At 34.6% G+C, this 144,179-nt stretch overlaps 1 protein-coding gene across 7 annotated transcripts; it reads left to right on the top strand.

Moving 5' to 3' along the window:
* The first annotated feature begins 47,643 nt into the window (after positions 1-47,643).
* POT1 (protection of telomeres 1) lies at positions 47,644-129,892 on the top strand. Of its 7 annotated transcripts, none has more exons than XM_035021032.1 (21): positions 47,644-47,810; positions 48,733-48,917; positions 59,513-59,585; positions 62,988-63,079; positions 75,208-75,321; positions 76,106-76,153; positions 77,388-77,502; positions 90,992-91,122; positions 94,318-94,608; positions 98,582-98,737; positions 103,860-104,029; positions 105,099-105,187; positions 109,031-109,087; positions 111,142-111,298; positions 113,336-113,538; positions 116,940-117,075; positions 120,067-120,155; positions 121,985-122,076; positions 123,779-123,884; positions 124,310-124,444; positions 125,414-129,892. In XM_035021032.1, exons 2-21 carry the CDS (start codon positions 48,795-48,797, stop codon positions 125,524-125,526), a joined length of 2,490 nt encoding a protein of 829 aa, XP_034876923.1. In that variant the 5' UTR covers positions 47,644-47,810; positions 48,733-48,794; the 3' UTR covers positions 125,527-129,892. The 7 variants fall into 7 exon arrangements, with proteins under 7 accessions (XP_034876923.1, XP_034876929.1, XP_034876924.1 ...); XM_035021033.1 differs by lacking the exon at positions 47,644-47,810 and adding an exon at positions 47,836-47,921; XM_035021035.1 differs by lacking the exon at positions 47,644-47,810 and adding an exon at positions 47,861-47,921 and having other exon boundaries at positions 48,736-48,917.
* Positions 129,893-144,179: the final 14,287 nt, after the last annotated feature.

Raw genomic sequence — 144,179 nt, 5'->3', positions numbered from 1 at the left:
AGAAACTAAAGAATAAATAAAACCTTTCTTTCTGCCTAGTTTGTGATCCTCCCAAATCAAAAGGTGTTTGAATGTTGGGTAGCCAAATTTGAAAAAGATCCAATAAAGTTTATACTTTTGACTTCCCAATATACCCAATATATGTTTACACTCTCCTAGCCAGCATCATATCTGTTCATCTATTTCTAAATTCAGATTTTGGGGGTGATGCTTAGACTTCTTTAGTACTTTTAAGATGGTAAGATTAGGATGCCTTCAGGGTAGTGATCATATCTTCATTCCTATGATCTGGTGGTTTTACTTTGGAGGGTTATAGTAGTCTTTCTTTAGTTTCTACCATTGGGTCAAGTACCATGAGGTTCCCCAGGGAACCAGTTGGGTTTTGTTCATACTCCTCTCTGTTCCTACTGTGTATCAATATCCTATTTTCTATTAAATAGCCTAGGTCAACACTTCATGTTTTTCCTATATGCACATTGGTGCTAGTAAGTCTATTTGTTTTGGGTGTTTTGTTTTATTCCAAAATAAATATCTATTCTCATGAGAATGAGAGAAGTTGTCCAATGTAATTAGCCTCACTAGGTAGCTGGTTGCACCACTAAAATATGGGGTTCTTTAAGAGCCCATACAGTATCCTGAGCTGCCACAATTTTAGCACCATTGGATCTATTGGACCATAAGGGCTAAGAAGTAAAACTGCTTACACAGTACCCTTCTCTTGGTCTTGGTCCCGCTAAAAGTAAGTCATCTTTCAAATCACCTGTTAGATAATTTGGGTAAGTACACACAAAAATATGGTAAACTAAAGCCCTCTTAACCCATCTCCACTTAACTTTTACCTATTTGCAGAATTAACAAATGCTTTTATATACACATACACTTTTATGTCTACTAATTGAGCTGTTATATGCTTGCCAAAATTCCATTGTATTTATTCTGATAAATACAATGTGTATTTGTGTATATTTTGCTTCTAAAATTGCTTGTTAATTAACTATTATGTAAACTAGTGAAATATGAATGTGAAAAAAAGTTGATTCTTTAAAAACTAAGTTAAATGTATGGAAATATTTAATAAAATTAAATTCTTAAAAATTATGATCAGTTAAGTGTGAGATAATAATAAAAACTATGTCTGTAAAGATCTCTGCACTTACATTGTTTTGCAAGTGTTTCTAAGTTCTCACCCAGTTTAGAAAAGCTTAAATGTGGTTATAAAAAAAAGAAAATACTCTTAGTAATCTGAGCAAGGAAAAACAAAGCCTATTTTTTTTGCACAAAGAAAGCCTTTGTTCTACCTCAAAATATTGATAAATGCACATTTTTATATTTATTTATTGAATTTTTGCCTTTTTGAATTACACAAAGCATCAAAATAGCAAATAGTCTAACAAGCATTGTGTGTCTTTCTTAAAGTAAGTGATATATGATGAAGCAACTTGTCCCTTGGAGCAGACAGCCACCCTACTCACTGATCCCCCAAAAGCTCTAATGAGGTTGCAGGAAATTGTATTTCCATGGATTTCCTACCCTTCGTTCGGTACATACTTGTCCTACGTGGGCATTGAAGGCACAAACAAATTCTGGCTTTCTAGGTCTTGTCAGCTTAGTGCCACCAGTGGGCCAGTGATAACCTATGGCATGATAAGATAATCAAGGCTCTATTTGGCATAAATCCTTGAGACAAGGCTATGAATTTGTATTACTATCCCTGCTCAGTGTAATCAAACGTCTGGAGTTTTCGGCTATGTTGGGCAAGACAAAACATCATTTTTAAGGTTATTATCTGCTTACCATTCACCGGAGGTAGAAATAAAATCTTCAGTGAGAAAACCATAATTTGAACAACAGTTGACTACATTTATGGTAATCTATTAATATTCTCCAAAATGCATCCATCTTCTGCCCCTGACAAGCCAGATGGTTAAATAAGGATGTGCTAAGAATCACCAAAACTACAACTTAAAAGTATGAATATTACTTTTGATCTATTGTTTTCGTAAAGAAAAAAAAAGCTCTAGAATCTTCCCTTGCTCCACACTGTCCCTTTCTTCTTGAGTCAGGGGACCAATGTGAGGAGTTTGTCAGTTTTTGAATGTGCCTGATATTGCCCTTCCAGATTCACTTTCCATCCTTTTCTATCCTGATCTCTACCCAGGAGGCTGACCTGTATGGATTACATCATGAAATTCTGAGTCCTCTGATGTCTGGGTAGCTTTAGCTAATGATTCTTTGCAAAGGAGTGAAGTCAGAGTATTTCTTTCCCTGGTACCCAGTCTGTGAGTTCAAGGCATGCTAGCTACATCCCTTGACAGAAAGTTGCTGTTCTTAAGCATTCTTGTCTAAACTCCCATCTTACCTTCAGTTTCTGGGAATCCCTCCTTCCCCTTATCTCTTTGGGCCTAGGGATGGTAAAAACTGCACTGTTGTTAGCCCGTGTTTCCCTCACTTTGTGTTCCTCTATAACATTCATATGCCTTTGAGATTAGCCCCTTTGTTTAAAAGCAAATAAATAAAAACTAGAATTATCCTAATTTGAGTGTGCTGCTTGCCCTTGGGACTCAAATTGAACTATTCAGTATATTTATTTCCCATCTATCCACTCAAAAAGAAAAAAAGCACAGAAATGAATACTAGGTTTAACATATGTTTGAACTAAAGTCAGCACTCGCTTTATTTCCTTATCTCTATAATCTCCTGTTCTAACGAGCGACTTTGTGGCATTTCTCCTCATTCAAGATGAAATTCAGTGTCCAAAGTCACCAAGGATATTCAGTATTTTTCTTTCCCATCATAGAGTTTCTGTGGAAATGGCCACCGGTCCCTATACAGAAGACTAGAAGGGAAATTCATAGGACATACTTATTATTGTTGCGGCATTTCCTTTATTCAAGGAGCTGCCCATTTATTTCAGTCATAATCCCATCATTACCTACCACCAAAAGTTTGTAAATTAGGTTATCCTAGGTGCCACACCAACACTGCTTTCTATTGAGCCACCCACACTTACATTTGTTTCTGTTAGTTAAGTATTTCTCCTTGCTCTCTACAACCTTGGGGTGCGGAGATTCTCATAGAAATCAGGGAGTTGTTGGGGTGCCTGGGGGCTCAGTCGGTTAAGCATCTGCCTTCTATAGTAGCTTTGATATTTTTTGGTTGATATTTTCATTTCCATCAACAAGTAAGACCATGAGTACCCCTACTTTAGAGAAAACAATTCTCCACAATTCATTTCTGAAAGATGTTGGCACTCCACTCACCATTTATTTCCCATGGCCTAGAGAAAGAGTGTCATGTGGCTTTTCTTTGGAGATATATTTAGGGGGTAATTTACACATAATAAATCTGCTACAATTTTGGATTAGTTTTGCTAGTAATGTTAACATGTTTTGCTGGTGCATCTTCACATGGGATTTAAGGGAAAATAAAGAACTTCAAAGTTGCCACTGTGTATGTGGCTTGAGTAAGTTCACAGTGCAAGGGAAAGGATTGTGGAAACCAACTAGTATTTTTGTACATGTAAAATTTCAGATGTCTATTAGATGTCTAATAGACGGAAGTGGACATATCACATGATCTGGAGTTCCTGGATATTCAAGGCTAAAGATACAAATTTGAGAGTCAACAGAATGTAGATGGTATTTAGAGCCACAGGACTAGATGAAATTATCTATGGAGAAAAGAGAAAGGGGCTTAAGTCTGATCCCTGGGGCACAAGGGATGCTTAGAAATCAGATATAAAAGAAGGAACCAGAAAAGTAAGATGAGAAGCAGCACCCACTGAATAGTGTCATAGCAGAGAAGTCAAGAGAATAGAGTGGCCCAAGAAGGCTATCATGGTTAATTATGTCTAATGCTGCTGAAAAATGAAGTAGGATAAAGATGAGAAGTTAACAATAGGTTGGCAACATGCAAGAGCTATTTCACTGGCAAGATCAACAAAACAGGAGAATTTAGAAGCATGGTTTAATGGTAATTGGGAAGAATTACATTGGAATATAGCACAAATGGATGGAACCAAATGATTTTTAAAAATCTCTTTCAGCTTAGTTATCTCTGATTCCCCATGACTACACCAACTGTTGGGAATATGAAAATATAGGGCCCACAGCTGATGCTTCATGAGAGAGATCTTGGATAGCTGATGCTTCAAACCCAGTAGGTTTCAGTAGAATGCATGCTGATCTCAACTCTGATAAGCCATTTTGCATGGTCCAAAATCTTCTGATGAATTAGTTACAATTAAAAAGTCAGTAATGTGAAAAATAAAGTGGTACCCTTGGGTTTTCAGTACTAAACTAAAAATGTATGAATGGCACATATAATAAAAGGTGAAAATGAAATTTGTTTTGATTGTTACAAAGCTAATGAAAAACTGGTTTAGGGAAAGAAATGAGGCCACCGTGTTTGTTGGTATGTGCCAATTCCTAGCAGGAAAATTTCAAAGAAAGAGGGAGAGATTAAGTCACTCCACAATAAAAAAAGGTAGCCTGATCAAACTGGAAATTTTGCTAAATCCTTGGGAAAACCAAAATTAAACTTCAGAATTAAAAGATGGGATTTCTACACCCATGACACTAACAAACTGGTTGTTTTCAATGTATAGGAGTCCCCCCTTCTCCACATTTTCACCTTCTGTGGGTTCAGTTACCTACAGTCAAGATGATCCTTCTCCTGACAAATGGGCAGAAGGTGAGTAGTAGCCTAACATTATGTCATGATGTCTATGTCACTGACCTCACTTCTTATCATCATGTAGGCGCTTTATCGTCTCACATCAAAAGGAGAAAGATGAGTACAGTACAATAAGATATTTTGAGAGGAGTGACTGGGTGGCTCAGTCGGGTAAGCTTCTGACTCTTGATTTCAACTCAGGTCATGATCTCAGAGTCGTGGGATGGAGCCCCATGTCAGGCTCTGTGCTCAGCCCGGAGTCTGCTTGTCCCTCTCCCTCTGCTCCTCCCCCTGCTTGTGTTCTCTTTCTCTCTATCTTGAAAGCGAATAAAATATTTTAAAAAAAAAAAAGATATTTTGAGAGACTACATTCATATAACTCTTATTACAGTATATTGTTATAATTGTTCTATTTTATTATTATTGTTGTTAATATCTTACTATGTTTAATTTATAAATGAAACTTTATCATGGATATGTATGTATAGGAAAAAAACTATGTTTTTTTGTACATAGGGTTTGGTATTATCTGGAATTTCAGGCATCCATTGGGGGCGTAGAATGGATGCCCTGCAGATAAGGGGGAAATATTGTAGCTCTCAAAAGTGCTTTAATGGGAGCCAAAGTGTTTTTTGGCTTGTGAAACTAAGTGATAAATTGCTTGGCCAGCATGTTCTTCCTCTCCAAGCTCACAGAAGCTTTTTGTTACACTTGCAGGGACAGTTAGTTAACAAATCTAGATTATCAAACTAAAAACTACTCTTATTAAAAGTTTAGAGTATTGAAAGTGTTGAAAATAACTTGAAAAGTGTTCTTTGTAGTGAAATAACATTGTAAACCACAAAATATAACTATAGGTCTAAGAGCTACAAAGCTTTTTAATTTTTAATTAGAGAAGCATGATGATTAAAAATGAATCCTCAAGAGAATTGACTAAAATTATATTTAGCTGTCTTTCAAATTACTATAAAAAAGTGATAATTTTTTGAAATTATAAGCAAATAATACTCTTGAGAAAGTTAAATTGACTTAACTATTTTTCATAATTTAGGTATATATTTAAGAATCTTATTTATTACATCTATTCTACAATTTTATTGATCCATATATAGAAAGGACAGCATATTAAGTTATTCTTGTTAAAACATTATTAGTGGCAAAGAACTCACTAATAAATGTGCATTATTATCCATTGACAAGCATAGATATGTAACCTGACATACCAACACAGGAGAATTAAACACCTAACTAGAAGCATAAAAAGTAAAAATAGAATGAAATTATTTGCATAAAATGATTTAATATTGAAATACCGTATTTCCAGAAGTCCCTTTCTGCCTAATTCTGTATCATGAGTCAAAAAAGAATTACCAGTTAAGGTGTAGTAATTCATTACCAAAAAGTTTGTTGTTACATAAAATATGGGATATATAACATTACATCACCCACATGTAATGTAATATGTAGTGGGACGCTTTTCACTATAGGCACTTTTAACCATTCCCCAAATTCTCCTCCATAGTATCTCTATTTGGTAGTAAAATTAATTCTCATTAATTATTTTTAGAAGTCAGTTCTGTTTGTTGGTGTCTAATTCGGAGAGAGAATGACTCCATGCAATGGTTCTTAATGAGACATGCCTATGAATTACCCACCTGACTTGGAAATAATGGCCTGAGAGGAAGGAAATGATGAAAAGAATGGTAGGAAGTAGTTGTATCCACAATTTGATTGAAGGAAGGTCTTTGTCACAAGTGCATGAGAGTTAGCAGGGTAGTTTTCTAGTTTGTCCCTCTCTACCTTATAAAAATAAAAGATCTTTGACGCACGAGGGAATATTAACAGTAGTAAGTAAAGGTATATAAAGCCAGCTTACATAAAACATAAGGATACTGACATGATCAAGCATGTTAAAAAATATAATAAAATTTGAGCTATATTCTACCCAATCAGTAAATTGTGCAAAATAATAGTAAAGAGCAAGGATTTTGTTGTATAAAATAAACAAGAAAATCCATGTAATGTGAACTATGCTCAGCACATAGTAAATGTTCAAGAATGGAAATTAATGGTGAGAAGAAGGATAATGAGGGATGCCTGGATGGCTCAGTCAGTTAAGCATCTGCCTTCAGTTCAGGTCATGATTACAAGGTCCTGGGATTGAGCCCCATGTTAGATTTTCACTATAGGCACTTCTTAACCATTCCCCAAATTCTGCTTCTCCCTCTCCCTCTGCTGCTCTGCTTCTGCTCTCTCTCTCACTCATGCTTGCTCTCTCTCAAATAAATAAATAAAATCTTAAAAAAAAAAAGAAGGATAATGAAGTCACCTCAAAAGTCTCACCATACAGAAGTCTTTAAGAATATCTGTTAGGAGTAAGTTTCACACTCTTTGACACAGCAATATCCACCTTGAGAAGCTTTTCCTAAAGAAATAATAAGATATATATGCAATGATTTTCATAGAAATTATTTTGAACAAAGATTTTGTTAGCAACCTAAGTCTTAAGAGGGGAATGTTTAAATCAATCATGATTCACTATGAATCATGAAACACTATGAATCCATTTTAAATGATGTTGAAGAATAATACTGGATGAAAGGATACATTTTTAATGGGATATTGCTAAATGGTAAAATGTGTACACATGAGATGATTTAACTATGTTTTGAATATACATAAATAACATTGATCTGATATTACTTATATTTTAAAATTTACATGCAAATTATACACACACTCATAATGAAAAATATATACCTAAACTGAACAGTTGTGCCTGTGTGATTACTTGTGTCTTTTATTCTTTTTTCTGTCTTTTCCAATTTTCCATTTGACTATGCTTTATTTTTTTAATGTTAATATCAATTGAATGATCTTCAAAAGGACTTTTTTATAGATGCTGATAAGACTAGGAAAAGTATTTAGTGAGTACATTGATTTGAATTGAAAATTTAGATCATAAATCAACAATTATGGTCAATGCTGGAATGAATACTGGAATGAATGACTGAGAATCTATAAGGCTAGCTTTAAGTATTCTTGTAAGCTGCATTCTAAGAATGACCCACAGAGTCTTCAAGCAGTTTAGGACCCTAGTACACTAAATCAAGCAGGTACTTTTAGTAAGTTCATTATGAGGTAATCTCAATGATTGCTAATGCCTTAAAATCTGTACAGAACGTGGCCCTTCCTTCACATCCTGAAAAATGGAGAGAAAAAGCTAGCATAAAGAGGTCGGCAAATGGGTATGAGAATCCAAGCAGCAGATGGCTCTGGTGGTCTTCAGCAGGTGCTCATTTACATATTTTGGCCATAACCACCCTTGCCTTTCCCCCAGCATGGTAATATGCTCTGGCTTGAATGCACATTTAGACCAAAAACTGTGTGATATAGTGAAAAAGAGTCTTAGGTTTGATTTATGATACTGGCTCTTATACTAAGGACATGCACAGTCTTAAACATGTCCCTTGAACTTTGTGAATGCCCCTTATCTCAACCAGGTTTGCTGGTCATATTATTTATGCACAGATTAAAAGGAACTAATGGAAAATTGGGCTTAAAAGACTTGGATTCACCATAAGTCATTGCTATTTAAAAGCCCAAAATTTGGGAAGAAATAGAATGGTGTAGTGGGCAAAAACACACAAATTGCAGGTCAGATATCTTGGTTGTCTCCCTGTCAATAATTATAGCATGACCTTAAATACATATAATTTCATCCATCCTCAATATCCATGTGTGAAATGTGGATGGAAGAAAGGGAAACGAGACAATAGGAGTTAAGCTATATTGTCTTTAAGATCTTATTAAAGTGTAAAATAATTATGCTTTATTAAAGTGTAAAATAATTAAGTTCTATGAAGTGAGATATCTGGTCACCTTTTTCTTGAGAAAAGTATGTTTATTCTGAAATTTTAAATGTCATACATTAATAGGAATACGTAATATAACATTATTGAAATAAAGGGTATGTATAACAATATCACTGAAACAAAATGATATATAAGTAGACATAATATTGAATAATATTTTGCCAACACATTTTATCTATGATTAGAAAATAACTGATATATCCCCCTAGATGTATGTTACCTTTCTCTTCTAATATAGGCTAACTAGAAGGGTTCCTTCTTACATATAATATTCTTCTATATTTTTAGTATCAAACTTTTGTCATTGTGATCCTTACAGATAGCAGAAATATTGCCTAATTTATTCTTTAGGTACCAATGAAAATTTTGAAATAGTAAATTAAATAAATATTAAAATTTTAAGGAAACAATCTGGACTAGTTTAAAACATGTTCTGTGGAAAGTGATGAGTTGGTTTTTTTTTTTTAATATTCATTGCTATTTATCTAATATCTCCCAAGTATGGTTACTTCAAAATCTATGTATTATAAAATCAAATTAATTATTAAAAAATTCTCCTTGACAAAGTAATAAAATCATCTGGACATAGCAAAATGATATAGTAAAATATGTTAATATCACATTAAATAAACTAACTAAAAAAATTAAATCCAAGTTTTATTCGGAGCTCATTCATTTATTGAACAAGGTTTAATCGAGTGTCTGATGTGTATGCAGCATTGCTAAACAAAAGTCTTCAAATAACATTACGTGAATATTTGAGAGGAAAATCAGTAATCTCAGTTTCTTTGTATTGTTATTTGGTCTTTGTGATATGCTAATCTTTCTACTTGTAATGGCATCTTCCTATTCCCTGAGAACTTTTGGTTATTTGGAACTTTAGAAAAATGTAAGCATAGAGAAATTTTATAACTAAAGACCAGCTTAAATGAATACTTTAGAGATCACAAAGAATCCCACCAACCAAATTATTTTTATTCTAGGATGCTGAAAAATAAGCAGGTTTCAAATATAATACAGGTGAATCATTGTGAGTACGAATTATGTCATCGCCTAAAAGAATAATATCTTTCATGTTGAATTATCATAGATTTTGGAGAAAGGATGACAGTGAATCATACTCAAAGGTGACAAACCTTTTTGCCATCAACTTTTTCACTTACTGAGAGAAATGCATTTCCATCCCTGAAAGAGAATAGTGATAAGGTTCTGAAATCTGAAAAAGTTATCCAGTTTTCAGGGAAGCATAATACAATGGAATGAAATACTTACAGAAAAAGAAATGCTCAAAAATCTTGTGAACAATCCATTTATTTTACAATAGTTGCTTCAAATCCAAAGAAAATCAAGAGCTTCCCTGTTACTGAGACTTAAATATTTTCTGAAGAACTCACTGTCTAGACTTTTCAGAAACCTACTCTCCAGATACCAATCGAATTGTTTTTTAAGTTTTAAAACTGACATTGAGAAACATAGGCCAAATCTATCAGAAGTGATAGTATTTTTCAATAGTGATATAAAAGGGCACTGTATTCTAGGATAGTTACAAGTTATCACAAAGCTAGAACAAACAATCCTAAAATTTGTATGGAACCCAAAATACCTAAAGCAAATCCTGAAAAAGAAAAGCAAAGCTAGAAGCATCACAATGCCAACTTCATGCTATATTACAAAGCTGTAGTCACTGAGACAGTATGGTACTGACACAAAAAGAGGCACATAGATCAATGGAACAGAATAGAAAATACAGAAATGGACCCACTGCTATATGGTCAACTAATCTTCGGCAAAGCAAGAAAAAATATCCAATGGAATAAAGATAGTCTCTTTTACAAATAGTGTTGGGAAAACTGGACAGACACATGCAGAAAAAACTGGACCACTTTTTTATACCATACACAGAAATAAAATCAAAATGGATGAAAGACCTAAATGTGAGACAGGAAACCACCAGAATCCTCCAGGAGAAACAGGCAGCAACCTCTTTGACATCAACCTTAGCAACTTTTTACTAAACAACTCTTCTGAGGCAAGGGAAATAAAAGCAATGAACTATTAGGACCTCATCAAAATAAAAAGCTTTTGTACAGCAAAGGAAACAATCAACAAAACTAAAAGGTAACATATGGAATGGGAGAAGATATCTGCAAATGACATATCTGATAAGGGCTAGCATCCAAAATCTGTAACCTTACCAAACTCAACACCCCAAAAACAAATAATCCAGTTAAGAAATGGGTAGAAGACATGAATAGACATTTTTCCAAAGAAGACATACAAATGGCCAATAGGCACATGAAAAAATGCTCAACATCACTTATCATCAGGGAAGTACAAATCAAAACCATGATGAGATATCACATCACACCAGTCAGAATGGCTAAATTAACAACACAGGAAAGAATAGATTTTGGCAAGGATGTGGAAAAAAGGAAACCCTCTTACACTGTTGGTGGGAATGCAAACCGGTGCAGCCACTGTGGAAAACAGTAAGGAGGCTCCTCAAAAAGTTAAGAATGGAACCGCCTTATGACCCAGCAATTGTACCACTAGGTTTTACCCAAAGGATACAAAAATACTGATTCAAAGGGGCACATGCACCCCGATGTTTATAGCAGCATTATTAACAATAACTAAATTTGGAAAGATCCCAAATGTCCACTGACTGATGAATGGATAAAGAAGATATGATGTATATATATATTGTATATATGTATATACATATATATACATACACATATTATATATGTATATACAAATGTGTGTGTGTGTGTGTGTGTATATATATATATATATATATATATAATGGAATATTATTCAGCCATCAAAAAGAATAAAATCTTGCCATTTGCAACAATGTAGATAGAGCTAGAATATATTATGCTAAGCAAAATTAGTCAGTCAGAGAAAGACAAATACCATATGATTTCACTCATGTGTGGAATTTAAGAAACAAAACAGATGAACATAGGGAAAGGAAGAAAAAAAAGAAAAAACAGAGATGGAGGCAAACCGTAAGAGACTTTCAACTACAGAGAACAAACTGAGGGTTGCTGAAGGGGAGATGGGTGGGGGATGGTTAAATGGGTAGTGGGTATTAAGGAATGCACTTGTGATGAGCATTGGATATTATATGTAAGTGATGAATCACTAAATTCTATTCCTGAAACCAGTGTTACACTCTATGTTAACTAACTAGAATTTAAATAAAAACTTGAAACAAAACAAAAAAAGTCAATTGTATTACTTTAGATATAAATGGACTCAATATGCTTAAGCATAGTATAGTGAAAGAAAGAATTTGATTATCACAGAAATATAAAGTGTTTGCCATTAGTTCTCTTAAAAGGCTAGGATGGAACTGATGCATAATTCCATCAAAGGTTGCAAAGCATTTCCATTGGTCACCTGCCATTCAGTTAAGAGGACTAAGAAGCCTCTTTGACCATATTTACTGTTGTTGACATTTCATGTTTTCTTATTTATTTTTTTCTTCCTGGTTTTAAAATTACGCCTGATAAAAAAATTAAATTAAAAAATAATAAAAAATTAATCCTGGCAGCCAGTTTAAAACTTCTTTCTCTCATGGGAAAACTTAAAACAGAATTATTTAAAATAATAGTTAATAATGAAAACGTGTGGCATCATGCAATTGAAAAATAATTTTACACTGGATATTTTATTTTCAGATACCCTTTTAAAGTCTTTATTGATATATCATACACTATTTTGTTTCTTAAAGATAAGTTGAGATGCATGTAGAACTTAAATGAAGTTGCTTTCATGATAGTAAGGATTAAGTTGTGTGCAGATTAAGGGTGCGTCTTCCACTTTTCATGCATATTCAAAAAGTAAATTTGAACTGTTAAATAGGTTTATCAACATAATAATTGATATCAAAAAATATATAAGCCCCAAGATTGGGTAGGGGTAGTTCATGAAAGCACATATTTTTGTAATCATTCTCAAGAATGAAAAAGACAGAATCAGAGAAAGAGAGAGAGACAGAAAGCACACAAGCATCCATGCAACCAAGTTTTTTTTTCCTTTAGAAATAGCTTAGATTTCATTTTTATCCCAAAGAAATAGAAATGTAATATGGAACATTTTACTTTGACAGAACTAACATCTTAAAAACAGAGGCAAAATGTGACAAGAATTTTAACAAGAGTGAATGAGAACTCTTTTTATTTTTATTATTTTTTAAAGATTTTATTTATTTACTTGAAAGAGAGCACAAGCAAGGGGAGAGGCAGGAAAGAGAGCAAGAAGCAGACTCCCCACTGAGCAGGGAGCCTGAAGTGGGGCTGGATCCCAGGACTCTGGGATCATGACCTGAGCTGAAGGCAGACGCTTAACCGAATGAGCCACCCAGGCGCCCCGAGAACTCTTTTTAATTTGGAGCTGCACAATGAATCAGGGTGCAAGAACTTATAACTGGAGAAGAAAAGAGAGAGGGTGTTTTCTCAATAAATATCTTCCCAAGAGCTTTTAGAAATAATACTCTCCTCTATAGATCGTATCTTGTACATCAGCATCATCTTCTTAATGACAGATGGCAAATGCCACAAAAGAAGTTTAGGAGCTGGACAAGAGAATATAGACAGAATGAAGTAAAATCCTCTCAAGTATATGACAAATCTGTAATAAATAAATAAATAGATAAATAAATAAATAAATAAAAATAAAAACCCGCCAGAAATAGATGCCTAAACTTTAAACTTTCTATTTGTTGCTCAATCCATTAGACCATGTTATCTCTCAGGATGTGTTGAATTGAGCAATTCTTATTCACAACGCTAGAAACAAATGGATATACACTGATTCTGTTTTAAGCCTGAATGGGTGTGAACAGACAGGTAGTTTGATGAAGGTAGTCATATGATGACTCTTTGTAAGAAAATGTTTGACAAGCTGTCAAAACTCTTCTGGAGAAAGAAACAGTGGATAGAGTTGCTCTAAGGAATACATGTCAATTCAGTTATCTTATTTCTACATCATATTTTGATGCTAGATGGGTAATCTTTGTGAATCTCATGCTAAAAATCAGGTTAATGTAAAGTGAGTCAGATTGATTTTGAAGCACTGAGCTAATAATGTTAACATTCATGCCAAAATTTTGTCACAGGGTAAGCTCGGTTTTACCAAGATTCAAAACAAATATTGATAATCTACAAATACAAGCTTATGGCTTGATCAAATAATTCAACACAAACACTGTAGTTCAGAGACCTATGTATCAAATGTCAAAAGTTAGAATCTGAAGAGAAAAGCTGTCAGGGAAAAGGGAAAGAAGGGTAAATCTCTGAAAACAGACTAAAACTTGCAATCTGTCATCTGAGTAATGAGATCAAGAAAGAGTTGTATAGTTGATGTGTTGAGTGGAAGGTGATTTAAAAAAAAAAAAGACTCTGACTCACTAAAATATTTTTATGACTTGCCATTTCTCAAGGAATATCATACAACTACTTTAACTTTGGCATTCTAGGCACTCTGTGATCTCAATGTCAAATGACTGTCCTCGTTCCTTATAGTCCAGACACACTAGAACTCTTACCTGACCTCTACATTTACCATCTATAAGCCTTCACTGCTAGTCTCTGGTCTGAATTCCTCTCTCTCTCTCTGCCTCTGACTGGTGAAACCTTACCTAACTTTTAAAGCTCTGTTCAAATACTCAAATCCCATATCTTCCAAGAAAACGCCTCTGATTTTCTGGTGGGAATTATGCTCTCTTGTATACATACAGATTTTGATTTGACTCTATAATTGATTCATCACATTCTGCCATAAATTATGGTTAATTTTATGCATCTGTCTTTTCCCTATATATAGTCCTAAAGCACAGGAACTATATTTATCACTTTGTATCCCATTTATATTTGAAAGGTTTTGTGGAATTTTACTACAGGTGACTCTTGAAGAAGATGGGTTTGTACTGCATGGTTCCATTTATAGGTAGTTTTTTAAAATATAAATACAGTACAGTACTGTAAATGTATTTTCTCAATAAGATTTCTTTTCTCTAGCTTATTTTATTGTAAGAATACAGTATGTAATACATATAACATTAAAAATATGTGTTAATCGGGCGCCTGGGTGGCTCAGTTGGTTAAGCGACTGCCTTCGGCTCAGGTCATGATCCTGGAGTCCCGGGATCGAGTCCCGCATTGGGCTCCCTGCTCAGCGGGGAGTCTGCTTCTCCCTCTGGCCTTCCTCCCTCTCATGCTCTCTGTCTCTCATTCTCTCTCTCTCAAATAAATAAGTAAAATCTTTAAAAAAAATAAAAATAAAAAAAAATAAAAATATGTGTTAATCGACTGTGTTATTAATAAGGCTTCCAGTTGGCAGTAGGCTATTAGTTTTGAGGGTATCAAGTTATACGGGGATTTTTGATTGCATGGGGGGGCATCAGTACCACTAATACCCACATTGCTCAAGGGTCAACTGTAAGTGAATTAACTGGCAGATTAGGACATCACAGATCATGTTTCATTTAAATATCCTGTATAGGGGCGCCTGGGTGGCTCAGTTGGTTAAGCGACTGCCTTCGGCTCAGGTCATGATCCTGGAGTCCCTGGATCGAGTCCCGCATCGGGCTCCCTGCTCGGCAGGGAGTCTGCTTCTCCCTCTGGCCCTACCCCCTCTCATGTGCTCACTCTCTCTCATTCTCTCTCTCTCAAATAAATAAAATCTTAAAAAAAAAAATAAGATAAAATAAATAAATAAATAAATATCCTGTATAAAACAAAAACAAAACCCCAAACCTCAAAAGGTCTTTGCAGACCTTGATTTCCCATTTTATATAAATGGAGGGAAACATCCTCTGCGGTCTTCTGCCACGAGTCTCCTTTGCCATTTGAGCACCCAAGTATTACTCTAGAGCAATGACATATCTTTGAAAAATTCTCATACTTACCCTATTTATCTCCTGGTGCTTGACTATAGCTTGACGTATTCATTTCTAATAGCACCACACATTCCTTCTTATTTGGGATAACAACAGTCTCTGGGCAAAACATCACACTGACTGTACTCTGAAGGCTGAAAATGAAAGTTGGAGGCATGAGATGTTGACAATAATTTTTGTATACTTTTATATCTATGTGAAGTTTCAGATGCTAGACTAAAATGAGGAATATTTCTCTACTGTGCAATACCTGCAGGGTGTTCCACAATAATATTCTGAAGTTTCCTCTGTGGCGAAAAAGAAATGTGTCTTTGTGTTTACTGATTTAAAAGAAAAATATTATGTTGGAGTTACAGTCCAACATAAACTCAGACCTCACTAGAGCTCTCAGCAGTTAACATCTTCTAACAAGCCTTGTAATGTTAATATTTTATGAAGAGACTGGCTTAAATGATCAATATAAGAACTACCTCCGCCAGAAAATTGTGTCTTTGCCCTGCTCTGGCAATCCCGCGGTACTCATCTATTTGTTTTTAGATTGTAAGACCTCTATAGGCATCCAGGCAAGACAGAGTTCCTTAAGACTGAAACTTGTCTTTGTGAGGCAAGAACAAAGGAAGTTGAAGTTTGGGGAAACAAACAGCCTTAACTTCAGAATTACTCCTTTTCTTTCTCTTTCCTCTGGCTCTGTGTTTCTGTTCTCGAGTTACATTGCCCTTGTTCCTTCAATTGATGAAGACTTCTGATCCACCAGTGTTGGAACCAACCCAAGCAGCCGACCTGCTGCTTCAATTTCTTCAGATCTCCCTGATGTTGATTAATACGGGAACCTTAGACCTCTGCTTTGTCCCTTTTATCTACTTACCTGGCCATTGGATACTTCCCTGGCTGTGACATAGCATTCTGTCTGTGTTTGGCTTTCCTCATTACAGTTCCTCAAGGGGCTTCTCTACCCACTGCCTGAAGAGGTAATCACAAATAATAGTTTTCACCTTCTCAACTTTTCTCAAATACCAGTTGGCCATCAGCTTATTAAAAACATTGAATTTAAATTTTTATTGTGAACAAAGGATAAGGGAGAAGAATGGCATATTAGTTTTCCAGGGCTGCATAACAAATTATCACAAACTGAAGGATCTCAAAAAACAAATTCACCCTCCCACAGTTCTGGAGGCTAGAAGTCCAAAACCAGGGTATCGACAAGTTCGGTTCCTACTGGGGATTGTGAGGGAGACACTCTGCTCCACGCTTCTCTCTTAGCTTTTGGTGGTTGCTGACAATCTTCAGTGACCCTGGTTTGTAGAGGCACCCACTCCAAGATATCTGCTTTATCTTTACATGGTGTTCCCTCTGTGTGTCTTTGTCTCTATGTCTCCTCTCTTCTTATAAGGACACTATCTGTATTGGATTAAGAGCCCACCCTACTCTAGTATGACCGCATCTTAACTAATTACATCTGCAACAATCCTCTATTCAAATAAAGTCACATTCTGAGATAGTGGAAATTAGAATTTCAACCTATCTTTTTGGAGAATGCAATTAAATCTATAACAAATGGTTATAGGCTGACTGGTCACATTCATTACAGGAATTTAGGACTGTTCAAAATTATTCGAATTTCTGACTTCGGATAAATATACTCCTGATTCTACAGGTTTGGTTTCTCTGCCTCAGATACGGTTTCCTTTGAGAAGAAAATTTTTCAAAGTGCATATTAGTGGGATTTAGGGATTTTGTTGTTGTTTACTTTGTTTGCCATACCTGCTAATAGTTTCACATTTGTACTATAAACAGGCATACATTTCATTCAATAAATATTTACATCTCTTATTCATTATAAGATACTGTTTGGGGAGGAAGAGGGGTTTATAAAGATATGTAAGGGCAACTCATTCCTTCAGAGATGTTTTAATTTAGAAGACTACCTAAATTTTAATTTTGAAGAAGACTATCTAAATTCTAAGGTACTTACTGTACTAATCTTCTTTAAAAAAAAAAAAAAAGTACAAGCAAAGCATTATAGATTCCAATAAGGTGAAAATAACACCAGCTGAAGAAATGAGGGAAAGCTTCCCACTAGCACAGTTTTAAGTTTAGGTATTAAAGGACAAGTCAGGAGAAAAGCAATGTATACTGGGTTCGGTGGAAATATGCATATCTTGTCCCCCCCCCACCAAATTTTGAACTTCTTTGATTCCATCATCTTATAATATGAAAATAGATTGATAATAGGCAACATTCCAGGCAGAAGAAAATCAAACTGTGAACAATGAAAGGATGGCAAGGAGAATACATCTCAGTGTGGTTGGATTAGAGCTAAGGTAACTAACTGGAGATGAGACTGGAAAGGTGGGTCATACACTCAACCTCCTGCTCTCAGGACCAATCTCAATCAGAAATAGGATATATATAAACATTTCCCAGCCAAAAACCTTGAGTTAAGTTTCAAATCACCTTTACTGCAAGTTCTGCCTGCTTCCTAAGCCCAGTCATATCATTTGTGTCTTGAGTTTGTAAAAATCTAAAAGAGCACTCTGGGGAATGGGTAGTACCTATGTATTGCTAGTGAAAATTTAAATTGTAGCATGTTTGCAGAGTGATCTTACAACATCTATTAGAAATGAAAATACATAAATTCTCTACCCAGGAATTCATTTCTTGGGAATCTATCCTAAAAGCATTAAAGAGGCAATAGATAAAAATCTAGGTAGAAGGATATATGGTAGCACTGTTAATGGTGAAGAAAAAATTAAAAACAAAAAATCAACATGAATAACCACCATTAACAGAGGAATGAGGGGCGCCTGGGTGGTTCACTTGGTTAAGTGTCCAATGCTTGATTTCAGCTCAGGTCATGATCCCAGGGTTGTGAGATCAATCCCTGTGTTGGGCCCCGTGCTGGGTGTGGAGTCTGCTTGCCCTTCTCCCTCTGCCCCCTGCCTCTCAAAACAAACAAAAAAACAGAGGAATGATTGAATGAAACTAAATTATTATTATTATTAATGACTTAATTTTGCATGTATTAAGCTGTTATTTAATCCATTTGAATTGATCTGAGTTCTCAATTCTGTTTGTGAAGGATTATTCTATTACTATAATCAATAGGGTTCTTTCTCACTTTTCCTTTAGAAAAGTTGTTTAATCTCCAAAAGCTAGTGAAACAAAAGCAAAAATGAGCTTTTGGGACTTCACCAAGATAAAAAGCTTCTGCACAGCAAAGGAAACAGTCAACAAAACAAAGAAGCCACCCACAGAATGCGAGAAGATATTTGCAAATGACTCTACAAATAAAGGGCTGGTATCCAAGATCTATAAAGAACTTCTCAAACTCAGCACCCAAAAAACAAATAATCAAGTCAAAAAATGGGCAGAAGATATGAAAAGACACTTCTCTGAAGAAGACATACAAATGGCTAACAGACACATGAAAAAATGTTCATCATTCGCCATCAGGGAAATTCAAATCAAAACCACGTTGAGATACCACCTTACACCAGTTAGAATGGCAAAAATGGACAGGGAAAGAAACAACAAATGTTGGAGAGGTTGTGGAGAAAGGGGAACCCTCTTACACTGTTGGTGGGAATGCAAGTTGGTACAGCCACTTTGGAAAACAGTGTGGAGGTGCCTCAAAAAATTAAAAATAGAGCTACCCTATGACCCAGCAATTGCACTCCTGGGTATTTACCCCAAAGACACAGATGTAGTGAAAAGAAGGGCCATATGCACCCCAATGTTCATAGCAGCAATGTCTGCAATAGCCACACTGTGGAAAGAGCCGAGATGCCCTTCAACAGATGAGGGATAAAGAAGACGTGGTCCATATATACAATGGAATATTACTCAGCCATCAGAAAGGATGAATACCCAACTTTTACATCAACATGGATGGGACTGGAGGAAATTATGTTAAGTGAAATAAGTCAGGCAGAGAAAGTCAATCATCATATGGTTTCACTTATTTGTGGAACATAAGGAATAGCATGGAGGACATTAGGGGAAGGAAGGGAAAAATGAAGGGGGGGGGGATGGAGGGAGAGATGAACCATGAGAGACTATGAACTCTGAGAAACAAACAGGGTTTTAGAGGGGAGGGGGGAATGGGGATCGGTTAGCCCGGTGATGGGTATTAAGGAGGGCACGTACTGCATGGAGCACTGGGTATTATACGAAAACAATGGATCGTGGATCACCACAACAAAAACCAATGATGTATTGTATCGTGACTAACATAACATAATAAAATTTAAAAAAAAAAGAAAGAAAGAAAAGAAAAGTTGTTGAGTCCATGTATTCCATTATTACTTTTGAGTATCTTGATTAAAGTCATGAAGACAATTCTTTTTCTGCTTTAAAAACTCATGTCTTACAGAAGAAACATGTATTTATTATAGAAAATCTTGAAAACAAATAAGCAAAATAGGAAAATCTTACTCATTGATAAATATTATATACCTTTCAGTATATATTGTCCCAGGATTTTTCCCTCTGAAAAATATTTTTCACTAAAATGATATTGTACAAAATGAGATGTTGGGTGGTAAATTAGTTTCTTATTGCTGTTTTAACAAATTATCACAAACTTAGAGGCTTAAAACAAATTTACAATTTCATGGTTCTGAAAGTCAGAAACCTCAAATGGGTTTTGCTAAGCTGAAACCAAGTTGTCTGCTCCTTCTAGAGGCTCTGGGGAAGAATCCATTTCCTCACCTTTTCGAGACTGCCTTAGGTTTCCTAGGCTCATGTCTCCTTTCTCTTTCTTTTTTTTTTTTTTTTTAAAGATTTTATTTATTTATTTGACAGAGAGAGGCAGTGAGAGAGGGAACACAAGCAGGGGGAGTGGGAGAGGGAGAAGCAGGCTTCCCGCAGAGCAGGGAGCCCGATGTGGGGCTCGATCCCAGGACCCTGAGATCATGACCCGAGCCGAAGGCAGACGCTTAACGACTGAGCCACCCAGGCGCCCCTCCTTTCTCTATTTTCAAAGCCAGCAAACTAGCATCTTGGAATCTCTCTCTGACTCTGACCTCTGTTCTTTTGTTTTGTTTTGTTTTGTTTTAATCATATCTCCTCCTTTCAATCTGATATTCCTAATTCCCACTGTGTTTACACTGGGTCCACCAAATAATCTCTACTCATTGCAAAGTCCCCTCTGCCATGTAGAGTAACATATTCACAGGATTCTGGGATTATAATATGGATATCTCTGGGGGGAATTCTACCACAGATGGGTTCTCCAGAAGCAGATGCTGATACAGAGTTTTAGATGGAAGATGTTTTTCAGGATTTAATGTGAAAGGGAAGGGAAAAACAGGTTTGGGTGGAGGAAGAAATCAAACTTTGTCAGGTCTGAAAAATCTCAGCCAACCTAAGGAGGAGCTCTAGCGCAAGTCTTACCTTTCAGAGTGGTTTATGTCAGGTCCAGATTGTTGAATCCTACCCCAACCTGCATCAAGTGCTGGGAGTGGGCTGCCCAGGAAGAGAGTGAGGTCAGGCAACGCAGCTCCCTGAAGGTGAGGCTGATCCAGAAGGAACTGACAGCCAGAAGCTGTCTGCCAACCACAGCCCTGTGGCTGAACAAGAAATCTATCCTTGAAGGGGGAGGGGGGTTCTGCGGGGCATGTCCCCATGTCCCCTACATAATGTATTTAAGACATTATCTATGGATTACTCTTTTATAACTTAGTTTTTCATTTAATGTATTTTGAACATTTCCCAATGACCTGCATATTTCTTAATGTCTAACACTCATGATATCTACAACAGATATTTCATAGTTGAACATTTGGGTTATGCTCACTGTTTTCATTCTTATGAATAATTATGCCATGAACCATGAACATTAGAAATATTTAGTAATATTCACCTTAGACTTGCTCTTTCCTACCTGCCCAAACTACTAATCACACTTTTTTTTCCATTTCCCCTAACAATGAGAGCATATTGGAATGGGACATGGTAAATCATTCAAAGCCAAAACTCTGCAATTATCTTTCAAAAGTTATATTTTAGGACAGGATGCTGTACTTTTTGTGATATTAAGATCTAAAGTGTTCCTTATGAATGTACTTTCACCCTAATGAATACTAAGATATAGGAAATCTTGTCAAAATTTATAAAAGTTAAACATTAATTCTAAAAATACAAATCTATAGCAAATCTGAAATTCCTCCTTTATGGTCAACCTGCCTCTTTATCTTAGATGCCCTAGTCCTCCTCATCTCCCATTGACGCTGTCCTGCCAATCCCATTGTCCTGGAGTTTACCTTTATTCCCAGGGAGACACAAAGGACTGCTCTCCCAGTCCTTGAAATTTAAGCCTAGACCAGAGATAACTTGAAATCATGCAGACTAGGGAGATTTACACATTCCCCTTACATTAAGCCAATCCTGAGTGCATGTTTATGTCTACCAAGGAGAGCCAAGAATCGTCCACACAGAGAAAAAGTGGTTGGGAGATGAACAAACCTCATTCCTCTCTGGAGCAAAAAGTTAGTCATCTTAGGAGTCATGTCTGCTTATCTTCTTGGCAAATGTCTTTGTCCAGATGCACTGAGAGAATTAGGACACATTTGGGAACAAATTTGTACCAAATAGGGAAAAATTTGATAATGTTTTCAAATATGAATCTCTTTTCACATAGACAAATACATAAATAATTCTGCCAGCACTCGGAAGTGAAAAATAACTTCTTGCATCCTTAAAAACATCCTACTCATAATTGCTCAGTATAGAATGTTTATTTTGTGCCTGTTTCTTTCACTTCTAAAAGAAGACCAACTTTCAAAACTTAATTGGCTACTAAACTGTCATGTCACAGATAATACAGCCACATGTAATTTTTAAGTATCTTACAAAGAAATAGGGCAAATATTTATAACATTAAATGCTTAGTGAACATGTATTAAAAATAATTTTAGGTTTGTATTTAAAAAATGTCATGTGCTGGGCGCCTGGGTGGCTCAGTTGGTTAAGCGACTGCCTTCGGCTCAGGTCATGATCCTGGAGTCCCGGGATCGAGTCCCAGGATCGAGTCCCGCATCGGGCTCCCTGCTCAGCGGGGAGTTCTGCTTCTCCCTCTGACTCTCCCCCCCTCTCATGCTCTATCACTATCTCTCTCAATAAATAAATAAAAATCTTTAAAAAAAAATCAGCATCTTTAAAAAAAAAAAAGTCATGTGCCTATACTGTCCTCCCTTCACTTAGAAAATTAAAATGAAATATCCCTGAAGACACATACAAAGTTATATAACAAAAACTCCTTGTTTATAAAATAGCTCATTAGCAAAGTGTGTGCATTTTTTTCTTGCTAGAATTTATCAGCAAACTCGTATTTATATGTCCATGTATGTGCACAGAATTTTTTATCTTCCAAGATAAGGGATATTACACCTGAATATAGAGCAGTCACTGTGACAAATTATTGATGAAAACAAACAATACGCTATTGTTCACTTTTATGGAAAAGCTTTGGGTGGAAATGAAATTAACTGAAGTAAATATGATCTGACAGTTGGATGATAGTGCTGAACTAATTAGTGTAACACTAAATGAAAAGAAGGAATATTTGGGTGCCAAACCAAGATATCTCATTTTAAACAGACTCTTCTGCTTTCTTTTAAGTATGTGAAGGAAATGACAATCTCCGAATGAATTTCTCACCTACCTTATAAGTTAAGGCATTAGCAATGAAAATAGTAAAAAAGGATCACAAGCATCAGTGAGACTGTGGATCATTTAGCGTTTCTATTTAAGTTGCTATGTTTTTTTCTGATTGTAAGGCCATTTTAAAAAACTGTTAAGACAGTAATACCTTGAAACATAATAATTGTGTAGTTATTGTTATAACCTGCTACAGTCTTCCATCAAAGCAACTGTTATCACTGGAATTTGCTCAACATAGGGCCAAAGTAGACACAAGCAGAGTAGAGGTAAAAGATGATCATTTTCTTCAGATCTCGGTTCTAAAGTAGACATTAATGGCAGGAGGAATATAAGTCCCCATATACTGTGTACTCTAACTCCCCATTTTTTAGTTGTTGGAACAGATCATAAATGTCTTCAGGGACAGAGGGCTGATTAGCAAGGAAGCACAGACCTACAGTGAGAGAACATTTCTAGTGGTAAACGTTGCTTTGGCTCATCAGTCCTACAGTTCATTAGATAGCCAGGAATTGGTCCCCAAGTTCGTAACAGTATCAGTTGGTGCCAAAAGGTTGGCAGGTTTCTAAAAACTCTGGACTTTCATCTGAGTCTGACTCACTCCCATGTTTGTATCTAATAAGGTAGAATTTTAGTTCTTTCAACCCTGTTGATGGCAAAATATCCGGACCTTCTCTTCTTGCTCTTTTCTTCTTTCTACATTACTCCACTCCTCTGAGGTCTATTCTTAATTTTATTTGGCTCTTCCTGCTCCTACATGTATTGCCCTGGAAGTTACAGAAGATAATGGCTTTCTGGCTTGGTATTCATCTCCTGTTCTCCAACTCCCTTTACTTCTGGCCATGCCAGGGAAAGAATAGGAATCAGAATCATGGAAAGTTTGCAAGCAAGAAAAGGGTGTTAAATGACAGTCTGGCAAGACAATAAAGAGAGAAAAAAGATGTGAAGTCAAGAGTGAAAGATTAAAGACAAATTAGAATGTGGTAGATGTAACGTTAGGATTTATTTTTTAAGACAGTTACCAAGAAAAAGCAAGGATGTTGGTGACCACTTATGTGAAATGCCAACTTCATGTTGTAGAAAGGAGCCAGACAGCTTAAAAGGACCTGTCCCTTGAAATGCCCTTGTTTACCCCCATCCCATCTGCCCATCCCTCAGCTTCCTCCAGTGGCCTCTCCCATATCACCTGCTTATTCCTTTGATAACATTTGCTGCCATCCAAAATTAATGTATTTTATTTATTTGTGAAGATGTTTATTGTCTCTCCTTCCTAATAGAGTGTATGCTATGTGATGTTAGGAGCCTCTCTATCTTGTTTACAAATATAGCCAGAACTCATTAAGGAGGGCACGTGTTGTGATGAGCACTGGGTGTTATATGTAAGTGACAAAACCCTAAATTTGGGGTGCCGGAGTGGCTTAGTCTGTTAAGCACCTGCCTTCGGTTCAGGTCATGATCTCAGGGTCCTGGGATCGAGTCCTACATTGGGCTCCCTGCTCAGCAGGGAGTCTGCTTCTCCCTCTCACTCTCCCTCTATGCTCTCCCTCTCTCAAATAAATAAATAAAATCTTAAAAAAAAAAATCACTAAATTCTACTCCTGAAACCAATACTACACTATATGTTAACTAACTTGAATTTAAATAAAATCTTGGAAGAAAAACAAACCAACAAACAATGATAGCCAGCACTAAGCACAGTGCCTGGCACAGAACTGATGCTTAATAATTTTGATAAATGCATGCACAAATGGATGAATGAATGAATTCAAGATCCAGTTCAAGCATCATATCCTTTGTGAATTTTTTGCTACACACCTTAGTAATTTCTTTCTTGTTATAATGATGGCACCTCCTATATACAGTTTTATTCTACTTTAATAAACTCATTTGTTTACTTTTGATATCTAATAAAATATGAGTCCCCTAAAGATTAGGGGGAACTTCCAGTTCCTATTCCTATTAGAACTCCTGACCTATTGGAACTCGCTACCAGTTAGTATATAGTTTTGTAAACGGATGAACATTTTTGAGAAAATATTATTAGGTTTCCAGAGCCATAATGACCACATGAGAAAATTTAAATTCGTAAGTTATCAGATGTGGAAAATATGGTTTTTTTAATAATTCAGATAGTAGAGAGGTTTATATTATTTGCTTATGGAAATGTATCATAATCTAACTATACTTTTTCTCCTTGCCTGTAAATTCTGGTCAATTTTATCCACTTCCTTGGCAAAAAAAAAAAAAAAACAAACTATTCAATATAGGTGAATGCAAGGCTAAGAAACATTTCTGATGCATTCTTTTTAAGAATAGGTTACTAGCCTTATACTTCCTTCACCGTCTTCAACTTATTAGATGCTATGGCGCTTGAAAATAATTGTGAGTTTCTCGAGCATACTTAATAAAAATTCCAGGAATACCAGAGACTTCTTGACGACAGATGTTAGTTTAAAGGAAAAGCCATTTCCACTGCTTTGCAAACTTTGCACTTAATAAGATGCCCTACATTTAATCAAATTAAAGAGACAGGCTACAAAAATGTGGACTTTTTTTTAACAACAGAAATAGAGGACTCAGATTAAGGAAAACTGTTAATATTTTTCTCCATTATGGATATTAACTTTTGGTCTTTTTGCCTGAACATTTAGATGAATTTTCAATAAAAGATATAAGATGTATGTGCTTTGGCTTTCTTAAAAGACAAGTGATATTACTGAGCAAACAAGTATCCCAGGTGCCCAAAGAATTTCCTGGGATACAGGACTTTCAGGGCTAAAATCAGGCAAACCAGGATGGTTGTTCACTCTAGACTGATACAACACTTTTTTTCTTTTTTTAACTTAAATAATATACTTGAGTTTCTAGAATTTTACAAGAATGCATCTCTAAGGTATAGTTAAAGAGAGAAAGGTAACTCTTTTGTTTGAAAGGTTGACACTTTTATGTTTCATTTTTATCCCAAGATGATGATGATTATTTATTTATAATAGTTGTAAGGGTACATGGCACTTACAAACACATAAAAGACAAAGCTCCTATGAGGTTTCCCACCTAACTCGATATACAAAATGCCATGTAAGAGCAAAAGGGGAGACAGAAAAAGGTTGGAAAAAAATCAGTACTAGAAGGCTTAGTGAAAAAAATGTGTTCTAAGCTTTCAAGGAGAGATGTCAAGGAATAAAAGGAAGTTTGTTCAAGTAGGACTAATCTAGTTTTAAACCTTTTGAGAATTATACATGCATAAGTAATAGGAAAATGGATTTTTCTTTTTTTCTTATTACATCGTCTTAGTGAAGTTTTTTTAAAGTTATCATTTTACAGTGACCCTCTTTAACTTTACTACTGTTTTCTGCCTTAAACTGTTTTCCCTGGGAGTTGTACAGCTACACCTGCTTCTTATGGTTAATATTTGTCGGGTATATAATTTTTATTCCTCTTACTTTTAAATTTACCATGTTACTATGTTTGAGATGTACCTTTTAAAATAGCATATAGCTGGGGTGCCTGGGTGGCTCAGTTGGTTAAGTGTCCGAATCTTGGTTTCAGTTCAGGGTTGTGAGATCAAGCCCCATGTCAGGTTCAATGCTAGGTGTGGAGCCTGCTTGAGTCTCTCTTCCTCTGCCTTTGCCCACCCCCCCAAAAATAGCATATAGCTGGAAATTTGGAATCCAGTCATCAAATTTTCACCTTTTAATTGTCAAGTTTATTACATTTTCCTTTATTGTGTTTCTTAGTATTTTATTTCTGCCAACTTACTTTGTATTTTGATGTTCTTTTTTCTTTATTATCTCCAGTTGCACTGACCAACTGTCTTTATTCCATCTTTTCCCCTCTAAACTATTGGAAGTTATACATTATTTTTCTGTTATTTTAGTGGTTCCCCTTAAGTTTCTAATATGTGTAACCTAACCTGACAAAGTCTAACATTAATCAATATCCTTATACTCCCCACCCATGATATAAGTAACTTCTAATTCCTTCCCTGTAATTTATGTCTAATATTTTCATTGTCTTCTTTTTTTTTAAGATTTTATTTATTTATTCAACAGAGAGAGCGAAAGAGTACAAGCAGGGGGAACAGTAGAGGGAGAGGGAGAAGCAGGCTTCCTGCTGAGCAGAGAGCCTGACGTGGGGCTTGATCCCAGGACCCTGAGATCATGACCTGAGCCGAAGCAGATGCTTAACCATCTGAGCCACCCAGGCACCCCTTGTCTGATTTTTAAACCACACATGATTAGTCATTATTTTTACAGTAATTTTCATTTAGGTTTACCTCATATTTATCAATATCCATTCTTATCATCCATTTATGAATCCTGCTCCTACCTTCTGGGTTCAATTTTCTTCCCACAGTAAATTATTAAGTGGTACTTTAAGTGATGGAAGGTCTCTAGTGACTAAAAACAAAAATCCAGCAAATGAAAAGTCCTCTATCTGAAAATATCTCCACCCTCCACCAACTCTTGAAGAACTATTTAGTGGGGTATAGAACTCTAAACTGGTAGTTATTTCCTCTAAGCATTGTGAGACTATTATCTATTCTTTATTTTCTAAGCTTTCTTATTGTTTTTGAGGTATCTGCTGCGGTCCAAATGTTATTTCTGTGTAGTTAATCTCTTCCTCTTCCTCACATTTTCTTTCCTGGTAATCTTCTTTCTCCTGATTGTTTTTATTTTTTTGTTGCCTCTGGTGTCCAGCAGTTTCAACTGGATATTACTGGTATAACTTTATTTGTATTTATCCTGGTTAGAAATCATTTTGCTTCTGGATTGTAAGGAATCTTATTTTTCCTCAACTTGGAAAAACTTTTAACCATTATCATTTCAAATATTGCCCCTCTTTTATTCTACTTCTTTAACTTATATTGACATATATGTTGGATTTTCTATTCTGTCTTCTACGTGTCTTAGTCTCTCTTTCATTTGCTTAATCTTTTATCTCTCTGGGCTACATCCTGAGAAATTTTACCAGCCAATCATTCAACATTTTCTCTTCACCTTTATTTCATCTACTGTTTGACCTGCTCATTGTTCATCTTTATTTCAAGAATACTTAAAATTGTTTAATTTTTAGAAGGTTTAAGCGATGATTTTTCAAATCAGTCTGCCTTTTTTTCCTAGTGTCTAATTCTTTTCGTATGGTTTCCACTCATATATGGCTTTATATTAAATAAAATTTTATTTTCTATCTCAAACTGTTTTATTATTCTTTTATATATTTCAAATCTATTTCTTATATTTGCTGGTTCTCAGGTAAATCATTTCCTTGTGATTTTTAAAATATTTGATTGTGATCTTATCTTGCAAATCAACTATTTACTCCATAGGCATTTTGTGCAGCATAGATTATAAAAAATATCTCTTCAAAGTAGTTTTACATTTACTTTTTCCAAGTGTGTCAGGAGAAATGCTTACCCAGGAATCATTTTTTAAGCATCTTTATTGAGATATAGTTCACATACCATAAAATTCATGAGTTTAAAGCACACAATTCAATGGCTTCAGTATATTCACAGAATTCTGCAACCATCATCACAATCTAAGTTTAGAAAAAGTTATCACCCCCAAAAGAAAGAATGTACCCATTAGAAGTTGCTCATCTCTTCCCCTTCCCCAAGCAACTGCTAATATACTGTCTGTCCTAAGGATTTGCCTATTCTGGAATTTTTTTATATAAATAGAATCATGTAACATGTGGTGTTTTGACCTCCTTCATTGAGCATAATATTTTCAAAGTACATCTATGTTGTATCATGTACCAATACTTTTTTCCTTTTTACTGACAAATAGTATCCCATAGTATAGCTATACTGCATGTTGCTTATTCTTTCATTAGTTGATGGACATCTGGGTGGTTTTCACTTTTTGATTATTATAAATAATGCTTTTATGAATATTCATGTATAAGTTTTAGCACGGATGTATATTTTCATTTTTCTTTGAGTATAAACCCAGGAGTGGAATTACTACACCATATGGTAACTCTATGTTTAGCATGTTAAGGAATTGCCAAACTGTTTTCTGTCATGTTTATAGCATTATACGTGCCCACCAGCAGTGTTTGAGGGTTCTGATTTCTCCACATCCTCATAATCATTTGTTATGATCTATTGTTTTTATTATAAGCCATCTAGTAAGTATGAAGTGGTATCTCATTATAATTTTGAGTTGCATTTCCCTAATGGGCTAATGATGTTGAACATCTTTTTATGTGCCTATTGGAATTTTGTATATATTTTCTGGAGATGTGTCTATTCAGATTATTTTTCCCATTTTTTTGAATGTGTTCTCTTTTTATTATTGAGTTATAAGTGTTTGTATATTCTGGATACTAGTCCCTTATCAGATAAATGATTTGCAAATGTTTTCTCCCATTCAGTAGGTTGTCCTTTCACTTTCTTGATGGTTTTACTTTCAGCAAAATCAATTGAATTGTGATGTAGTCCAATGTAGTCTAATTTTTTTCCGTTTTGTCCATATTGCTTTTGGTGTCAAATCTAATAAACTATTGCTTAATCCAAGTTCATGAAGATTTACGTCTTTACTCTGATGTTTTCATCTAGGAATTTTAGAGTTTTAACTCTTACTTTTAAGTCTATGGTCCACTTTGAGTTTATTTTTGTGTATGGCTTAAGGAAGGGGTCCAATTTCATTCTTTTGCCTGTGGATATTTGGGGTTTTTTACACTATTTGGTGAAAAGACAATCTTTGCTCTAGACTTGTCTTGGCACCTATAACGGCAAATTTTACATGTCCACTTGGCTAGACCACAGTAGAAAGATATTTGGTCAAACATTTTGAATTTTTCTGTGAAGGAGTTTTTTTAAAATGAGATTAACATTTAAACTGGTAGACTTTGAGTAAAGCAGATTACTCTCCACAATGTAGTTTAACCTCACCCAATCAGTTGAAGGCCTTAATAGAACCAAGATGTCCCCCTAGCAAGAAGGGGACTCTAGCAGGCTGCCTTTGGACTCAAACTGCAACTTTTCCCTGGGTCTACAGTCTGCAAGCCTACCTTAAAGATTTTGGACTTGCCAAGCCTCCACAACTGTGAAGGTGAATTCCTTAAAATCTATCCTATCCATCTGTGTATCTATCTATACACACACACACACACACACACACACACACACACAGAGACCTATCTTATTTGGCCTGTTTCTCTGGAGAACCCCGACAACCCTGATTAATACAGCACCATTGTCAAAAATCAACTGGCTTCAATCGTAAGGGTTTATTTCTGGACTTTCAATTTTCTTCCTTCTATTCCATTTATCTATAGATCTATCCTTATAACCTGAACTACCAATTTTAATACTTATGTTTCTATTTCAGGATTTACACATATAGGATTCAGGCATATAAACAGTAGTTTAGGATCAGAGTTCAAACCCATGCATAGCAAACACTTGGTTTTGAATTCTTGTGAGATATTTCTGTTTACTACCCAGAGAACTGAACATACACATGATAACTTGATTCATATTAGGTCACTGGAAACATTTTGTTATCCCTTTATTACCACAGATTAAAAAAAAAATCAGAGAACCTCAGATTTGTACAAGTCCCTTCATTCCAACTTCATGTCTTAATTGCCCCCCAAAGTCTCACCTTTTGTTTCTGCATGGCCATTAAAGTCAAGACTTTGGGCATTGTAACTCATCTCTGAATTTGATAATCACCTCCTAGATGTACAGCAACTTCTGTTCTTAATTGAGCTTTATTTTTAACACTTCAAGATTTGCATTCATTCATTGCAAACATACATATAGATATATGTTTATATATTTATATCTGTATCTATCACTTTGAGTTACAATTTATTATGTCTTCTAAGTATTCATGGGAGCAGAGATATTTTGGTCAAAATCTTTGCTGGAAGCAGAATTCAAATATATTGATTATTTTTGTTTGACAACTTCAAAGGTCCACATTGAAAATTCAAATACCATTGAAAAAGCTCAAATATGGATTATATTCTCCTATGGAAACAAAAAATAAGTATTCTAAAGTCTATTAACATGAATACTCTAAAACCATTTGTATATTGAATACACAAAGCTATTATCAGGATTAAATGAGATAATTTGAGCCAAGCCAACGTACTAATAATTAGAGTAAGTCAGTTGCCACTCAATAAATGGAATTATTACATTAATTTTGTTATTATTCTTTAGTTATACATTGAGTTACATGTATGCCTGATTTACCTTGGGAGTTAATTAATATTATAATATTTTTTCTTCTAGGAAAACATGCATTCTGAGTTTCAAATAACTAATTTACAAATGGATTTTTTTTAAAAAAGATTTTATTTATTTATTTGACAGAGAGAGAGACAGTGAGAGAGGGAACACAAGTAGGGGGAGTGGGAGAAGGAGAAGCAGGCTTCCCACTGAGCCCGGAGCCTGATGTGGGGCTCGATCCCAGGACCTGAGCCGAAGGCAGACGCTTAACGACTGAGCCACCCAGGTGCCCCTACATATGGATTTTGAAATAAAAAGAAATTGGTGTCTGTCATTCTATATATAATACAGAATGTACTTACTTGAAGTGGAAACCATTTAGTCAAATATAAAGGCAGGTGGTATTGTAATGAAGCACAGAATTTCTAAATGTTGTTTTTCCCTCACTGCAATGAAACATTCATGAAGATACATGATTTGAATAATTGATTTTTAAGGTCTCAGAACAAAGGTTCCAGAGAAAATTTTAACTATTTTAATGAAAAAAAAAAATTAGCTATGGGACACTTTCTAACTTCAATTATTAATGCACAGAAATGATTCAACAAACCACAATAATCTTGAGAACATTTACTTGTAATTCTTGAGATGGACTATCCATCTTTCATTTCTACTAAAGGGGTAATAAAATAAATATTTATTTCTAATATTTTTTCTTTAAAGCTCGGATTTTATTCGTATTGATGATGTTATTCTAAAAGTTCATCTATGAAATATATTTTAAACTAAAATTTTAAACATTTAAGTTTTTTTCTTGTCAAAATGCCTTTGTTTCTGGAAAGCTATTCCTGTGTTGTATGCCGTCAAACACATTTTGAGAAGCAATAAATCAGCATTTTACCAACACTTGTTTTTTCCTAATAAATATTTTAACAAAACATTAATTACAAATCAGAGGTTTTCTTACAAAACACAAGTGATTTCACATAGCCCCCAAAATATTTTCTAGTCATACAACTTTGACTACTTCTATCTTAGAGAGCTAGCAAGTTCAATATCTGTATTAAATTTCTATTAGCTTATTCAGGAAAGACAAGCAAAAACAAAAATATAAAATGTGCTTGTTATGTATAAATTTACTGATATGGCTTACTCCATCAATTAAAACAATTGCTAAGCTATACACCTCATAACTATATGTACTACATTGTATAACCGTAATTTTTCTTAGCTTCAACACAAAGATTTTACAGGAGCAGATGGATAGGTCTACAGAATGTAAAACTGTTTGATTTTATATAACATGCTGAAATTATTTCATATATTTTTGAACTTGTGATTTGGATGAAAATCTAATTTAAGCACACTTCCAATTTATTAAAATGGGTATTTGGCTTTGCATAATTCTATACATTTGATGTAGAATGAAGCTTTAAACATGCTTTCTCAACATGATTAACAGCTGATATAGTCTGCCTTAGCTATCTGAACCTACTTCATAAAAAATTGTTTTGCTCAGTTAATTTCCCAATTGATGTCAATCTCATTTTCTCATAATTTAATCTTTTAAAATCTTTAGAAGTGCTGTTTTTATTATTATATTAATTAATTTCTAAAGAATATTTTTTCCCCTGCAGAAATAATCTACTCATTTTCACTTTCAGGTGAAAGTATAAAACTTTATTTTCAGCATATCTGTTTTTGTAGCTTATTTGCTTTTATATCATTCATTATTTAAAAGTTTCCCCTGAGGGGCACCTGTGTGGCTCAGTTGGTTAAGCAACCGCCTTTTGATCTTGGTTCAGGTCATGATCTCAGGGTTGAGATCGAGCCCCACATTGGGCTCTGCGTTCGGCACAGAGTCTGCTTGAGATTCTCTCTCTCCCTCTCCATCTGCCCCTCCCCCTGCTCATGTTCTCTCTCTCTAAAAGAAATAAGTAAAATCTTTAAAAATAAATAAACACAAGTTTCCCTTGAGTTCTATGATGTCAAATAGCAATAGTGCCATAAAATAAATATAAAGGGCTTTTTCTAAAATATATAGAAGATCTAATTGTCTCTCAATTAGTTATTGATAAATAAAAACTGCATTCTCCCCAAAATGCAAGGAAGAAAAGTCTCACTATATTTATCTCAGAACTTTTCCTGTTAAGATGAAGGGAAAAGGTATGACTGCCTGCATTACTCATATTTAATAGATAAAAATTCACAATAAAAAGTGAAATTTCTGGCCCATTCCAATACAGATTTTGAAAATGATGACTTCATTTCCTAGACATTAAAAATTAAAAATTAGTCCTAAAATAATTCTTAAATATTTCAAACAAATTAAAACTGCAAGAATAATGTCAGGTACAAATATAATGTATAAGTTTTTGTCATTTGTTATATATACATTTTCTATATTCTCTTTGGTGTTATAGTTCATTTAGCAGTTTTCCTGATATATGTGTTCAGAGAAAGATTTTGAAGATCAGTATAAGATAATGGCTAACCATAAGAATTAAGAGTAAATATGACTCTGTTTTCATTTTAAAATATCTTTATTTTTCAGATTATTTACTTTAAGTTTGACATGAGCTCTGTATATGAAAAACAGATTGTGAGGGCTTACTCTTCTCACTATAGATTTTGCTGTGTTTTCACAATCTAAGATTCCAGTTACCAAATAATAAAACAGCTAGCCTCTCTGACTGCAGAGATAGGCTTCACGCTATAAATCAATGCACTAGCTTCTTGTAAACTGCTATGAAGCCAGACAGCCTGGAACAATTTAACACCAAGAGGTGTGAATTTCCTCTATTTATCTTAAAAAGTGTTAACTTCAGAGTATTTCAGTGCTTTAAGTTATATTTCAAGATAAAAATGCTCAGATCCAGTTATGGAAACCTAATTAAATAACTTCATTTCATAGTGTCTTTCTTAGCTTCTGCTACTTAACTACTACTATTTCAAAAAGGGTTCTTAGAACTAATGAAAATAATTGGTAAAATAAATTTCTGAGCATAAACACAAAAAGCATTTTACAATACTGCCAAAGATTTTATCAATAATAAAAATAACACTGAATTCATCTATCATGTGATAAAACTGTAATGTTACTACAAAGTAATACATTGGCATAGAACAGGAATTGAGCGTGGTTTTAAAACAATGAGTCTGGGGTGAGATTTTCTGGTTTAAGATATTGGCTCTACTATTTACTATATAAGGCTTTTTTGGGTAAGTTATATAACCACTCTGTACCTCAGTTTAGTCATCTGTAAATGGAATGATAATGGTACTACCTCATGGAGCTGTGATAAAGGTTAACTGGGTTCATATTTCTATTTGGAACAGTACCTGGCATATATAAACATTATAGATGAGTTCAAGACATACTCAATCTAATAATGTATTATTATATCATGTGTTGAATGACATACATTTTCAATTCTGTGCTTTCTATTATCTCTCTGGATATTAGATTGCTCCAGAGAATAACTAATGCTAGTCAATTTCTCACCTAGAGGAAAAATAAAAGATACACTTACCAAATCTGTTACTAACCCAGAACTGAAATCATAGCTAACACTTTGGAGAACACGTTGACATTCAAAAAGCCCTGCTAGAAAAAAATATATATGAGCTGATTATAGCCAGATAAAACTGAATAAAAAAGGGGCACCTGCGTGGCTCAGTTGGTTAAGCGTCTGCCTTCGGCTCAGGTCTTAATCCCAGGGTGCTGGGATTGAGCCCCACACCAGGCTCCCTGCTCCGGGGGAAGCCTGCTTCTCCCTCTCCCATTCCCCCTGCTTGTGTTCCCTCTCTCACACTCTCTCTCTCTGTCAAATAAATAAATAAAATCTTAAAAAAAAAACTGAATAAAAAAAATATATAGTTCTATGTTTAGATTTTTTTAATTAAATGCCAAATCTAGAACAGAGGAATTTAGTTTACCAAGAAAGAGAACTTGACAGAGCTATTTGCCACCACACATAGTTCATTCTAAATTTACCTGGTAATTGACGTGACCATCTGTGTTAGTTAATTGGCTTTATCCAAAGGAAAGACAAACTTCTCACATCTTTATGATAGGAGGCAGTTTTGTAACTTGGAGAAAGGCAGCCACTTAAATGAAGCTACAGAAATGGGGAGAGATCAGGATTCTATCTCTCTTGATAATTATATTTCAAAGAGATGCTTATAGGTCCTTGAAAGAGATATGCTTGGATCATAAGCTAGTAAGAGGTCTATTTTTCTTCTAAAAAGATTTATATACATTTCAAGGAGACAGAGGAAGAACTTACAAATTTTCTAAAGTTCTCTAAGAAAATGGGTGAGGCGGAGTCTCTTATTTTCAACATGGAGAATTAAGTCTCTTATTTTTAATTTATATTTGCCCTTGCAGAAGAGGGAAATTGGAAATGAAGAGAAAAAGCAAAGAGAGAATTTCTGCCATATATCAACAATTTAAGATGCAGAAAATACAAGTGGCTAAAGAGAGAAATCAAGGATATCTGTTTTTTAACTACTTATAAAAAAAAATGAGTGATATCCCAGGCAGATGGTTTTCATTAAGAAAGGAAATATATATCATAGTGTAATTTAAAATTATTCAAAACATTTACCATTTATATCTAATATAAGTTCAGCCCAATAAAATTATGCTTATAAATGTGGGGGGGGGGGGAAGAAAACTTTCCTCATTTGTGTCCATGCACCATTATTTATTTTCCCAGAAAGATAACTGACAAGCTAAAAAGAATTGCGTTGGAAAGACTTGTACAACATTACCACAAACCCACTTATGGGAATGTGCTCTGAGAAAAGAATGCATAGAGTAAGAACAAAGTAGGAGAAACATTTCTTTTACCTTCCTGTGTTAGAAGTTCACAAGACATATTTCCTTATTAAAGTTTCTATGAAGCTTTTAAGAAGTCCTTTTTAAATCTGGTAGAAATTACATAGGTTACCCAAATGAAAGCAAATGGCCTATATTTTCAGAGCTGGCTATACCAAGGGAGTCAGCCGCTATCACTTGTCTGTTGCCGTTATAGATAAACCAAAATTTTTACAAAATATTTGAGTCACACTTCCTCTACTTGAGGATTTCCTAGAATTGCTTTACCTTGTTCTCACATTGAAAAATGCTGTAGAGAAGGTTCAAACCAATCTTAAGTGAGTTTTTTTTTAATTTTACTTAGTTTTGGTGGTTTATGTGCCATAGAAATCTTTCTTTAATTTTAAGTCCAGGAAATTTATGTGAAAATGTCACAGTGTTAATAAGTCTGAGTCCATTTTAATTAGAATACGATGTCCACCTTCAATTTGTTGAGTCAAGTTTTCTTAATTACAGGATTTTTTTTCTTGATTTATATTTTTAAGTCTACTTTCTGTTTTAATTGTTCTTTTCTTTTTTATGTGTACCCTGGGTACGTGTATAATAGATTTATTTTTGGCAAGTTTTCACATATCTTTCTTCTTAATTATTTAAATGCTTTTTTTTCTATTACATAATTCAATATATTGAAATTTGTCCTTCATTTAATTAGATTTGTTTTCAATGGTGTGGACGCTTCAACTGTTGCATCACACATATGGTTTTATCTTTGTTCCCACTTATTTTGTTGTGTTATTATTTCTTCTCTGAGTTCCTGTATTTCTGTCTTAACATCTTCATGCACGGAGAATTTTTTCTTTAATCAAGCTACTTGATTCCATAGAAAAATACTTCACCAAAGTTTTTATCTTCTCCATGTTAAAATATTTTTTGGCTTTGTTTTTAGCTTTTAATTTTTTTATGACTTTTTGCCTTTTATGTTCCTTCTATAATGCTGCATTGTGAATGTGAGAAGTCCTTTCTGGCCTCAGTTATTTACAGAATTTGATGTGGGAAGAGACCGGATGAGTACTTTGGGCTAACATGAAGAGTGTGGTAAACTGCTTTGCTGCAAAAATGGAATATATGTAGGTTTTTTTTCCTTCAACTCTCCCTTGCCACTCCATGAGGACAAAGGATTAGGAAGGCTTTTTCAGCCCACGCACTTGAGCCTGATGTCTAACACAAGAGTTAATTTTCCACTGGATGGCACCAACCACTTTGGAAATGTGCTGCTCTGACAGATTTGCTCATCATCTAAAATGGTCAGTGATCTCTTAGCCTTCTCTCTCAGAATGGTCCCCTATTCAATACACATGGTATACTTTATTAAAATATTTTAAAGTTTGGGATTATCTGTGCTAATATCATTTAATATAAAATTTCTACTTCCATTTGTCATTTTCTTTGTTAGAAGTGGACAGAGATTTTGTTTCTTCTCCAGCTTAAAAGTGAAATGTCTTAATCATGTATTTTTTAAGAGTGGATCTTTTAACATTTTATCTATAATTGCTCATTAATTCAGTTTCTATCACTCTAGAGCGAATCTGGGTAATTTATATTCCCCAAATTTTATCCATTTCATTTAGCCTTTAAATTTTATTGGTGTAGATTTTTACAATTAATGTTATTTATTTGAACTTTTTTTTCTCTGTACAAGCATTTATAGCATAAATTTCACTCTAATATCTGTTTTTGCTGCATCCCATAAGTTTTGGAATATTGTGTTTTCTTTTTCTTTTGTTTTGAGACATACTTTTTTTTGAGACATATTTTGATTTGCCATTTGATTTCTTATTTGTCCCATTGCTTGTGCAGTAATGTGTTGTTCAATATTTACATATTACATATTTCATACTTACAAAAAAACTGTTACACCAATTATTTTAATTCATTTAATATCCTACATCTATAATAGGTCCCTTTATTATTTCTGATATTTTTTTAATATCTTGACTCACTTTGAATAAGTTAATTACATTCCTTTTAAAGTCTACTGTCTGCTTTCTACAATCTTTAGATTAATTTCTTGTCAAATTGGGTTTGGTAACTTATGTTAGTAAAGCACATTTTCCTCAAAATTTTGGTGATATTTTTGTTTGATAATTTGTTTTTGCCTAGCTGTGGATGTACATTCTGACATAAGAGCTGGCCTTAGGAGACTGTGGGAGCAAAATGCTGGTAGACTATGCCAGAAATTTCTGTCTGATTATGTCTGGCTTCAATGATGCCTGCACTCACCCTTGCCACTTTGCTCCAAGGGCAAATGTAGCTGATGCCCAGGGGAGGAGAGGACTCTGTCCAGCTATTCCACATGCATTCACCCAAATAATCCCTTCTCTGGGGGCCTCCCCAACTGTTTGAATGTGTTACTCTGAGCTTGAAGCATCCTTTGGTACCATTTCACATCTGTGCTCAATCCTCTTCTGTAAGCCTCTTTTCTCTTTTTTCTGTATTTAATGGGTTCCTCAAATGACATGACTAATTGATAAAAGATATTCTAGTTTTCCATAACCACTTTAGATTTATTATTTTGTAATATATATGGCTATTTAAAGGTGATTTGGGTTGGAGAGAGTTTTTATATTTTGTCAGCTGTCTCATCCAATGTCTTTGTTCAACACTTCTTTGATTACTGATTTGAAACCTGTTTTTTTCTGTGGCCTGGGTTAAACATTTCTAAGAAGATAATGTAGTATCTTGTAGACTTATCTTTTCTAGAAATTTGGAGGTTTGTTTTAGTGGTATTTTTTGTGAGGGAATTTGTCACTTGCAGAATGTTTTTTCCATGTGTTATGTAGAAGATGAGATGGCTTATAAAAGCCATAATGGTAGAAGAGTGGCCTGATTATACCTTATGCATAAGTCAGATTTGAAGAATATATAGTAGATATTATCTAATATCTAATCGTCCTAATTGAAAGGGGCCTTTTTAAACTTTTGATTTAGGTTATTGGGGGCTTTTACATATTTGGTAATGCCCATGTTTTTCCTCTCTGTGGTAGTCATCACCACAGAATGAAAATATCAAGGTGCAGACATAGTACAGATGGTTCTATGAAAAATGTGGATATTTGCACTCTAACTTAAATGGCTATTATTGTTATGTTTGTGTTGAGGAGGAAAAATTTTCCTCTACCATTCAAGATTCTTTTGGCTGGACTAAGAATTAAATTGACAAGAGACAGATTAATGGGAGAAAATTAAATTTAATTATGTATGTATGGGGAATGCACATAAACATGAGAGATTCCAAAGACAGTAAGGCAAAGTGAGGTATATAGGTCTTTCTAAACTAAGAACAAGGGCATAGAGGTTTGGGACTTCAAAGGGAAGGAAAACAATTCACAGGAAGATGAAAAAGAGTCACTGTTTAGTAATCAAATGTTTGCTGGGCCATTCTGAAAACAATGGAACACACAGAGGAATTTTAACAGATTTTGCTAAATTCCTCTCTATCACACCTAGTTCATATTATACTGTGGTTATTTATGGTAATAGTTCACTTCTTGGAACAGGTCCTCTATCTGAATTCTTTTAGGCAGTTAGGGAGAAGGTGAAAGGTTTTTCCTGAGCCTTCTGTTTCTTAAAAATAATCAGCCTATAATAATCCACATGCCAAACAGATACATTTGGAAGGGGGGCAAATATTGCTCCCCTATATTTTCTTGCCTTAAAAAATGGGGGATATGCCAAAGATAACTTGGAAAATCATATTAAAACTTGGAGCTATCTGAATATAATCAAACTATGCAGTTATAAGTAGAAAATGCTTAAACCATCAATCTACAAATGTGACTCTAGCTGTAATATGTATTTTACTATTTGATTCTGGGGAAAGCTAGAAAATTATGAAGTTTATATAGGTTTATAGAAATTATCCCATGTAAAATTTCAGGGAAGAGTCTGATAATTTTAATATTTCATCCTTACGTTAATATTTTATGACTTATTTTAGCAGGCCTTCCAGGATTTACAATAGTACTAAACTACAGTAATAGATAACTGTATTTACCAAAGGGTCCTATGAAACTGGAATTAAATTAACAATTTATCACAAATCCCAGTCATGTCCTGAAAAGTATCTTTGTTCCTGTCTCCTTCCAGATTGCTTATTTATCCTCAAAAACAAATAGTTTGAGTTAGGTTTGCTTTGCCTTGAGGCACTCACTGTCTGGACTTGTTCTTTTTTATTCAATAATTCCTAAGGGGTAAGTGATTTACTTCCTAATCCATATCCTGAAAATAGATAGTTGTAAATTAGTCTTCAAAAAGTGGAATAAAAATTCTTAGAAGGACATGCCATATAGCCTCTCTTTGCCTGCCAGACCTTCTTGTCATTCTTCTTTGACCTGCTCTCTGCTTGAGAAGGCTGACATGTACAGACATCGTTACTATCTCATACCCTCTGGCTTCAGCCAATGGTAGCCCTGATAGTAGACCTTAGGGAGTATGGATCTGTGGAGTGGCCCAAAGCCAGCTACCCTACAAGGCAGTCTCTGGTTAGCAGAGAGATTAGGGAGGATATTTGAATACAGAGGTGAACGTGGTGGAAGGCAGATTATTTTTTTCTGGGTGTGATTTAAAAAAAAATTAAAAAGGGGGCATCTGGGTGGCTCAGTCAGTGAAGCACCTAACTTTGGCTCAAGTCTGATCTCAGAGTCCTGGGATGGAGCTCCATGGGTTCCATGCTCAGCGGGGAGTCTGCTTGTCCCTTTCCCTTTCCCTCTGTCCTTCCCTCCTCTTGTGTGCTCTCTCTCTTAAATAAATAAAATCTTAAAAATTTTTTTTAATTAAAAAATATTAAAAAATATTGCATAGAGGAGTGTCATTTTCCAATTATATTTTAAAAGAATTACTCTGGGTCCTATGAAGAGAATCAGATATAAGAAAATAAGAATGGGAGTTTGGAAACCATTTTAGGAGTCTGTGCTTTGAAATAGTGAGAGATAATTAGCTTGATGGAGTTGGTAAGAAGTACTGGATCCAGGATGGGATATGTTCTGAAGATAGAGACAACAGGACTTGCTTCCAGATTGGTTATGGGCTTTTATAAGAAGAATTAAGGGTATCTTCAAGGTGGTTTAGCTTGAGTGATTAATTACATGAAGGTGGTGGTGTTCACTGAGTTAGGGGAAATACTAAAGTATTAAAGAGGAGCAATTTGAGGGTTTATAAAATCAAGAGTTCTCTTTTAGGCTTGATATGGTTTGAAAGTTGGAGATATCGTCTAGACATCTGAGTGGAGATATCTAGTATGCAGCTGAAAATATAAGTCTGGAATTCATAGGAAATATAAATTTTGGAAATATGTCTAGAGCTAAAGACATAAATGGGAAATCATGAACATATAACTGCTTTGAGAGTGGGAAAGGAGTGATTCACCAATAGAATGTCAAGGTGTTGTAGGATAATGGATGGACAAGAAGTTAAAATCTGAATTCTTGGGGCACCTGGGTGGCTCAGTCGGTTAAGCGGCTGCCTTCTCCCGCTTCTCCCTCTCCCTCTGCTGCTCTCCCTGCTTCTGCTCTCTCACTCATGTTCTCTCTCTCAAATTAATAAATAAAGCCTTTAAAAAATAAATTAATTAATTAAATAAAATCTGAATTCTTAGATTTGTCACCATAGACTGGCTTCATCTTAAATTTGGTTCCTTTTTGGTCATGGAATGGATGCCCAGAGTCATCCATGGACTGGATGCCAGGTCTACAGATTTCCTCACTTGGTACCAGTAAAAGGGGAGGTTATGTGTCATGTTATCTCTACAGAGAGACAGAAAAAAAATCTCCCCCGGTAGTCTCCAGCAAATATCTCTTCATCTCTCCTTGGACTGCATTGGGTTACATGCTCCTTCCTGAATTTGTAACTGTGGCAAAGAGGATAGGAGTTTTTTGACGCGGGAATAGACGACTTGATATAAAGAAAATCAGGCATAAATGGAAAAAAAAGAGGTATTTCTGAGATAAGGAAAAATTAGGGATGAGATTGATCGATATTATTAGCATTTGGAAGTCTAATATGGATAGAATTAGCAGATTACTTGGCGTATACAAAAAATCTTAATGGTCAGGTAAAAACACAAAACAAAATAGAATGTATTTCTTTTTTATCTTTTTAAAAAAATTCTAATACACTTACAAGACTGTTAAACATGCCTCTAGACCTTGGACCCATTTACACCATCTTAATATGAAAATAAGTAGGAATGGCAGAGTATTTGTTTTTCTCCATCTGTTCTATTCCTTTGGATGTGCCAGACTCTGACACTGCACTCTGGGTTGAATATGCCCTAATTAAACTGAAGTTTTTCAAATGTGATTATATGGTAATCATTCTATTCTGCTCTAATCATAGGAAAGAGGTCTTGGACTAATTTTTTACTATTGAGAACTAGATAAAAGTAGGGCCAACACAAATGATATTTTATCCTCTAATTAATATAGTAGGCTACAACCCTATCATTCTAACAATGCATAATCTTTGATGGGCAAGTTGTGGGAAGAAAAGATACACTGTCATTTAGCCACAGAAAGTCTCACTGTTATTGTATACAGGTGAAAAACGAATAAAATACCTTCAGTGTTCATCAAGGGAACTCTGTGATGTTGACTTTTCCATTCCTGAAAAAAATGTATGAATGTAATGAATAAATGCAGATTCTATTTAATAGAAGATCTTACAAAGTTAGGAAATGTCTTTTTGTGTCAAAAATGCATTTTGAACCTAAAGCAAATGGTTCTCAATTATTCCAAATAACCATCATGAATTTAAAAAACATGCAACCTCCTAATCAATTTTCCATTACTTAAAATCGTTCATTATAAAGGTTTTAAAAGTGTACCTATTTTGGGTCACTCAAAAAAGAAGGGAAAAAAAGAGAAAAATATCAGGCTAATAAATAGCTACCTGCTATTTACAAAACAAGCCATCAGTGCATTTTTTTATTCTAAGGTTACACAGAAATAAGGTTTTATATGTGAGTGTTACTGCAGGATTTTCCAGGACATATCCTCATGGTATAAAATATATGGCACGTATAAAAGAGGCACTCTAAACTCTAGACCTAAACCCCTATTTTTATAGTGTTAAGAAGTTGAAAGATCTTCTAATTTATCCTTCATGTCTGTTAATTTCCGGCAGGTCTTTTCCTCTTATTTTTCGGCATCTCTCTTCTGTGTGCAGCCTCAATTATACTGGTATCAATCTGAACATATACCAAGGTCCTTGCTTCCTTACTGTGAGCTCAGTAACTTTACTTTAGCAAAGTTTTTTGTTTGTTTGTTTGTTTGTTTGTTTTTTTAATATGTGAATGGAAGATAGCACAAGCATCAGAGAGTACACATCTTCTAGCTTTTTGGTGGTTCCTCTTTAATTTCTCTCTTCCCCACCTCTACAGAGAAACCTGAAGAACCAACCATATTCTTAGGAAACATGGTTCTTCCCATACATAGGCACCTCCAAGTCTCGGTTTTATTCTGTAAGCCAACTTGTCAGAGAATCTTTTTCTCTCACTAGGTGCCAGACGGCATGGTTCAAACAGGAGAATGACCCTTTCCTCTTCATATGAAAATCTTGGCCCTTCTTGCTTAGCCCATGCCTTGCTTTGCACATTTGGATTCCCTGTTATGCTATCTTCCTAATATGCACTACTGATTACAGATCTCATCATTTAAATTTATAATTCAACATAAACTTGCTATAAATTTGTGTTTGAGTTATCTTGTTTCAAATATATAACAATATAAAAAATTGATGCTTCGTTGAAATAGGAGTTTATAAATTGATCTAGATGTCCAACAGGATTGGACAAAAATGCCCTTAGATTACAGGGAAATGAACTCTAACCAATGTAGCCTAGCTAAGAAATCTGCTAGGAAATCTCAGAAAACAGTAGAAGATGATATTGTCAAACTATAGGGATGCAATATGCCAACAACAACTTGCAGGAAAATTGTATATCACAATAGAAATGGGTTAATGATGCAGCAATTATTGCCAAGAAAATAAATTTGAAGTGCTGGGTGACTAGGAAATTCAATTCAAAGTTTCAGATTAAAAAGTAGATAGTAAAGAGCAATGTGAAAATGCTAACAAGAAGTGTATCAGGGAAAAACTTAGCATGTCTGACTCCATATTGCTTCTGTTTATTTTGCTGCTGTGACCTATAGCTTAGAAATTTCTGCTTAGTCCTGCACATAGGCATGTTACAGTTAAGATTTGTAAAAATTGATTTTTACCCCAAATCTACCTCTCCAAGGAGATAAGGAAATACATATAGAACTGACTACGCTATGTTTAAGAAATGGCATGACCAGATTTCTGTATGTAAAGATCAACTGACCATGGACAAAGAAGTTATGCAAGCCTCCTGGGATGTCTGCAGAGGTCAGTCACCTTTTGACTCCAACCTCCCCTTCTACTTCCCCCTTTTGCTAACATAAAAGAAGCCTGAATTTTATACCAGGGGAGATGGTTGTTTGGGACAAGAGTCCACCATCTCCTCAGTTTGTTGGCTTTCCAAATAAAGTTACTTTCCTTACCCCAACATCTTGCCTCTCAACTTACTGGCCTACTGTGCGGTGAACAGGAGCTTGGTCTCCATTACAGAATTACCAGAAATATGCAGATTAATTCCTTTTATCTTTGCTCAAGTACTTATAAACAGCACCATATCTTTATATTTATGCTTTTATTAATAAAAATACTCATCCACTTTTAGTACTCATTATTTATTAGTGAGAATCTCATTTTAACTTTTTTTAAATTTTTTTTTTAAAGATTTTATTTATTTATTTGAGAGAGAGAGAGAATGAAAGACAGAGGGCATGAGAGGGAGGAGGGTCAGAGGGAGAAGCAGACTCCCTGCCGAGCAGGGAGCCCGATGCGGGACTCGATCCCGGGACTCCAGGATCATGACCTGAGCCGAAGGCAGTCGCTTAACCAACTGAGCCACCCAGGCGCCCCTCATTTTAACTTTTTAAAAATTGAGCATTTCACGTTGTAGTACGAAAAACTGTCATGACTACAGTTATTTTGAAATAGAGCCAGAGGGGCCACTGCAGAGAAAGCGCTTTACCTGTCTTTCTTTGAACTGGGCCATAAACTTTGGACTAGGAAAAATGGCAACTGTTCTTAACAATTGCAAAATGGCAACTATTCTTAACAATTGTTCTTAACAATTGCAACTGTTCTTAACAATCCCAATGGTCTGAAATTTCTGAAGATAGAATTAGTAGCCAATCAATGTATAACCTAAAATAACTTAACTCGTTAACACCCACAGGAAACTTTTTTCCCCCCTCTTCAACTCATGTAATTGGCTCTCTTTCTTTTCCTCATAAAAACCCTTGCTTTTACCCTACAAGCTGGACACTATTTAAGTTTCTATGATTCTGTGCTCCCTGAATTGAAATTCTTTAATCCCAAATGAAATACCTGCTTGCCTCTCATTGTGGTTCTTATTTTCAAGTTAACGGTAGTTTTTTATCAAAAATTTCTTCATTGCACTTCAAAAATTGTACTTGTAATAGATAATACATTAATTGTTAGTCTTGGATTTTTTTTTTTTTTTAGTCTTGGAATTTTTTTATGCTGCTTCAATAGACGTAGAAAAACAGTAATGGATTGTTTTAACATATGTCTTCACAGCCTTATCTAGTCGATCCATTCTTTTTTCTCTCATTGTACTTCACTTGTACTGGATATTCATATTCAATTTTCTTCGTTTATAGAATGAATTTACACAAACTAATTGCTAATGTGAGGGAAAGCAGTATAGGCTCTGGAGTCATATGTATCCCCAGCTCTGCCACTAATTGGGAGATAGTGAACAAGAAACAAGATTGGAAGTTACTTGCATGTACATGAAGTATTTAGGTCCTAGAGAAACTGAGAACAATCACAACCAAAAAAGCAGTTATAGATATCTTCATCAGAATAGAATATGGACATTCATAGGCTAACTAGAGAAAGAGAAAAACTTTAAAAAATTCAGTTGCGGGGCGCCTGGGCGGCTCAGTCGTTAAGCGTCTGCCTTCAGCTCAGGTCATGATCCCAGGGTCCTGGGATCGAGCCCCGCATCGGGCTCCCTGCTCCGCGGGAAGCCTGCTTCTCCCTCTCCCCCTCCCTCTGCTGGTGTTCCCTCTCTCGCTGTGTCTCTCTCTTCAAATAAATAAATAAAATCTTAAAAAAAAAAAAATTCAGTTGCTATAGAAAAAGAGCTAAACTAAACATGTGGTAACAAAATGAAAATGCTCTTTAGAAAGATGAGTAGGAAAGACTAAAGAGTATAAAGAGTGCTCTTTTGCTTAGCAACAAAGTAGTCTTCAGTGATCTTGGCAAAGGCAATTTCAGTGTAATGAGGGTGGGGGTGGAGCCAAGATGGAGTGGTGGAAGCCAAAGGTGAGGAAAGAGAAACATTTTTTCCTGAGCATTTGTTCACTCAACAAATATTTAGCCCCTACAATGTGCCAGACACTGTGCAGGCTCTAAGCATATAATAGTAAACAGTTCTCCCTGTCCTTAATAAGCTTAGGCTGTGGAAGAATATGTTTAAATGCCAAGGGGTAAAACTAATGATGTAATGTATGGGGATTAACAAAAGAATAAAAAAAAAAAGAAAAAATAAATAAAAATAAAAAAAATAAAAAACATTAGCAAAAAAAAAAAAATGCCAATGGGGAAGAATAAGGAGAAGTTGAAAATATGTTGAGAGAAGATATAACTAATGATAGGAGGTGAAATGAAAGTGGCCAGAATCCGGAGCCAAGGTGGAGGACTTCACTTAGGGACAAAGTACAGTATTTCTGAGTTGGGTGAGGCTAGGGTAAGAACAAGACGGGGATCTAAGCCTTACTAAGCATTGTTTCTTTAAATGGACAGTTCAGCTCCTGAGCTCAGCTTCTTGTCACCGCTGGTTTACGCATGGTATGTGAATACAGCGGTGTGAGGGAAAAGAGAAGGTAGGCTATCAGAATGCTTCCTGCTAAAAAAAAAAAATAGTTATTTCCACCTGCAAATATGTATCTACAGCGGATATTTTAGTCCAAATTAGCCTTGGAAATATTTAGGTAATTATTTATTATACCCTGTCTTTGCATTGAGGTGGGTTTCACTTTCATCAAATGATCGGAAATATAAATCAGAAATTAGCAAAAGATTCACATTTAATAATACGTCTTAATTATATCCCCAAGCTATAGCCCCACAGACCAATGAAGAAGTTAATCCAACCTATCTAAAAACAGCATTACTCATTGATGAAATTATTTCTTTGTAAAATATGCATTTGGGTGATTGCTTCTGAGGTAGAAAACTGGGGGTTATAGGAAGTGCCGGGCCCACAGGAGCTTCTAATCTCAAATCCCGCCCGGGGTTTGGAAAAGACTTTTTATTGGTTACAGGATTTATGAATCGCCCAGCGAACCGCCCCTGCATCCGCCTCCCGCGCCTTCAGGCTGGACCGCGGGAGACTGAGCGGAGGCAGGGCTGAGGGGAGCCGCAAAAATTCCTGGTGGATACTGTACCACGGCCTCATCCTCCCCCTGGCCCGCACCATCTACCTATAATGCGAAACTTCCAGGATACCTTACGCCTACGAACCATCATGCATGCAGTTCGTCCTCCGCGGGCCTGGGAGCAGTAAGTTTAGCCCTAGAGACCGTGTACGCATGCGTGAGAACGGGGCCGCCGCGTGCGTGTGACGTCACGTGCGCGCCCTTCTAAACTTCCTTGTTTTTCTCTAGAGTGTGGGTGAGTGAATTTATAAGTCGGTGTGGGAGTTCGTTGCGTGGGTGTGAAGTGGTTTGGCTTGTGAACGGGTATGATAAAGAGACTGATTTAGTTTAGATCAAAATTCGGTGTAGTTATTGCAGAAAGACTCTTCATATTTGTCTTTAGCGTGAGCCTGCTGTGTTCAGTAGCTTGCTTGGCGTTTTGTGAGCCTCTGCCTGGAGTTAGTTCAAGTCCCCGCCCTCACGGAGCTCAGCTGGCTTGGGGAAGGTTGATGCTCACACATTAAAATTTAAGTTTTGACACTAGTGCATGTCCCACTCAAGACGTTTGAGAAATGAGATTGAGACTACAAAGCACAAGTTAGTATCAGTTCAGTAGTCCTCGAGATTGTATAGGGGCTGGAGGAAGGAGACAGCAGATATATTTTGGAGTAATAACCTTTTGGTGCCCAATTTGAGTACACACTGTTAACAACTGCTAAGGGATTAAAAAAGAAAACCAAATTCTTCATCACCCTCCCCTTGCCCAGTAGCTTGTACATTTTAAAGCACAGTTTTGATAAACGACATTGTCAGTGTAGTTTTCACAGATCCTAAAACTGGCTTTTAGAGGTACTCCTTTAAGTAGAAAACTAAATAGAAAAGGCTTGAGTTTCAATGTCTTAGGGGAATGCATGTATTGATCCTTGTTATAAAATTACAGAATAATCCACTCTACCCCTAAGAGTGATTACTAACCAACTTAAAGGAAAGAAAAAGCAAAAGTCAGTCAAAGAAGCTTAAAATTACGGACTACACTTTGGGTAAAACACTGGTCTTTGTGTTTTCAGCAGCAAGCTGTCAACTGCTCTAGTGGAATTTGCTTTGGACAACATTTTGAAGCAGATCTGATATGCCACTTGAATTAGTAAAAGAAGTCAATGGAGTGCCTGAAGTTGAGCTGCTAAGTGAATTAAACAAAGTAGATTTCAGTTCTCTACAGCCAGGTTGTGATTATAGCAAGAAGTACATCCAGGTAAGAATCTTCATAACTCAGAATGTTTTTTTCTTCTAAAAGGAATGCTCATTTTTATGTTGAGCTTATTTGTAAGGGTTGTTTTAGGAATAGTTTTACATGTGTCATAATGTTTTTGACTATTTGAGGCTATTATTCTTAATTATTTAGCGTTCATTTAGCAAACATTTATTGAATTCTTTTGTGATACACTGGAGTAAGTTTTGAGGGTACAAAGATGAGTGAATATGATCCTTGAACTAAAGGGGACTGAATTCTTTTGGGTTTGGACAGTTTACCTAATCTCTAATTATAATTAATAAGTTGGTATTAGAATTGTGGTATGTGAACATTTAGGAGAGAACCTTTGGTTCTGACAAGTTAGGTCAGGAAAATGGAGCTGGAACTTAAAGAATGACTGAGATTATACCTTTCATTTTGGATATAAGCAGTCCTCATGTGCATGTTGAAGAATTTACCCTAAGAACTGTGGGAGACCCATAATAGATTTTAAGCAGGACAAAGACATTATTCACTTTGAGTTCAAATTACTCTGCCTCTTGGGTGAAGAATATATCAGAAAGGGCAAGATTAGAAGAAGGATAATTAATTAGTTAAGACATAGTTACAGTAATCTAGTTTAGAGTTGATGTTGGTCTGAACCAGGGGCAGAAGAGATGATGGGAAGGAGACAGACAAAATAGTAATAAAATAATAATGATAACAAAAGTTAACATTGAGCTCTTTCTAGGAACTAGGTAGTATTTTAAGTGCTTTACATATATCAACTCATTTAATCATCACAAAACTCTATGGATTGGGTCCTATTATTCTTTGGCTGTAAATGAGGAGACTGCATTTCCAAAAGGTTAAGTGATTGGCGTGAGATGCAGTTGATAAGTGTAGAGCTGGTGTTAGAATCTAGACATTCTGCTTTGGAACTGACAAAATAAAGAAGCACAATCAACAGGTCTTGGAGAACGGTTAGATGAGAGAGGTAAAGAGGAGTTCAGGAAATTTCCCTGGTGTTAAGTCCTGTCAACCCTGGGAGGATAATAGGCATGCATTTAAGAAGAAAGATAATGAGTTCAGTTTTGGATATCTTTCAGAGGTTATTAGAGGTATCCAGGTAGTAATGCCCTATAGGCAGGTAGATTTGGGGTTCTGGAGCTCAAAGGATTCCTACTCAGGGAGATTTGGGCCAAAGAATAGAATGAGATGTGTTGAAGGATGTCAGTTGTTAGGAAGATAGCATGAATAAGAGATAATCCACAGGCGTGGGAGAAAAACCAGGAGAGAGTGATGTCTTGTATGTTTAGTAAGGTAAGTTTCAAGGAGTAGTATCAGTAACTCTTAACATAAATTGCTCTCTGGTACGCACTCTCCTAAGTGGTTTACGTATGTTCTCTCTTTTAATTCTTGAAAGAACCCTGTGAATAGATGTTATTATTCCCATTTTATAGTTGGGAAAACAGATACAGGTTAAGTAATTCATCCAAGGTTAGATCCAGGATTAGCTAATAAGTGGCTGAACAGTGATTTGAATTTTCATTGTCTTTGCTGTGTTGCTGCTAAATGCTCAGGCTAAGGTCTGAAAAGATTCTGTTTGATTTAATGATCAAGAAAATATTGGTCACTTGGGAAGACCAATGTTGCTGGGTCGGCTTTTTAGTGGTTTGAGGATTGAATGTTGGGTGAGAAAGTGAAAGCAGGAAATGTCTTTCAAGGAGTATGTTGTGTGGGGTGCCTGGGTGGCTCAGTCAACTGGTTAAGCGGCTGCCTTTGGCTCAGATCATGATCCCAGAGTCCTGGGATCCAGCCCAACATCGGGCTTCCCCTCCCACCGCTCGGCAGGGAGTCTGCTTCTCCCTCTCCCTCTGCCTGCTGCTCTGCCTACTTGTGCTCTTTCTCTGTCAAATAAGTACATAAAATCTTTTTTAAAAAAGAAAAGGAGTATGTTGTGGTATTTTGATATTTTGATTATGGAAGTCAAAGTCCTGAAATAGGAGTGGAAAGTTTTTTAATTTTAGCTGAGTCAGTTTTGCATTTGGTTAACAGTGATTGGCTTTTATACTACCTACAATCAACTTCACAACCGCTGCACTAACGTGAAATAAAACAAATTCAATTTTTAAAAATTTATCTGCATTTCCTTTCCTCTTCTATTCTGCCCTCACCCTGTCCCCTTTCCTCCGAAGTACACTCATACTCAAACTCATAGGCCATATTCACAAACTAATTCCTAGAGCAGTTTAACATCCTGAAAAGGAGTGGAAGCCCTGGAGACAGGCTGGCTGGATTCAAGCACAGATCCACCATTTACTAGCTATGTAATTGGGAAAGTAATTTTATCTGCCTGTGCCTTATCTTTTCCATTTGTAAGCTAGGAATTATAATAGAACCTACTTCATAGAAATGCAATGAGGATTAAATGTAAAGTGCTTACTTAATGAATTCTAAGCATTCGGTAAGTGCTGGTTACTGTGGTCAAGATAATGATATCATTAACATGCCTTTGGACAAGGAATTTACCTAATCTCATAGTTCTTCAGTGAACATAATATACCATAATCTCATTGAGCAGAGACAGAATTATTTTGCAGTTAGTGAAGCTCAGGCTTCAAAGACTTTACTTGAACAAGCCCAAGACCATGTTAGGGGTCTTAGAAATGAATTTACATTTTCATATTTGTAAAATTTACACAAGGGGGATGTTCTAACCTAAAATGGTTAAGATTGCTGTCTCTTGCCATTTTGACTTCTCCTTCCATCACATTTCCTGTCTTATCCAGTGGCATTAGAATGGCTGAGAACATTTTTGGAATATGTAGCTAAGGGGAAGTTGACTTGTGGAATAGGTTTAATGAGATGTATTTGTGTGCTTTGCAGTTACTTGCATTTATAGCCAGGATATGCCAGCTCTCCTGGTGTAGAAATGTTTTCCAGGAACATTCCCACACACTGGTTAGTATAGAAGAAAAGTATGGAGTCAGAAGTTGTACCAGGACAATGGAATATTATGCAGCCATCAAAAGGAATGAAATCTTGCCATTTGCAATGACGTGGATGGAACTGGAGGGTGTTATGCTGAGCGAAATAAGTCAATCAGAGAAAGACATGTATCATATGACCTCACTGATAAGAGGAATTCTTAGTCTCAGGAAACAAACTGAGGGTTGCTGGAGTGATGGGGGGTGGGAGGGCTGGGGTGGCTGGGTGATAGACATTGGGGAGGGTATGTGCTATGGTGAGTGCTGTGAATTGTGTAAGACTGTTGAATCACAGACCTGTACCTCTGAAACAAATAATACATTATATGTTAAAAAAAAAAGAAGATAGCAGAAGGGAAAAATAATGAAGGGGGGGAAATCGGAGGGGGAGATGAACCATGAGAGACTGTGGACTCTGAGAAACAAACTGAGGGTTCTAGAGGGGAGGGGGGTGGGAAGATGGGTTAGCCTGGTGATGGGTATTAAAGAGGGCACATACTGAATGGAGCACTGGGTGTTATATGCAAACAATGAATCATGGAACATTACATCAAAAACTAATGATGTAATATATGGTGATTAACATAACATAAAAAAAAAAAAGTTGTACCAGGGTATGAATATATACTGTCACACCTAGCATGTGGTGTATATAGTTAGTGAATGAAAATAGGTACTGAAACTATGGAATCTGAAGCTACTTCAAGGACAATTGTTAGAAATCTCACAACTTATATAGGAGAGAAACTTAATAGAAATTTTTTCAAACTTGTCAACAGTCCTAAAAATTTACACAACATTACTAATAACGAGTGATGAAGTAAATACAATTGTTGTAAACTATCAATAACAAAAATAATTGTGATTTCTAATTTTAAATATTCCATTTCATATTAAAGAATACGTTTTGTTGTGAAGGAATGAAGAGGAAGGGATGCATTTAAAAAGGATGTTTAAGATTAAAGAGTTAATAACATGGGGGACATTTAATAACACAGATCCACCATTTACTAGCTATGTAATTGGGAAAGTAATTTTATCTACCTATGCCTTATCTTTTCCATTTGTAAGCTAGGAATTGTAATAGCTAAATATGTTATTGTTACTGATCTGTAATTTCTGCAGGATTTCTGTTTTTTTGAAGTTTATTAAGACTTAATTAGGTCACCATGTGGTTTGCCTTCCTGAACATTCCATGCGTAGTTGACAAGAATGTGTTTTCAGCACATTCTGGCCTGGTGATCTATGAATGTTAATGGTATAAACTTGTGTGAGTGTGTTTTCAGGTCTGTATTTGTACTGATTTATTTCTCCTTGTTCTATCAGTTACTAAGAGAGAGGTGTTAATACCAGGTATGATTGTAGGTTTGCCTATTTCTTCCTTTAGTTATGTCAGTATTCATCTATTTTGAAGCTTTTTTATTAAGTGCATATATATTTAGGATTGTTATTTCTTTTTTTTTTTTAAAGATTTTATTTATTTATTAGAGAGAGAATGAGAGACAGAGAGCATGAGAGGGAGGAGGGTCAGAGGGAGAAGCAGACCCCCTGCTGAGCAGGGAGCCCGATGTGGGACTCGATCCCGGGACTCCAGGATCATGACCTGAGCCGAAGGCAGTCGCCCAACCAACTGAGCCACCCAGGCGCCCCGATTGTTATTTCTTTTTGATGAATGGATCTTTTTGTCATTATCAGATGTCTCTCTATCTCTGGTAACTCTTTGAGCATCTGTTTTATGTGGTAATATAGTTCTGCCAACATTCTTAGATGAACTGTTTGGATGGTGTATCTTTTATTTTTAATTTATTTATGTTTTTATATTTTAAGTATCCCTTAGATGGCATGTCATTGGGTCATGCTTTTTAATCCAGTCTGTCAATCTCACCATTTAATTGGAGTGCTTAATTTATATGTAATTTTATAATGGTGTTTAAGTAATACCATCTTGCTTTTTCATTTCCATTTGTCCTTTCTCTGATCCTCTTTCCTTCTTTCCTGAATTCTGTGGGCTCATTAAATATTTTTTCCCCATTCTGTTCTATTTTCTCTGTTGGTTTGAACAACACCTGCCTTATTATTGTCTTTAATGGTTACTTTAGTACTAACAATATACGTTCTTATTAAAATCTGCTTAGAGTTAATATTGTACCACTTTTCATGTGACACTTCTTATTTCTCATGTCCTGCTTCATTCTTCTCACTTGACAAATAGAAGAATTTTACAGCAGTAAAATTCCATTTCCTACTCCCCTGTTCCTTGAGCTGTTATATCTGTTTGTATGTGTATTATAAACTTCACCTTACAATGTTAGCTCTTGCTTTTAAATGGGGAGTTGTCTTTTAAGGAAATTAAGAGAAGGCAAAAACATAGTCTTTTATACCAACTGACATATTTACTATTTCTGATGTGCTTTATTTTTACCAGTAGACCCAAGTTTCCCTTCATCTTGAAAAACATCCATTAGCATTTCTTGTAGTACAGCTGGAGATGAATTTGCTTAGTATTCATTCATGTGAGAATGCCTTTATTTCATCTTTGGTTTTTTTTTCTTTTTTTCAGGTTTTTATTTAAATTCTAGTTAGTTACCATACAGTATAATATTAGTTTCAGGAGTAGAATTTAGTGATTCATCATTTACATACAATACCAAGTGCTCATCACAAGTGCCCTCCTTAATACCCATCACCCATTTGTTTTTGAAGATAATTTTTACTGGATATAGAATCGGAGGTTGACATTTTTTTTTCCTTTTCAGTACTTTTTAACATATTATGTTGCTTTCTGGCTTCCATTGTTTCTTACATAATGTGCCCTGTTTTACTTTTGGCTCTTTTCTTATTTATCTTTTGTTTTTAGCAGTTGGACTCTCATGTGCCTGGGTGTGGCTTTTCTTGGAATTTCTCCTGCTTACGTATAACTGAGCTTCTTGGATCCATAAGTCAATGTTTTTCATCAAATTAAGAAAATGATTGGCTATGTTTCTTGGAATTTTTATTTTCTACCACCTGATTACTTTTTTCTCCTTTCAGGATATCAGTTACATGTATGTTAAGCTGTTTGATATTGTCCCATAGGTCTCTGAGGTATTGTTCCATTTTCTTCAGTATTGTTTTGGTTTTTGCCTGAGTGAAATTTTCAAATTAATTTCTATTGATCCATCTTCAAGTTCATTGAATGTTTTTTTCTGCCATATCCAATATTCTGTTATGCATAGTTAGTGAATTTTTCATTTTAGTTCTTGTGCCTGAGTTAGGGACTAGGGAAAGAATGTAACAGGAATGAGGTAGGGGCTTTATTAGTAAAATGGGTCTGATAGTGAAAGAAAGAGAATAATGCTACATTTCAGTTTTGCTTTTCTAATCAATATTCTCTGTATAGACATTTGTTTCTTATGTATTTTATTCTTATGTTTATTTTCCATTTCCCTGGTATTTTCTTTTGTATGAAATACAGTTTTATGGATTACAGTTGGTTTTCTACTTCATTGCATTTAAAGTCTTATCAAATACTTAGTATTGTCAAACTTTTTTGCGTTTGGCTGACTAATGTGGTGTTTCTTATGTATTTTATTAATAAAGTGCTGTGATTCAATTTTCTTTCTAACAAATTATCAATACAAGTTACTACTGAGTTGTATCTAGTTGTAGCATTTTTATTTTGTGTGCTTGATATAGAGGCATTTAAATGATACGGTTGTTTGCTAAGTTCTTTTCTTCTGATTATGCAGTCTACTAACTACCTATATTTTTAAATATTTGTTCCTACTTGTTGTATTAGTGAAATATTTTTCAGTTTTAGCTCTTTTATTATAATAATTCCTTTTAGCTGTAAGTGAACATGTTAGTATTCAGTGGGGTTAAAACTAGGAAATACCTTTTAATTATTTCTCATGATTATCACATTTTCATGAACAATGCTCATTTATTTTAAAAAGTTAGGTCAAAGTATATTTCTGTTCTTTCATATATCTGAATGAGTCTCTTATTTTTCAACTGTCAGTTTGAATATTTACCCTTTTTTTTTTAACTTGCAGATACCTCTTATATATGTTTCTTGAATTTTGTTAAATGCATTTTACTGCTTAAATTCATTGTTTTTAGTGTACAGTTCTGCAAATTTTGACAGATATATAAGAACATATAATCACAAACATAATTAAGCTGTATAAGGATCTATCACTCCCCCAAATTTCACAGTCAGCTGCTACTCCAATTCTAACCCCTGGCAACCAATTTTTACCAATTTTCTGACAGTATACGTTTTGCCTTTTAAGAATGCCATGTAAGTGGAGTCCTGTACTATGTAGCCTTTTTAGTTTGGCTTCTTTAACGTAGCATGGTGCATTTGAGATTCTTCCAGGTTGTTATGTTGGTCAGTACTGTTCCTTTTTTATTGGTGACTAGAATTCCATCACAGTCCATTTCTTCATTCCTCAGTGTAGCAGTATTTGGATTCTTTCCAGTTTTTTATAATGATGAGTAAAGCAGCTATAAACATTCATGTACAAATTTTTATGTAAGCATAGATATTTATTTTATTTGGGTAAATGTCAAGTGGTCAAGTAGCTCTCAAGCAACAGTGTATAATCCACATTCTATGTTGGTGTGCTACATACAGTTCAGTAGATTTGGTTGATCGGGAGGAGCCAAATAGATTAGGTTCATACTGTGCACAAAAGCATTTGTATCCCATCTGAGAGGCACTGACCTTAGGAACTCCACTCTTATATTGGGGGTGATACATTTTTAATATCTAATATTAATTCACTTTTATCCTGAAAGCTAACATGAGATTTCTGGAGTATAGGCCAACTATAATTTTTACTCTCAGCAATGACTGCGTCAGTTTTCTATCCCCCATCTTCCTCATGCAAGGCAATATGGTGAGGATCACAAGTCTTTCTGTGTGTGTAAAGGGGATTTCTTGCACTGTAGAAAAGGAACCTTGAAATTATGAATCTGGGAGTTTATATAGGACAGCTCTCCAGCTTTACCCTTCCCTCCTGACAGAAAAACCTCATCTCCTGAATGTAAATACATCCTTTAGAATGTAAAGAACTGTCTCTAGGGTTCATCCCTTATTGAAATGTAAACACAGAACTCTGGGGACATAAATCCCCTTGGAAGTCTCTCACTATTCAGTCATCCTTGAACTTCCAAAGCTTATTGTTTAGTTCAACTTCCATTTTTTCTTTGCTCACTTCAGCTAAAGACAGGAACAAATTATAGACTATCTTTCTAATGGGATAACTCTTATTGTGAGTAAAACTGCCTACTTAATTTATAACTGAGGGCCACATAATAACTGAAAGTGTTTCCTTAAAAACTCGAATATTTCTTACAACCATCCCTAGGAGCAAATCACACTGGTTTTTTTGTGTTTTTTTTTTGGTTGATTTCTGCTTTTCACACAGGAAGCACAAATACTGAGGGCATACATGCTACCCTTGGAAACAAAGAGTTTACAGTTGTTGGGGACCCTCCAGAAAGGATGGAGGTCACTCAGGCGGCACAGGTTGCCTGGCTCCCCTGTGTGCTCTGCCAGCTGGGAAGCCTCACGGCCCCTAGTTCACGGTACTTCAGTTTAGTCCTTGTTTGCAGAGAGACCACTTGAGAGCAGTCAGTTAAATCTGGCCTACCTGTCCAGTTCATTTGCCGTGTAAGAGTTGTAGAAAAGTTTGAAAGTATCTTACATGGAAGGTACAGGAGCTGGGCCATGCCCTACTGGCTCATGGTTGGGGCCATCAGGTGAGGGATGCAGTTAATTAACTTTCAGAGTTCCCTGTAGTTTGTGAGAGCAGCTCCAGGGTGCCTTTTCCTTTGGGGTAAGGGAAAGGCTTCTGGAATAGTTACGAAAGACAAAGATTAAAAAGATTAACCTGGGTCTTGTGGGTGAGGTCTTCTAGTGATTCTGCCCTGTCCCTAGCTGTAGGTCTGGCCCTCACACCTGTATACCTCTTTCTCCTTATCCCTAGAAGGGTAGAGAGTGTTTTTTTCTGCAATGCATTTTCATCAAAGCTCTAATGAGATTCATAGGTTTGTTGTCTTTCTCCCAGCAGTTTAAGGACTTTGTTTTGAAAGCAAGATGGGGAAGACTCAGGCAGGCTCTCCTACAGTAACTGCTAGCACCCTTGCCCTGACTCCTGGCCTGACTTTGTCATCAGGTTTTTGGAGATGAGCTTGTAAGTGGGTGTGAATTCCCCTTGTGTTTGCAGCTCCCACAAGCTCCATGTCTTCTCACTAGCCCACACTTGGCCTTCAGCAACTCATTAAAAATGTTAGATGAATTTTCTGACAAATGTCAGGCAGCATTTGCCATTTACTTCAGGTAAGCAAGTGCTTACCACCCATCTCTCCTTGGGGATCTTCTCTTTCTTAAGATTTCTGATTAGTTGGTTGCTTTGTGACCTCAACTCACCGTTGCCCCTCTCTTATTGGAAGTACTTCTCTTTTCTTAGATTTCTGGTTAGTCAGTTGTCTTCTGACTTCTGTTCTCTGGTGGGTCAAAAAAGCGCTGAAATTTCTACATTGTCCAACTTTTTGTTGTTCTTTACAGCTTTCTACCTTCTAAATGGAACTATTTTACTTTTGACCGAATCATGCATAGCTGATAGCCTTACTTTAATTTTTTTTTGATTCCTGTCTTATAAGTAAAATTGGTGTATGAACATAGGTTTTGTTGTTGGCTATATCAAAGTCTGGAATATTAGTGTGGGAGATAATGTATTAGAGATCCATTTTTAAATTTTATTAAATACATTTTATTTCTGTGTGGAAATTTTCAAAGAGACCTATAATGTATTTATTCATAGGATCATTAAATTTTAGAGCCAGAAGAAAGCATAGAAACTACCTAGATTAAATACTTCATTTTATCTGAGAGATGCTGATTAAATAGCTTTTTTAAGGTGACAGAGCTGGTTAGTTACAGAAGAATGAGGACTAAACTTTGTGTGTGCTTTAGTTCATTGCTTTGTCCACACTGCCCTTATTTATGAGATTACCAGTTTGCATTTTTTAATTTATTGTTTATTTCTTTCTAGGAGCAAACTCTTCATTTTTCTTCAGTAGAAACAACCTTATAGGGGTTAACATGAAACTGAAGTTGAGCCAGCTCATCTTTATCTGTAAAATGAGGAATTGGATAATATTTAATAATAAGATTGTTTAAAAAATTAAGTTATGACCCTAAATAATTAGGCCTTCTGAAATTTCTTTAGTAAAATCACTTTCATTTCTTTTTTATTTTTTTTATTTATTTTTTTTATTTTTAAAGATTTTATTTATTTATTTGAGACAGAGAGAATGAGAGAGAGCGAGTACATGAGAGGGGGGAGGGTCAGAGGGAGAAGCAGACTCCCTGCCGAGCAGGGAGCCCGATGCGGGACTCGATCCCGGGACTCCAGGATCACGACCTGAGCCGAAGGCAGTCGCTTAACCGACTGAGCCACCCAGGCGCCCCACTTTCATTTCTTAAATGTGGTGACTTGAACATAGTACTTTGAATTTTTTTGAAAAAATAAAAGCTTATTGCTTTTAAAATAGATTTTCTAATTTTGACTTATCTCTTGGTGTTATAATAAGCTCTTTTGGGTTTTCTGTATAACTATTTTTCTCTCATTTTAGGGAAAACTGTCACTTATTTCTTCTTTAACTTATGGTGGAAACAGAACAGCTGTTTTGAAGATTGCCCTACAAGGTATACAATTTAATAAGACCGTTTCTGCTTAACCTTTTCTTATAATCTACAAATGGATAACTTAATATATATATGTACACACATAAGCACAAAAATGATTTCTAATGGGTAATACATACACAGTAGTGTAAAGAACTATAGAATGAAATTTTTTTTCACTAAATTTTTCTGTACCATCTATCCTCTCTCCTCTCACCCATTTCTTCTATTTTACTTCAGATTCCTTTAATCTCATATCTAAACTGTTACAATAGCTAACTGGTCCCCCTACTTCTGGTTTCACTAGTGTGACCTAAACAGCTTAGCAAACTTAACTTATAAAACACTCCTTTCAGCATGTTATTTTTTACCTAGGTGTAGTTATATGAGATTATGCCTTCTTCCTAGTAACCCTGAAATAATCCTGGTAGGCTAGGAAGAGCTATGGAGTATTTGAGGACCAAAATAGATCTCATCTGAAGCCTAAAATTGGATTGAAGAATGGCCTGCAGCAGTGAATGGGAAACAGACTTTGAACTACAACATTCTGTAACTACTGAAAACCAGTTACATATTAGACACTGTTCTAGGTATGGGAGATATAGCAGTGACCAAAATAAAGCCCTTGCCTCCATGAAGTTTACATTTTAGGGGGGTAAATAAATTCAATAAATAATTACATAAGTAATATTAGGTAGAAATGTGGTCTGAAGAAAAAAATAGCATGATAAGGTAGTGGGCCTGATGAATCATCCTTTTGATACGTTGTTAGGTTTAATTTACAGATATTTGATTAAGGATTTTTACATCTAAGTTTATGAAGGATATTGTTCCATGTCTTTCTTTTCTTGTAATGATTTTGAGTGATTTTGGTATCAGTGTAATGCTGTTCTCCTGAAAAGAGCTGTTAAGTGCTTCCTTCTCTTCTATATTCTGGAAGAGTTTATCTATAATTGCTTTTATTTCTTCCTTAAATGTTTGTAGAATTCATCAGTGAAGCCAACTGTACGTGAAAATTTCTTTATGGGGAAGTTCCAAACCCTAAGTTCAGTGTAATTTATTTGTTAATAGGGCTTTTCTTTTTTATCTTTTTTTCCTTGAGTAAGCTTCAGTAGTTTGTGTTTCTAAAGGAATTTATCTGTTTCATCTTAGTTGTCAAGTATATTGGCATAAAGTTATTCATAATATATATTTGATATACTTTTAATGTTGGCAGGGTTTATAGTGATGTCCTGTTTCATTCATTGATAATTTGTGACTACTCTTTCATTTTTTTTCCCCCGATCATTCTGGCTAGATATTTATTTTATTGATCTTTAAAATCAGCTTTTCTTTTCATTGATTCTTCTCTGTTTTTAGGTTTTCTGTAACATTTTACTTTCAGTTAATCTGTTAATTCCATTCAGTGTACTGTTAACTTCTAATACTATATTTTTCAATTCTGAAAGTTCATTTTGAGACTTTTTTTTTATATCTTCCATTTCTCCTCATCATGTTCATGGCTGGTAATTTTTTTACTGGATACCAAACATTTAGAATTTTATATTAGCAAATGTTGGATTTATTTGTTATCCATCTTTTAACTATTATGTGTCTTTATTTTGAGATACATCTAATTTTCTTGGAATCAGTTTGATTAGCTTTGTTGGGGTGGGTATAGAACAGCCTTTATTTTCAGCCTAATTTGGCCATATCACTAAGGAAATACCCTTCTGACAATTCTACTCTATGCCTTGTGTGTGTGGATTCCATTCTGTCTGGTTGAAACAAGAAAATTCCTAGCCCCGTGTGAGTCTCAGAATTGTTCTGCCTATTCCTTTCAAGTGGTTCTTCCTCTTCATGAGGTACTTGCCTTCCATATACTTGGAGATAAATATTCATCCAAAGACCCGAAGGCACCCATCTTCAGATCGCCAGAGCACTCTGTTTGTGCTGCTGTCCTGCCTTCAGCACTCTGCCCTGCACATTCTAGCCACCTTGGTATCCTCATATCTGAACTCTTCCGAATTCAGGGAAGGCTGCTGAGCTTTGTTTGGATTTTAGCTCCATTTTCTGCTGCCTGGAAACTCTCCAGGAAATAAGATAGGGATATTGCCTTATTTTCCTTCTCAGATCACTTTCCTGCACTCCCTGTTGTCTGATACCTGAAAACTGTTGTTTCATATATTTTTTCTTAGTTTTCTAGTCATTTTAAGACTGGAGAATAAACCCAGTCTCTATTAGTCCATCATGGCCAGACACAGACATCTGATAGGTTATATAAGATATTAACAGTGTGTTATGTTATGGTTAGAAACCACTGTGCTTTTGTATTTGAGAAACATTAGTGTTTCAGTTTATGTATACACTTGGTTTGAGGAGTTGAAGAGGTCAGTGTCAGCTATGTGGTAGTTGTTTTACTATGAGCGCCACCAGACCTGACAGAGTAGCAGATTCAAGAGTTCTAGGTTACACAAAAAAGACTATCATTTTGGGAAAGATCTTTCATATACTCTATAGATGCATAAAAATCTGATATGATGGCAGTTTCTAGGAGTAGTTGAATATTTGAAAGCTGATATGAATGAGTCTTTCCTCAGATGGTATAATTCAGTCTTAGCATTTGGCCCTGCTGCATTGCTCATAGAAGGTGATCTCTGGAGAATGAACATTGTGGAAATTCTTTTTTTTCCCCCAATTAAATTTCATTTTTAAAATTATAGTTTGGTCTTTACCCACACTCTGCTCTTTTACTCTTTCATTTGTGCATGCTGGAGGAGAAAATACACTTACCTATATTAAAACTTAATGTGCTGAGGGGCGCCTGGGTGCCTCAGTCCATTAAGCGTATGCCTTCAGTTCCAGTCATGATCCCTGGAGTCTTGGGATCAAGCCCCAGGTCGGGTTCCTTGCTCACCGGAGAGCCTGTTTCTCCCTCTCTCTCTGCCTGCCACTCCCCCTGCTTGCGCTCTCTCTCTCTCTGTCAAATAAATAAATTAAAACAAAACAAAATAAAAACCTTAATGTGCTGACACTGTAGATTACTAGAAGCTCAGAAAAAGTAAACTACTTTGGGAGTGATACGTTATATAGTATAAAAATTGAATAATTACCATATTCAGTTTCTTTTTATTATAAACATGGAAGATAAATAGAATGCAGTTATTTTATGTTGTTAATGTGATATTTATAGAAATTTATAAAATGTATTCTAGTTGAAGCTTGTTACAATTTTGGTTTTAGTACCTAATAGTATTCTGTGCATGATCTTTGCAATACTTCAGGTATTAAACTAAAAGTGAATTATAAAAATTTTAATTATCCTTCATAATTATATTTTGAAATAACTATAGTTTTTAGAATGTAGTTGTCATCAATTTTCTTGTGTGTGTAAAACTGTTGTATCTAATTAGTATTTTTCTGTATGTGTGTTTTTCTCTATAGAAGAAGAAAATTCAAATTCAGAGATCAACACCATCAATGTATTATTTTTTGGAAAATTAGCAAAGGACTGTGCAAAAGTTTTCTATGAAGGGGTAAATTATTTTCTTGTTACTTTTTGTTTTAGGAGTAGATTTTAAATTATTGATGTTACATTCATCCTGTAGATCTTTTTTTTTTTTTACATTATATATTTGCAGGTATGTAAAAAGGATACTTAAGCAACAGCTTTAAAATTGCAACATTCCAAAGAGGTTGTAAAACTTATCACTGACATAAAAAGGGATAATATTTCCTTTCACTTCATTTTAATATTTAGTATTTAACAGAATATCTTAAAGATATGTACATTTTCCCCTCAAAAAATAATTCTTAACAACTAAAAAATAATATAAGCTATAACTGTATTTTTGTATTTTCTGATCATTGTTTCAAAATACATGCCTGTTAAATCCAAAATGCTACCAAACTGAACCAACAGCATATTAAAAGGAGTGGACACTATGACCAAGTGGGATTTATCCCAGGAGTACAGTTTGGTTCAGCTTAAAAAAATTAGTCCTTGTAACATATCACATTAATAGAAAAAGGGAAAAAACAGATGGTCATCTTAACTGATACACAAAAGGCATTTGATAAAATCCTATACTCTTTTGTAATCAAAACACTCGGGAAACTAGGAATAGAAGGGAACTTCCTCAGCATACTGTAGGGCAATTATGAGAAACTCACAGGTAACATCAAACTGAGTGGTGAAAGACTCAAAGTTCCTCACTAAGATTAGGAACAAGACAAGGATGCTCCCTTTACCACTGCTCTTCAACATTCCACTGAAAGTTCTAGCCAGAGCTAGTTAAATAAGAAAATGAAATAAGACACCTAACTGTAAAGGAAGAAGTAAGACTGTCTGTCTGCTCAGATGACAGGATTCTGTATTTGAAAATCCCAAAGAATCCAAAAGAAGGCTGCTGGGCTTGATAAATGAATTCAGCAACATTGCAGGGTACAAAATGGACACATAAAAATCTGTTGTTACTAGACACCCACAATAAGTGATCTGGAAAGGAAACTATGAAAACAATTCTATATGTGTTAGCATCTGAAGGACTAATATACCGATTAATAGATATAACCAATGAGGTGAAAGATTTCTACACTGAAAGTTAAAAAACATTGCTAAAAGAAATTAAATAAGAGCTAAATAAATGGAAAGACATCCATGTTCTTGGGTAGGACAATATTGTTAAGCTATCAATACCAACAAAAGTGATGTGTAGATTTAGTGCAATCCCTAGCAAAATTCTAACTATCTTTAGAAATGGAAAGGTTGACTCTCAAATTCATAGACCGTTTCAAGGGGCCCTGAACAATCTAGGAGAAGAGTAACAGAGTCAGAGGACTCACACTTTATGATTTCAAAATTTACCACAAAGATACTGTAATCAACAGTGTGGAACTGTTATAAGGATAGACATGTATACCAACAAAACAGAATTAAGGGTCAAGAAATAAACCCATTTATCTATGGGCAGTTGATTTTTGACAAAGGTCCTACATCCACTCAGTGTAAAATGATAACAGCCACTGTGGAAAACAGTTGGGCATTTCTTCATAGAATCATGGTATGACCCAGCAACCCCACTACTAGGTATACAGACAAAATAATTGAAAAGAACTCGAACAGATATTTGTATAGCAATGTTCAGTGCAGCATTACAGTAGTTCCCCCCCTTTATCTGTGGGGACAGGTTCCAGGACCCCCACTGGAAGCCTGAAACCATGGATAGTACTGAACCCTATATGCACTGTTTTTCCTATATATACACACCTATACGAAGTTTAATTTATAAGTTAGGCACAGTAGGAGATTAAGAACAATCCCTAATAAAACAGAATATTTATAGCAATATGCTGTAATAAAATTAATGTGAATGTGCTTTCTCTCTCAAAATATCTTATTGTACAGTGCTCACTCTCCTTGTGATGATGTGAGATGATAAAATGTGTACATGATGAGATGCAGTGAGGTGAATGGCGTAGGCATTATGATGTAGCGTTAGGCTACTACTGACCTTCTGACAGTATGTCAGAAGGAGGGTCATCTGCTTCTAGACCACGGTTGACAGTAGGCATCTGAAACCATGGAAAGCAAACTCGTGAATGAGGGGGACTACCTCATTAATAATAGCCAAAAGGTGGCAGTAACCCAAGTGTCCATTAGATGAATGGATAAAGAATGTGATATAGTCATATAATGGAATATTATTCAGCCATAAGAAGGAATGAAGTTCTGATACATGCTGTATCATGGATGAACCTTGGAAAGGTTATGCTAAGTGAAAGAAGCCAAACACAAAAGGACAACTATTGTATGATTCCACCTATATGAATATGCGGAATAGGCAAACTCACAGAGACAGAAAGTAGATGAGAGGTTACCAAGAGCCGGGGTTGGTGGGGGGAATGGGGAGTTTTTGCTTAATGGTTAAAGAATTTCCACTTGGGATGAAGAAAATGTTTTGACAATAGGTAGTGGTGATGGTTGCACACATTGCGATTGTAATTAATGTCACTGAGTTATACGATTAAAAATGGTTAAAATGGCAAGTTTTATATTTTGCCTCAGTTAAAAAAAATACATGTCTGCAGTGCAATATTTAGGCAATACGGATCTATAATAGAAAATTAGAGTCCTTCAAGGTTCTTATACAGCATACTTTCTGTTAGAGAAAGGTAGACAGTGAACAGATAAACATGATTTTTCAAGTGGCAGACAGTGCTGTGGAGAAAATAAAGCAGTGGGAGAGAGAGATGTGAGGATATATTTTAATTTGATGAAGACTCTGATAAGGTGACATTTGAGCAGAAACTTGAAAGAAGTGAAGTGGTCCTTAGATATTTGGAGTAAGAGTATTCTTGACCAGGAATTTACAAGTACAAAGGCTCAGAAGTATGAGTGCATGTTCCAGACACAGCAGGGGGTCAGTGTCTAAATCCCAGCAGATGTGACTGGGGCAAAATGCTTAACTCTATTCAGCCTTTTTTTATTTTAATCTTGAAAGATTAAAAAATTCTTTAGGGGCGCCTGGGTGGCTCAGTCATTAAGCGTCTGCCTTCGGCTCAGGTGATGAACCCAGGGTTCTGGGATCGAGCCCCACATCGGGCTCCCTGCTTGGCGGGAAGCCTGCTTCTCCCTCTCCCACTCCCCCTGCTGTGTTCCCTCTCTCGCTGTCTCTCTCTCTCTGTCAAATAAATAAATAAAATATAAAAAAAAAATTCTTTAAAAATTTTTTTGTTTAAAAAATTAATCTTTAGATTAAAATCAATAAAAATTTTAAAATCTTTTAAGAATCAAGATAGGAGTAATAATACCTCTCTTTCTGGATTGTTGTTAGGATTAGAGATAAATGTACCTACTGCTGGAACTACATGGGAACTCAGTGTGTGGCCACTGTTGTTATTATTGTTATGACTTTTTATCTTAGTGTAATTGGATGCAGCCCCAATGAGGAAAAGCAGGCTAGAGAAAGGGCAGCTGGGTCTGAGCCCAAGAGTGTGGCTTCCAGTTAATTACTGGGTTTTGAGTAACCATTGATAATCTCCAGATGTAAATTTAATCAAATATAAAGTAAGAATGTTGGATTAGCTGAGAATTCTGAATAATTCTGGCATACTATGGTTTCATAAACTGATCTTTTATAAATAATTCAGTGGACTTCAGAAATGATGCTATTTTTGTAAAACCTGTCTTTGGAGTCTAGAATAAAGATTTATTTCACAGAAACTGTCAGAACATCTACCTTTTTTTTTTTCTTCTAACAAGTATTTTGGGAATAGATTGCCAAACTCAAGTTTTGTGTTTTTTGCCAAAGCTTCTGTAAAGAGGTGGTAAATCAGTTAATGTTTTCCTAATTTATAATTTGAATAAAGGAAAGGAGAATCAGTGGAATGATTTTTCCCTTCTGTGAAAAGTTTGTTATTAAATTCCTGGTGTATCTTAAAATCTTACTTTAGAATTTAAGGAAATAAGGTATTTTCTATGTGATTCACGTCCTAAAACTCCTATGACATTTCATCAGACTTTCTCTTAGAATGATAAGTAGAGTAATTTTAGGTACAATTTTAAAAATTGGAGATACATAGTTCTAATCTAGTTGGTATGGCACAGCAAAGTTCCAGAAGCAAATATACTGAAAAAGAGGTGTGACCTGACAGTCTGCTTCAGGCCACTCAGGTAGGGTAGGAATCAGTAGCTCTATATAGCTATTTTGATGGGGCACTTTTGTGGGTGCCTCCAGTAAAGGGATGTTGTCATTACTATTATTCCCATTATTCTTATTCTTGCCCTTGAAGGCATGACTTTATTTCGGCTTAGGTAAAATAATTAATATTCATGATGACAGTTCTGAATTACTAAGAATTCAGTGCTCAAGAAGATCTGAAGTCATGCCATTTTTTAAGGGCCATATTCTTCAGAAATGAGGTGGAGAGGGAGGAAAAGGGAGAGAATATGGATGAAAGCGAGAACATTAGGTGTTTAATGGGAAGATTCACTCATTTAGAAAAACAACGTATCATTTTTCCTTTGAACTAGAAAGTGGTATGTTACAATACTTTGTTGAGATAGGGGAAAATGAAAAATACATCAGTTCAGTGACTAATTTGCGTGTGATACTAAGCTATAACAGATATTTTCTCTGACTCCCCATCCTTCCAAAAAAAAAAAGTAAATAAAACCAAACAAAATGCTGTTAACAGCTTCCTTATTCTTCAGGCTGTTAGGTATGCACAGGGAAGTTTTGCCCTAATACATTGAATTAATAATACTTAGTTTTCATGAATTACAGAATATATGAAATAAATATGAAATGTAGTTTTATGTTCTTATCTCAGATGAACTCTTTCCATTCTGTAAAGAGGTCCACTTTTTTTTTTTTTTTTAAGATTTTATTTATTTATTTGACAGAGACACAGCAAGAGAGGGAACACAAGCAGGGAGAGTGGGAGAAGGAGAAGCAGGCTTCCCGCCGAGCAGGGAGCCCGATCCGGGACTCGATTCCAGGACCCAGGGATCATGACCTGAGCCCAAGGCAGACGCTTAACCTCCTGAGCCACCCAGGTGCCCCAAGAGGTCCACTTTTAACAGTTTTAAAGATTTTGCAGACCAGGGCCAGGAAATTATAGTTCGCTATATTATATTATATTATAGCTCTAGCATCTTTTTTTTAAGAGTCAACTAGCTGTAAAAATTAAACCCACTTAATTTTTGTGAAAGGACCATCAGTTTGTAGATGAAGATGAGTATTCTAGGGTGCAGGGATCTTCAGTGAACCCCCAGTAGTGTACAGATCATCAGAAGAGATCATCAGAAGAGATTTTTTTTAAGATTTTTTTTATTTATTTATTTATTTATTTATTTATTTATTTATTTATTTATTTATTTTTTAAAGATTTTATTTATTTGAGAGAGAGAAACAGCATAAGAGGGGAGAGGGAGAAGCAGGCTCCCTGCTGAGCCAGAAGCCCGATGTGGGACTCGATCCCAGGATTCTGGTTTCATGACCTGAGCTGAAGGCAGTCGCTTAACCATCTGAGTCACCCAGGCACCCCAAATTTTATTTATTTGAGAGAGAGAGAGAGAGGGAGAGTACAGAGGGGAGTGAAAGAGAAAAGCAGACTCCTTTGCTGAGCTTAGCCGAGTGAACCACCCAGGTGCCCCAGAAGAGGTTCTTGAACCAATTCAATGTGTATGTAAACGTATGTATGTTTTTTTTTTCCTCTCTGAGAAGGCCATTTTTAACTCTTCTCTCATTCTCAGAAAGATCCATGAACCCACAATCATTAAGAACTGCTTTTTAAGGACAGAATTTCATATGATTCTATTATGGTGTATAGTTGAGTTAGTATTGAAGTTCCAAGAGTAATTAGTTATGTGCCCACATTATACAGAAATAATAATGATTTGATATTAGAAATTAGTGTCTTATAAAAATCCTGTATTATTTTTAGTGAGAAGTCCTATAACAAACCTTAGCTTTACAGTGTCTATCTTCATAAAACTACAAATGACCATCACTGCGGAGGTTTACTAAAGGCTCAAATGATAAACATGTATAGAAGCACTTTGTAATCTATAAGATTCCATACAAATGTAATATCCTAAGTATTGTTATAGAACTTGTAGTAAGTGGAGATACTACTCTAACTCCACAACTGTTTTCTTTTCCTGCTTCAGGAAGATAGTGTGGACTTGGATTAGATCTTGTAAATAATTTGGTTTAGAAGATTTTGTTCTTTTTGCTTGGTCTTTTTGGCTGGTCTTGAATGTTTTAAAAAACATTCAAGCTGTGTGGAAGGGTATAACCAGAAAAGCAGAAGCTGCCCCTTTTCCTCTGAAGCCACTCACATTGCCAACTGTGATAAAATTAGATAAAATCACTGCTTCTTTATCTTGCACCTTTCCAGCTTTTATGTGTGTGTGTGTATATCTGTATATTTATGCATGTATGTATATATCTATATATGCATGTAGATAAGCTTATATATGCACATTTTTCATCAAATGACAGTACTTATTCATGTTTTGTAAATTGCTTTATTTTACAGCATATCTTGGACATCTTTAGAGAAGGGTTTTAAAAATAAATACATGGTATTGAACATTAGGGATCTGTTTATATTTTAAATACATTTTTATCTTTTTCCTTTAAGATTCTTATATTAAATTATTATTTGGAAACAAAATAAAAGGGTTATAATACAGTGAATTAGAAAAACACATGCAATGCATGTACAAAACATGTACAATGTATGAGATAGTTGTATTTTACCTAACTGACATATGAAAGGTGTTTCTGCAATTGAAATATATTTTATTTTATTTTATTTATTTATTTATTTATTTTTAAAGATTTTATTTATTTATTTGACAGCTAGAGAGGGAACACAAGCAGGGGGAGTGAGAGAGGGAGAAGCAGGCCTCCCGCCAAGCAGGGAGCCCGATGCGGGGCTCGATCCCAGGACCCTGAGATCATGACCTAAGCCAAAGGCTCACCCAACCAACTGAGCCACCCAGGCGCCCCTGAAATATATTTTAAATAAGTATTCATTAAAACAGAATAGAACTACACTAGCTAATTAGTACTTGTCAGATAACAGAGAATGTTAATAATGGTAAGTCAAAGTTTTTCCTTTTTAAAATATGATGTTAGAAGACTGAGGTCACAATTAAAAATCTTTCTGGGTTTAAAATCCATGAATGCTGATCATTGGGGAGGTCTAAATAGGCTATTTATTTTAGAGTTTATAGTAGTAAGGTTAAAAATTACTGAAAGTCAGAGGTAAAACTTTTTATATAGAAGAATGGATTTTCTAATTCAATTCTTAAACCTTTCTCTGTCACTGGCTTATTCCGTTAAGGTTAGCTCCACATTTGATTACCAAAAAAAAAAAAAAAAATCCTAAACATTAAAATGAATTTTAACAAAATTTTAATCCTTGCTTTGCTAGACTAATGATACATTTTACAGGAATATATATCCTGTAATTGAACCTTTTTCCGTATGAGACACTTTTTTCAGTTTTAGCTTTCCTTTAAAGTAAGATTTAACATTTAATAAATGGACATAAAATATGGGGAAAGACTCTTTCAAAGTATTTTGAAAGTTTAAAAAATATTTGATCACAAAACCATCAGAATTACAGACATTTGTCAATACATTGTTTTCCTTCCTTGTGAGATTAGTTCTGAAAGATGTTGTAGAGTAGTGCCTGTCTTAGAAATTAGGAGATCTTGATTCTTGTCTTGATCTACAACTAATTAGCTGAATGTGACCTTAGACTGTTCATTTACCCTCTCTCGCCCTTATTTTCTTATCTGAAAAATGAAGGTGTTTGATTATGTGATCTCTAAAGTCCTGTTTTCAGTTCTGAAATGCTAAGATTCTTTGAAATAAGTTTTGTAGTACTTGTATAGTTTAGTTAAGATTTAATGAAGGTATTTTATATATTATATATATGTATATATAATATTCACATATTCATTTAATTGTCCAGATACTTGTTGAATGTTTTGGTTTTCTGTGCTGGATGTCCTGAATAAGAGGGTAATGGACCTTGCCATCATGGGACAGTGCTCAGTGGAGCAGAGGGAATTAAACAACTATTACATAATTAATTACTCTAGCCAGATGTGATATGACTGAGATTGAGTAGTAGAATCAGAAAAGTAGCAGAAAGAATGAAGATGGGTACTGGGAGAGTGGATTGATTAGTAAAAGAGAACAACATATACAAAGGCCCTGATTGAGGAGCCTGGAATGCTAAAAATTACAAAAGGCACTATTCCAGGGTGTGTCACATAGCAGGTAGCTGGTGAGGTGGTGGGCATCAGATCATATAGTGACTTGTATACCATTTAAAGATTTTGGATTTTATGCTAATATTATTTATATTACTTCCAATTAAATTCCATGACCAAATTGATGTTAACACTCATAAAATACATTCTTTATATTAGAGAAACATTTTCTCTCAGTCACTTTGTTACCAGTGACATCAGATTCCTGGCTTCTCCTTGCAGTCTTTCACTCTTAATTGGTGTTTTAAAATATGATAACAGGATTTGCAAGGTCAGTATAGTAAAAATTACTTAATGCCTGTTAAAGTCAGATAAGTGTTTTTCTTTTTGGATTATCAGTTTTTTCATATTTTCTGTGTCCTTTTCCTGCTTACTAAAAGTGCAACAACTTGAGAATTTTGGTTACAATATCAATTAAAAATTAGCAAGTTAATATGCTAGTCTTGTAGTTTACATTTTTTTAGTCACATATTGATTTGTTTCCTGTTCCACCACTGATTATGTTCTACATTATAAGATATTAGTATGTAAAAATGACATTTGTTAATATGCAAATAAGTTGTCTGCTTTTTTTTTTCCTTTTTGTTATTGATTTTTAAGAACACTTCTTTATGTTAAAAAGACCTGTGCTGTTTTCGTTGATTTTTCTCTGAAACTGGTTTGTGGTAGAAATATTCCTGTTGGCTAAACCAAAAAGGAAATTGTTTAATGACAATGTCTCACTCCTTTTAAGACACTGTGACAGAAAAATGACACAAAAGGAGAATGACCCACTTGCTGATATCTGGTATCCTGAGTTAGTTCAAAGATTTCAGGTATACCAAATGTGTTTTTATTTTTAGAACATTCCTGCACAGATATTGATAAAGCCTTATCACTTTTAGTAATATGGTATTCTCTCAGGCCGGTTTCCTAATACTTCTTTTCAGCAGATTGAAATAAATACCTACTCTGTATATCAGAATGCATTCTTAGCACTCAACTGTGTAATTCCTATTCTTGTTTGAATGGCTTCAGTATGCTCTTTTCAGAAGCTTAGAACTTAGAACAATGCATATTAAATTTCATTTTCAACTCAGTCTAATGAGTGTTTATATAAACTAATACTGCCTATTATATGTTTATCTTTCTTATCCTCTGTGCATTTGAATTAATTTAAAAGCTATTACAATTTGTAAATTCATGGTAATTGGATTCTAAGAGCCATTTTTTTCTCTCTTCTGTTTAGGTTTGTACTTTAATTTTACCAGTATTAATTTATTCAACGTATACTTGTAACTATGAACAGAAGCCCCTTACTGTCTCTTTTATGGGATATAAAGGTAGATAAGACATTCTTAGTCCCAGGAATCTTATAGACTTCTAAGAGCATTAAAAACATTAAGAAGCACTTGTAAATAACACACAAATGAAAAATATTAAAATACTGCATAGGAGAGTTCAGAGGAAGGAAGAATTATTTTTCTCAGAGAGAGACAATCTAAGATAGACCTCATAAGAAAAGCAGTTACAGTCCAGGTTTTAAAAGATAGATAGGATCAGATAATATGCAAAAGAGAAAAATGCTCTTACTAGTGGGGGCTCAGAATAAGCAAAGAATATATGTGGAAAAGCACTACGAATATAAGAGGATCTGATTTTTATAGTATTGAATAGACGTATATGGAAATAAAACAGGCCAGGTTGATTGGGATGGGATCACTGAGGGCCTTTCATGCAATTTATATAGGTATATTCAAATGTAAGTTCATATTTAGAAATATAATAAATTAAACATTCGTTTTTGTAAATATTTTTGGTTGTTATTTCTATGTTGTCAAATTTGTGCTAGAGGAAAAGTTTTATTATAACGTTTTACTGAATTGTATTGCTAATATTAAAATAGAATTAGACTTTTGAAAAAATTTTTCTTATGAATGCTGATGTCCTTCTTTTAGTGATTTTTTTCTATTTAAAATGTTTTCTCCATCATAAAATAAATACTTAAGTTTAGATTATAAAGAAAAATAGAAAAATGTTCATCTGCACAACACTTGCATTTTGTGTATTCTTTCCATATAATATTTAAGACATTTTTAAGTAAAATAGAAAATGAGATAGGTTATTTTTTTTGTGCTTTTAAGAGAATATAGAACTGATAAACTTCCCTACTTCTGTTTATCTTCCCCTGTTAGTTTGATTAAACAACTTTAAATCTTTGACTAAAATCTCGTTTTCATTTAAATCAGAATTTTTGGTCAGTTGAAAGCATTATTTTTCAGTTTTAAGAGTAATTTATTCCAGAAGCAGTCTTACTATTTATTTTATTCCCCTTTAAAACTGCCTAGGGATGCCTGGGTGGCTCAGTTGGTTAAGTGTCTCCCTTCAGCTCAGGTCATGATTCCAAGGTCCTGGGGTCGAGTCCCATGTTGGGCTCCTTGCTCAGTGGGGAGTCTGCTTCTCCCTCTGTCTGCCGCTCCCCAGCTTGTGTGCGCACACGCTCTTTCTCTGTCAAATAAATAAATAAAATCTTAAAAAAAAAAAAAAAAAAAGACATGAGACGTGACCCCTGCCTACAAGGTATTCACAGCCTTGTTTAATGGATCTAAATGTGGATTGACACCAGACCCTTTCTCGCATGTGCAAAGCAAAAGTCAGTAACGCGGGAGGCTTCTGTTTCGTAGAAATTAGGATTATTGAAGGAAGCTGCCTAAAGCCCAGGAATTTTTATGTATCTTAAGATTTTGGTATTAAAATTAGAAGAGTAGGGGGATGCCTGGGTGGCTCAGTCAGTAAAGTGTCTACCTTTGGCTCAGGTCATGATCCCAGGGTCCTGGGATCGAGTCCAACATTGGGCTCCTTGCTCAGCAAGGAGCCTGCTTCTCTGCCTGCCTCTGTCTCTCTCTCTCTGATAAATAAAATCTTAAAAAATAAAAATAAAAAAAATTAGAAGAGTAGGATAATTTTATATATATAGTATATATTATTACATATTATATATGTATAGTGCAGCAAGACAAAATTTGCTGAATGTGTATGTTCCGGTACTTGGAAATTAAGAAAAGGAGATTCAACTAAAGAATGAGAGAAGCAAGAATAAATGGGGACTGGCTTCTTATCACTATTATAAACCTAAGTAGATAGAAAATATTTTTTTCTTATTAGTATGTCAATGGAAATTTCTTATTTATGTCTCATACCCTGGATTTATATGGACAAGTATTAGCTTTGTGACAATATGGAATTTTATACTAATGGCATGTCTTTCTCAATGTAGTTTCTCAACTCTGACATTTAGTTTCATTTAAATATCTTTTTTTTTTTTAAAGATTTTATTTATTTATTTGAGAGAGAGAGAATGAGAGACAGAGAGCATGAGAGGGAGGAGGGTCAGAGGGAGAAGCAGACTCCCTGCCGAGCAGGGAGCCTGATGCAGGACTTGATCCAGGGACTCCAGGATCATGACCTGAGCCGAAGGCAGTCGCTTAACCAACTGAGCCACCCAGGCGCCCTTAAATTTCATTCTTAATACTCTTGGGTTATCTGGTATCTCATTGTTTATTTCTGCAAACTTATTCATATAAATTGAGATAAACATTGATTTTTGAGCTCCCACTAAATAAATAAAAATTTTTGAGTGATTTAGTTAGTGATTTCCTGGTCAGTGAAGTGAGACATTATACTTGTCTAGGGCTACATTGTTGATGTCCTTTTCGTGGAAGTAGTAGTCTCAATCTTATATTCAGGAAGCATTAAATAAATTTAGGCTAACCAGTTTTCCATTTTATGGAAATTACTCCTGTTTTTAAATAATAATATAAGAATTTATATGACATTCAGAATTACAGATATTTTGATGATTTAATACCATTTTTTCCTATGTAGGATACCATTGCAGTAGCTGGATTTACTGTCTTGTCAGCATCTTCATCTACAAGCAGAGATGGTAAACATTGCTTATTTTTGAAAGCATTTGAGGACTTCAGATCAACTGTTTATGTAAGTGTGTAACTTTTAGTCCAATCATTTGTGGTTTTAATGAGCTCTAAGGTAGGGATGGAAAAGGGGCAGTATATCTATAAATCTGCAGATAAACTATTTAGTCTGACTGGATTATTTTAATTAAATATTTTAAGTTTAAAGCAAAAATTCTTTTCTTGGCTTTATGTTTAGAATGACTCCAGGTAGAAAAGAAAGATCCCTTAAAAATAATTATTAATAGAATTTTTAAAACTTTATAAGTACTCTAGACCTGATCTCATTCTTTGCTCTTACACCATCAGCCCCTTTTGATGGTCTGCTTGATTTCACTTTAAATTGATCAAGTGCCCTTTTTTAGGTAAAACTGATTTCATTCTCTTTTATTTTTTACAGAGATGATCATTCTCTGCCTCCCACTTTACCCCTCCTCCCACAGCCCTGTGTGTGTGTGCGTGTGCACACATGTGCACACATGGAGACCACCAGTTTGGTCAAGGCTGTCAGAGAAGTAGAGTTGGGCCAAGTGCTGTGGTTGCAGGCCACTGTCTGCCTGTTTTTCTGTAGTATCCACAAGGGCCTTATATGGGCTAGGGGTAGTCCTGTGATATTGTGAAACTAATGGATTATGCTGAAACTTAAACAGTTTTGCACCTGTTAGTCTTAATATGTAAGCCATAATTTTGTGCCATTCTAGTGAATTTGAATATTACACAGTTAAGTGTGTAGCTTTGGTGCAGTTAAAGGTCTGTAATCACATTGGAGGTTGTTTGTATACAAGTAAATCCTCTTTTTTTGTTTTCAGGTTTATGTTAAATCTGTAAGGGATTTTTCTGCAGAATCAATGTCTTTGGTAAGATGATATTCAATTTAACTTAAAATACTCACCCCCCACACACACATAAAGATACACACATATATGTACATACATATATATGTATGCATCCCATATATATATATATGAGATCCACTTATAGTCTAATTTTAAAATAGTAATACAATGGGAAAACAAAATCTCTACCTTTAATAATGTTAAATTTATTATAAATGTATTAAATGTAAATATATATTTACCAAGTAATTAATACCTGGTTGTTCTTTTATTTGGAATATCCGCACATATATACTGGTCTATTTACATGGAAAGTCAAATTATAATCAAGAAGTTAGTTGTTTGTTGTTCATGAATTAACAAGTACATTACATGGATGACCGTAATGGTTAGTGTCATTGAGTTGTGCTGGCCTGCCGCATTCATCTGTACATTAGGGAGATAACTTTAGTCTTGGATCTAGTTATTTGTCAGCTGAGCATATATCTTTCTTTTCTGTCCCATATGCTGACCATTATTTTTCTTTCATCATTTATGAGCTACAACTTTTTTTATATCGAGGTTTGATAAGATTTCTAAGCACTGCCTTTCTTATATTTGAACTAAAGTATCAGCTTCCTTGAAAAAGCCAATTAACTCATTTTGATTTGATTTTTAAAGTTTTAACTCGTAGTGTGGTAGGTAGTAACCTTATTTCCAGTTGTGGGTGGGATGGATGGATGGGCCAGATGTGTGAACCCTTTTAAGGATTGTTTGACTAATATGCAGACATGTCTGTGTAAATCACTTTCCCCTTTATTTCCAAACTTATGTACAATTATTTCAGATAATTTTTCTTTTCTATTTTTACCATTTTTAATGTATATACCATTTACAATCAAAACCTGGCTTTTTAGGCCTAGGTAAAATCTTTATAGTAATATAGGGAGAAAAAAAAGAAATATATACCACAAATTTTGAAGGGATATTACTTAAAGTTAAAATCCAGAACCAAAATCTCTTAAATTGCATTTCTTAGAATTGTGTACAAATTACATAATTTATCATCAGAATTTTCTAAGAAAACCTGGTTGGTTTGTATAGTATTCTTTATAAGCTCTGCATTTCCTTTTTTTTTCAGGCTATATCCTCTTTTTAGAAACTTAAAAGGAAAAAAATGCAATTAGATTGGTTATTAATTTAAAAATTTAATCATGAAATTATTCTAAAATGTAAATACTTAGTATTGATGTATTCACTGTCTTCTTTTTCTTAGGTTCCAGCAACACATTATATATATACACCCCTGAATCAACTTAAGGGTGGTACAATTGTCAATGTGTATGGTGTTGTGAAGTTCTTTAAGCCTCCATATCTAAGCAAAGGAACTGGTAGGTATTAAAATTGGTGAAGATTTTAATGGGATGAAACTGCTTTATTGGTTTCAGAAACATAGCTCCTTCAATACTATTAAGTCTTAGAAGCTCAGTTCTGATTTATTTATTTTTAAAAAGATTTATTTATTAGAGAGAGAGAGAGCGTGCGCATGCACGTGCATGGTTGCATGTGAGTCGGGGGAGGGGTTGTAGAGAGAGAGGGAGAGAGAGAAAATCCTCAAGCAGATTCCCCGCTGAGCACAGAGCCCAATGTGGGGCTCTTTCCCAGGACCCTGGGATCATGATCTGAGCCGAAATTTGGAGTCAGCCGTGCAAGTGACGAGCCACACAGGTGCCCCTCAGTTCTGATTTATAATTGCCAAACAACATGGATGCATATTTTTTGGCCATTTTCATCTATAAAATAAGTGTCATCTTTAGATTCCAAAGCCTAAATTAAGAAAAGGATGCTAAACTGCAACATGACAGCATATGAAAATATGAAATAGGCTAGAAAAGGTAAATATATAGACAAATATAGAATATTTTAATACTATAATGGTGGTATATAAATCACTTTTAATTCTGGTATAGAACTTAAAAAAGATGAAAGTATAAAAAATAACTACCTGTGAACATGTTAATGAATACACAGTATAAAAAGATACAAATTATAACATTAATAGCAAAGTGTATGTGAGGAGGAGTAGAAGTATAGTTTTTATATATAATATTTATCAGCTTAAAATAGGTTATTATAACTTTAAGATGTTTTATGTAAACTCCATGGTAACCACAAAGAAAATACCTACAGAAGATACACAAAAGGAAATGAGAAAGAAATCAGAGTATGTCACTACATAAAAAAAAATCAGGGAAGGACGAAGGAGGACAAAAATGCTAAAAGAAAGAAAACAATTAGCACAATGGCAGTAGTAAGTCCTTTCCTATCAATAATTACTTCAAATGTGAAAAAATTAAGCACCCCAGTCAAAAGGCATAGTACTTTGGTTGTTTTTAAAGATAAATTAAGATATAACCTACTAATTCTGTATAATAATAAAAGCTTTTAGATACTGACATAGAAAAGAATCAAAAAAATGAATTTCAGTTTTCAGAGAGTTAATATAGTAAACAGACCATATACCTTTACCTTGGTTTAATTCAGTTCAACTAAATTTAAGTTGTTAATCTATTTAATCTAACCTGAAACAGCATTTGTAAAAGCACCATTATGTATGTATCATCAAGAAAAGCTCTGCCAATTAAGTTATGATTCACTGTCAATTTTAAGATGTAGCCATATTTTTTTTTTTTAAGAGTTTTTTTTGACAGAGACAGCGAGAGAGGGAACACAAGCAGGGGGAGTGGGAGAGGGAGAAGCAGGTTTCCCGCAGAGCAGGGAGCCCGATGCGGGGCTCGATCCCAGGACTCTGGGATCATGACCTGAGCTGAAGGCAGACGCTTAACGACTGAGCCACCCAGGCGCTCTAGATGTAGCCATATTTTAGAGATGTTAAAAACGCCAAACAGTGTTGTTGATGAAATTCTGTCTTTATCTACTGCATGCCTACTGCATGTAGTTTACCTACTACAACAAAGATGTCCTCATTGAGTTTATATTTTAAAAAATACTTTTATTAAATTATACATATATAAATTTTATTATTGTGGAGTGAACTCGAAGTATACTCTTTAGTGGGAGGTGAGGGGAACATCTTATTTTCATGTAGTCAGAGGATTTTGTTAATGCAGAATGTGAAGACTTACTCTATGAAAGTGACTGTGGGAAGACTGAAATCCAGAGAAATTTGAAATAGGTGGTAACTAAATCTGAAGGCTGCAGAGGGATGTTTTATTGAAAACTCTGGTGATTTCTGTTTTAGCAGAAAGGGAATGTTAAACAGTAAGGTTGAAGCAGAGAAGTTATTAAGTGTTTATTTCTCAAATATTTTCATTTGACTTTGTCCTACAGTCTACATTCTCCACGCTATCATACTGTTCAACATACATTTGCATACTTTCATCTTGGTGGTTTGTTTGCATCATCAGGTTTATTGTCTCCTGAATCTTAATATTCTGTAAATTTGCTATAAAGGTGTGATCACTATGATCCTCTTCCAGTTGTGAGTGTTATCTGGTGGCTCTCATTGGCCTGCTGAATTTAGGAATAAGCTACATTACTGCCAATTATGTCTATCTGACTTGGTAGAAGATAGAATTTAAAAACTTTCTGCACTTGATATGTCACTAATTCTTGTCACCGAAAGTTTTTACTAATCAGCAAGTGTATTCAAAAATAACAAATGATAGTAGTATAGAATAAAATGATAGCTGTTTTTAAAACATTGATGACTCAATTTTAATTTTAAGTTGTCTTAGCATAATCATGTTTTCTTCTGACAATGTTATTAAATCATGTGTCTATAATGAAAGCCTTGGAGAACTATAATTTTTATTACATATTCAGATGTATTTTATATCTCTATCAGATATGTGTAGTTGGATCCAGTCCCTTAATAAAACAAATCATGAGTAGTAATAAACCATCTGTTATTACAACGATAATATGTTTCTCTATTTCTTCTGAGATACTAAATTAAAATGAAGGTCATCAATTTTATCACAAATTCATTGAAACTCTAAAGTATATTTTAAAATATAGTGAGATGTCTTTACTGCTAGCAAGACGGTAAAGTTTTAAAATTATCTATTACATAACTTGAGTTACACTTTTTATTTCTACTTACAGAACTCATCCTTCAACATGCTGTAGGAGAATCAGACAAATAGCTCTTTTCGTGTTGAGGAAGGGATCAACTTCATTAGTATTACTACTGAGATGTACCAGAATAAATGTACAGGAACAATCCACAGCTATGCCTTTTTTGTATTACATAAAGCAGTATTATTTTGCAAATATGGGACCAAATCTTAATTACATCCAGCTGTACATAAGTAGTTATATGGAGGAAAATTACCTTTATGCAGCTCAAATTTAGGTAAATGGAAAGAAGTCTATTCTGCTCTATATCATTAGCTAGAATTTTTTCACTGAAATATATTTTATAAATTTTTAATTCAGTACCACTGAGGCTATTTGGTACACTCTAGCATTTGTACTTCTTGACTAAAATTTTTCTTGAAGACTTTCCTCTTCATACTAGTAGTGATTACATATGACCTGTAGCATGCTGCTGTCTTATTTCTGGTAGCAAATGCTTGTTTCCCAGGTTTTATATTCAGTCTTGGGAGAGTTGTAGCTTTTTATTGTAGAAGTCTATCAGTCCTGTTGTTAAAAGGACAATATAGATAGTTACATTCTTATTCAATTGTGATAAGATTCATCATGAAAACCGAGAATTTCTCAAAGATTATGGAAACAATATTTAGTAAAAGATCATTGTATCGGGGCGCCTGGGTGGCTCAGTTGGTTAAGCGACTGCCTTCGGCTCAGGTCATGATCCTGGAGTCCCGGGATCGAGTCCCGCATCGGGCTCCCTGCTTGGCAGGGAGTCTGCTTCTCCCTCTCCCGCTCTCCCCTCTTGTGCTCTCTCTCTCTCAAATAAATAAATAAAATCTTAAAAAAAATTTAAAAAAAAATTAAAAAAAAAAGATCATTGTATCATCAAAATTGATTTTGATAATGATTCATCAGGGGTACATAATATGTCCTCTTTTATGTAGGAAGACAAGGTCATTGCTGCCTTAGGATTTTGAGATTTTATAGCAATTATCTTTGAAAGCCTCACATTTACTTTTGCTTCAGAGAGCTGGCTAGACAGAGTTAGGTACATAAGTTTTTTGCCTTACACAGGTAACATTGATATTTTTTTAGTTAATGCCTATTAAGTTAAATTTTAGCTTTGTCTCAGATTTTAAGAAATAAGCCTACCATTTCTTTAAGCTTGAGACACATTTACTCTGTTCTTATTGTCTGTTCTTGCTAAGTAAGATAAATGTAAGCAGGCCATAAAACACTTCCAGACTTAATAGTATGTGGCTCGTGCTTGCTTGTTATTAGTATCATAATGCCTGCTTGCTCTATGAGCAAATGGGAGGAGTAGAGGGAACCCTGTTTGTGCTTACTTTTCTAATATTTGAGTCCAGAGGAAGGGGGAGGATAGCCAAAATATTTTTGTCATTTTTTGATTGTCCATCTCTATCTCTCCCCCTCCACTTTCTTTTTCTTTCCTCAAACTCTGGGACCCTACAGGTCTCAGTCTTTTTGTGCCACATAATGTGGCATATCGCCTGTGGCTTCCTAGCTAACCTCAGGAATTGTTATGTTCCAAAATTACTTGGTTTTCATACCTGCCTTCCATTAAAATTCTCCATTTTTGGAAAGCAGTTTGATTAAATTTGAACAATTTTGGATGTTACAATGTTTCGAGAAGCAGATCTATCTCTTGCTGTTCATTATCTTATAAAAGGATACCTGTTTTAGCCACAAACTGAGCATTATAATCAAATTTCTTAGAGCAGTATCCAAAACATTGGACTTTTGAGAGACCCTATGTATTTTGTTTTCTTTTAGTTCTTGGGATAGGGCCCTAGGAGTTTTTCTTTTCCTTGTCTGTAGAACATTCCAGCTAACTCTAGAATGCTATTTTTGGTTGTGTAAAAATATTTTCACTTAGGAGAATGATTTGATATATATACATTAATGTCATGTAGCATTATTGTTTGATTATTTTGTTTTGTATGAGTAATATTGGTTGCATATTAAATGATTATATAGTGTCTTTTAATTTTTTAAAGTGTAACAAACTCCATATTCCACATTAAAAAGAATTTATTAATTACTGAATAATTCATAACTCATTGGTGTTCTGTAAGATCCAGGACACTTCTGAATCATCGAAGAGATATTAAAGCATCTAGTATGATATAAAACTACATGTATATTGAATTGTATTTTTTATATTTTAAAATTGATAATGCATCTTTGGAAGTCTTTTGGTTTGGGGTTTTTTTAGATTTTATTTAAATTCAAGTTAGTTAACATATAGTATGTATTATTAGTTTCAGGGGTAGAATTTAGTGATTCATCAGTTGCATAGAACATCCAGTACTTATTACATCAAGTATCTTCCTTAATGCCCATCATCCAATTACCCCATCTTCTCACACTCCTCCTTCCAGCAACCCTCAGTTTGTTCTCTATAGTTAAGAGTCTTTTGTGGTTTGCCTGCTTCTCTATTTTTTTTTTTCCCCTTCCTTCCTCTATGTTCACCTGTTTTGTTTCTTAAATTCCACATATGATTGAACTCTTATGGTATTTGTCTTTCTCTGATTGACTTACTTTGCTTAGCATAATGTACTCTAGCTCCATCCACATTGTTGCAAATGGCAAGATTCATTCTTTTTGATGGCTGAGCAGTATTCTAGTGTGTGTGTGTGTGTGTGTGTGTGTGTGTGTACATATACATACTGCTGCTTTCTTCATCAGTTGATGGACATTTGGGCTCTTTCCATAATTTAGTTATTGCTGATGCTGCTATAAACATCAGAGTGCATGTATCCCTTCAAATCACTATTTTTGTATCCTTTGGTTAAATATCTAGTAGTGCAGTTGCTAGGTTGTAGGGTAGCTCTATTTTCAGCTTTTTGAGGAACTTCCATACTGTTTTCCAGAGTGGCTGCACCAGTTTGCATTCCCACCAACAGTGTAAACGTGTTCCCCTTTCTCCGCATCCCCGCCAACATCTGTCGTTTCCTGACTTGTTAATTTTAGTCACCCTGACTGGTGGGAGGTGGTATCTCATTGAGGTTTTGATTTGGATTTCCCTGATGATGAGTGATATTAGGCATTTTTTCATGTGTCTGTTAGCCATCTGTATGTCTTCTTTGGAGAAATGTCTGTTCAGGTCTTCTGTCCATTTCTTGACTGGATTTTTTGTTTTTTTGGTTTGGAGTTTGATAAGTTCTTTATAGATTTTGGATACTAGCCCTTTATCAGATAGGTCATTTGCAAATATCTTCTCCCATTCCATAGGTTGCCTTTTAGTTTTATTGATTGTTTCCTTTGCTGTACAGAAGGTTTTATCTTGATGAAGTGTCCCAGTAGTTCAGTTTTGTTTTTGTTTTTGTTTGCTTTAAAATAAATAAATAAATATAGTTTTGTTTTTTCATTCACTTATTTGCTCATTTATTCAACAAACATTTATTAAGTACTTTTTATATGCCAGATATTATACTAGAGTGGGAAATGCAAAGATATCTAAGTCACTGTTTCTACCCTCAAGGAATGTTTAAGACAGATAATAATTACAATACAATGATTATAATAGTTCATGATTTAATTTAGTCTTTCCTCAATTTTTTAGTCTTTCCTCAATTTATAAGACTCCACTTTTATTTCTCCACTTATTGTTGGCTATGTAAGATAGACTCTTCATTGTAAAACATACCATCCTTTTGAGTTTATTAAAGTTGAACAATGGATTTACCTATTCTAAAAGATGGAGGTTGTGGATTGGGCAGGCATGGAGTTTTCCATTTCCCAAGAGCTAAAAAATTAAGTCTTGTTGAGTGAGGTAAGACTCTTCGCAAGTGCTTGGCTATCTTTCAGGAATGGGAAGGCATCTAGGGGGCATGGTTAGTTATTACTTATCTCTTTAAGGCCTTGGAGAGGTGAGCTAAGCCTCTCTTCATTACTATTTCCTGCCGTTTTGTCCATGCCAGTAAGAAGTTGGTTTCCACTTGGAAAATGAAGGTGGAGAAAGATCTTTCTTCCCCTATCACTGAACTTTTGTATTACTTGCTTGCTTATATTCAGGAATGACTGTGATGAAGCTTGAGGTCTCCAGCTGGCTTTCAGTTCATATCCTAGGACTGACTCTGTCCTTTATGACCTTTTCCTCTAAGAAATTATTAGCCTGCTAATTTAGAAAATCACCCTTATGTTTCATTAGTTTATAATTTGAATTGCTTTAATGGATCATAAAAATCAGTACCGTTTCCTCATTCTTTCTTAAAACTTAGGTTACATGCTTTTATTCATTCAATTAAATGATTTGTTTGCCAGCCTTGTATAGCATTGTACTGGACTTAGTTGTTGTCCATAGTGTTAAAGTGATAGACTCTCAGAGAGTTTATCATGAGGGAGATGAGGGAGACCTAAATTTAATCAACTGGCTAAGGCACTGTTGTATGCTATAGCTTAAGAAATAAGCAGAGTGTTTGGGAGTGAGAATGGAGAGATTAATGCCAACAGGGGAAAGTCTTCTAAGAGAAACTGCATTTAAGCTGAACTTTTGAGGATAAATTGGGTGTTGATAGATGAGGAAGAAGAGGCCAACATTCCAGACTTTGGAATTGCAGCAACAGTTGTCAGACTTTTATAATGAAAATGTGAACTTTTCAATTTGAAAAGCTAACTGCTGAAGAAGTTGACTTAAATATAATTTTAAGTAATGGAATGTCTGCAGGATATTGATGCATAACTTTATGCTCTTGTAGCAGTCTTTTTCAAGGATCAGTATTAAAGACTTATGATACTTTGTGGTGTACACTTTGTTTATATTCTAGACCATAATTTAAAATGGATTTTTTGTATTTATGGTTTCTATATATGGTAAAACTGATTTTTTTAACATATATGTAATCAGTAACCTTATTTATATGATAGAACTATAATATAGTTGGCAGTTGGTCTTTGAAAGATGTACTCAGAATTATTACAGGTAAAATGTTTTAAGCAGCTATCAATGGAATGCTTTGCTACATTACTTCTCAGGTCAAAGGGATTCTAGTAATATTTAGGTTCACAAAAATTACTTTCAAATTACAAATTGTGTTGATTTCCATCTGCATTTTTAAGTTCTTCTATTTCAGTTCACTACTTTTCCTCCACTTTACACATCATGATTGAGGAAATCAAAATATATTCTCTTTTTCAGTTTGGTTGTCTTTTTCAGCAATTTCTGGAAGCTTCTCATGTATTAATGATATTAATCTCTTTTTTGTCATAACTGTTAAGATGCTTTTCCCAGCACTTTAGTTTTAGTGCCGATGGTCTTTGAAATACAAATGTTTAACCTACAATTTGGAGTCATAATTTTGTTTAGAAAGGCTTTTACCATTCAATACAAGATCTGAAAAGTAGTGGTCTATATTTTCTTAAAATTCTTTTATATTTTTAAAAACAGATATTGCATATATTCCCTGGAATTTTGTTTTGTATGTAGTGCAAAATGATCTTTTTGTTGGTAGCTCACTTGTTTCAAAATAATTTATTAAATAATGTGATGTATAAGTCACATATAATATATATACCTGTATATAAAGATCTATGGAGCAACACTTAACAGAGAGCCTGAGATGAATTTTCTTCTCCCAATATGTGACCCTGTGATAGTTCTCCTTAATTAAGAGGAGAACTGTTCAGATGTCCAATTTTTAATCATTAGAGTACTTGCTACAATCTCCACATGAACTTTTTAGAGATATAATAATGCAGTCCTATTGTTAAGCTCAGTTTTTTAGTTCTTCATTTATCATTTCAGTATTTTTTAAGACTTACAGGAATATGTTGCATGCATCTGCAATATTCATACTAATTTGCTTTCTGTCTCTATCCCCTTCTGGATACTTCATATAGAGACTCATACAGCATGTGGCCTTTACTTCTGGCTTCTTTCACTTAACATAATGATTTTGAGGTTCATTCATGTTGTAGCATGTATTCATTTTTATTGCTGAATATCAATATACTTTTATAGTTATTTAACAAATTATTCTAATTGTTTGTCTTTCTTATTTTTAATACAAACTCTTTGAAGATAGAGATCATTGCTAAGTATTACTATAAATCCTTATACCTAGGAATACCATTTACTGTGGTTGCTCAGTACGTGGAGTAAAATGTAAAACTCCAGAATAACATTTATGAACTCAGAGAATATCAGCCTACATGCCTATCTATTCTGTGGGTTTTTTTTTTTTTTTTTAAAGATCTATTTATTTATTTGAGAGAGAGAGAGAATGTGAGCGCAAGTGCGGGGAGGGGCAGAGGGAGAGATCTTTAAGCAGACTCCCCTCTGAGCGTGGAGCTGGATGTGGGGCTCGATCTCAGAACCCATGAGATCATGACCAGAGCCAAAATCACGAGTCAGACATTTAAGACTCAGCCATGCAGGCACCCCTCTATCTGTGCTTAATCTGTATGTGTATATGTATATATATATATGTATGTGTGTGTGTTAATATGTATATCTCTAGCATAATTATGCTTTCTTCTCTTTTCCTTCCTTTCATTACCTTTTTAAATATAATTAAAACATGAGGGGAAATCTATATAATTTCACACCAGCATAATAAAGCGAGTGCTACTATATGTAGCAAAGTTTCCTTGTAAAATTAGTAAGATTATAGTATATAATATTGCCTTGATTCAGTGATTTGCTTTCATAACTTTTACTTGGGTGTTTCAGTAATAAACTTTTATACAAATGGAAACTTACTGAAATACTGATTGGTTTATAAATAGTGCTATAGTAGATAACAAGGAGGTGAAACAACTTTCATGGAGGAATTTTTTTATGGATTGTATAATTTATACATGCATGCTTCTTTGATTAGATGAATTACCAGCTTTCCCTTATAAAACTCCAAGGCAATTTACACTTAATCATGCTGATGAAATTAGGTGAATTACTCAAGATTGCAGAATATAGGACTTAATTTATCATTTGTTATTTTTTCCAGATTTATATCAGGTTACATGAAGTTAAGAGTTAAAGTAAATACTATGTCAGCAGTTTACATATGAAGTCTTACTCTAAAGTATAAAGTCAAGACTTTACAAGCTTAAATATCTATTTTAATATCTTAAAATATATTTTAAGTAATTTGTATTTATTTTTATATTACATTAGCACCTAAATGTACTATTTTGGTAGATAAGGTGAGAATACTGATTTATGAAAGCTCTTTCTACTCTTCATGCCTTTCCTGCTGGTGTTAGCTATCAAGAAAATGGACTATTATCTTTTAGTTTTGTAACTTCATTATTAAAATATGAAGTTATAAGTTGTAATTTCACAAGTTGTTTTTCCTCCATTTGGGAATGAGTTAAAATGAGGCATTGGGAAAGAAAGTATCTTTATTATTTTATGTAGCCATTTTTGATGGATTATTTATTTGCTAAGACACTTCACTTCCTTGAAGCAGTAAAATAAAACATTTAGCAGTTTGCCTCGTTAGTACTTGTTAAAATAGGTAGCTTGGTTTCTGGTCATGAATCATGCTAATTGAAAGAACCTGAAAGCTATTTAATATTTCATTTAGATTGTTATTTGTTTTTGTTATTGAGAGCAAATTATTGGACAGATTTTTTTTTTTAATATTTTATTTATTTATTTGAGAGAGAGGGAGCCTGCATCTGTGAGCGGGAGGGGAGGCGGTGCAGAGGGAGAGTATCCCACGCATACTTCCTGCTGAGCACAGATCCTGACCTAGGGCTTAATCTCAAGACCCCAAGATCACGATCTGAGCCAAAATCAAGAGTTGGACGCAACCAGGTGCCCCTGGACAAGTTTTTTTTTTTTTTTTTTCTCTTAAATGCCCTTGTTTTCTTGAATCTGAATTTTTGTTTTCTTCTTTCTTTGTTAATAAAATCTTATTATATTAAAGGATTTGAACTCATGGTGAGTCTCTTTGGCTTAAACTTGCTAAAAGTCGTGGATGATACTTTCAAAAGAGAAAATATAAGCCAAGAGAAAAAGAGTAAGGAACAGGGACTTAGCATATGATAGCTCAGATAAATGGTGTACAAATATGCTCCATGTAAGGAGATGGCATTTGCATCCACATAGAGTCACTTACATGAAAACATGCAAGTGTGGCGATTTCAGGCTTGTCAGTCAAGTCCTGATGCAGCTGGGGAATGCTCTCTTCTACACAAATCTGGACAGCACATGGAGCCGTCATATTTACCCACTCAGAATTCCAAGCAGGCACTTACTTGGCACACACATACCTCTTATGATGCTCTTTGGGCATCCCCTGAGGTTGCTTTTGTCTCTCGGCAGTCCATTCCCACTCCATCTCTGAACCTGACACAGACTTTAACCACCCTAACTCTGAATGTGACATAGATACTCCTGGAATGGGGAAGGGGAAGGGCCTGGAGAAGGGAAGGAATGTGTGCCTTGCAAGTGGCGTATGTGTCCCTCTTTCTGCTGGTTTTTAAGAAAAGGCCAGAACGAAGAAGATACATGTGTTTGTGCAGCCAAGACTGCTACTCTCTTGGGCTCAGTAAACTTCCCCTGGAAAGCTCTTCAGGTTGTGCAGTATTTCTTTTTGAAAAAGGAGAGGCTTTTTCTAATTTGCAGGAAAGCACGGCAAAAGCTAGCAGTGGCCCTATAAAGACCCTGTAGATAGTGAACCTATTCTCAGTGTCCCCTGGTGTCCTTTGCAGTCCACCAAGTCATTTTTTGGAAACAAAAACAAGATACAGGAATATAGATGATTAAGATCCCATAATGCATCGTAGACTTATATAGAACGGTACAATAGAGCCATATGATAATTGCAAAAAAAAAAAATGTGTCATTCTGTTAAAAATAAGTAAAATTGATCTTTGATAGTTTGTAAGACTGCGAAGAGAAAAAAAAAAATGTCGTACTCCTCCCAAATAGAGTACTCCTCCCAAATAGAGCTACTGAAAAAGGAAACTCAAAATAAATTTGGTTCCAGTGGATCCTGCTGATGTATTAAGAAATGAGAATGTAATATTATTTACTCTTTGAAGATGCTTACCAAGGTTTTGATTTTAAGTTTTTTTAATGTTCTCTAAATTATTTCCCCTTCCTCACAGAATCAGATTTCTTTTCCTCCCTCCTTCCTTCACCCCCCCTTCCTCCCTTTCCCCTCCCATTCCTTTTTCCCTATCCTTCCACTCCTGCTCTCTTCTGCTCCACCTCTTTCTCTCCCATCCACTTTCCATTTTCCTCCTTCCTTCCTTCCAGTTTTGCTCTATATCTGGTGATTGTTTACTGTCTTTATATTTAAAAATGTAGGTGTGGTTTATTTTAGGTTATAGACTCTCATCTTGTTTGCTTGTATATAAGTACTTTGTTTTTCCATACTTTTCGGATTACTACAGCTTTGTAGTACATCTTGAAGTCTGAGATTGTGATACCTCCAGCTTTGTGCTTTTTCAAGATTGTTTTTCCTATTTGATCTCCTTGAATGGGAAATCTGAGAGACAAATAGAATTTTCATAGGGCACGTTGATTGACAGTGTCACTGTATGGTGGGTGAAAAGAGACCAGCCCATCTGGCTGTAGGCCCCCTATTGTGATAATGCAGAGGGATTTATTCTGGGTGGTAACCCCACACTGGAAGCCTTAGCACTTCCTGGTTAATCAGTGAAATGTCCTTGGAAATAGCATGTGGTCCTGGAAGTGGTTGGTTTAAATACTCTGCCTCCCAACCTGAAATCATTTTCCTGGGCAGTAGAGGTCAGGATGGATGGTTATTGAAACAGTTGTTTTATGTGTAAACTTTTAATTAAGCTTGATTTTGACTCTACTTTTCACTGCCACCCTTAATCCCAGTGACTCCCATCTTCATTGTAGCTACTTTATACTACCTTCTGGATTGTCTCCCCTGTTCATTTTATCCCTAACCCTTTGTTTTCCCATCTTTCCGAAACATATTGCTGTCTTCTCCCCTGCTCCTTCACTCCCCTCTCCTCTCTTCCTTCACTGTTCGGGTTTATGCTTTTCTATCTTGATGTTGTAATTACTAGGGTACTGGGTAGGACTGGAAGTCAACACATTTTCTCAGTGTGCAACTTTCTGAAACATGCATATCAAAAGGCAGTATCTGTTACAGTTTTTACTACCACCAGTATTTGAAATTTTCATTTTTATAGCATCCCAACTATTACATTTTTTTTGCCAGCTAAAGTGTATATGTTTCTGGTTCTAATGTGTAATCGTCTGTAAGAAACTAGCAAATCCTCATTTTTTCTTTTGAGTTTGTTGTTAATATAATTTTCTAGGAATTGTTTGTTCCTTTGAATTTCATTGGCACTGTGAAGTCCTGGGTTTTATAAGCAGTTTTCATAGAATCTTTATGTGGTATATTGACTCTTCATCACATTTGCTTCAACCATCTTCTAGTCTTTTTCACCCTAATTTTAATTATGTTCATTTTATAAATTATATTTTATTTGAATATGTTTATCTGTTTTGTGATTTCTAAACTTTGAAGTAATAAAAAAGTTACCACCCCTCCAGACAATTTATATTAATTAGGAATTTTATTTTTGTTTTACTAAACTTTATAAAATTAATTTTTGTGGAACACTCTTGCAGAATAATTTGACAGTGCATTTTGAGAGCCAAGAAACTGTCTCTGTGTTTTGATCCTGTTCTCAGAAGGCTTAATTAAAAGAAGGATAAGAGTTTGGTGTTTTGAATTCAACCATATTCTTATTTTGTCAAATGCTTTGAAACACTAAAAGGTAAAATATGTTTGTGTTTTCCAGATTATTGCTCAGTTGTAACAATTGTGGACCAGACAAATGTAAAGTTAACCTGCCTGCTCTTCAGTGGAAATTATGAAGCCCTTCCAATAATTTATAAAAATGGAGATATTGTTCGCTTTCATAGGCTGAAGGTATAATTCCGATTGTCCAGAACTCATATTTGTTCGAAGAGAACTCTGTATTTTCACTAATACTCATTAGCCCTAATTATGTGGTTGCTGTGGCAGAACATGGCATCGAGCATTTCAAGAAACAAGAAGAAATGTAAACAATACCAGACTTCAAATAATTAATATTAGGAAACCTCTTTATTTGGACAAACTGCCTGTGCTCCTTCCACAAGAAGTGTATTAGATACCATGATTAAGACGAGTTGCTGGTTGCATTCTGTCTTCTCATTTCTGAATGTAGATTGATGCTTTAAAGGTTTCCATGTAGAGCTGGGTTTAAAAAAAAAAAAAAAAGCCCTAGGCCAACAGGGCTTTTTCTTTTTTTTTTTTTTTACTTTTTGATAAAGTAATTCTATAATGATTGGGAGGTTATATTATTTTCCCCTGTTTGTTGTGTTAATTCAAGTACAGTGAAAGCATTGAGATATTAAATATAAAATCAAAGTAAGTTAATTTCATTTATGAAAAATGTATTAAAACATGAACAGATATTTTGGTACTTTTCAAATTATGCTATCAAACAGTTAAATGTTAGGAAACCTTTAATATGAAGGTAAAGCTATTAAATAGTATGTAATTTAAAAAAATAAGTACTCTAATATTTTCAATCCCTTAGGTTTTAAGCATTTCAATTGACCCTTCATCTTTTCCTCTTGTTAGATGGGTTTCCATGAAGCTCTTTCATTATCTTCTTCTTCTAATGCTTCAGTTTATCTGTGTCCCTCATGGTCAGTGCGATGCTCATAAGTGAGCACAATATTCTGGGTATGTTCTGTTCTTAGTTTTGGTGGAAATTACCTTTCTTGATCTCTAATGCCTTTCCCTGAGAATAGAAGAGTAGTAGAGAATATTTGTGTGAAGTTAAAAAGGAAATAGAAATATTATCATCGTAGCAAGTTTATCCCAACTTCAAAAAATAACTTATTTCTCACACACTATTGTTTCAGACAGTGCACTCTTCCCTCCTAATGTTTTTAGTTGTTATTCTTGCTGTTTAACTGAAGTAGGATATATATCTCTCAGTTCTATTTGTTTTAAAGAGAATAGACTGTAGGTTTTGTTTTTTAATGTATGGCTTATGCTTGTGTGATTCAACCATATTACTGTGTATAGTTTCACTTTGTTCATTTTCATTGGTAAGTGTGTGAATGCATCAGAATTTATATATTCTGTGGGACATCCTGTTTGAGAATATTATTCTGCTATAAACAGTCTAATACATATCTTTTAGTGAATATATATATTAATATTTTTATTATTAATGAAAAATTTACTGGATAGGCTAAATAGATTAGCTATATCATTTTTACTTGAACGTAGATCAATAGAAATTATCTAATGTGAAGAACAAGGATAAGCAAAAGATTGACAGAGCCTTGGGGACCTGTGAAATAATAGCAAATTGTGAAACGTGTCATTTGAAATGCACAAGAAAACTGTGTGAATGGGAACAAAAATACTTATAGAAATACATAGAAATGACCAGAATTTTTCCAAATTTGATGGAAAACATTGACTTACAGATTTTAGAAACTCAGTGCACTCCATTCATGGCACCACAAAGAATAGCATGCCTAAACAAATCACTGTGAAACCATTGAAAAAGATTTGAAAAAAGAACTTGAAATGAGCTGGCAGAGAAATAACACATTCCATATAGGAAACGTAATACCAGCCATCTTTGATTTCTTATCAGAAATAATGGCATTTTAGGAACAAAGCAATGATAAATTTAAAGTGGTGATAGAAAATGGATTCACCTGGAATTTTGTATCCAGAGAAAATACTTTTCAAAAATGAGAGAATCCACAGCCAGCATATCTTTGCTATAAGTAAATGCTAAAGGATGGTGTTAAGGACAAAAAAGAATGCTACCAACCAGAAACTTGATGGTTAGGAAATGACCAAAAACAACAACAAAAAAGGAAATGGTGATAAATGGTGAAAGATACTGTTTTGTATTTCTTCTCATAATTTCACTAAAAGATAAATGGCTCTTTAAAAGAAAAACAGTAACATTTAGGAAGGTGGAGTTTATAAAATATGTAGAAAAATATGAACGATAGCACAGGGATGGTTAGGATGGTTAAGTGGAATTAACCACCAAAAGGTTAGTACGTACCTTCAGAGGTTATTACACTTTCAGTAGAAAGTGTAAAATGGGATATGGGCAAGTGGGGAATATGATATAGAAAGTAGGGATTATGTAGTAGAACTATATTGATTCCTAATAGACTTTGAGATAAGGATTCTTTCATAGCTCAGAGGAGGTAAACAGAATACTAATAAGTTCAAAATATGAGAGGAAAGGAATGGTAGAAAAACAATTTTTAAAAAACAAAAAAGGGGGGATACAGAAGGAAAACAAATAAGATAGTAGACTTAAATATAACCATATCAATAATTTTACGTAAATGTACTAAACACTCCTTTTGTAAGGAAAAATAGACTGAATAAAAAAGCAAGAACAAATATCACTCCCTACAAGAAATGAAGACACAAATAAGTTGTAAGTAAAACTGTAGAAAAGATATACCAAGCAAACAAGAAGCATAAGGAAAATGAAAACACTATATTAATATCAGATGGTGTATTACAAGGGATTGAAAGGGGGGCATTTCATAAGTACAAAAAGATTGCTTAATGAAGAAGATGTAACCATGGTAATGCACATGCATATACTAGCCGAACCTCAGGAATTTGAAAGCCAGAGTCTTTGTGGCTTATCTTTCAGACTGATGAAATCTTAGCCAGCCTCACTGCATTTTATTCACTTTGAAGTCTTGTACTTTAAGTGTTCTAGTTTTCCTTGTAATGGTCATAAGTAATTGTCACTATGTTTTTCCTTTTGTAAATTATACATAGTAAGAAAAGTAATAAATGTAAAAGTGCAAGCCTTATAGGATCAGGGAGTCGACCACCTAGACCTTTAAAAAATAGAAATAAATACTACATAGTGTTTTACAGTTTACATGGTGCTTGTGGATCTTGGTACAGCCCAGTTGATTTTATAATTTTGTATGCTAATTAAGTAAAATATATTAAATAATTATATCCTCTGAACTATGCTGGTAAGACTTTCTTATCTTTCAAGTTTCTTGAGTTTTGGGGTTCTGTGTCAGCTGTTTTGTTTTCTGCTTTGCCCAACTTTCTTAGATCCAAGTATATAAAAAGGAGACTCAGGGTATCACCAGCTCTGGCTTTTCATCTTTGACATTTGAGGGAACTTTGGGAGCTCCTATCATACCTCGTACCTCAAGCAAGTATTTTAACTTCACTGCCGAGGACCACAAAATGGTAGAAGCTCTTCGTGTTTGGGCATCTACTCATATTTCACCTTCTTCGACATTAGTAAAATTGTGTGATGTTCAACCACTGCAGTATTTTGACCTGACTTGTCAGCTCTTGGGCAAAGCAGAAGTGGATGGAGCATCATTTCTTCTAAAGGTAGGTATTTTAAATACTTGAAATTGTAAATTAGCACCACCTACGTATCTAAAAAGAACTTATATTTCATTCTGGTGGAATAAATATACATACTGTGTATTATAATAAGAACTTTAAATCTAACTTACCATGTTTGATGAACTTAGATATTCATGCAACTCTACTCTTGAACTTCTTTATACTTCCAGAGAAAAATAGTATTATCAATAGTTTAGATATAGTTTATGCTTTATTTCTTATTTTAGTATTAATAAAATAAAAAGTTGTTTTCTATGTTATATTTTAGTTACATTTCTACATATGCATATTTCTGCTTCCTTGTCAGGGTAGCCTTCCTTCTCATTTACTTTCTTGGCTCATTCATGTTGGGTTTTCTTCCCATGTCATTTCACTGCCTGTTTCATTGGGTAGATCACAGATGGTTTTGAAATGTTCATTTTTGTTCTGTTTTCTTTCTAAATCAGCATGATTTTTTAAAAGTAAGACCCATCTAATCTTTGTTTATACTTACCCAATTTACTCATGAATAGCTAGAGAAAAAGACAGTTGTCTGATACTAATCCTCATCTGCCCATCCTACGCACAATACATTTAAACAAACACTGCTTCAGCTCTGCTCCTATGGTTATTTCTTTATCTTCTGACTCTTTGAAACAATAGGATAAGAAACAGAGTACGAGGCACAAGTATTGGGTGTAGCTTTATTATCATTTATACCTTGCCCTTATTAAGGAATGAGGAAGATAGAAATCCCTGAATAAAAGATGAAGTGTTTAAAGTTGAAAGTAGCACATTTACATACACATGACATACTCCAAAAAAGTAATTGCATGCTGTAAAAAAATTTAAATCAAGTATGACAGCTAAAGTTAAAGCAAAGTAAAATCATCCAAAATTAGAAGGAATCCTAGGTCAACTGGTCATACTTTTTGCCCAAAGTGACATCCTTAACAGATGAGCATTTGTTAATCACCAAATACTTCCAATGACAAGTAATCGTTGCAGAGTATGAGTGTAGATCTTTTGACTGCTGTGTTAGAAAATTCTTAAATTCTGAGATAAAATCTGCCACCTTTTAGCTGACGTGGCTGAATCTACATTCACTCTAAAGCAACAAAACATACGCATGCATTCCATTTTTACAGATAGCTTTTTCAGATAAGTGAAAGCTTTGATTCAGATGTTATTTTAAAATACAGCATTCAGAAGTGAATTTATTTTTGTAAATTTCCTAAATTTATTTTATAAATGCGGAAAAATGCATTTAAAAGAATATTTTATTTCTTACAGTAACAAAAATTGGAAGCACTCATTACTAACAGAATTGTGTGAAGTATTGATATATTATAGAATACTCTGTTACAATAAAATGACATTGTAGACATGGTTACTAAGATAGATATTCATAATCTATTTGGCAATTAATGCAGTTTTATTTATATACTAAAATATATGCATAGTAAAAGTACATTAAAAAGAATATATAGCAATATTTTACTTACTCTGGGAAGTCAAATTTTGAGTGATTTTTTTTTTTAAAGGATGTTCATTTTTTATTTTTTTTTAAGATTTTATTTATTTTTATTTGAGAGAGAGAGAGAATGAGAGACAGAGAGCACGAGAGGGAAGAGGGCAGAGGGAGAAGCAGACCCCTTGCTGAGCAGGGAGCCCGATGTGGGACTTTGAGTGATTTTTTTTCTGAAATTGATTTTCCTATCACATACCAGAAATAACTTTTTAAATTATGTTTTAAACACAAAAGGAGCCAGACATTACTCCAAGTGAGGTCTGAAAAGCATGAATGTAGCATAATTATTTTCTTTCTCAGCTTGGATTTGATACTAGTGTTGTTCCCTATATTAGTAACTATGATACTAATTTATTTTAATTATTCTTGTAGACATGCTACACCAAAAACATATTAAAACAATAATATACTGTAATCCACAGTTTATTTTTAGAAATCAGAAATGGTTTAATTTTAAGGAAAATTATAATCCTCTTTGTGAATGTTAAATATATCTGTGAAAATGTTTAGCAAAATAGAATTAGAAGTATGTCTCCTTAACTTGATAAACAATTTCTCCTATAAATTAATCAAAATAATTAGTGGTAAAATTCTGAAGTCAATAATGCCAGGAACAAGACAAAAATACCCACTATTTTCTCTGTTACATTGTTCAGGAAATCTCAAGAATTCACTAAGATAAGAAAGAAAGTGAGAGATATAACTCTTTTAAAAGAAAGAGAAAAGGAAGGTCAGTACTCAAGTTATAAAAACCCAAACAATGGACTGAAAAGCTACTTGGATTAATAAAATTATTTAGTGAGATAGCTGGTTTAAACATTAGTGAAATATAGCTTTGCTACATATTAGTAATAAATAGAACACATAATTGAACAAAAGTTCTTCCAACGTCACAAAGACTGTAAAACCAGACAGTTCGGGCAAGAAATCCCTGACCTTCTGTGAGGAAACCTAGAAAGCGGGAGCATAAAAGAAAAGTAGGACTATTAAAAGGTTTTTGATTCTTTTTTTTAAAGTGTTTTAAAATAAAATGCCATTTTAATTAAAACCATATTTTCTAAATTGACTATGATTCTGAAATTTATAAGAAACAGTAAATGATCAAGAATAAGACAAGAAGAACTTGACAAGAAAACTCAGACCTCCATATCAGATATCAAAGCATATTATGAAATTATAGTAATTAAGATTATAGTAAGACTGATCAATGGAAAAGATTAGGAACCTCAGAATCAGTCTTACACTGTACATATAATATATTCATGATAAAAATAACATTGTCATTTCAAATTGATGAAGACGGATTGTTAAATGGTGATTGTTATCTATTTGGAAAAAGGAATCAGATCTATATATAATATACAAATTCCTAGCAGATTAAGTATTGATACAAAATTATAAAAGTTCCAGAATTTATTAAAAAAAAAACAAACCTGAGTTGTAAGTGATTAAAACTGAAGCATAAAAATAATGTAGCAACACTCTACTCTCTCAGCTCCTCCCCCAAAAGACTGGTAGATTCGTGTATAAAGCTATTTTAAAGTCAAAAAACAGTATACATGAAATGAAGGAACAAATTCCAAGTGGAGAAAAACCTTTGGGACATATAACTATTCCCAAAGTGTTTGTTCTGGTTCTTTGAATAATCTAGGCAACAGTGAGTGACCCAAACTCAGTGATTGGTGGCATGGTCACCAACATTATTAAATACTTCCTCTGTAAACTGACCCTGGCAGACAGCCTCTCTGTAGAAATGCAGTGTTTTCTGTTCATTGAGCCTGTTTCTCTTGTCCAGCCAAATTTCTCACATACAGAGGCATTCTTACCTCATGCCAGATGTCTTTTGTCATGCCATCTCTTAAAAGCCTAGCACAGCACAGGCTAGCTCACATGTTGAGGATGGTATGGTGCATACTTCCTCGTACTATGCCCGCTTATCTCAAGGTAGCTTACATAGCAATCCAATATATCTTTTCCTTTTCCAGCACCCATGATTTTCATTCATTTGTATTCACAGCCTCTAACATAAACAGAATGTTCCTATCTGTACTTTTAAAGGCCTTTTCCAAATTAGAACAAAGTGAACAAATGAGCAAAGTTTAGAATAACATTCCTAAAAGTTAGGGATTTATACTTAAGAAAATTAGCAAATATAGTCATAAGGGTTTATATATAAGATGGTAAAAAAGATAAAGTAAATTCAACAATATGTTAGTACTTTCTTCTAGGTAGTGTGAATTTTTTTCTTCTTTACATTTTCTACATGTCCTATATCTATGTAGTCCTTTTATAATCAGAATATACGCCATGTTTAAAGCTTAGCAGATATTTGGGGGAATACGTTTAATTACTTTTAAGTTATATTACCAGCAGATAGAACTCTTTTAAAAGTCTCTACAGTTACACAGAAAGATCATTAAACTTCACTCTACCCTATTATGGCAGGTATGGGATGGCACCAGGACCCCATTCCCATCTTGGAGAGTATTAATACAAGACCTTGTACTTGAAGGAGATTTAAGTCATATCCATCGGATGCAGAATCTGACAGTAGACATTTTAGTCTATGATAATCATGTTCAAGTGGCAAAATCTCTGAAGGTGATGTTGAGTAGCAAATGTTGTTCTTTTTTTTGTTTTTATAAATGTGGGGTAAATCATATTTATAGATGATATTTGAGGTCGAGAAATTAACTCCAAATTTATTTTTTCTTTAATCTTTAATTTGTAAAATATATTGAAAATAAGTTATTAGAAAAAAACTCAATTATTAGAAGATGCGTTAAGTTATAGTGGTTTGAACAACTTTTTAAATAAAATTAAAGAACATTTCCTGAATATTTTAAAGCTGTACACAATTTTATTATAAAAACAATAAGGAAAAATTTTATTGTATGAAGTCGTATAAAATATCTGTAAGCTTAAATGTTAAGCTTTATTAATTAATTTTTCAAAATCTAGCCTACAACTTTGTACTCATTAATTTAAGAAATTGTTAATCCACTTCTTAATATATATCATAAATTGTGTGTGTTTGTACTATACAGTTTATCAGAATTTGCTCACTGCTTTTGAGTTTTTAGGTACAAGTCCAGATATGACACTTTTTGATTATTAATATTGGGAATATTTATTCTTTTAATTCTTTTATTTGCAGGTATCTTTTGTAGCAACAAGTGGCATCATTAATAATAGCAATAATAAGAGTAACATTTGTTAAGCACATCATATGTATTTAGTACTATCCTGTGCAGTTAGTATTGTTGCCATTCCTATTTTACAAATGAGAAAACTGAGCAGTCACAGGTTAAGCCCAAGATTTCATGGCTACTTGGGTGAAGCCAGTATTTGAATCTAGTGTTTGTTTCCACAACCAGTCCTTTTAAGCAGTATAAAGAAATGATTTTCTTTATTGCAAATAGCTTCCATCCTACCTTTAGGGAGTTATACAGCCTACTTACAGAAAGTTATATGGCCTACTTATAGGAAGAAAATAGTAAAAGTGAATTGCAGTTGTTTTAGATCTGAATTTTATGTCCAGTTTCCCTTTGTAAAATAAATGTTCTTGGAGAAGGGAATAGTTCCTCACACACACAAATAAGCCTACCCAACTCAAATTGATAAATTAGATTAAAGTCAGGGTCCAGGAAGGTGATAACTGAACTTTCTTGTCCTTTATGTGTGTGTGTACATGGTTTCATACCTAACATACCAAAAGAAAATTGACTGTTGAAAATACATTTTTGATGCTTTTCCCTGATTTTCTCTACATTGATTACTTTATTTCGAAAATAAATGTAATGATAAAGCCAATTCAGAGTCTTTTTTAAATACAGATAGATTTTTGGGGCACCTGGGTGGCTCAGTGGGTTAAGCATCTGCCTTCAGCTCAGGTCATGACCTCAGCGGGGTCCCTGCCTCTCCCTTTCCCTTTGCCTTCCCCCTTCTTGACTGCTCTCTTTCTCTCTCTGTCTCAAGTAAAATAAATAAAATCGTAAAAAAAATACAGATAGAGTTCTTATGAATGAAAAAGATTTATGTTTTATTTTAGATTCTACTTTAACAATTTAATTCCCTTCCCTTTATGCTGCTTTTATAGGTCTTTCTGTTCCCCCTTGCTTGTCCTGATTCCCTTGTCCAAGTCCTGAACAACACCTAGCACAGTACTTTCCTTTTACTAAGGATGAAGTAAATAATATCTACTAGTGAATGAGTGAATCGATGAGGGCTGTGAATTTGATTTTTTTCAGCTCCCTTTTTGTCTGCTTTATCTCACCCACTAGAGGGTGCTCTGAGCACACATGACTAAGAAAATATAGGGCACTTAATGTTTTTCTGAAGATATCATAACATTGTATTATTTATCTGCAATAGAAAATATTGCAGAAATGCAGAAAAAAATGCCGCAAATGCAGAAATGTCTATCTGCCCCAAATGCAGAAAAGATATTTCTCATAATAGAAAAATGAAAAGGATTTTCTCTGTATAAGTAATGTAACTGTAGGCTTTTATTTAATGTATATTGGCATCCCATTTTATTTGTTCTAAGACAACCTCTATACCATTTGATATTAAGAAATCCCCAGAGTCCAATGACATTAATACAAATGAATTCTTATCAGCACTTGAAGACAGCTGTTTGAAATTGCATTTTTATACTGAAATACATGGAACAGATTTTTATTGTATAGGAACAGGAAAATATATTTTTTTAATAAAGAGAATAATTAAGGCAATCTTAAAGTATAATTGGCTTTTATATACATTTTACAATTGAAATCATTCTTAACATTTTTCCTCAATTTTGCTTTTTAAGTGTTACACAAGCACTCATGCATAAACCCACATATACATGGGTACACACAGACATTTCGAACTTTTTGTCTAGAAATTAAAGCAGTGTATTTCCAATCATCAGTCTTATCCTGACACAAGTTAAAAATAATTAAAAGTATATATAGTCATAATTATGTTTTGGCCTTCAGTGACCCAAGAGCTGTAGTTTGACTGGTTATTTTCAGACATACACAGGTAATTAAAAACATTAAAGGGAATTTCTTGATAGTTTGTAAGGAAGATTAAAATTATTTCTAAAGGGATAATAATTTCTTAATAGCCATATTTGCTTTGCTTTATTTTTGATGTTTACTGAAATGGGTTTTTATCACAGTTTTTGAAAGTATATTTTTTATAATTTTGGCTTTGACTCCCTCACTTGTATGTTTAGAATCTTATCCCATTACTGACAAGACTAAGCAATATGTGTCTATTATAGTAGAACATCTGGCACATTTCATAGTATATTTAGCAAGCTTAAAAAAAAAAACACAATGCTGCCTCCAGAAGGAATTTGTGGAAATAACATTTTGTCATCTTGATAAACTATATAAATAAATTCTTTCTTGGTCTTTATTGTTTTGTTATAAAAGACAGTAGTAGAAAAGTTAGTATAATAAATACCCATGTGCCTATCATCTAAATTTAACATTTTTAAATGTTTTACCACATTAATTTCAGGTACTTTTAATTTTTAGGACATAAATCTCTACATACTGAATCTTCTTTGTACCTCTGCTCATTCTTATTTTTTGCTCCCTAATATCTTCTTTCTATTTATCCTAGTATGTAGGTATGTACACCCATCTTTATTATGCTTTTATTTTATGTACTTATCTCTGAAAAATGTATGTGGTATATATATTATTCTGTAATTTGCTTTCTTTCTTTGAAATTATATTTTTAAGATATATCCATGTTCATATATGTATATGCATTAACATCACAGGGTCTTAATTATTATAGCTTTATTTTTATTTTTTATAGCTTTATTTTTAAATGATATTCTGTAGATCAAGCAAGTCCTCCCCCCCTCCCCTCCCAGTTTAGTCTTCAAACTTGACTTGCTATTCACGTTCATATACGTTTTCAGGTCAGCTTTTCAAATTCCATAAAAGACACTAGGGATTTTGTTTGAAATTACACTGAATTTAAAGATTAATTTGGGGGGATTACTATCTTTATAATGTTGAAGTTTTTCATTTATGAATATGATATCTTTCTCCATGTGTTTAGGCCTTTAAAAAAATTTTTTTGTATCTGTACAAGAGATACAGATCTCTTTGTATCTAGAAGGAGGTGGTTTTTAAATTTTGTGTTTTTTTTAAGTAAACTCTTCCCTCAAAGTGGGGCTGGAACTCATGACCCAGAGATAAGAGTCAGATGCTGTACTGGCTAAGCCAGCCACGCACCCCCATGTGTTTAGGTCTTCTTTAAGGGCTTTGTATATACATGAACTGTGCTAGTGTATTCCCTATATTTAAAAAGAATCACAGAATGATGAACATTCAGAAGGAGTGAGATAACAGTGAATAGAAATAGAGTCGGTTTTTTCTTCCAATATCTTACTTTGGAGACCATGAGGAAAATCAGTTTTGTCTTCTTTTCTTTTTTAGAAATTTCTGTGTTTTCCTTCTCTGACTCTTTTTACCCTGCACCCCTGCCGTGTTATAGATGTCAGTGGAAGAAGTCAGAGGAAAAAATACCTAAATTCCTCCCTCCTCCTCACAAAAACGTTATTGGGAGGAAAAAGGTTATATAGCTTCTTCTTTTGAGTAGGTGTCAATTTCTTTGATAAACATTCTACATCTATCATTTTAAGTCTTCTACGTTAAAAGGATATCAAATACTCTATAATTAAAGCCGTTTTTAAGATTAAACAAGACATCTAAATTATAGAACATTTAGTTCAGAATTATAATTGGTTTAATCTTGTATTTGAACTCATAAAATGTGTTTCACATTATAGTGTACAGGCACAGTGCTTATTACAAAAGTTTTCTTTCCATAAAACTTATGGAATAGGAGAATATTTTAATATTACACTAAAAAAATTTCTAGTATTCTCATAATGAGAGTATTTTAGCAATCATTTAATTAAATCTTTTTTTAAAAGATTTTATTTATTTATTTGAGAGAGAGAGAGACAAAGATAGCGACAGAGAGCATGAGTGAGACGAGTGAGCACGAGCGAGACGAGTAAGCATTAATGGGGAGGAGAGGGAGAAGCAGGCTCCCCACCAAGTAGGGAGCCCAATGAGGGCCTCGATCCCAGGACCCTGGGATCATGACCTGAGCCGAAGGCAGATGCTTAACCTACTGAACCACCCAGGCACCCCAAATCTTACCTTAAAGTACCTAAAACAAGTTATCTTCAGAAACCTCAGACAGTTTTCCAAATCAAATAGAGGGCTTAAGTTTGAGTTTGATTTAGGTAATGGGTTTCTTAACTACTTCCATTTTATCAATGCTAAGACTCAATCTTACTTTATGCTTTAATATCTGACATGGAAATATGTCTTCCATTTGAAAAAAAATATATAGATGGATACATATATATGTGCATATATACATGCACTTACATATTATATGTAGATGTATGTACATGGACATATGTAAACATACATGTATACATGCATACACACACATCCATGTACATTTATATGTATACACATGTGTGCACACACAAAAACACATGTTTTGGTTTTGATATAGTGTTCTTTGGGGCTGATGCCCAGTACACACCAGTTAAACATACCAGGATCCTTTCTGATTAGTCAGCACCCCTAATTGTTGGTCTTATGCCGTATATTGCCTAAGTATTTTATGTATCAGAAATTGTTTGATTTTTTTTTCATTTTCTAAATAATAAATAATATATTTTTAGGTTGGAAGTTTTCTTAGAATTTATAGCCTCCATACCAAACTTCAGTCAGTGAATTCGGAGAACCAAGCAACATTGTTAGCTCTAGAGTTTCATCTCCATGGGGGTACCAGTTACGGCCGGGGAATCAGAGTCTTGCCAGAAAGTAACTCTGATGTGGACCAACTGAAAAAGTAAGCAAATTATATGCCTATTTAGAAATTGTAAATAAGGTATTAATTAAGCTGATTTCCAAGATACTATTGTTCTGGACTGGGGTGGATGGATCCGGTAAGCTCTTTGTAATTGATCCTCATAACCTGTGCCAACTATCCATTTGTTTAAATAGATGAAGCAAATGAAACAAATCAAGCGACTGTAGGTTCAAATAGCTAAATAGTAGCAGAGCTGGGGATGTGGTCTAAGGTTTCCAGTAGTTGTGCACTTACGTCTACTCTGTGCTTGTGCTCTCCTTCCACCATTTGGCACATTTCCCAAGTACACCAACAAACAGTTGAACCTGGAGTTTAGCTAGTTTGGAAAACTTGATACATATCTAGAATTCCAAACATACTTAATCCTGAAAAAATATCTCTTTAAAGTGCCTATGACTGATAAAATAGGTAACAGAAGTGTTTTGGAGTATCATATTTTAAAAACTTTTAGATGTGCCCAGAGAGTGAATAGTAAGTCCTGCTACATAGGCAGTTCTCTTTTTTGTGAAGTATCTCCAGGGCTCACTGTGTACAGAAACTTTCTCGCCAGTAATCTAAAGAAAAATAAATCTTCTGCGTGTCTTCAAAGAGCTCTAGAAAATAAAACCATTCAGTAAGTTGAAATGAAATAATATTTTTATGTTTTAATATATTGAAATCAGCATGACTTTTAAAACCAATTAAATAAGCTATTTTAATAATCTTGTATCAGTTTTCTTTATTCCTCATATTGCCTTATATAGAGCATAGTATTTCACTTTTGGACTGGAATGAGATTGTTCTGACAGAATGCCATCATTAAATTCCCAGTTTCTTTTTGTTTGCAGCATTTCACTGCCCTACTGTTTTACTCATATCTTTCTAGAATCTGTTTTTTTTTAATTTGGGGTACCTTAGAACCCCCAGACCACCTGAGGAGAGCCATTACACACACACATAATTTTTACACAATTTCAGTGATTTCTTGGTTTCTAAGGATAGAACTAAACTGATCATACTGACTTTGTTTTGTGCAATTAGATTTGAAATTATATTCTTTCAATTATAGGGTTTTAGAATCTGCCGATTTGACAGCCAATCAGTGTTTTGATGGTATATGTCATTCAGAGCACGAGGACAGCTTTCGGACTCTTTCAAGTAAGGACAGTTTTTAATGTTAACAGTTTAGTCTTTGCTAACTGAAATGGCTTTATCAGTATTAGTTCTCTTTTTTAATATCTTCCCATCTCTGCCTCTCCTTTTTTATTAAATCCATATTCATTGTAAAGGAACAGGCTAAATCTATATCTGTGTCCTATGTAAAGGTAAACATTATTTCTCCCTGAATTGTATAATTGCATTTTCAAATTGGAATGGTAGGGATTACTTGATTTGTGATATATGTAGTATTTATGTATGTATGTTTACATTGTATGTATATATGTATATGTGTGTATGTGTGTATATTCATTAAAATTCTGTATTTCCTAGGCAACCACTTTGCTTGTCAGTTTCTAAAATGAACAATGGTTGTTTTTGTTGCTTTATTTCAAAGAGCTAGATTATTTTTTGATCATACATATTTTAGAAATACACCTGGTTCCCAGTCTTTATCAAGTTCATCAAGTTCCTAGTTACAAGATCTTAAACACTTAGTTCTGTATTTATATTATTGCCTGCCTGAATAGGTGACTATTCAAATCTAAATTTAAATCTTACAGATTTTCTCCTTTACCATTTTGCTTTAATATCTAATGGTACTTTCTGGGGCCTAGAATCTATGTTATGTTTTTATCCCATATTTATTTTTTCAGTGTAACTCCTTCCCTTATGATATAAGCTATTTTAAGAGTATTTTCTCTTTCTATACCAGTAATGATAAGCATTAAAATTAACATGTATTGCTTGGTTTAGGTACTAAGTGCCTAATCCTAACAGCACTCCTTTGAGGTTGAAATTATTTTGTCCCTTTTACAGAAAGGAAACTGAGGCTTTGAGTGATAGGGGTCATGTAATTCGCCCAGGGTTACTTAGCTATTAACTAATAGCAAAGTCAGTCAGATTCAAGTACAGCTTATTTGATTTTTTTTTTTTTTTTTTTTACATATTTTAAGTTTATTTCTTTATTCTCTCTGCCTTAAAACTCTCCACATTTCCTAGCACCTTGGTGATGGCATTTTAGCCTGATCTGTGATTACTTAAACTACCATTAGCAGGTCAATTTACTTCAATTTTTGACAGTCATTTGTGGACAGCATAATTTGTAATTATACTTTTTGAAACCTCTTTTCTCCTTTTACAAAGATTTTTAAATTGTTTTTAAATTATAAAGTTAATACATGTCATAATATCAAGTTACACAGCTTCCCTATGCCCTTGTGCCCACTCCTGAGGTAATGTTAAGTTTAGTGTGGTTTCTTCAACACTTTCATGTTTATACAAATATATATACCTGTACATAGACAGACCTGACTTTCCCCTCTGTTTAAAATATTTACCAAAATGGAGCACTTGTGTGCCTCAGTTGGTTGAGTGTCCAACTCTTGATTTCAGCTCAGGCCTTGATCTCAGGGTTGTGAGTTCAAGCCCTGCGTTGGGCTCCATGCTGAGCATGGAGCCTACTTAAATTTAAAAAATGGGACCATACTATACGGTTACTTTCTTTATCAGTGGATCATAGACCTTTTAATGGGCTAATCCATGTTACTCAAACTCATTCTTCTAATAGTGCACAGTATTTTATAATGTGACTCTAACATTATAAATCCAGCTATTTTCCATTTGATAGACATTCAGGTTGTTTCCAGTTGTTTGCTCTTAACAGATAATGCTTTAAAAACCATCCTTGAACAATTGTACATTCCTGCTTTTCTTTCTGTAAAATAAACTCCTAAAAGAGGGGTTGATAAATCAAAGCATAAGCAGATCTTTTATTTTAATAGATGCTATCAGATTATATGACAGAATGTCATAGGATTCATATGTAAATAGCAGTGTAGGAAAATGTCCTTTCCTCACACTCTCAGTGGTATTGGAGGTTACCACTATATGTAAATTTTGACAGTTTGGCAGATATAAGGTGGTATCTTATTTAGTTTCCTTGAGTACTTGGAAACCTGAAAATACTATATATTTATCAACCCTTTTTACTTCCTCTTTTTTGAATTGTCTGTTCTTACCCTTTACCTGATTTTCTGCTGGATTTTTTAACCTTTCTTTTTTTTTTTATCAGTTTGTGGGAGACCATGTATATATTTTACACTGATTTTCTTTTTATTTGACTGCTTTTATTGCCATTGTTTTCATTTAATGCAGAATGGCTGATATTAAGTAATCGGATTCATTGAAATTATACTTTGCCAGCTTAAGTTGTCCATTCAGGTTCTCTTGTCATGGATTCTTATGCCATTTATTAGTGATGTTGAGGAAGAAGGACAGTTTCATATGTTTGTATATGATGCCACATAAAATAAATTATAAAAACATACTGTACTACTATATGTAATAGAATGTAAGCTAAAGTAATTGCAAAATATGGATACTTTTTTAATCTCAAATTCTTCATTTTAGAAAGCACCATTAAAACTTATTACTATATTCACTACTTCTGCTTTCTTGTTAAAGTAAAATCCTATGTTAAGTGTTCATCAAGTCATCCTATTCAGTTTAGTAAGTTTATTATCTTATCTACTTCTCCCTTTGTTTCTTTCACAATGTGTTTTTTCCAAAATAATAAAAATTTTCAAACATACAGAAAAATTGAAACAGTTGTATAGTGAACACTCATATACCTACTACCTGGATTCTCTTTGCTCTGTCATATACTCTCTCTGCCTTTTACTCCATCAGTCCATCTTATATTTTGATATATTTCAAAGTAAGTTGCAGACGTAAATACACCTCCTAAACACTTCAAAATGAATATCATTAACTAGAATTCAATATTTGTTGAGGATTTTTAAAATTTTTAGTGTAAAGTTATATGCAGTGAAATGGACAAGTTAAGTGTACCATTCCATGTGCTTTGGCTACTATATAAACCCGTGTAACTTAGATCCCTTTAAAAACCTAAAACATCATGCTTGTTGAAGGAGGTTCCCTCATGCGCCTTCCCAGCCAGTCCTGACCTCCACTCCAGCCCCATAAATTCTGATTTTTTTTGCACCATAGATAATTGTGCCTCTTCCAGAACTTCAAATAAATGGAATAATATATTATGTACTCTTCTACGTACTATATGTTTGTGAAATTCATCCATATTGCATGTATTAGTAGTTCCTTTTCAATTCCTAGTAGTATGGTATGAGGTAGACATTTTTTTCAATATGAATTTCTAGTCATTGAAGCACCATTAGTTTCCTTTCTGTAAGATGACTTGGGTGTCTGTCAAAAACCAAGTGGGTATAAATGTGGATTTATTTCTGGGCTTTCCGGCCAGAAATACTTAGTAGTATGGTGTGAAGTAAGCATTTTGTTTCCTCATACTAATTTCCAGTTGTTGCAGTACCAGAGTTTTGCTCTCCCTTTGGATTGCTTTGCCGCCTTTATCAAAAATGAAATGCAGGTTTATTTCTAGGCTTTTTTTGTAATTCTGTTGATAGGTTTGTCAGTCTTTATGCCAGTATCATATTGCCTTGATTATTATAGCTTTATAGTAAGTCTTGAAGTCAGGTAGTATAAATCCTCCAGTTTTGTTCCTTTTTCAGGATCATATTTTATATTCTAGGTTCTTCACGTATTCACTTAAGTGATAGAATCTCTTGTCTTTTTCTGCAATAAAGCCTCCTCAATTTTGATTAGGATTGTATTGAATTTACAGATCAATTTGGGGAGAATTGATGTCTTAACAGTTTTGAGCCTTCCAGTCCGTGAGCATAGTAAATTTTACTCTTATTTGGATTTTCTTCAGTTCCAGTCAGCAATGTTTTATAGTTTTCAATGACACATGGGATTTTTAATGGATTTTAAAACTGTATAATTCTTCTTCCCTTCTTCCTGTAGGCTCTGGATCAGTATCACTATATGAGGTAGAAAGATGTCAGCAACTATCAGCTACAAGTAAGACCATGTTTCATTTTTGAAATGTGGGTATAATAGTGTGCATAATAAAGTCTATTGTTACCAACTGATTTGTTCCTATCTAATTTTGAGAGCAGATATCCATGAGAGCAAAAATATATCCCTATTTATATTTTATTTCCCTCCCTCATCCTAAGTGGCTTATATAAAATGGAACCCAGAAAGATACATGTTTTTACATTGACTATATAATTAAGTCACATATATGTAAGATTTATAAAACATATTCTATTTAACAGTGCAATGGGGCTTATTTTGAGAACATAAAATATCTTATACGACATAATTTTTATCTGTTCATGCTCTGCCCTTAGCTGTGTGCCCATAAAGGCGCTCCTTACAATATACTCCAAAACTTTAATGTTAGCAGTGATAGTAAATCTGTCAGATGCCCTCTTTCTGTTACTTCAGCTCAGATAAAAAAATTTAAGAACAAATATTTTTAAGCACAAGTCTATTAAATGAAATTCTGTAATATACTCTTAAAAAATATGAGTTTCTCATTATTTGAGAAATAACATATAATTATGAAATGGGAGAAAGCTCAAAGAAAGAAGCTTGTGGTGGTGTTATTGGAATAGGAAGTGTCAGTGTATACTCATGGTTTTATACACAGATACAGAAGTTGATGCAAATAGGTCTTTGTATATATGTATTCATTCAAATACATATTCATATAGGTGCATGTGTGTGAGTATAGGTATGAACACGTGTGCATATATACCCTATCTCTGTCCAGTTAAAGGGCTTTGAAATAATGGCACGGCCCAGTAGCAATGAAGGCACCTGGTGCACAAATCTTGGCTTATAAATAATACTCCCCCTTAAAAGGAGTCAGGGCTGCTTATAGAAATAGCAGACTCCAGGATTGGAACAGGAGAATTATAAGATGAGTCTGGAACATCTTGTGCCAGAAGGTAAAGAAGTTCTCAGTTAATAATGGAGCATGTCAAATTTGATACAATATGAGCATTAAAATAAAAAATACTAGCGATGGAATAAAACTGAATAAAGTAGTAATCCATTGGTCCATGTGGGTAGTAAATAAAAGAACAAATGAATGAATAAATAAATGAGATTAAATGGAAAGCTCTTAGTTACAATAGAAAGATGACTAGTAAATGTAAAAGGAATGATGAAGTTAGGGAAGAAAATCATTTTGCAACCATGATAGTAATAATTGATTTAGTTGTAAATCATCAGTAGGTCCTAAACTATCAGGATCCTAAATGTTTACTGAGGAGTGGGATATTTATATTTCTCCAAGTACTTTCTTATTATAAAGGGGAAAATAATAAGTTTATAGTGGAGAGATCTGCTGAGTACCACCATAACCAACTGAGCAAAGTTACCATTCCCAGGAGTGAAAACACTGATAAAATATATACCTCTTAATACGATACAGAGAAGGACAATTGTATCACTTATTGTATAGCATACTGCCAAAAATGCATGATCTGTATCTGATCATGAGCAGAACCAGACACACCCAAATAAATGGCCTCTACTTCTCAAATATTATCAATGTCATGAAAGATAAAGAAAAGCTGAGGGACCGTTCTACATTAAAGGAGTCCAAAGAGACAGGAAAAATAATTGCAATACATGGTTCAGGATTGGATTCTGGACCTGAAAATAAAATTCTGAATAAGAACATTATAAGGGGGGGACAGATGGAGAAATTTGAATAATGTCTGTTGATTCAATGATAATTTTACATCAGTATTATAGGTTCTGAAGTTGGAAATTGCACTGTAATAGGACAATGAAATTTCTTGCGAAATACACACTGAGATATTTAGGGATAAAGGAGCATGATATCTGGAAATTATTCTCAAATGATTCATATATATGAATCTGTAAGGAGATACATATGGAGAGAGAGCTAAAGACATGATGATGATAAATGTGGCAAAATATTAACAAAGCTGACAATATAACTTTAAATAATTCAATTCTGTATCTGGTTTGGGGAGTTTATATTATGAATATTCTTATTCTTGTAGATTATTCTAATTAAAAATTCTTTTTAGTACTTACAGATCATCAATATTTAGAGAAAACCCCAATATGTGCTATTTTGAAACAAAACGCTCCTCAACAGTATCGTATTCGAGCAAAATTAAGGTCATATAAGCCGAGAATACTCTTTCAGTCTGTTAAACTTCATTGTCCTAAATGTCATGCACTGTAAGTATTTTCCATAATAAAATGGAAGTTTCTATTTCATAATGTTTATGAATATACATTTTCATATATATCAGTTTAAGTCCTGGCAGTGAGTAAATTATGACTTTGTGTATTGTATTTTGAAACAGTGGTAACTTTTTTTTGTTTTTTTTTGTTTTATTATGTTAATCACCATACATTACATCATTAATTTTTGATGTAGTGTTCCATGATTGTTTGCGTATAACACCCAGTGCTCCAGTGGTAACGTTTTTAAGAGAAAATACTAAAATCTTAGTAAATCGTTCTGATATTTCTTAGTAATGATAAGTAGGTGCTTTTTTGCAATCTGAAATTCAATTTAGTAGCTCTGATACATGGGAACAAATAATAAACTATAAAAATATTTGAGGAGGGACGCCTGGGTGGCTCAGTCTGTTAAGTGTCTGCCTTCCGCTCAGGTCATGATCTCAGGGTCTTGGGATCGAGTCCTGTGTTGGGCTCTCTGCTCAGCGGGGGTGTCTGCTTCTCCCTCTCTCTCTCTCTGTGCGCTCTCTCTCTCTCTCAAGTAAATAAGTAAAATCTTAAAATATATATATATATATTTGGGGAGACTTTCTCCTCACAAAAAAACTTAAAAATAAACCTTTAATAACTAAAATTTTTAAATAGAGAATTCTGCTTAGATGAAATTTTTTTTTTTAAGATTTTATTTATTCATTTGAGAGAGAGAGAGAGAGGCAGAGAGAGCACACACAGGGGGAGAGGGAGAAGCAGACTCCCCGCTGAGCTGGGAGCCCGATGTGGGGCTCGATCCCAGGACCTGGAGATCACGACCTGAGCCAATTGCAGATGCCTAACCATCTGAACCACCCAGGTGCCCCTGGATGAAATTTCTAAGTAAGTGTTAGAGAAAGCCTTGTTGGCAATACTTCTGTCTTATAATATGTTAAATATAATTTAAATTTTTATTAATCATTGAGAATTCTCAGTGCATCAGACTTTATTCCAAACATCAATTATTATATATATAAATAAATTTATAAGACATTAGAATGAATATGTACTTATTAGCTCAAGACATTCCGAAATTATTTTTAATCTCTTTTCCTTTTTTTATACAATTTGTCTTTCCTCTAAATATATAATGTGTAAATAAAGTACATTTCCATTTTAAAGTACTTACTTGTGTGTGCACATCTGTGTGCACACTAATACTAATGTATGTATATTTTCCCCTCCAAAATCTAAGTATGGTACTGTTTGTAGAGATTTTTGATCATCAAACCTTAAATAAAATGGGGGACCATCTGCTACCCATTTGAGCTAAAATGGTAGTTGGAATTAAAATATAAAAACAGACATCAGGTACTTGCTGAAGTATTATTAAATTACAGTTTGTCAAATTCTCTAAAGTCATATAGCTTTGCCAAACAAAGCCATCCTCTCTGAGCATTTTTTTAAACAAATAAAATCATCTCAGAAGGGTTAAGAGGTGTTACCTAAAGTTACACCAGCTGGTTGGGGACAGAACCAGGATAAGGACATAGACCTTTTGATTCCAGATCATGCCATTTCTATTGCATACATACTTTACCAGGTGACTTTTTAAAATTATTATTCTAAGTTAAAAGTAATCAAAGAGAATGTTGATTAGTAAAGTAGGTCCCCTATGAAAGGGGAATTACTTAGGTGGTAAGTGGATATTGAATGGGCAGCTGTCTTTTTTTCCCCACAGAGAAGTTTAACATTCTATACAAGAGGAGAATTAATTGGTGCTAGAAATAGTTATAAGATCCTTGGTATCACAAAACCAGATAAGGAAATTCTTGGCAGTTAATGTAATTATGGTATGAATCTACTTAGTCATGAAGTATCATCAAATACCTTTTTTGTTGAATAAGAGTCATTTAATCTGCAAAGTGAACTATCTCCATATTTTAAAATAAGTAGCTGGCTCATCAGCATATAAACAATTTTTTTAAATTGGATAATTTGTTAAATTTGATTTTCTAAGCTTATACCAATTGTTTTGTATTTCATTGTCAATGATTTTAGGCAAGAAGTTCCACATGAGGGTGATTTGGATACAATTTTACAAGAGGGTGCAAGTAAAACCCCAGATATCAAACTACAAAATACATCATTATATGATTCGAAAATGTGGACCACTACAGATCAAGAACGAAAAGTTGCTGTTCATTTTGTAAAAAATAACGGTATTCTTCCACTTTCAAATGACTGTCTGATTTTGATAGAAGGTAAAGTATTTTAGTTACTGTTTTACTAGAATACAGCTTTTGCTTATGTCTTTCTCTGATTAATGATTGTTAAATATATTTTAGGGGCAACCTAGGACATATAAAGTCAAAATGTTATTTTAACTTCCGTAAAATGGAATATATTATATATAACGGGTAGATTTAAATATATACATATACACAGACATAAATTAATCTGAATGACATTTTGAAGTTATACATTGAACTCAAGTGTTTGCATTTGTCCACCTTTTTGGATATAATCTTAATGAGATTCAAGCTCATTGTGGAGCTGAGTATTAATCAAGAGGATGCTTGTTAGGTACAGTTGCTGCTGTTTTGGCCTCTGGATGTCACTGTTGTTCCATAAAAGTAGAATGAAAGTCATCTATTGATATGTAAGTCAAGGAAGGGACCCTTGAAACAAGTGAAGATAACTCGACATATGTCTTAAAAGAATGAAACTGAGTCATATTTATTTTTGCATTTCCTTTCCACTTTTGTCTAATTTTAATCTGATGTTTATCACATATATATACCACATATTTTTTCCCATGCCAAATTTAGTTTCATTATTTTCCTTGAGACTTTTCTTCCTTGAGAACATTCCATAATAAAAGTAGAACATCATCTTTAATTTGCAGAGAAATCTTTAGTTTTATTTTATAAATGAACTGATCTTTATTACAGTGGATTATGATCATTTTTATTACTCACATTTTTCTGTTTATAAAAGTAATATGTAATTGTTTTAGTGTATGTGTGTATATATATACACATATATATATATGAATACACATGAATATTACCATTGGTATTATTTTCATGAACATCTTTTATTTTAACATATTTATGGTTTACCAGAAATGATTTTCATTTCTATGTATTTAATTACAATAATCCTATTCAGCTAGTACTATTATAAGCTGTTTTTTATACATGAGAAAACTGAATCATAGAGAAGTTGTAGGTCTTTCCCAGTACAGGTAGAAGTAGAACTGAATTGTTCCCTGTTTTTTTTGACATAGTAACTCTACAGTGAACTTTATCTTCCCTCTGGATGAAGTGTAGTTAGGGGGGCACAAGGAATTAAGTAAATGTTGCCCAATTACTTTCCAATAAAGCTGTCATAGTATTCATATGCTTTAGTAGCATATGAGATTATCTGTCCCCCCAACCTCATCATCATATACTAGCACTTAAGAAAATTTGTCCACCTTGGTGAGTGAAATGTGGTATCTTATTCCATTAGCAATATTTTAATCTCTACCAGGAAATAGATATAAAAACAAAACACACAGACACATGCACACACAAAAAATGGAGTAAGACTGTGTGCTCTAAAAACAAAATAAAGCCCTGGACCTATCAGGTTCTGTAAGAACTGTCCTTGTAGGGCCAGCTAAGAGGATATCAAGTATAACATAGGGTTCTTCTGTGTTACACAGCCTCCCACAATTCTGTGATGAAGTCAATCAAGTTAAACTTAAGGGTTCAAAAGAAGCTTGAAGAAGTACCTTTAGCTCCTGATCCTATCTTTAATTACCACTCATACCACAAACTTTCAATCTCATCTACAATTTCTCAATTCTCATTCCACCCTCCAGCCATATCAAACTGGTGGCAGAAATATCTACCCTAAACCCAGGATATTTCTCTGTGCCTCTTTGCCATTCCATTGCTGTTCTGAGAATTTTTGCTCTAGTACATGTTGAGAAGAAACTCAGTAATTCCTGTTACTCAGCGATTCATGTGAAATACTTAATGAGCATCTACACATACAAAGCAGTCTTCTGATTCACCAGGCAGATTTGAGTGGTTCTTATTGCATAGCGTATGACCTTTCAGTAGATCACTTTTCTTCTTGTATTATATTTGCATCATATCTGTCTTTTATAGATTTGTTTGCTTATTAGAATGTAACTGCCCTAAAGCGCAGGATACATGTTTATTTTAATCTATATATCTTCAGCACCTAGGGTAGGACAACAGGCATGCAGCTGGTTCTCAGTAAATATATATTAAGTAAATAAGTATATCCAGAGTAATAACACTTTTTAATGAAAGTCAATGAAAATATATCTGAAAGCACTTTAAAATTTAAAAGTGTTCCATCAAAATGCAAGCTATTTTTATTTTATCGTATTTCTGAGTATTATAACCTTAATCAGAGCTAGGATCTAACTGCAGTATGACATGGCAGAACTGTGGTTTCCACAAAGTTGTGCAAAGAGGAATGGGACCCGGGCAAGTTGCTGTCCTTACCAAGATTTATCTCCTTTTTCTGAATAAATGCTCCTTGGATTGTTTCAAGACTTTGGTTAATTTCTAGAGTTCCGAAAACAAATTTGACAGTTTTGGCCAATGTTCTTTTTCCTTGTATGGAGCAGTGTATTTTTGGAAGTCCTTACTCTGCTGTGCTGGAAGTGCTCCCCCTCACAATTGAGTTTAACATTACAAATTTTAGGAAGTACATGAAAGTATTTTTATAAGTCGTATTCTCTTTCCTTGGAGAGGAAGAATTATCAATCTAGGTGAAAAATACACCAGAAAAGGTACCAGTAGGTTTGAGTGATTAGAGTACTGCCTTCTGGTAGTAGTGCACCACTGGGCATCCTCTTTCTTCTCAGCCCACATGACGGCTTTTAATGGCCACTTTGTCATAGAATTGGAAGTATTGAGGATTTTTCAGGAAAAACGAACAAACACTATACATGAATTATTATTATCTGAACTTTTTGCATCTGTACTTATTTATTTCACAGAGAGAGATAGCGAGGGCAGGAACACAAGCAGGGGGAGTGGGAGAGGGAGAAGCAGGCTTCCCACCGAGCAGGGAGCCCGATGCGGGGCTCGATCCCATGACCCTGGGATCATGACCTGAACTGAAGGCAGACGCTTAATGACTGAGCCACCCAGGCGCCCCCTTGCATCTGTATTTAAATATAAAGTTGACCTGAAAGTTTAAAAGATTTATTTCAAACTCAAGACTACATTTACCTAGACATTATTAGTGTGTATAGCAAATTTAATAATGAGAATCCTGTTATACTTTGGCTCTCAATTTTATTTTCTTTTGAATACTTAACCAAAGTGTTCTGGCATAAAAGAGCAATTTGTATAAAAATTTAGGAAAATGGTTAAAATTTCACAAGCCTTGTATTTTGCTCAAGTCTCAGCATTTTTGTGCAGTGGTTTCTTAAATCAGCGCAGGATACTAAGTTTACAAATTATTATATTTTACAATAAATGTATTAATCATCTAAATTCATGCCTTCATTGTCTTTTTCTTTCAGTCCCCTTAGTCTTTTACTATACGTCATGTGTTACTTAATAGACACTCGATCTTGCCTTCATTATATTTGTACTACTTGAAGGATTTATTTATTCTTTGTTAATAGGAGGTACACTTGGTGAAATCTACAAACTCGCAAACAAGTTTCATAGTGTAATTCCTGTGAGATCTGGCCATGAAGACTTGGAAGTCCTTGATCTTTCAGCACCATTCCTTATACAAGGAAAAATACATCACTATGGGTATGCTTTCAAATCTGGGAATTTTGGGAATTAAAAACTGCATAGCAATAATTTTTATTATTTTATCCTAGTAGTAGCTATATAGTCAATGGATACCAATTTATATGTACTAGATTTTTGTGGTATATATTTATTCTTTTGGTAGCATATGTATTGACTACCTACAATGTGCTAAGTATAAGGCTAACCCAGGGGCTAATATTCGTTTGTTTTCTTTCATAAAGATTTAGATAATAGTACAGAGAAAGGTTCAGAGCTGTATCCTCATAAAAGTTAAGTGATTGAATTCCAAAGTTTCTGTGCCAGGAAGTTACAGAGTAGTTGGCACTGAGGAATTGGAAGATAATCAGAATATATTAGGAGCTAGAAACAGGCATGCATTTCAAGAAATTTGTAGTCTCTCTTGTACTTTTTTAACTTTATGGTTTCTTTTATTTTACAAATTTTTAAAATAGTAATATGATTATATTTATCAAAATGCTTGTGAAATCTTAAAGATTTTGCTTACTTAGGTTTTAGTTACTTTATTCAGATTTCTGGACCTGATTCTTTTTAAACAGAATTTAAACTAATGCTTCAGTTTCTTTAACAGTTATACATCTCTTACGGTTTTTTATTTCTTGAATCTATTTTATTAATGGATTTTTTTTTAGAAAAGTTTTCATCTCTAATGTAAATTTAAATTTATTGACATAAAAGTGTTTATAGTACTTTTGATGATTTTTAAATCTCCACTTTGTTCATGAATCCACTTAATATTATTTGCACCTTTTTTTTTTACCTTTTTTGCCAAAGCAACTAGATTTGTTCTGATACTCGCTATTGTTACATTATTGTTCATATCTTTATTTTTTGCATTTATTTTTTTTAGGTTTCCTTGGCTTTTCTTTTTTTATCTTTATTTTCTGCATTTACTTTTTTTAGATTTTTTTGGTTTTTCTTTTTCAAACCTTTTTAATTGAATGCTTATCTCACTTATTAATTTTTCATATATTTTTTAATATTTACATTTAAGCCCATAATATTTCCCCTGAGAAAATGGCCATAGCTTTAACGCAGGATTTGATAGGTAGTGGTGTTTGTTCTTTTTTTTTTTTTAATCTCTTCTAAATGTTTCCTAATTCTCATTATGATTTCTTCTTAGGCCCATGAATTATTTAACTGTGTTTTGAAGTTTTCACAGACGCATTTTAGGTTCTATATTTTTTTTTGTATTGTATTGTATTTTATTTTATTTTTTTAAAGATTTTATTTATTTATTTGACAGAGAGAGACACAGCGAGAGAGGGAATACAAGCAGGGGGAATAGGAGAGGGAGAAGCAGGTTTCCCGCGGAGCAGGGAGCCCGATGCGGCGCTCGATCCCAGGACCCTGGGATCATGACCTGAGCCGAAGGCAGACGCTTAACGACTGAGCCACCCAGGCGCCCCTTTTTTGTATTTTAATTAGATTACTTTTTAACCAAATAGCTTGATATATATCATAATGATTCTTTGAGATTCATTTAGCTTTGCTTTATCCCAAAATGTTTGTTCAGATTTTGTATATATTGCCTATATTTTAAAAAGAACATGTATTCTTTAATAGCTGTGTCTAATGTTTAATAGTGTTTAGTTATGTCCGTTAGACAAGCTTGTTAATCATATTCAAAACTTTTTTCCTTTGTAACTTTGTCTGTTTAATCACTTAGAGAGTGTGCTTAATGTCCTCTTTGGTGGTATGTTTGTGATCTTTTATTCTGTCAGTATTTGCTTTGTATATTTTGAGGCTCTTGATGGTTTGCTTTCATGTTTCTTTGTTGTTACATTTTAGGAAGTCTCATAAATAAATAATTAGGACTAGATTTTAGTTTTTTAATAGATGAGTTTAAAATGTTAATTACTGATATATTTAGGTTTTATTTCTATGTTTTATGTTGTTCTGTACTCACACGTCTACTCTTTCCCCTTTTTTTGTTATTATTTAGCTTATTTTTTTCCTCTAGTCTTCTATTGGATTCATTTATAAAAATGTTCTTAATTTTTCCCTTTTCCCACTTTTACTGATTTGGAAGTAATGAATTCTGTACTTAATTTTTACTTGTTACCCTTATATTTTAATTTGTATACTTAATTTTTAGCTTGCATACTTGCTTTATCAATGTCTAGAGTTAATATCACAGCCTGTTTTTAAGGAAATAATGTCTTCATTCTATTGCCTTTTTCTATTAAAGAAGAAGTATCTATGTATTTGAAGGGTGGAAGAGGAGAATATTTAATATAGGGACCCTCTGTTTTTCGCCAGATTAGACATGAAAAGGAGTCTGCATGAACCTTTTGGACATTGATTTTTATATTTTTATTCAAGTATATTTTCTTATCAACATCTAATCTTATGATGATATAAAAAATAATTACTTGTACTTAAAGTATGTTTGTATATTAATCAAAATACCTATACTAAATAACGTGCATTTTTAGTATATTTTATAGTTTCAGATTGACTTATATTACAAAAGATAAGTATAATATTAGGCATTATAAACTGTGAACCTCTAAATATGTGTTCACTGAATATATTATTCAAAGTCTTGCTAGTACCGACTTCCTTATTGAGAATAGTTTTCTCCTATTGGTTATATTTACTTAAGACCTTAGCTGTTATCACAGAGCCATCAAATGAAAGAGTCCTCAGAGATGTCTTTTTCAACTTTTTTGTTTTGCCAACAAAATCAGCCAAATTAATTAACAATGTGAATCTGGACCCTCTCTCTTGTTCTCAACTTAGTTGTTTATTCTGAACCATACTATCTTTTTGATTGCTTCTGTTGTAAAAAGCTTATTTTTTTTTACAATTCTGCTTGTAATATGTACATTACAATATGAAAGGTGCAACACTGTTGTTTAATAATTAACTTCAAACTGCATGTTTGAACAGTGAAGATAAGTTATAATTAAATGTTATAATAATTATTTTTAAATGCCTATGGTTTTTTTCTGTCATTAATTTCAGATGTAAACAGTGTTCTACTTTGAGACCAATAAAAACTCTAAATTCCCTGGTTGATAAAACACCATGGATTCCTTCTTCTGTGGCAGAAGGTTAGCAAATTTCTGTGTCCTGCAACTATAACTGTGTTCGTATAAGGTGACCTCACTGATTCTATTTCAGTTGTTGATATTGTAAAACCAGAGCAAAGACTGAGCTAAAGTTTAAACTTTACTTAAAACAGTTCACGGTGATTATAATAAAAGTATAAAGTGAAGTTTAAAATGTTTGAAAACTTGCTTCCAGGATCTGCCAGTATCTTTAATCATTACAATTTAATGTTCAATAATTTGTTTTAGTAGTGATTATTAATCATAAATACAGATTCTGAAAAATCCCTCCAGTTCACAGTATTTTTGTATTAAAAACAGTTTTAGAGATGGCTATTACAGCTCTTTACCCACTACGCATCTTTAGCTGGAATAATAAGAAACTTTTTATATCATATTCTTTAACTGTGATCATCCAGCATTGGCTTAAAACTCTGTCATTGACAGGGGACTGATTACATTGCAAGGCAACATACCCCTTAATTTTTAAGTAGTTCTTGGTGAAGCAAAACTACGGACCACATTCTGTCCACTAGAATTAGAATACATGCCTTCTGTAAGATTAACAGGCTTTGTACATTTGAAGGTATCTGTCAAACCTTCACTGAGTCTTTATTTTTCCAACTAGGCACCCTCACTTCATTTGGTATTTTCCCACATTCCCTACTATTTTGTTTTCCTCCTTAGCAAACATTTCATTTTACCAATGTTCTCAAAGTTTGGCATTAAAAGCTGCAAATAGGGCTGCAAATGTTGGCCAGTTCAGAATATAAAGAAAACCTTTATTTCTCTAAAATTGGACACTTTGCTTCTACTAGCCTGAAAATTTTATTGTATCAATATTTATTTGTGTACTTGGTTTTGTTTTGTTTTTTTTTTTTCTTTGCAATCTAACTGTATGATACTGCTATCTCATATTTTGTTTGTGGTCCAGTGAAATTCCAGGTTCCTTTCATTTGAGCTCCCTGCTTTCCAGCGTGGTCTCCCCATCCCATTCTTAATGCAATTCTTTGTGTGTGTGGTCCCTCAGGGTAGATTTTACATTCACCCTTCTTGGTATTAGCTCAGTTTTAACCTATGGAGACCTTTAGAATCCTACAAATCAAGTCCTCTGTATTAACAATTTTTGTCATGTCTGTATGCCCTAATTCATTTCTCTGTATTCTGATTTATTCTTCTTACTTGTCCCTTAATTAATCCTTTTAAATATGGATTCCACAAATGAAAGATAGTATTTCATTTTATAAACATATTAAATGTCTCCCATTTCCAAACACAAAGTACCATTTTAACCTATGAATTTTCGTATCATTTAATATCTCTTTAATTTCTTCTTCCTCATCTTATCAAATCATGAAATCCCATCTTCTGACATTTTTGTCCATTCAACTAGATGATATCTTAAAAAATAAGTGATCCCTATATTTATAATACAAAGGGGAGAGACGTTACAAAATCATAAATTTTTTTAGAACGTTCTGGTATTTTAATTTTGTCTTTTATGAGGCTAACATGCAATGAATTGTAGTACATGAATGAGTTTTTATGTTTTCTATCAAGTTATCAACTCATTTTAAAGATACATTATATTAATATTTCATCAGTGCTCATGAGTCATTGCCGCTATATAGGTATAGTGTAATGTTCTAAAATGAATCTGCTAAATGAGTTTAATATATATTGTTATTGGAGAACAAAAGGCATATATATAAGTTGTTTATCTTAAATTATTTTAATAAACAAAACTAACAATATCATACAACAATTTTTACTTTACTTTGATTTTATGGAATAGAAGATTCATATGGTTTGATCTTTTTTCCCTTCACTAGTACTGGGTATTGTACCCCTTCAACATGTGTTTGTAATGACATTTACTCTTGATGATGGAACAGGAGTATTGGAAGCTTATCTCATGGATTCTGTAAGTAACAGAGGTAGTGTAGATATTTCTAAGTAAAATATTTTTTTAATTTTAATGTATTTATTCATTCCTACTTTATTACTGAGAGGATTTAAGACAACTTAAAAAAATAAAATGCAAGCACATAAATTAAGGTGTCTGTATATTTATCCTGTTTTGATTTGACTCTAAATTTAATATCCATGTAATGATAAATTGAAGAATAGGAATTTGAGGAGAGACTCTTCAGTTTTGCTCCAGGAGCCAAAGGCAGAAGTGTGAGCACACCTTCTGTCTAGCAGCATTTCACTAGGTTTTTGAAGTCTCCACATTTCCATATTAAAGGGAACTAAATTACTTTGGAAGGTCGGTGGCTATATTGTGTGAAGCTAGGGAGCTATCCATAAACCTCCCTCATTTCTAACAACAGTTCCAAGCTTGGGGGTTCTCAGGACCACCCTTAAGTTTTGATAATCCACTAGAAAGACTCCCAATAACTTCCTATAAGTTATAAATGCTATTATGGTTTATTACACCTAAAGGATACAAATCAAAATCATCCAAGGGAAGAGCTGCATAGGGCAGAGTCCAGGAAGTTCCAAACATGGAGCATCCAGTTGTCCTCTTCCCATGGAGTAGCAGACAGTGTTACCAGCCTGATAATGATGTGTCACAGTACACATGTATTGTGTATTGAGAGCCAGGGAAGCCTCACTGAGCCTTAGTGTCTAGAGTTTTCACTGGGGCTCTGTCATGTAGTCATGGTTGACAGCCCATATGGCTGATCTCAGTTTTCAGCCCCTCTGAAGATCAAGCTAATATCACATTCCCCAACCTCCGCACCCTGTATCTCTAGTGTGACAAACAAGGACATTCCTAACAGGCATATTCGAAGGGTTTAAAGATTATTTCCAGAAGCCAAGGGCAGATGCCAGATTTCTGTTAGTGGTAAGGTCGAATTTTTTTACTGCACACATTGGGAAACAATCTGGGGTAAGGTTGAGAGAATTTTTCCTCCCACCTAAACAATTCATTTGTCCATTTATCAAATAAATATTTAATGAGCACCTGCTGTGTGCTAGGTACTATTGTATATGATGGGGTTATAGCAGTGAACAAAGCAAACAAAATCCCTTCTTTCAAGAAAGTATAGTATAAACTGATAGAGGAAAGAAAAACAAATATACAACATATGTTATACTCTTTTAAACTTAACACTAGATTTTTTCCTATACACAAAGAGAATGATAGACCTCACTCTTTTCTAAATACCATTATTCTTACTATCATTAAGTCAGAACAGTTAATGGGATTTTTTATATGTATATCTCAATACTGTTTTTAGATTAAAGTAGTAAATCATATTTTAAGAGTTCAGACTAGAACTCTGAATTCTACAATCTTGATAGAATAAAATAGTCTAGATTATTTTAATTAGATAATATTGAAATACTTTTCATATTAATTATGACTTTAAAAAAAAGATCAACTTCCTGGGCACCTGGGTGGCTCAGTCAGTTGAGTATCTGCCTTCGGCTCAAGTCATGATCTCAGGGTCCTGGGATCGAGCCTGTTGTTGGGCTCCCTGCTCAGTGGGGAGTCTGCTTCACCCCCTCCCTCCCCCCTCCCCCTGGTAGTGCTCTCTCTCTCTTTCTCAAATAAATAAAATCTTTAAAAAAAAAAAAAGATTAATTTCCTTTTTTCTTCTATAATTTTTTTTAAGGACAAATTCTTCCAGATCCCAGCATCAGAAATCCTAATCAATGATGGCCTTCAGCAGAGTATGGATATGATCTTGGATATGTTTTGTCCTTCAGGAATAAAAATTGGTAGGCAATAATATTTTTTAACAGTCTCATCATTCTTTTTCTTGAAACAGTATTTAACATGTATCTAATCTGTAGACTTAGAGGTATGAAAACTTTGAAGTCTGAATCTAAATAAATTATTGTCTGATCTGCCTTTTGATGAAGACAGTGGCAGGGAGAAAATAGTTAAGAATCATAGTTCCTGAAATGAAAAGATTTTTAAATTTTTTGAAATATAATAAAGGGGAGGCAGTTTTGATCACAAGGACATTTGATACTGTTTTTATGCATACAAACATTTGAAATTTTGACAAGAAACATTTTCTATAACAGGCTTCATTTAGCCAGTTTAATTCATTCATGAATTTCTGTCATATTATTAATATCATAATATTAACTAGTTTCAGGTTTTATGCATTTTTATTTTACTAATTGTTTTTTATCAGCTGTAGTTCTCTGGATAACATTTGATTCATCAACCAGATGTTCAGGTCAAATTGTATCGATTACATCTACTGCCACTGACTTCCTTTTGTGGCCATTATTTCTGCTTACATTGAAATTTGAAGACCTCAATCATAGTAAGACAGTTTGATTCTTCTAACAATTTTTCGTCAGTAACAAATTTTGCCAGCTGCAGGTTTAGCTGCTGTCAGTTTAATTTTTTTAGGTTATTTTTAATCGGCCTTTATTTTCCCCTGGTCAGTCTTTGAATTTTGTAACAACTCCAAAAAGATAGCTTTTATACATCTGTAACAAGGTTTAACTTACATACTTTTATTTGATGGCAGCTTTGATTTTGGTTTTAATTCTTTTGGATAGATTTCTTGAAATAAACGTCTCATTAAAAAGCACGGGTTTGGTAGGCTTTTGATACATGCTGCCAGATTGCTTTTCAAGAATATTTTACCTATTTATAGTTCTACCAGCAGTGGAGGAGAGTGCCTGTCTTGCTTGACTCTTGCCAATATTGACTATATTAAGTGACTTTTAAACTTGAACTTGAAGAAGCATTAAGAAACTTTTCTAGAAATATTAAATAGATTTATTGCTGTCATGACCGAAGCTTGGAAATAGCACCTACAGCTGCCAACATTGTCTGGACTCAGTGCCTGGTACCTGATGGGAGTTTCAGCTAGTCAGGTGTATAAGAGCCTGAGCTGATGTGAACCTCAGGTTCGGTTTCTTTGCAGTCAACCAAGAAAAAAAAGAAAAACAAACAAAAAAACCTGGGGAGGTCAGCAGCAGGAAGAAAAGGAAGAAAAGTTGGGAATGAGATGGCTGCTACCTTTGTTGTCAAACATTTGGAAAACCCTACATTTAATTATTGTTTTCTGTTGGAAAAAAAATCAAATTAGGATTGTTACAAAACAGTAACAAGAAACCAGTGTGTATTTGGAAGAGTAGATAATATTAAATTTGGTAAGTGTATTTACTTTTCAAGCTAAATTAAATTTTAATTTTTCTAGCTAAGCATTATGCTTAGATACATATTTCAGAGATATTTGTTTAGTTTTAATGGTTAAGTAACATTTTTTTCTCATTTGTAGATGCATATCCGTGGTTGGAATGCTTCATCAAGTCGTATAATGTCACAAGTGGAACAGAGCAGCAAATTTGCTATCAGATTTTTGACACCACAGTTGCAGAAGATGTAATCTAATATTGTCATTCAGCTTAGCATATGTAAAATACTGTAATTTTAGAAAACATTATTTTCTGTGAGATTGTTATAAAACATGTAAAGGTTTAACTATATAGTTTACCTTTCATTTTAACCACAGTGTACATTTTTTTTCACAAATAACATTGTGTTATCTTAATGCCTTCTTGTGAATAAGTTAAAAATGTTCCTTTTGCTCAAAATTTCCAGTATGGTGGCGGCTAGGGGCATAAAGGAGAAAGGGGAATAAAGAAGGACTGTCTTCATTCACCCCTTGCAGCCCTTTCGGAGAACCTGTTCTGTACCCTACACTAAAAATCACTTTCCTTGTTGTTTTTTCCATGTGTCAGCCACTAATTTGTCTGCCCGCCACCATCTGTGCTTGGCTTCTTTTCCTACCCTGGTTCAGCATTGTTAATGATTTTAGCATGGGTATGGGGTTAGAAAACGTCCTTACGTTAACTCACTCAGCTTTTACTGAGTGCAAAGTATGTAACGGCTAGCGGTTTGGTTTTGCACAAAGGGATCTGCTTAAACAAGTAGTCTTGTGGAGAAGTGCTCTTCTGAGTGAGCTGCAGCGTACTTAACAGGAGTGGTTTACTTTAGGTCTATGTGGCAGAGTTGCTGTCTTCCGGTGCTATAGACCAATTTAGGATAAATCCATTTTCTAAGACCTGAATTGTGTGCTTTTGATTGCTTGTTTCTCTACATGATATTAGAAGTTATTGCATTGCACCTTGATCTGATAAAGCAGTCAGGTTTATTACAATGTTACTGACTTACATTACCCTTTTTTAATAGTCTTACGTAATATATATTTCAGACTGAACATGGAATGAGATATTAACTCAAAGAGTAGTCCGCTTTTTATCTGACAGTGTTTGTGAAATTTAAAATCATGAATATTCAGTTTTATACAAATACTTGTATATATTTGTATATATGTATAGACGTATGTATATTATTTGGTAAAGACTAAGACATACACATATGCCTAGTTCAGTATTAGTGAAGAATAAATTAATGTACATATTTCACCTGTTTTCTTTATTTGCCCTTTTTTGAGTTGAGGCGTGATTGGAGGCAAAGAATCAAAGCAGGAATGCCAATATAGCAGATTCTTAAGACTGTCTATACAACAGGAACTGTGCAAAGCATTTAACATATATCTGAGTTTCGCAACAACCATTTTCCTGATAAAACTGAGGCTTGGTGAGCTGACTTCACGAAGTTCACATGGTTACTAAGTGCTAGTCAGTACGTGTATTCTGGTAATCTGTGTTCAGAGGCTGCACTGCCAACCATGCCAGGATTCTGGGGCAACAAGCTAGCATGGGGTTTTCTGCAAATGAGTCCTCCCTTAACGTATTTGAAGTAACATTGGAAACAGATTATGAGAGGAGTCAGTGTTATGTTTTCTTACACTCTCAAAAGGCTTTTAACATTTTATTGGCAAAAAAGGTTCAAATACTCAATTTCCTCTGCTCATAATAATTCCATATTCTAGTTCCTGAGTACATTAGCCCATCCCCAGACCTAACTACCCATCTCCCATCACTGAATTACCATCTTGTCGGAGATGGTAGAAAAAGAGGCTGATGCTGCTGTTTTGGGTGTAAACTCTTAGTTCAAAACATCTTCAGGGAAAAGTTTTAGGAACCCTGTGAATGAACTGATTGATTTCAGTATCAATGGTATGCTGGGGATACGAAGGCCAGGAGCCATTTTCTCTTCAGGAGGCACCGAGTCTAGAAGAGGAGGGGTCAGAAGGTACGTCAGGTCACAGTGCTGTCTCCAAGTTGATAAAATAAAACTCCTCACATGAGTCTTTACTGGGATAGGTCATTGCTCTTTTCTCTTTTTTTTTAGTAAACCCTCACATTGTCCTCATTTGTTTTTTAGCTTTTCAGCTTTGAACAAGAAGAGTTCTATTAATACCTAGTGTTTATCTAGTAATGATGTGTGCATCTTACCTTTATCAGGACCTGGGAAAGCTAGGAGAATTCTGTATCTGGAGCAACAAGTAGACAGGCATTCACTGTGCCCCGATTTGAGCCATGTCCCCTTTACTGTCCATGTAAATAATGGTAGCCTTCCTATCAGATATAAAATTACATAAATTTAAGCATGTAGTTTGTGTATAGCCTTTTGCTCAAATTCCATTCTCTGCAGCATCCATTAGATACTACTGGATTGTCTCTTTAGCCCCTGCTCTGTTCAGTATGAGGAAGAGAAGGCATAGCTTAGAAAATCTGAGGCAGTCGATTACACAATAATGAGAAGTGCACTGCTCACATGCTCTTTCTGTCCCTACACTCCATTATACTGCTTTATTTGAGGGAACTATACCGGCCGAGATGCAGTGCATAATTCCCCCTCCTCCCCCCTTTCTTTTTTTTTATACCTGGCCGTGTTGCACTTTGGGAGTTGTTTCTGAATGAATATAGAGAGGCTGGTGTGAATGGACTAGAAGAAGCTGAATACACCTCTGTCTACCTGAGAAAGCAGTCTCCACACAATGGGGCACTGGCTGCGCAGTTTCTGAGTCCATATAGTTCCTGGGCTGTAGCTACTTGCAGGTCACAGAGATGGGCCAGAATCTTTAACCAGCTGTGCTCGTCTGTTTCCAAAGTCAAAGCATGAGTTTGTCACTATTTGTGACTCTCAATCCAGCCAATTCTCTTCTACACTTTCTGGAAGCTTTCCTTGGTATCTGGGGAAATAGCTGGATTCTTCTGATTATTTTCAGTGTTTTGAATTTTGACCATGTATTTCACCAAGTTTTGTTTTTATCCAGAATTCTTTTAAATAAAAGTAATACGTATTTGTAAGAATTGAAACAGCATGAAGTATATGAAGTTGAACTAATTCTTACTCTAACTAGTACCCCAGAGGAAACCACTTTTAACAGTTTGGTGTATGATTTTCCAGACTGTTTTCCCTAAGAATGGGTAAATATGTGTATGTATACTTTTTAAAAATAACATCATGCTATAAATATATTTCTGCAACTTTTGTCACTTTATAAAGTAGACCTTGTTCTTTATAACAATACATATAGAAGGAGAAACTTGTTTGTAATTACTCAGCGTAAGTAACTTTTTAGGGAATTCTCTGATTATTTCACTTTCTATTTTTATCTTGATTTTTGGTCTATTTAAGTGTTCTATTTCTTACTGTAAACAGTTTTGGAATTTTTTATAGGAATGTATGCATGTTACCTATTCTGTTGACTTTATCGCCTTATAGTTATTCATAATATTTTATTATTATTGCTTTAGTCTGTGATTTGTCTGGTGTTATTTTCCCTTTAAATAAATCTGAAGCCCCTGGGACCTGGTTTCATTGTTTCTACTGGAGGTTCTTAGGTGATGAGAATTTTGAAGACCTGTCCAACTTTTAGTACAGATTAGGACTCTGCCATGACACAGTTGTCTTGAGATATTCTTTAATGCTTCAAAGGACTCATTGTAGAAAAAGAAGAATTTATGTTAATGTAAGAAAGGAGAATGCCTCCTGTAAGGCTTTTCATTACAAAAAAGGCTTTATGATGGCCATGATGAGTCACCCTAAAGTTCTAAAACATCATTAGAGGGGAAATAAAGATATGTCTTCCCGTGTTTGCCCTGCAGGATCTCTGGATGGCGTCAAAGCCTCCTTCCCACTCCAGGAAAAAGACCTAGTCAGCTGGTAAAATCTGGGCCTAGTAATCTTTCTTCTCTTCCCTCTGGTACTTGGAAATAGTATCAGAACTCACTAAACAGGAAGTCTGCAGTGTGCTCAGGTATGTGAGATCACATCTTCGTTTGGCAGCCAGGGAATGAATCAGTAGCACCATGTATTATTTTTCTCTGCAGTATTGTGATTTAAGAAATTTGAGATCACTTAGGGTTTCGAAGTGATGGTCATCTTACATGGAGATAAATGTCCTTCCATTCAGGACTGCATATGATGGATTGAGAAAGTGTTAGGTATCAATTACAGTGATAAGGATAATGCATTAATGTATATGGGAGCTCTCCCTCAGATGTGCCAGCTGGTGAAACATGGATAGTTCAGAGACTGTCTATTTTTTCCCCTTGAAATCTAGGCCATAAAGGCACATTGGTATAGCATGCGCATGTGTGTGCACGTGTGCGTGCACATGCTTGCTTTTATTCTGTGCTTTGAGTTCACTTTGCAGGGTACTATATTAGAATTTACCTGACAACCTAGTCCACAACTACCAAAGAAAGACATTTTTAAGACGTTTTCAACTTGTGTGAAAAGTTTCTTTCATTTCATCTGTTGACAGTAGTCTGAAGATTTGGAGCATGTGTTCATTGAAAGCCTTCTTATCATCTATTAATATATTCCATCAAATATTGTTACAGTTTCTAAACAAGTACATTTTTTTTTTCAAGATTTTTTATTTATTTATTTGACAGAGAGAGAGACAGCGAGAGCAGGAACACAAGCAGGGGGAGTGGGAGAGGGAGAAGCAGGCTTCCTGCCGAGCAGGGAGCCCGATATGGGACTCGATCCCAGGACCCTGGGATCATGACCCGAGCCGAAGGCAGACGCTTAACGACTGAGCCACCCAGGCGCCCTAAACAAGTACATTTTTATATACAACCCTGAATCTCTGGTATATACCTTTTTTTTTTTTTTTTCCTATTCCTTCAGAATGATTTTTCCCTTCTTTGAAATATGAACTTGCAGATAAATGTCAGTTTGTTTTTACATATTACTCTATTCCTCAGCAGATCTTTGTCCTCCATTGGAGGGCAGAGTCCTTCTAGAATTTAAAATCTTGTACCAAATTAGCTACTTTTTAAATGACTTTTTGTCTCAAGCTTCCGTAACAGTAATTAGGAAAGAGAACACATTTTAAAATCAAAAGTATTAACTTGTGAGTCACATGAAAACATAGCTTGCGGTGGATAGGCATAGTTGTGGTTTTATTTGGTTAGATAGGAAATCCTGTGTGTTTATTCCCATTAGATTAGGTTTAGGAGCAATAAACTTGTACTTAAATTTTGGAATCATTGACAAATATTTCTGCACAATGATCAAAGCTTGAATGGAGCTTAAGAAAAAGAATACAGAGTACAAAATAGGTATGTATTTAGAAGTCAGCTCATACATTTACATTCATTTATTATTCATACGGTATCTGTATCCACAAAGAATTTCAGATGGTTTAAAATAAAAGACAGACATAGGACCCAATCTTTTGAAATAGGGCAAGAAGACAAGAGCCAAATAGGGGAGTTACTATTAAAACAATTCATTATTCCTAACCTAAGGGATACTATAGGCTTTGAACAAAACTTAACTATACATGAAAAATGCAACAGGTTACATTGCTCTTATTAACAAAGTTCTTATATCTTTAGTAGATACAAACCTTTTATTTATCTCGACAAAGAGTAGCAAGGTGGACTTTTATATTAGGCACACAAAACAGAATATTTTATGTAACTAATAGTACTTTTTAAAAATGCAGAAATTTGATCCAAAATGGTAGGATGTAAACTCTGAAGATGGAAGAAATAGAACAGGGGAATTTTCCATGGACTGTCCACCTTTTGGCTCTTACTTGAAGTACTTTCTTGTTTTTTTTTATTGTTAATGATGAATGTAAAATGTTTCCAATATCTCCACATACTCAAGAATTATTAGAAGCATTAATTACTACAGGAAAAGCTTGTATTTTTCTGGTATTAAAAATCAACTCCCTCCTGATATAAATATCACTGAGAAAATTAGCTCTTTTTACCTTTTCCTACTCTAGTTACTGGTAATGAAATAACTGTCTTGTTTTCAGTGTTTCAAGTCAGGAAGAATATGGGTTTTAATGAATCACAGTCATTTGGATGATATGTACTCCTGTATTTTGCCTTCAGTGCTCCATGGAAGATGTTGCTTAAGTTATAAATAAAACAAGCTTCACACTGGTACCCGGCTAGGAACTTGCTGGGAGTGTATTTTACCTATACCAAATTTACTAAGCTCTAAATGCCAAAACATTAGATCTAGTCATCCTTGATCCCTTTCTTCATTCATGGCCCATATCCAGTCCATTTGAAAAATCATCATGGTACGCTCATTAAAATATATCCAGAATTTGACTACTTCTTAACCACTGGTCATGCTACCATCTTCTTTTGCCTGAACTACGGCGATAGCTCCCCAGTTGGTCTTCCTGTTCCTATAGTTTCCCCACACAGTATATCCTCTATACAGTATCTAGGCTGATCCGTTAAAACATAAGGCAGATAATGTCATTTTCCAGTGTTTTCTAATGTCACACAGAGTTGAGATTACCTGGCCTTCAGCACTCAATGTGGTCCATTTCCTTACCACCTCTTCGACATTTTATACTACTACTTTTCTTCTCTCTCTCTTGTCCAAACACTGGTCTCCTTGTCTTTTCAACATACCATGCAAGCTCTCCCTTCACAGACTTTGTACTTTTCTGTTGTTTCTTCAGGCTGGACATTGTTGAGCTCTGTCCAGGTTCCATGGTTCGCTCTCTCACATCCTTTGTAGCAATGTGACCCTATCAGAAAGCCTATCCCTGACTGACTTTTCTCCCTTGCACTTACCCATGTGACATATATTTATTTGCTCATACTGTTTCCCTTCCCCAGCAGCATATGAACTCCTTGGGGAAGGAGTTGGATTTATTCCCTGCTGTTTACCCAATGCCTACACATTCCTTTTTTATAATAGATGCTCAGGAAATATTTCTCGAATGAATAAAATGATCATCTCCTATTTGAGAGCCCAGACTCAAAGTCTGAGAATACTAAAATGTATTAGCATGTAAAGTGATTTTAGAGCAGTGGTTACCATGGACCCAGAAATTTGCATTTAAAAATAAAATGTAGGTAGTTTGTTTTTTTTTTTTTAAGATTTTATTTATTTATTTGACAGAGAGAGACACAGGGAGAGAGGGAACACAAGCAGGGGGAGTGGGAGAGGGAGAAGCAGGTTTCCCGTTGAGCAGGGAGCCCGATGTGGGGCTTGATCCCAGGACCCTGGGATCATGACCTGAGCCGAAGGCAGACGCTTAACGACTGAGCCATCCAGGCGCCCCTAGGTAGTTTTGATGGAGACTGAACAAAGATTTTATGGGGCTGAGGTTTATTAATTTGCATTTATAACAATCTCCCCAGGTGATTCCTTGGCAGGTAAAAGATTTAGTACCATTCTAGAAGTTAGAGGATGGGGTCTGTATCTGCTTGCTTCAGATATATTAACTGCCTTATCCTGAAAGTGTTTTGAGTTGAAGCACCTCGATGTAGCATCTGGACCAGTCAGTGGGTCTTAACCGTGACTTCATATTCTAATCATCTCGGGAAGGAGCTCTGAAAGCATCAGATCCTGGGATGTCACCCTCAGCTCTTGCTCCAGACTGCACGGATTAAATCTCTGGCCGCACTCTCACTAGCTTTTTGACCTCCAGCAAGTTGGTTATCCTCTCTGGAAAACTGAGTAGTAATAGTGCCCACCTCAGAAGACCATGGAGGGCCCCATGGTAGATGAAATGAAATTATATATGAAAAACACTTAACATAGGAAACCCTCATAAAGGATTTGATATTATTCCTAAGTTTTGGTGACAAAAACGAATCCTCTTTACTGCTACTCTCTTACAAAGAAGATTTGGGATTTATTTTATTCTACTTTGCTGATTCCTTAATGTCCAAGCAAACCCAGCTACAGTGGTGACAGAGGGAAACAGCTACATACTTGGGTCATTTCAGGTCCAATCTAGTGAAGCTGCTACAGAAATGGGAACGGAATGGAGTGAATAGCATTGAACCAACTGACCAAAGAATCCTCTGCTGATATGGTCATTTTGGATAGTTTTATTACTTCAAATCCCGTTTTCTCAATATCTCAGTCTTACTGTGAGAAGGAAGAGAAAGAAAAATTCAAGATAAACATCCATCATTATGTGCCAGTAAGGCTGATACTTACTTTAAAATAGGGGATAGCTTCTCACGCGGAGGAATTTGAAATTAGCACAGTGTGCAAGCACTAAAAAAGAATGGAAATATTTTTGTTTTGATTAAAAAACACAACTCTGAAGCAATGGTAGAAAAGGAAGAAAATGTCATCTGTAAATTTCATGTCATGTGGAAATTCTTTGGCAGTATAGTCAGTTTATAAGAGTCTCTTCAGTTTCTTTGAGTCTCTTAAAACTAAAATACAAATAAAGCTATGGATTTCCTAGTGCTCTTATTACTCAAAAGATGTTATATTTAATGTTATTTTTATATTTTATATCTATACTTTTATATTTTATATTTAAGGTTATATTAAGTCACTAGCCATCACTTATTTTTCACAAAGTCCTCAGGAAAGTTTTTTTTTAATGTTTGGTAACATCTAATTTTGGAGTAGGCTTATATGACTCCATGTACCTGTCTCTTCTTATAATAGAGATTTAAACAAAGAATAATGATGTAATACACTATTAGTGTTGAGTCCCTATGGTTTTAGTTAAATCTAAATGCAAATCAAGATGCATTTCTTATGCCAGGATATTTGGTGAGATACTTTAATGCTTATTTCATGGTTCCACAGACCATAACTGACACCTGTTTGAAAGCACTGAATTTCCAATATTGAATGTGCAAAATTACTTTCTACTCTAAGATCACAAAAAGCATGTGACACATAATTTATGTCTCAGAATATAAGATTTTGTTCTTATAAAGAGGACACATGTTCAGTATTTAAAATTTACTGAAACCTGGCTTGCATGTATATTCCTCAGTCTTTATGGCACAACATTTGGTTATCGTAAGGCAGCGGTAAGACAAATCTTTCAGACAGGACTACACCCGCAGGATCATGGCAGAGGAGGTTAAACCATGTGGTATAATTCAGTTACTTCCCTTATAAGGGAATCCAACTCTGCAAACATTCATTACCTGATTTGTACCTCTTGGTCTGATTAATATAACTAGTGCTAACTAAATTCATCTAATCCTAAACAAAAGCAAGGAATCAGCGCAGATTTCTCATGGTAATTGTACAATTTTTAAAGCTTTTTGAAATGTTGAAAATAGTTTAAAAACCTCACTTTCTACCTGTTGCTTTTCTAAAGTCCTCCAATAGTTCAGAAATGCAGATTGTAAACCAGCGAACCAGATGATTTTTAAAATCATTTCTTTCCTCTTCCAAAATGAGACTATCTCTTTGGCATCTGAAAGATCTTTCTTGAAGAACTTTTAAGTTGTCCACAGTCATTTCAGTGTTTTAAGAAAGAAGAAAACCAATTACTTAGCTCCTTCTTCATCTGAATGGAGGTTTTTTTAACTATTGATTTCAGTCTTAGTAGGTCAAACACTAGTGTTCTGGCAAACCAAAATGTAACCATTAATACTGTTTACATTCCCGGCAGTTCTTTTAGGAAGTAGGTGATATTTTAAACGGAAAATTACAGACTTAAATAATAATGTACATTTGAATGACCCTTCACAATTTATAATGTACTTCTGTAGTGTCCAGATTCTCTTAGGTACCTCTTCCAACCTTGGAACAATAATTAATTTGATTTTTTCCATTTGTAGAAAGAATTCACAACTATGATTCTGTGTATGTAGTATGAATTAAATAGATAAATTAAATAGATAAATTCTATATTACAATGTTTATTTAGAATCTACCTCTCTAGAGGATCATGAGAAAGCCTTCAAAAGGCCTTTCATCCAAAGACAATAGATAAAAAATATTGTGCTCTTTTGTTCCCATCTATGTATTAGAAATTCTTTTTCTGAAGATTTAAAAAAAAAAAAACACTTTAATATATTGTTAGGAGTTAAACTTTTTCTGTAAGGTTTCGTGGCACAGATTTAAAGCTTTTTAAAAACTGTCCTCTTGCTGTCAGTTTTTCCTTTTTTACAAACTATGAAAAATTGAGAATGCCCAAAAAAATGATGTTTAAAAAAAATAGAAGCAACTACATACAATGTCCCCGGAATACTAATTAGATAAATTACTGATCACCTAAGGGGGGGAAAAAAAGGAATATAATGCAACCTTCAAAGATCATGTTTTAGAAGAATCTTAGAACATTCTTATATTTATTGTTACATGAAAAAAGTATATTAACAGTTTGGCCCCATTTCAGTATGTAAATCAAATGCATTTATTCAGTGAGCAAATTTCACTGAGCATTTACTTTGTTAAGAGCATGTGACGAGATGAGAACTGGAAATGCTGCGGTAAACAAGGGAGTCCCTTTCCTCAAAATCACAGGCATGCTAAAAATTACAGGCAGAACCCATCAGAATGCTGACAGTTTGGGAGTTTGGTGTCTGTTTCCTTTTTTTAAACTTATCTGTATTTTTCAGGATCCTAGGAGGATCATGTTATCAGCTGATATTTGGACTAAAGCATAAACATGTTGTAACTTTATGCATAGTTGAGAAGAGACCCTAGCAGAATAAAAGTGGTTTTCTGAAGCAGCTTGAGAAAAGCAGTCTCAGTGTATCATAGTGTTTGTGGTAGTCTTCACAGCATGATGCTACTCTCTAAGATAAAGAGAGAACGAATAAAAAGAGCACTCTGGCTTTTGGTATTCCACTTTTCACCTAAGAGAGGCATTATGTTAAAATGAATCCAATGTCTCCAGGGAGGATTGATAGGAAAATGGAAGAACTCCAGTACATTACTAATGCTTAGGCTATTTAGAACTTGTGTAAAATCACTAATTTAATATCTATTCAATAAAGTAGAATACTATCTATGGTCTATCATTTTTAATTAAGCTGCAAATCCCATTTAAAGATGTTATTAAGGGGCGCCTGGGTGGCTCAGTCGTTAAGCGTCTGCCTTCAGCTCAGGTCACGATCCCAGGGTCCTGGGATGGAGCCCCGTATTGGGCTCCCTGCTCAGCAGGAAGCCTGCTTCTCCCTCTCCCGCCCCCACTGCTTGTGTTCCCTCTCTCGCTGTGTCTCTCTCTGTCAAATAAATAAAATCTTTAAAAAAAAAATAAAGATGTTATTAAATAGTTGAAATATCAATTCATAATTATCATTAGAAAAATTCTTTATTCCACTGGGCTTTTAGATGTACTGCATAATTCAAGGAAACCATTGCTGATTTTAAGTTAACATTATGTAAAATAAGTCTTACACATTTTCATAAGGTTAACATTAAGCAGAATTTATTATTTCTTATGTCCTTGGTGATGAGGGTAGTTTTTGTTAGGGCTTTGTGGATGAATAGAAGTTCAAGTTAATATTAAAAGATTTGACAGGAATTTTTGCTGCCTTTTTTAGTTGTGAATTGGGCCATGATTTTAATGATTATAAATTTTGCTACACCCTTAAATAGATACCAAAATCACGCTACAGAGAAAATAACATTTACACTCGAAATAACCAAAGAAATTCAAATCTCTGCTTGCAATAGGCCATTTAAACCTTACTCATAAAATTATGATAATTGATACATGTCATTGCCTTCACTTTAGCAGTTTTGGATTTGATGGGCAGAAAATCTATCCATTAGATAGATCTTTTCTGCAATACTCAAATTTTTCTGTTTCACTGACTCTGAGCAGATATATGTGGTTTGTGTACTTTGGATTTGTTTATTCCTCCATATGAAATTTATTTGAAATTGCTTTCCACAAGGAAAAGGGGATGAATTTGGGGCTTGTGATGCCAAATGAAAACTTACTGCACATGTAACAGAGATGTGCTTTAGGCTGCAACCTTTAAAATACTTTGTATCAGATGCATAATATTCAAGCCATGAGTATGATGAAGAATGTCAGAATACTAACCAGTTTTTCTATATAGCCGCTATCCATATCTCTTTAGTGAGCAACTCCTCTTGAGCCCAAATAAATCTGAGTAAAGGTATCATAAGTAAAGTTCTATGAGATTAGTCTTGCATTAAACCCAAACCAAATTGTCCTTGTTCTTGCCCGTTCATATCCTAATAGTCTAAAACAACAACAACAAAAGCAAGAAAACTGTTTCTATTGGAAAGCCAATATTCCTCTAAAATTTGAAAACCAGGCATGAATTTAGATGAGTTTAGGGAAGCTTTGATTCCAACTTTTAGTCTCAAAAGTTTTGTTACTCAGTGAATTTTACTGAATAGTTTACATGGTTCATTTAGGAGAGTCTTTTGTCTCTTCACTTAACATATATGCATGAATATCTGCTGTAACAATAATAATTCATAATCCACTGTGGCTATCATGAACAAATTGAACAACTCTGTGTGAGATTCTGAGTAGAATGGGAATCTCTGCTAGGCCAGGAATGTTCTTATAACTGAGAAAAGTCAACTGGACTCAAATATCTTATTGGTTCTGACATTAACTTACTGTGTTATCTACCACAGATGATTCTATTTCCTGGGTCTGCATTTTTTTCCAGGTTGAGGTATAAATATATCTGTCATCTTTTGAAGCACTATTAACTACCTGTCTTCTGCAGTGAACTTCTGTAAGAATTAAAGAAGATGCTTTTGTAAAGCTTATCAGGGTATTTATTTGTTATAAAATTAGTGCAAACCATTTTCATTAAGGTCAGCAGAAAACTTTTCTCAAGGTTTTAGCAGTCTTCATTTTCTGATCTCACATGCAAATATATTTGGCCTTTAAATTTCCCCCACAAAATAAAATAACAAAGATTATTTGCAACTTTGTCCTAAATACCAGATTTTGCTCTTCTGTAGTAGTAGAACAAAATAGCAAAATAAATATTTATGGATGTGTTCCCTCATATAAGAAAAAATGTGTTAAGGTTGATTTGTTAATATTGATTTTATTTCAAATAAGCAGAGGCAGAGAATGGTCTAATTTAGTTTGATGGTCGTCCATTCACTCTTCAGTCATCCTTTTTTAAAGTCAAGACATATAACACTGTAAATTTAAGGTGTACAATGTGTTGATTTGATACACTTATATATTACAAAATGATTACTTCCATAGCATTAGTTAACACCTTCATCACATCAAATAATTACTCTTTATGTATTTCTCCCCACACATAACAATTGATGAGACCTCTCTCCACTGTCTTAATGTATTTATTTGAAACTGTGGTTCTCTCCAGTATGTCATTCTCTTCTTTCATGACCTTTTCTTAGAAATGAGAGATTCTCTGATTAAAATGAATCAGATTGGGACTTCCAAGGAAGATGATGGACAGGAAGATCTTAATCTCACCTTGTCCCATGGATACAACTAGATAACACCCATATTAGTGTAAGGAATCCAGAAAACAACCAGAAGACTGGAAGAACAAACTGTGCACAGCTAAATGTAGAGAAGAGGCCACATCAAAATGGGTAGGAAAGGCAGAGACATGGTCAGGAGCCAAATGGACCCATGGGCTGTCAATAGGAGAGAGGGATGCCACAGACATGGGGAGGGGAGGGGAGAGGATAAGATTCTCAAGCCAGACACCCCAGGCACAGGGAAGACAAATCCCCATAACGTATGGCTTTGAAAAGCACAGGGGCCCAACAATCAGTGGGGCTTAACACGTGTAGTTTTAAAAATGAGCAGGCTCTGCTCTGGGAGAGCCTGGAGAATGAGAGGAAACTGAGTCCCCACCCTTAAATAGCACAACGAACAACCCCCTCAGAAATACAGCATAGAAGTTTGAGAAACATCTGGGCTATATGGGAGAGAGATTTATTTACTGATCTCAGAGCATGTGCTGGAGGGGCAGAGAACTTTAGAAGACTTGAGGAACAAAGGGGCTGGTGGGCACCATTTCCCTCCCCTACCCACCAGGCTAGACACATGGACACCCGTGGGAGGCGGCTCAGTGCCACCACTCTCCCCCTAGCTTGCTAATAGTGTGCCCTGTCCCCATGTTCTCCTGTGGAGATGCCTCCTCCAACCCAGTACCTGGTGGGAGTTTTCCTCTCACACAGCAAACCGGCAAAGACCTTGCTGGCACCATGTTCCCTGCCCCCATACTCTCCTGGAGACTCACCCCTCCAACCCTGTGGCAGGAGTTTTCTAAAGTGGCTCCAGGTCCCCTCCCACAACAGACCTGCACAAACCTTGCTAATACCATGTGCCCTGCCCCAGTGTTCTCCAACAGTCCTGCACCCCCCTCCTCAATACACTGTTGGCTGGAGCCCATCCAAAGCAGTGTCACAAGTCTGGCAGCTGCAAGCAGCTCCACCAGGGGCCAGCACAACTCCAAAGTGACTCCTGCCTTGTGGAGAGGGAAAGATAACCACACACACCAGTCCAACTGTGGCCATAGCAGTGAGCTTGGGGCAGACATATGGTCTGACTGCAGGCCCCGCCCACCAATGAAAGTTTCTCAAGGAACAACACAGGAAAAGTGCCCTGCAGTTCAGTACTTCTGCATTTCTGGCAAGTGCCTGATCTGACACAACTCAAGACCGAGGTGGCCCCAGATTGGCCCATTAACAACACAAGGACCAAACTCAGCCCACAATAGGCAAAGAGAGCCATTGCAGATGACAGGACTGAAGGCAAATACAGCTCAGCCACAATAGCAGGGCACGTACAACATAATAGGAGACACCCCTGAACCACCAGGTTCTAATTATCAGGAGACATTGCACTGCAGGGCACTATAGGGCCTATTCTTCGTAAGGCCACTAGTTTCAGGATCAGGAGACATAGCTGACTTTCCTAACACAGAAACAAAGAGAGTTAGATAAAATGAAGAGACAGAGGAATATGTACCAAATGAAAGAATAAGAATCACAGCAAAAGAGTTAAATAAAACAGATAAACAATATGCCTGATAGAGAATTTAAAATAAGTCATGAAGATATTCACTGGACTTGACAAAAGTGTGGAGGACCTCAGTGAGACCCTCAACAAAGAGAAAACAAAAAAGAACCAGAGATGAAGAACTTAATAAGTGAAATTAAAAATACACTAGATGGGATAGACAAGAGGAAGCAGACGAATGAATGAGCGACCTGGAAGAGAGAGTGATGGAGAGCAACCAGGCTGAACAGGAGAGAGGAAAAAAATGAAAATAGACTTAGGGAGCTCAATGACACCATTAAGCTTAATATTCCCATTGTACGACCCAGCAATTGCACTACTAGGTATTTACCCTAAAGATACAGACATAGTAAAAGAAGGCACATATTCACCCCAATGTTCATAGCAGCAATGTCCATGATAGCCAAACTGTGAAAGGAGCCGAGATGCCCTTCAACAGATGAATGGATAAAGATGTGGTTCATATATACAATGGGATATTACTCAGCCATCAGAAAGGATAAATACCCACCATTTACATCGACATGGATGGAACTGGAGGGGGATTATGCTAAGTTAAATAAGTTAAGCAGAGAAAGACAATTATATGGTTTCACTCATATGTGGAACATAAGGAATAGCATGGAGGAGACCACAGGGGAAGGGAGGGTAAACTGAATGGGAAGGAGACAAACCATGAGATTCTGGACTCTGGGAACCAAACTGAGGCTTATGGAAGGGAGAGGGATGGGGTAACCAGGTGATGGGTATTAAGGAGGGAATATGTGGTGATGAGCACTGGGTGTTGTAGGCAACTAATGAATCACTGAACACTACATCAAAAACTAATGATGTACTATATGTTGGTTGATAGAACATAATAAAAAAAAAATAAAAATTGATTTTAAGATAAAAAATATTCCCATTGCAGGGATCTCAGAAGAAGAGAGAAAAGGGGGCAGAAAATTTATTTAAAGACACAATAGCTGAAAACTATTCAAATACGGAGAAGGAAACAAATCCAGATCCAGGAGACACAGAGAGCACCGAACAAAATCAACACATAGAAATTAAAATGGCAAAAAGTATTGATAAAGAGAAAATTTTAAAAGCAGCAAGAGAAAAAAAAACAGTTACATGAAAGGGAAATCCCATAAGGGCATCATCTGATTTTACAGCAAACTGAAGGCCAGAAGGGAGCAACATGATATGTTCACAGTGCTGAAAGGAAAAAACCTACAACCAAGAATACTCTATCCAGCAGGGCTGTCGTTCAGAATATAAGGAGAGAGAAAGAGTTTCCCAAATAAAAAAAAGTTAAAGGAATTCATCACCACTAAACCAACCTCACAGTAAATGTTTAAAGGGGATTCTTTCCATAAGCAGGAGTAAGAAAAGTAGGAAGCACAAAAGCAGTAAAATTAAGTCTATCTATAAAAAGGAATCAAGGAAGGGGCGCCTGGGTGGCTCAGTCTGTTAAGCATCCAACTCTTGATTTCAGCTCAGGTAGTGATCCCAGGGTGGTGGGATGGAGCCCTGTGTCGGGCTCCTCACTCAGTGGTGAGTCTGCTGGAGATTTTCTCTCCCTCTCCCTCTGCCCCTCCCCCCACCCTAAAATAAATAAATCTTTAAAAAATAATGAATCAAGGAATTCACAAAACAAAAGGATGTAAAGGATGACACCATATATTTAAGATATGGAGGGGAGAGGAGTAAAGAAGGGATTCCAACAGAGACCAAAAAAAAGCTGACTCTTAATTGTAGAGAACAAACTGGTGGTTACCAGAGGGGAGGTGGATAGGGGATGGGTGAAATAAGTGAAGCGTATTAAGAGTACAGTTATCATGATGAGTACTGAGTAATGTGTAGAATTGTTGAATCACTGTATTTATACCTGAAACTAATATAATACTGTATATGTTAACTATACTGGAATTAGAATAATAAATTTTAAAAATGAATCAGATTAAAATTCAGTGTGAGAAACTGCATTGTATAATCTTTTCCAATACTTATTTAGGGTTTAGGTATGAAATTTCTCAGGTCTTTATCCTTGAAGTGGGATTTTGAAACAGGGAAACTTTAGTAAGGAAACCAGTTGAGCACATGTGCAATATTTTTGTCTTATTTTCTCATATTTATTATAAAGTAGAGAAAGATGTATGCATTTGGTACAAGGGAGAGGTCTCCACTTTTCTTATTATCTCACAAATACAAAAAAAATGTCCCTAATACTTTATAGGCAACAGAGATTAAAATCTATGAACATCTTCAAATGCCAAAATGATTTTGCAGTGTAATATATTTTTTCTTATTTTCCCTTTTATTTAGGTGTGTGTGTGTGAGGTGGGTGTGATGTTGGGGTTAGGGTTATAGAGAAGTAGAGAGAGAAGTGTAAATATCAGAGGTTTTTTTTTTTAATGATTAGTTTTTACTGTTAAAAAGCAACAAAAGCAAAAATAAACTATTGGGACCACATCAAACTAAACAGCTTCTGCACAGCAAAGGAAACCAACAACAAAATGAAAAGGCAACCTACTGAATGGGAGAAAATGTTTGCAAATCATATATCTGATAAGGGACGAATATCTAAAATATATAAAGAACTCATACAACCCAATATCAAAAAAAAAAAAAGGACGGAAGATCCACACAGACATTTTTCCAAAGAAGACATACAGATGGCCAACAGGTACATGTAAATATGCTTTACATCATTAATCATCAGGGAAATGCAAATCAAAGCCACCTCTCACCTGTTAGAATGGCTGTTATCAAAAAGACTAGAAATAACAATTGTTAGCAAGGATCTGGAGAAAAGGGAACCCATGTGCACTGTTAGTGGAAATGTAAATTGGTATAGCCATGATGGAAAACAGTTTGGAGGTTCTTCAGAAAGTTAAAAACAGAACTACCATATGATCCAGCAATTCCACTTCTAGGTATTTATCTAAAGAAAACAAAAACACTTAACTGAAAAGATACCAAGATCTCAGCACCCCCATGGTCATTGCCACATTATTTATAATAGCCAAAATATGGCAACAATGTAAGCGTCCATGGATAGATGAATGTATTATATGTAAAATGAAATATTAGATATATAGATAATGGAATATTAAATGAATATATATAATATTATTCAGTCATAAAAAAGAATGAAATCTTGCCATTTGCAACAACATGGATGGACTTTTAGGGCATTATGCTAAACGAAAGAAGGCAGAGAAAGGTAAAACTCTATGATCTCTCATATAATTGGAGTCTAAAATATAAAAACAACCAAGCTGATAAGTACAGAAAAGAGGTTAGTCATTGAGAGAGGTTGGAGTAGGGAGGAGGTGTGGGGGAGAAGCCACACATATATAGAGTATAAAGGTGAAAGCCACTGCTAAGTGTCTTGTTTTTTTCACTGTTTCTGTTTATGGGGAACACAACTGGTTGGTGGACCCAGTACCTATCTAATAGCCCCTTCTTTCCAGAGACATTTCAGCCAGTGATGGCCATATAATACATTTCTGAGTCAGAGATATAAGTAGCAGTTTACTGTTTTTTAGGGGTTTGCTTTCCTGATAAAAAGAGAGAAGCTGAGCTGGCATTCCACTGTAACTTTTATGCCTTTCGTTCCTCCTTTTTCCTGTATGGAATGGAGGCATTACTTTACAATCATGAAGTAGTAAGTATGAATACAGAAACCTCCACCCTGAAGATTGTGGAGTACAACATCAGAAAAGAGCCCCTGAGTCCCTGATAGCATCTTCAGGACACTGAACTAACTTCCCACCTCTGGATTTATTGTTCTGTATGAAAAATGAATTCCTGTTTGCTTAAACTTCTATTTTTGTTCTTTGTTATTTGCAGCTGCATCCATTCCTAATCAATTTACAATTGTAGGCTTTTCAGTTATCTGCTATTAATTGAG

Source organism: Mirounga leonina, unplaced genomic scaffold (genome assembly GCF_011800145.1).
Source record: "Mirounga leonina isolate KUSES-001 unplaced genomic scaffold, KU_Mleo_1.0 Mir_174, whole genome shotgun sequence".
Lineage (NCBI taxonomy): Eukaryota > Metazoa > Chordata > Mammalia > Carnivora > Phocidae > Mirounga > Mirounga leonina.
The sequence above is the reverse complement of the archived record's forward strand: the minus strand, read 5'-3'. Positions and strand labels throughout refer to the sequence as shown.

What these genes read in the sequence shown, in the direction of transcription:
- POT1 (XM_035021032.1), top strand. Translation starts at nt 48,795, where the DNA reads ATGCCACTTGAATTAGTAAAAGAAGTCAATGGAGTGCCTGAAGTTGAG. An exon ending in ACTTCAGATCAACTGTTTAT is followed by an intron (nt 75,322 to 76,105) that starts GTAAGTGTGTAA and finishes TTTTGTTTTCAG; the next exon opens with GTTTATGTTAAATCTGTAAG. An exon ending in AAGTGGCAAAATCTCTGAAG is followed by an intron (nt 98,738 to 103,859) that starts GTGATGTTGAGT and finishes ATATATTTTTAG; the next exon opens with GTTGGAAGTTTTCTTAGAAT.